Source organism: Periplaneta americana, chromosome 12 (genome assembly GCF_040183065.1).
Source record: "Periplaneta americana isolate PAMFEO1 chromosome 12, P.americana_PAMFEO1_priV1, whole genome shotgun sequence".
Classification (NCBI taxonomy): Eukaryota; Metazoa; Arthropoda; class Insecta; order Blattodea; family Blattidae; genus Periplaneta; species Periplaneta americana.
The window spans coordinates 29,907,298-30,051,476 of NC_091128.1; the positions used below are offsets into that span (position 1 = coordinate 29,907,298).

The window sequence follows — 144,179 nt, forward strand, 5'->3', positions numbered from 1 at the left end:
TACGCTCATAGTAAACAGTACGTTCCAAAAATATGTTCGCGTTTTCCAGTGACGAAAGAGCTTTCAATATTAGATCATTTTCGCACAGGTACTGTCGTCCATTTGCCTACGTCGTATCTCGGTTTTTCCCCCCACCAGCTTTTATTCGCCAGCTAGTGGCTGGGCTGTCTTAGCTGTTTTCTGAGAATATTAATTTCTGTTAGGAATTGGTCGTCTACGTAATATTGTACAACTGTTTAAAATAACTTAAAGAAAAGGGCTTCGTTAAGTAATAATTAACTGTCACGTGATTTCCCTCCTTTCCACGACCCTACGACATAACTACTTGGACGGACAGTAGATAGTATGTCTGAGTAATTTTATCTTTTCGGATCGGGTAGAAGTGAAGATTGAATTTACAGTACGTAAGGTACTCTTTTATAGAGTAGGTACAGAATTATTATATAGTCTATAGTGCGATAATATGCACATTAGAACTGAAGCCTGTATCGAAATGAACGGTCACCATTAAAAAAAATGGTTTTAAATATCGTGAGTAAAAACACTCATTGTTAATACTGTACTGTATTTTGATTAAACAAAAACCTAATGAAAATGATTAAACTCAAAAGCCCAATATTTCCTAGTTTACGTAAATGGATGAACTACTTTTCTTCCCTCCTATACCTAGTAAAGTGATTTGTTTGTATATTACGCCAGTATCATCGAACTCCAATCGTGGAAGGGGGTAGCAAACGGCGATGATCCAGAGGTTTATTTATTTTATTTTGCTGGGTTATTTTACGACGCTATATCAACATCTAGATTATTTAGCGTCTGAATGAAATGAAGGTGATAATGCCGGTGAAATGAGTCCGGGGTCCAGCACCGAAAGTTACCCAGCATTTGCTCGTATTGGGTTGAGGGAAAACCCCAGAAAAAACCTCAACCAGGTAACTTGCCCCGACCGGGATCCGAACCCGGGCCACCTGGTTTCGAGGCCAGACGCGCTGACCGTTACTCCACAGGTGTGGACAATGATCCAGAGGTATAGGCAAGTTAATATTAAAAATGTTATTAAAAATGAAATGATGTCCCTGTAGTTGTAAATAACTACCATTTACACACAATCTTGCGGTGTGCGGTACAAACGTACATCCGTCCGGCCGTCTGCTAGTAGTTGTGCTCTATAACCGCAACATTGCGCAGGCGCGGTCTGAACGATTCATGTTCGCTCACTCGCCCACATTCGCCCTTTTCGCTCACGCATTCACCCGTCTCATCTTCCCACGTGCGTTTGTCCGTTCTCGTACACATTCTTTTTGTCCCCTTTTTTATCAAATAATAACCGCTTAAACGGGTCACTGGAAAACTTCAATGTGATGACTGTGCGTTTCATTGATATGTCTCCGCTGACCAAACACCAGGCCGTGACACGCGGGCAAAATGTCACAGAGGAATCTCGCCAACGCAGTAGCAATTAAGTGGAAACCACATCCTTTCCTACTCGTCCTCATACAGCAACATTGATGTTGTTATCTACCAGTCAGACCGCAATATCAAAGAGCAGAAACTCAAAAAATGTAAGTACATTTTCCTCTCAGCTGACTGCAAAAGTTCGCAGTCCTTACAGACTTAAAGTATTATGTAGAACAGCGTTTCTCAAACTTTTTTGAAGTGGAGACCACTTTTTAAAGTCAGAACAGTTCCGCGGACCATCTGACTCTTGTTCCCTTCGAAAGCAAATTTATCACTTTCGTAGCTTATTTTAAAGCCAGCATGCTTATATTTTAAAATTGAATTAAGGTTCGGTACTTTGGTCATCTGTTATGAATTCGGGTGGTCCTTGGCTGGGTTACAGGCGCGGCGCCAGATGTGCAGGAAAAAGTTGTCGAGAAACACCATGTATTTAGTGTTTAAATCCCTCTTTTGCTGCTGAGAGTAGATTGGGAAGTCGATAGACGGATAGGGTAATAAATTTCATAAATGCAGTACTGGGAGAAAAAGTGTAATTCAATTGCCATGTGTCATTTCCAAACTCTGAGATTTTAAGCTATAGTGTGATACGCAATTCGTTTGAATTTTATTTTTTCTTCTGTCTTATTTGAAGGACCATAAGGGCAGACCTCGAGGACCACAGGTGGTCCGCGGACCATAGTTTGAGAAACGCTGATGTAGAAGAATTTGATCTTGTCCCCAGTGAAATTATTTCATACACACAGAAATCATTAGTAGCAGAAACGTTTAGAATGGTTCGTATTATAATGAACATACCAAATAGTCTTGAGTAAGGTACAAATTCAGTGAAAATAAATCGTAGTATACATAATAGTAAAAGGCGTCCTCCTCCTACGATGACGGCTACGATGCTACTATCGCTACTACTAACAACAGCAGCAACAACAACAACAACAATAATAATAATAATAATAATAATAATAATAATAATAATAATAATAATAATAATACTTACTTACTGGCTTTTAAGGAATCCGGAGGTTCATTGCCGCCCTCACATAAGCCCGCCATTGGCCCCTATCCTGAGCAAGACCAATGCAGTCTCTATCATCATATACCACCTCCCTCAAATTCATTTTATATTATCTTCCCATCTACGTCTCGGCCTCCCCAAAGGTCTTTTTCCCTCAGGTCTCTCAACATACACTCTATATTTATTTCTGGATTCGCTCATACGTGCTACATGCCCTGCCCATCTCAAACGTCTGGATTTAATTTTCCTAATTATGTCTGGTGAAGAATAAAATGCGTGCAGTTCTGTGTTGTATAACTTTCTCCATTCTCCTGTAACTTCATCTCTCTTAGCCCCAAATATTTTCCTAGGCATCTTATTCTCAAACACCCTTAACCTGTGTTCCTCTCTCAAAGTGAGAGTCCAAGTTTCACAACCATAAAGAACAACCGGTAATATGACTGTTTTATAAAAACTTTCAGATTTTTCGACAGCAGACTGGAGGATAAAAGCTTGTCAACCGAATAATAACAGGCATTTCCCATATTTATTATGTGTTTAATTTCCTCCCGAGCATCATTTATATTTTTTACTGTTGCTCCCAAGTATTTGAATTTTTCCACCTCTTCAAAGGATAAATTTTCCAATTTTTATATTTGCATTTCGTACAATATTCTCGTCAGGAGACTTCATAATAATAATAATTTTCCTGACACATATCAGGCCCAGTGGCTTGTTACGAACTCACTCTATCCCATCGTTTCAGCAGACGACCCAAAGACATTTTTCGTAAAGAATCGTTGTTTATTATTTGATGTGATATTCTTGTTGGTGGCGTTTTGAGTACATGATATGTCCATTTTTATCTGTAAAATTGAATTTTCTTTAAAATAGGATGAATTTTAGGTATAATAATAATAATAATAATAATAATAATAATAATAATAATAATAATAATAATAATAATAATTACTTATGGCTTTTAAGGAACCCGGAGGTTTATTGCCGCCCTCACATAAGCCCGCCATCAATCCCTATCCTGTGCAAGATTAATCCAGTCTCTACCATCATATCCCACCTCCCTGAAATTCATTTTAATATTACTTTCCCATCTACGTCTCGGCCTCCCCAAAGGTCTTCTTCCCTCCGGCCTTCCAACTCATTGATCAGATATTTTATCTTCGACAGATAATGGAGAAAAAATGAGAGTTTAAGGATACAGTGCATCAGTTATTCATAGATTTCAAAAAGGCATATGACTCGGTTAAGAGAGAATATTTATGTGATATTCTTATTGAATTTGGTATCCCCAAGAAACTAGTTCGATTAATTAAAATGTGTCTCAGTGAAACGTACAGCAGAGTCCGTATAGGTCAGTTTCTGTCAATTCACTGTGGGCTAAAGCAAGGAGATGCACTATCACCTTTACTTCTTAACTTTCCTCTAGAGTATGCCATTAGGAAAGTCCAGGATAACAGAACGGGTTACATCAGCTGCTCATCTATGCGGATGAAGTGAATATGTTAGGAGAAAATCCACAAACGATTAGGGAAAACACGGAAATTTTACTTGAAGCAAGTAAAGAGAGAGGTTTAGAAGTAAATCCCGAAAAGACAAAGTATATGATTATGTCTCGTGACGAGAATATTGTACGAAATGGAACTATAAAAGTTGGAGATTTATATTTCGAAGAGGTGGAAAAATTCAAATATCTTGGAGCAACAGTAACAAATATAAATGACACTCGGGAGGAACTTAAACGCAGAATAAATATGGGAAATGCCTGTTATTATTCGGTTGAGAAGCTTTTGTCATCTAGTCTGCTGTCAAAAAATCTGAAAGTTAGAATTTATAAAACAGTTATATTACAGGTTGTTCTTTATGGTTGTGAAACTTGGACTCTCACTTTGAGAGACGAACATAGGTTAAGGATGTTTGAGAATAAGGTTCTTAGGAAACTATTTGGGGCTAAAAGGGGATGAAGTTACAGGAGAATGGAGAAAGTTACACAACGCAGAACTGTAAGCATTGTATTCTTCATCTGACATAATTAGGAACATTAAATCGAGACGTTTGAGATGGGCAGGGCATATAGCACGTATGGGCGAACCCAGAATTGCGTATAGAGTGTTAGTTGGGAGGCCGGAGGGAAAAAAAGACCTTTGGGAAGGCCGAGACGTAGGTGGGAGGATAATATTAAAATGGATTTGAGGAAGGTGGAATATGATGGTAGAGACTGGATTAATCTTGCTCAGGATAGGGTTTATGGCATTGATTCTCTGGCACGACCACAGCAAAGACTTTTGGGGAGGGCGAGACGTAGATTGTTATTATTATTATTATTATTATTATTATTATTATTATTATTATATGGCATTGATTCTCTGGCACGACCAAGCAAAGACTTTTGGGGAGGCCGAGACGTAGATCATTATTATTATTATTATTATTATTATTATTATTATTATTATTATTATTGTGACTATTATTGTGACTATTATTATTATTATTATTATTATTATTATTATTATTATTATTATTATTATTATTATTATTATTAAACTTCAGTTATTACTATCGCTATCATTATTACACATCAGCGCAGTCATCAATAGAGCCACTCTATAACAAATATATTTCTTACAGACGTGGTAATTTTAACGGTACTGTTGATAGTAACAGTTGGTACCATTAGTAATAATAATGGTAATGAAAGCAGTAGTAATGATGTTGGTGGTATTTGTAGTGGTACTTGCAGTAATGGTACGTAAGAAATAAATATAAACTATAAGTATTTTATTATTCAGCATAATGAAAAATAAAAAGAGAAACACAGACAATTGAAACTTTATACTTTCTCCCTAACATTTTTTTTATTGAGTTTTAAAAATGAGGATCATAGCAAATTTAATGTTTGAGAACTTAGCTGTTATCTCATTATAGAGTCTTGGACCGAAGTTGCTACTGTGATTATAACCTACATTTATGGTAAATTTAGGTTTTGTCAAGCATATGTTGTCCGGTATGTCATTTTTACATTTATGTGAATATAAATTAAGCACCTCATTCTAGTGCCGAGGTCATGGAAAGCATGGGGCTCTACCTCCATGCCCCCCAAGTGCCTTCATGGCATATTACGGGGATACCTTTACCTTTTTACTTTTTACAAATTAAGTAGATTTCGGTTTTTGTGTACGAAATTCAATGAGACGTTATTAAAAAATTTGATGCATATCAAATAGGGCACACTTTAAATTCAAAATACAACAGCTCTTAGAGATAATCAAGAGGCTTATTAAGACATTTTTATTATTCGTTTCTGCAGCAGTTTTATTGTCATGAGGGAGGTACTAAAAGCACAATCTCATCCTATAATATCATATTGTAATATAATTTGTATCAATGCCAGGTAAATCAGTCGTAAAATATGGTTAGTCAAGTAATTTCGTAGGATAACAAAATAGTGAATATTATTTTTCTTAATCTAATGCAAAGAAAGAGAGCATGTTTATCCCAACATAAGTGTTATTATTCCGAGATACCTACTTAATTTGAGATTCATTTAAGATAGGACAGTTACAATGATTAGAAGAATAATTGAATATATGAATTTTTAAATACAAGAGCGAATCAGGAGATAGCCTATTGAGATTTCATACAATATTATAATATGTGTACCAAATCCAAATTTATTTCACTTTCATATGCGTGCACATTTACAAGAAAGTCTCTGAGTTCTCCCTCTTTTTGTAAATCAGTTTAAAATGGGGTGTTACAAAGTAAAGTAAGTAACAGGAATAATAATTAAAATATCAAGTTTGTTCTCAGCTCTTATGTGAGGGACAACTTCTTTCGTCGGAATTTTAACCAAATAACTTTGAGTATATTTTAGACACTTGTATTAGGACCTAATTATACTAAACTTTATAACGTATCATTTTCGTTTAAGTGAAAAGAAATATATTTTGATACTGGAAAAAATAAATCTAGATTTTTCGCATGTTTTTAGTATTCCTGATGCCGAAAAAAATGTTATTTTGGACACGCTGTCTGTCTGTCTGTCTGTCTGTCTGTCTGTCTGTAGTTTCTGTAGCTGTAGTTTCTTCTAAACTACTTTACGGATTTTGTTCATATTCAGTATCTGAGACTGAATTTATAGGAAAATAATGCACATGAAATATAATTGCTTTAGCAAACGGTATTGGGTCTTTGTATGAGAAGTACAAAACAAAGAGAGCGAGTGCTCTTTCTCTAAGGGTTTGTTTTCCATTTCCCTGACATGAGATGAAATGATAAAAAAAAAATAGTATTACAGGCAAATTGTTCTTGTTCCATTGTATGGAAAAAAAATTACTATTGTAATTACATCTCCAATTCAGATGTCCTCCAGACAAAAAAAAAAGTGACTTGAAGATGCTGGTGTGCAGCGCAGCTTCGATGATTATCGTCATCGAAACGACGATAAAGTAATGATTCAATCGAAGTTACGGCGACAATTTGTTTATTTTCCGACTTTGACATTGAAATTGACACCTGACACGCTTATAAGATGCCTACACCGGAAGGACGGTGTAACTGATTAGAATGCTACAGAATGCCGTGATGAAGTACAGCAACAGGAAGCACGTAATCTAATAAAATATTTACATTGCGGTGACCGCAAGCAATAAATACCTGTAGTCATTCTACTTAGAACAACAGTAGCATACCTGTGTATGACTCATTCAACAGTCAAGAGAATTTGGACGATAATCGAATTTAATTAATTAATTACCGTCGCGCGGGGTGACTTTGTGCCATGAGGGTGAATTTGTGCCATTCGCATATTTCGTAAAAAAAAAAAAAAAAAAAAAAAACTTAAGGAAGTAGTCTTTAAAACCTTGTCAGGGTCTTAAAGAATACTTCCATACGTTTTTCGCGAATGGCACAAAGTCACCCCTCGTGACGGTAATTAATTAATTTATTTAATACTTTACACTTGAGCTGCATTAGGCATTGCAGCCCGAAAGACCAGAAATTCGTGCTCGGGCGCAGTTCAGATCAGTTATACAAAATATATCACAAAATTAAGAGAGTTCATTGAGCACAGTAACATTAATACATGGTAAAATAATACAGCATGTAATAATAGGGTCTGTATACAAATAGAAAATATAAAAGTACATAAATATTAGAGTGTCAATTTTTAACTCTGTTAGTTTAAACAATTAAATAATTAATCTGATTTGTTTCTTAAATCTATGTGTGTTAAGTGTAGTTAGGTCAGGATAAGCTCTAATTAATTCATTATATATTTTTGGTCCAAAATTCATGCTGTGTTTTAATCCAGCAGTTGTGTGGCATTTGGGAGTATTTAGAAAGAAACTGTAGTTTTGCCTCGTATGGTATTCGTGAGGATCAAATTTAAATTTGTTGTGGTTTTTATGGAAGTAAATTAGCAATGTTTGTTTATAAATTTGTTCTAGATTTGATACACCAAATTCCTGAAAAATTAATTTTGTTGGGTAATCAAAAGGTTTATGTAGACAAATTTTGATCATTCTTTTTTGGAGCAAATTTAAAGGATGGAGAGTCGATTTTGCCATTCCTCCCCAACCTAATATACCATACTGAATTATTGATTGAAACAGAGCTAAGTACACAGTACGCAGAACATAAACAGGTAAATAAGAGCGTAGAATGGAAAATTTGTGGATTGTTTTACGCAATCTGTTACACAGGAAGGAGATATGCTTGTCCCATTTTAAATGTTGGTCAATAATAATGCCTAAATATTTAACATGTGAGGATATACTCAAAGCGTTACATGAGCAAGTAGGTAGGTTACAATCCTATATTGTTATACTTCTATAATTATTTATTTTTAGTTGCTCAAGGCCATGTGATGTTAATGAAAATGGTATTAATTTTGTTTTAGAAACGTTCAAAGAAAGTAAGTGAGCATCCAGCCATTCTTTAATAATGTTAATACCACTGTAATGGTATTACATAATATCGAACGACAGTTTGTCCAAATAACTGTAGTCTAACGGTTCCCAACCTAAGGCCTGCGGACCTCCGGTGTGTTTTCAAACTGTATAGCCTATTAACTAAGTTTAACTTCATCACGTTCTCTGATTTTTATCAGCTTGCTGGATTAATCTTTTTGTTCATCCCATTTCGCTTGAATGACTTTTCTTGGCTTGCAAGTCTTGCGTACCTATTAGATATTTTTACCTTTTTTTTCTATTTTAATCTTCAGGGTCCAACTTTGTGTTACGACTGAATCATCGATAAAAAAATAAACTTGTGATCTTCCTGAGTCAATCGAGAATTCGATTCGTTTCTCACTTCAGTGACTCTAGCAACACATGATGATGAACTCTGATCTGATGTCTTGATAGTAGTCCTATAAAACTTCATTGATTGAGATTAAAATTAAGGGAATACAGTGAAACCTCTCATTACGGACATCGAAGGGACGTAACAATTTGTCCGCAACTGGGAGGTGTCCTTTATTGGGAGGGAGGCTCCCCAATCTAACAGTAAATTTATAATATGCATTATGTATCCCTTCACGCTTTAAATGAAATGTATTACTGTAGTTTAATTCTAAATACAGTATACTGTACTACAGTAAATTCTTTGCAACTTTGAACTATAGTAGATAAGACCGAAAAAGGAAAATACAGTACTGTGCCATGCAATTTTATTCTAGGTCTTCAGTTATGCAGTACTGTAATTTACAGTTTTCAACTTAACCTTTACGTTCAGGTGCCATGTCTCTCGAAACAGAACAACTGATTGAAGTGAAGAGAATAATCCTACTAACCCCATCATGTGTCGAATACAATTTCACGATCGCGGAAACCTTGGACCCAACAGACAGGTTAAATTTTATGATTTTGTTTATCCATCCGCTTCTAGCTAACAAGGCGTAGCCGGCTGGGCTAGTTGTAGCCTACGAGACCCTTATTTCTTCTTTCATTTTAAGGAATTTCTGTACAGTTCTCAAAACTATATTTTCCATTTTTGTAACACATTAGGTCTTGAAATCCAAGTTCTGTCCGCAGTCAGAAGCTAAAGCAAACTTTAGGACTGTGAAACAGCTGTCCGTGTCCGTGTCTGAGAGTGTCCGTAAACTAGAGTTAAATGTATCATTATTTCTATATTATTTCAGTTGGGACATAAAAATCTGTCCGTATATGAGGAGTGTCCGTATCTTGGAGGTGTCCGTAAGGAGATGTTTCACTGCATCATTCTTTCTGCAACGGAATAAAATAATTGTATAACACATCTCTTCTTGGTAACAAATAATAGTTTGCCCATCAAAAAGGAAGAGGATTTTTTTTGTAATTTATTTAACGATGCTTTATCAACTGCGATGGCTACCTAGCCTCTGAGTGAGATGAAGGTGATAATGCCAGCGAAATGAGTTTAGGGTTCAGTGCCGAATATTACGCAGTATTTGCTCATAATAGGTTTAGGGAAAACCCCGGAAAAATCAACCATGTAACTTATCCCAACCAGGATTTGAACCCGAGCTCGCTCGTTTTACGGTCAGACATGCTAACCGTTACACCACAGCTGTGAACAAGAGGAATTGTTAGTATTATTAACATTATCTTCTGATTCTATCTTGTAAATAGCGTTCTCTGTAACGTCCATGTTGCAATCTTGGCAGCATTTATTGTTTAATAATTCCAATTTTGGATTCCTTATACAATCTTGTGCCCATGATCGAAATATAGGAATTTAGTTCGACTATTTCGTTTATATGACGTCATTCCATTTTCAACCAATGAAGTGTAATGAAAGTTTGAATTCCAATCAATCACAGTCACACTTTGCGATAATTTTTGCAGCTAGATTTATCGCTATCAATTTATCGCATGGTCGTTCTTTTGTTTAGTCGTTGTCGCCAACTTTTTCCCCGCAAATTGATGATCATGAATATATTAAGATGCAACGACACGGTTAAACTTTTCTTTCAACTTTAAAGCAATGAATATAATATTGATATTTAATATTAATTAATATATTTACGCAGTGAAGGCGACGTTCAAAACGGCGCACCATGTAGACACAAAATCTTCATGCATCTTAATCGAACGTACCTTTTAAACTTGATTCTTTCTATATTCTTCCCAGATTGCACGCATATGCGACTGGAATATTGAACTGTGTAGATACAGCTTTAGTTCCGTTACACACTACAGCGAGAAGGCATTTGTCGAGCTATAAAAAAATGCTTTCGTGTAGCACTGATTGTAACGGTCGAAATAAGACACAGCTGACATTGTCCTGCTCGCACAGGTAACTTAACCTATAATTGTAGCCTATAAAAATTTGTATTTTGTGAATGAAATGAAACAATTAATAGAAAGTCAGATGTTCAAATTTATGTAACATCATCGCATATCAAACCCAAAAACAATGCATAGTAATAATAAGGTCTTTGATCAAACTGCCTTCCGTATGACGTAATAAAATTCGCGTTTTAATTAGGCCTACCTATACAGAGATAGCTTCACTGTGTAGCAACATATCTCGCTGTGAATAAATAATCATTGGTATATAGCTGTCCCCACTGTTACTGTTAAATTAAATTATGATTTCAGCAGATAATGAAAATGTATTTATGTTATAATAATAAGAGAAAGGTTCACTACATGTAATTACCATTGTTAAACCTGTATTTCGCTTTTCGCAATTGGCATTACTGAATAATAACATCGAATTTCTTTATTGCAGTAATCGATATTCATCTACGAGTATTTCAACTTCACAATGTCTGACTAGTTTAAGTATTCGTTAATATATAATTATTAACATTTTGTGATCAAATTTTAGGAATATATTATATACATTTTTATTTTATTCACGAAATAGTCCTAATAAATGTCACTCGAGGTCTGAGATTTCCCAGATAAATCTCAGACCTCTCGTAACATTACTACAGATTTTTTGGTAGAAATTCAAAATAGTGTAGATATACCTAAATGTGTTTGATACTTAAAACATATAATTCTTAGTATTGAATAATCAATTTTCCTTTTAAACATGTTTCAATAATTCTTTCATGTAATAGACTAATATTAATGGGTGAATGGTAGTCTATGATGATCCACGCCATTTTATACTCCCATACTGTATTATAGACTGAAGTAGAGTAAGGCTAGAAGTGTTGTCCTCAATAGTGTTACTGGCATAAAGTGACACAGTTGAACAAATTTGTACAGAGGTTTACGTAATTGAAGACGTAAACAATAAATACATAAGTTCCGTATGTAACACTTAAGACGTTAGTAATAAACTTAGAGTCGATTATGCTTAACATCTAACTACATTTCTTATATTTCAAGTTTTAAAATTATAAGAAATTCAGTTATAAAGTAGGTTAAATGTTAAATGAAAATAAAAATAGGGAAAACAGAATAATTGGAAATATTTATGGACACAAAAGGCTTTAGAGGAAGGATATGAAATGAACCTCTAAAAGAGTAGGCCCATGTCCGGTCACCCTAATGCTAATATACCTGAGAGAACCATACTATTAATAATTATGGTATATGTACACCCTTTCATACAAAAAATTTCGTTTTGCATAATTTTGCTCTGTAAAATTTTTATACAATTGAGAATGGTACCAGAAAGAGGATGAAGTGAACATATCCCTTGAAGTTATGTCTAAATTGTTTATGAAAATTATTTTGTTCATAATTTTGACATACAACTTGAAACATGATAGTTCATGTAGTTTTTAAGATAGAGCCACAGTTTTTTCACTGTTTTATAGCTAAAACTATTCTTTAGTGCCTGACATATAGCTATTTTTTATTTTTATTTACATTAATTACATATTACCATATATGTAATTATTAGCTATATTAATGTTATTTTACTCATTGTCAGGCACTAGGGGACATTTCAAGCTTCAAAATGACATCAATATCTTCTTGGAATCACCATATTTGACTGAGATATCATGTTTGAAAGAATTAAATATTCTAAAATTACTATTTACAGGAAATGAGCCACAAACTTTCAGAGCCTAGAAGACTCCATCATCATATGTAACCCCTTAAGCAGCTTCATGTCGGTCCAGTTTCAGCTTCTTTTTGCCTCTCAAATACCTCCGCCTTGTTTTAACTTCAGGTGTTGAATGTTTTTTTTTTTTTTTAATTTTTGTCCCTATTTCCATTGATGCAACAAATCCTGCGATGGTGTTTGTCCCAGGGTTTATGCCCATCCTCCTCAGAATTGTAATTTCTACTTTTATACTCTTATTAAAATGACGTACAACATCATTGACACACAAATTTACAGTTTTATGACTAACAGTAAAAGATTATAAATGATTTCATTATGTATGTAAAAACGTTTTTTCAATGTAATGATCATGCCCAGGTATCTATGCATCTATTTCGGGACTAGAAAGAAGTTTATTTTACAAGCAATGCTGGACGAGGGGATTGACTGCTACGAAGATCACTGCAAAAGTAATGCACTCCAAAAGTAAGTGACCGTGGCTGATGACGCAGCATTTTGGAAAATGGGACTTTTCTGATAAACCATAAGGCATAAATCGAAAATTCTTATATCAAATTAAAGAGGAGAAAATTCTCTATTAATAGTAATATACGTTACAAGAGCGGTATGTTGACGTTTTCAAGTTCGAGGAAAAGATTGAAAAAGCTCGTGTATCGTAGCCTACATCATTTTGTGCGAAGATCTTTTATTACATACCTGAAAGACGAATTTATAATTAGTTGCAATGAAATCTCCATCTTGGTTTCTGTTTAATGATGGCAACTTTAGAAAACAAAAATATCTATACTCCAGCAGGCCGTGATATACGTCTGTCTTTTTTTCCCCCCCAGTCTATAAATGCGAACTTAAAACAAACGGTAAGGTTATGTAATGATTAATTTTTCATTTTAATATTTTAACAATATTATTTATATAACATATTGCAGTAATAACATCGGCATCTGGAGTCTTGTTGATTTTTTCACGGCTTCCTTAATGTTACTTGTATCAGGAATACAATAGCTTTCGTGGAGTAGTAGACTTTACTTAATTTTTGAAAATATTTAAAAACAATAATTAACATTGCAATTTAGGTGAAATTGCAGTGGTAAGTTTCCAGTTTATAATTATTACTATGTTAAACGTCCCTAAAAATAATATGTTAAAAGCCTAAAGCGGTAAAATGAATGTCGCGCTTAAGCGGTAAGAAGAGGGAAATTGTTATGTGTGTTACGCTGGGAATACTGAATGTGGTATTTCACACTTACCGCGTATTGGTTCTGTGCGGAAAACAAGCAAATACGCACGATCTCGCACAAAATAATTTTATTTTGAACATTATAATTTTTCATCATTTTTTTGCGTTTTGTGGGTGTACATATATCTTAAGTCGCATAACTTAGTTGTATGCAATCCGAAGAACGAAACTATAGCTACATTTAGGTGCACAATACATCATTTTCTTCATATGTAGGCTAACTTTATAGTGATACGAGTACCTACATGGAGTGTTGAATCTGAGCGTTAGACATTCCGTAAACTATAGCTAGCAAGAAAATATTACTGCCTAAACAATAAATAATTCATCGATAAAATCAGAAATCCCACCACTGGTCAATTGCTATGGAATCGGATGCTGAGAGAGTGTTTGGAATTTCGTTTCCCAAGGCGAGAAAGCAAGGAGCAGTCTGCAGGAAAAGTGAGAACGAAATTGTCGTCGGAAATCCTGGCGGAAGAACGCGATAGGAATAACAAGGAGGACGTCTTGTATCGAACACCTAGCCATCTACTTACTTACCTACGCATCACATTTCATATTCAAAACTGTCGATTCTGACACATTCCACGTTCTCCCTTGAATTCTGAAATAAACTCAAGGAAACAGAAGAAGAGAGAAATCAGGACACAAGTTTACAACTGGAAACACATTTAGGAGAGAGAATTCTACCTCATGGAGCAGTGTTTGCATACACAGAATTCGTATCAACTTACGACAACACCTTTCTTTTTTTTTTATTTACGTAATAGTATTGTTTCTTGTCTAGTACGAATTCTAAGGGAAGGTGGCTCCCTCTGTGAGAAACACAATTTAGTAGAAATAATTCCATCTCATCAACTAGTGTTTATATACACAGAACTCATATCAACTTAACACAACTTCCTTCTTCCTTTCATTCTTAATTTACGTAATAGGCTTGTTTTTTTTTTATTCTATGAATTCTAAGAGAAGACTGGCTACATTTATAAGCTCTTCCAAAAATAAATAAAAGTGAAATATTACAACATATTTCAACTGGAACACAATTTTGCAGTCTTCAATTCTGAGTGTAATCCGTGGATGGATGGATGGATGGATGGATGGATGGATGGATAAGATAGGATGGATAAGATGCATAGACAGATCAGAGAGACATATAGATAGGTAGGTAGGTAGGATGGATGGATGGATGGAAAAGATTTTAAATCAGTGGTTCTTAACCTTTGTAGGTAGGGGACCTCCTCAAAAGATATTACATTTCACGGGATTTACAAAGTAAATTAGCACAGTTTAAAAATATACACTTTATTATTTTTATTATTATTATTATTATTATTATTATTATTTTAACAATATTCTTAGTCACAGGAAGATTATTTACCCAGAGATAAAATAAAGTACGTAAATTAGCCAAATATGTTTCCAAAGTATTTGCAGTCACTGACCCTTCTTTACAACCAACAGACATTTCCTGTTTAAATCTATTTCATGTAGCCTACAAGCGTAAAATTCTGTACTATCATGTTTAACATGCAAATGTTTTATATATTATTTTAATGTACATATGGTGTTTCCATGCAGATATTCTGCATCATCGTACGATGAAAGAGTAGTGGAACAGAGAAAAATTCTCTCCGGCACCGGGATTTGAACCCGGGTTTTCAGCTCTACGTGCTGATGCTTTATCCAGTAAGCCACACCGGATTCTCATCCCGGTGTCGGATCGAATCCTCTCGGTTTAAGTTCCACCTCTTGGGTTCCCTCTAGACATCCTACGTTCGTAGACATCTATGACGTAGTGCAGAGGGTGGCCACTAGAGGGAACTCAAAAGGTGGAACTTAAACCGAAAGGATTCGATCCGACACCGGGATGGGAATCCGGCATGGCTTAGTGAATAAAGCATCAGCACATACAGCTGAAAACCCGGGTTAAAATCCCGGTGCCGGAGAGAATTTTTCTCTGTTCCATTACTCTTTCATCAAACAAATGTTTTGCTTGTTTCTACGTGTCTTAGCCATTTGTTTTCGGAAGCATTCGAAAGAACACTGCGGTTTGCATTCATCTTTATCCCCACATGAAATAAATCTCAACCTCCACTTACCGAACGGTAGTCGCACTTGATTTGAGGACACATCATAATTAATGTTATCAATTTTAAGACAGCACTGCAATCGATATCGAATGAACGCTTTACTAAACACTGCACTGTGGTCAGTATACTAAAATGTGGTTTTATTTTCTCTTCAGATATTGTAGGCCTACATAGATTGACCATTCATGCATATAATTTATAATTCCATATATTTTATTAACTCAACAAAATTAATTGTCAAATCGGACATTGAGTTTCATTCTAAATTTGAATTGATTGGTTCTCAGTTATAAATCCAATAGGAAGTAACAATTATTAGGGATTTATTAATATTATGCAAAATTTAAATGTATTTCCTCTCCATACACTGTTATGGTGTTTGTGTGAGACAAGGATAAAAAGAGTCGAACATGCATGTGCATGGTTAAAGCACAGATAACTCATCGGTATGTTAAAATCGGCAGCACTTTGAAGAGAACAAACGCCAGGATCGCCACCCGTACGCCGTAAACGAACACGAGATGGCAGTACTGTCGCTAATGCAATTCAAATGGGAATTATGACGCGACTCCTTTTGTGACAACTAGATGGCAGCGTAGTAAACCTGACAAAAGTTGTTAACGTCAAAGCCTGTAAGGCCGACCTATCTGTTACATATATGATCTAGGGTTAAAGATATAGTGTGTGTGATCTATATAACACGATCAGCCTCTCGGTGTAGTTAGCGACTCTGGGTCCTAATCAGGGAGTTTCGAGTTCGATTCCCAACTATGCCAAGGGATTGTTCCTGATTATGAATTGTTGTTACTTGGTTACTTGCCTGGGTGTTTAACATATCCTTAGGTTTAAGTTAGATGTACTTGTAGATCGTTATGTGTTAGAACAGGGAGCGTCAAGTGACTACACTCTCGTGCGTACGTACAAACCCTCAAGCCCTGACGTACGGCTGCGGGCAAGGGTAGCTGCTTCCACAGTGGCGGAGCTAAGAACTTGTGTTGAACCAAATTTCTGATAAGAATATAAATTAATTTCAGCTTTTAATTGAAGCACACTTTCGCTGTTAATTGCACTATACTGAAAACAGTACTCTATACAATTTGGTACAGTTAACTATATACGAAATAAATTTTTGTATGTTTGCACAACAACGAAACAAAACAAAATATACACTTTTATACAGATTAACATACTACGAAATAAAACTGTTCACTGTTTGTCTTCTTCTCATTGCTATACAGTTCAATTAACAAAATAAAACAACAGTACAAACGTTGCTAATAAAATCTCTAATAATAGTACTTTTTCTTATACATCAGAGATCCGCGCCGATTTTTGCAGTTTTCTGTTAGTAAGCAGCTTTTCAATTCGTGGAGCTATTGTTTTAGTACCACCCAATCGCAAACATGCTATCAAGTGTTCATCACTTAATTGGCTTCTGTGACGTTACTTTGTAAACTTCATTAAAGGAAACGGTGTTTCGCATACGTAGGTTGTCCCGAACATAGACAACGTTCTTGCAGCGAGATTGTGCAGTTTAGGAAACCTTCTCGTGGAAAACAAGTATAGAAATGGTTAATATTTTTTCTGTTTTGATACTTATCCTTTAGGTGAATATCGCTTTGTAAATCAAGTATTTCTAATTGTAGTTCAGCAGGAATATCCAGGACACTCACTGAAAAAGGTGTTGCAGATATCTTAAATTATCGTTCAGGTTCTCTAATATCCTGAAATCTACGTTCGAAGTCTTCGCACATTTGTTGCATTATTCTTATATATTCCTCCAAGTCCAAGGCTTCTAACAGGCTTCCCATGTACATCCATAAATAAGGCAATTTAATTTCTGAGTAGGATGAAACGTTCCAGATCTTTTCCTCGACATAACCACCTTACCTCGGTATGGTAGAGTAAATCCCCATACTCACTGTTAATATCATCAAGCACTGCCCTGAACTCATGGGCCATATTCATAGACATTCTTAGCGCGGGCTTCCGGTGGATGATTCATAAACCAGTGTTAGCGATATGATATTATGATATGAATTCTGTACAAGTAACCAGTCGATAGTCGGGGCTAGTTTAGCACGCTTGTAGCGCGGGCTAGCGAAATGTCTATGAATAGTACCCCATGTGATTAAGTCCTTTAGACCTTATGAAATTAATTGTTCGCACAACAACATCCATTACATTGCTAAGGTTCATGTTTTTAGCACATAGCCTAAATATTCCTGGTGCAAAATGCAGTGCACCAGTGCCCCCAAGCAACCTCGATAGGTTCCACCACTGATAGACTGCAGTGTACAACTGTACTGCCCGCAGTGGAAGCCGTAAACAGGCCTGTACGCCCTCTCGCCATCTTGAGTCGACCTGGCGGAGCCTGTGTTAGAAGGATACTTCCAAACATCCGGTGCGAATTTCTCCGTAAGGAATCACCAGGGGTCACTATTTATCACCATTTTTCTAAATTAGAGCCTTCAGAATCTGATCCGTGGCTTTCGCATAGTCTTCGGTACTTGGAGCGAGTCTACTTTAATGTCACTCGCACAGTGCAAGGAATCGGATCTCTTATCTTGCGAGGACATCGACGTCCCACTCAGTGTACAATTTTATTGTGCGGGCTTTTAACGTCTTCGGAGATCCTGCTCTGTTTCTTCTGTTCTGTGATGCCTCTTCCTCCTCATGTGGTAACTATTACGTAACGTCCATTTTCGGCTTTGCACTTCAAGATTCTTTAATGTTCCTTCAGTGGAACGGCGAAACTCGGAGTGGGACAAATGGTCAACAGGCTTGGAGATCACATATTCAGTTTTTTTTCAGTCCCAAATTCCCTTACAAGAACGCGTTTCCGCGTATCTTTTAAATGCCTCTCCTTCCATTTCCCTCGTTGACACTGACATTTGGTCGCGGCTTCAATCCATCCACTCAGCACGAGACGCACGAGTGCAAGAAACGAATAATAGGATAGTATATTTTATATTGGAAATGTAAGAGAATTAATTAACTTATTAATTTATTGTATTAATGTCATGAGCATCGATAGTGATGCTATAGGTAGTTGTGAACTATAATAACAGAAGTAAAAAACCAAGATAGGACAAATGCATTTAAAGTTAAAATAAAAACCAAAATAATATTAACAATATGCAGTACTAAAAAGTACTTAGATCTACAGAAGAATCGAAAAATTCCTTAATATCATAAAAGGGCCTTTCTATTAGCAACGTTAGAAGATTTTTAATCTGTGCTTGTTGTGGCAGCTTATTGAACATACAGCTGCAACCGAGCCAAAGTAATTATTTGATTAGCTCAGTCTAACATTTGATTCAGAAAGATAATAATTATATCTCGTGCTGTAACTTTGGAGTTTATGATAGATCTATTAATATAATTGTTGAGATTTTTCTTAACACCTACAAACAAGAAAATATCAATATACATAATTAGGCCTATATGTTGAACATGGCGTAAGGGCAGTAAGGGAAAGAACCAAAAAGGAGAAACATTCGATCCGGCCCCGCGGATTGAACCTCGGAGTAGTTCAGTGGTTAGAGCACCCAGTGCGTAGAAGTTGGGGTCCCAGGTTTGATCTTCAGCGCCGGAGCGAATTTTTCTTCATTAACAACAAATAGTAACCATAACAGATAATTCTGTAGGACCAAAAAAACAATGTTTACATAAACCTAATAAACAGTTTAATATAATTAGATTTACAACAGTTCAGTGTTTATCTCTGATGAATAAGGGTCTGCAATGTGCCTCGTAAGGACAGCCTGTCAGTACTAGTATAGTCCTTTTATGCATAATATGAGTTTTTAAGATATGTTCGAGTTAGGCCTATAAAGGTTTTTAAATTTCTTAATAAATAAATGACTTTTGAAGGTTTAACTAACATACAAAGAATTTATATGATTCTTCCATGTGAATTTTAAATATTATCGAAAAAGAAACCGATTTTCAGTCATTAATATTGTAAATCTACATTATACAGGGACATCATTTTATTTTTACTTCAACTTTTATTGTACCTGAGTTTTTTAATGTACTTCACTCCCACCCCTTCTGCTAAGGAAGTTCCAACTGTCCTCCACACAAAACCAAGGCCGCGTACAGTAAACATCACTGAGTTAGTGAGTATAGTTATATAGTACATTCCAGAAATGTGTTCGCGTTTTCCAGTGACGAAAGAGCTATCAATATTGAATCATATTTTCGCACAGGTACTGTCCGTTTGCCTACGCCGCATCCCGATTTCCCCCACCTGCTTCTGCTCGCCCCTCTGTAAGAGCTGGGCTGTCTTAGCTCTTTTCTGAAAACCTTAATTTCTGTTAGGAATTGGACGTTTACGTAATATTATACAACCGTTTAAAATAATTTAAATAAAAGGGCCTCGTTAAGTAATTAACTGTCACGTGATTTCCCCCCTTTCTACGATTCTGCGGCATAATCACTTGGACGGACAATAGATAGCATGTCTGAGTAATTTTATCTGTGCGGTCGGGCAGAAGTGAAGATTGAATTTACAGTACGTAAGGTACTTTTTTATAGAGTAGGTACAGAATTATTTCAACATGAGTTACTAGTACGAAGGACGAAACTGGCAATTGGAATTAGATGCAATAGTCTATAGTGCGATAATATGCACAAAAGAACTGAAGCCTGTATCGAAATGAACGGCCACCATTTTCAAAAATGTATTTAAATATTCATATTATGATTATTTTTCAATTTAACTGCATTCTCTATATTGTACGCTAATGTGCTGTAGACGGTATAATATACATTGCATAATGAATACGTTCGCATGGATAACTCAGTTCGTGAGTAAAAACACTTATTGTTAACACAATACTGTATTTTGATTAAAGAAAAACCTAATGAAAATTATCAAACTCAAAATCGCGATATTTCCTAGTTTACGTAAATGGATGAACTACTTTTCTTCCCTCATATACCTAGTAAAGTGATTTGTTTGTGTTTTACGCCAGTATCATCGAACTACAGTCGTGGAAGGGGGTAGCAAACGGTGTCTCCGGTTCTCTAAAGGTATAGCCAGGTTAATATTAAAAATGTTAGTGAAAATAAAATGATGTCCCTGTATAATATTTGGGCCCTTTGCGTGACCTTTCAATCACCCACCAGTCGGTCGGGTCCATATGTTGAGAACCACTGCTTTAGTTCATATCCGTAAATGAGCAACGAAAAAATATCAAGAATAGAATCTTAATTTAATTTTTAAATAAGTAAGCAGAGATAGTACAGACAACGTAATAGTATATGATTGCGAGTAGAACGGACCTTAAGGATTAAATTATTGTATAAATACACAAACAGAGCACGAATTTGAGGCTCTGTTAAGTCGTTGCAATTGCTCAGAGCCGTTGCAGTGTTGTAATGAGTGACGCTCTGTCGCATTTATGCAAGCATCGCCTGCCGAGTGCCGACCCAGTTCATCCGATGATTCAAGGAGCCCGTACAGCTGGCCGGCTGGCTGGCAATGTCCTCTGCTGGTTGACTGGCTTATTCAAGGTGAACGGGTGCTTGCTGCTAGGCGTTTATCTTTGCGTTCTAGTAACCATTCCAATAACATCAGATGCAACATTGCAAAATCCCTGTACCTTCGTTCTAATTATGTTTATGATTCTAGTGTTTTAATTTATGTATTGGTACCAAAGCTACAAAATGGGTCAATTTTTATTATTCTACGGCCACTTCCAACGGAATCCTAACGAATATTCACACGTTTATCACTGAGATTGTGGCGCTGGAAATCAATTTAGAACACTCTTATCTCAGCCACGACACATTTCAATTTTTATTGTACAATAAAAATAAAATAAATTATCACTACAATGGTACAATAATTCTTGCAGATAACACAGAAACAACTTCGGAAACGTAATTAACAGAATAGCAGTTTCACTTCACTTCCATAGATGACTCTTGAGTTACTTCCATAGATGACTCTTGAGTTCCAGCAGACGGGTAGCAGGGATGCCAATATCGGCAAACGAAATGAAACTGTGAGGAATGTTACAGCAGGTGTGCTAAACGTTAGGCATGTTACAGTAGGTGTGTAGCACGTTAGGTTAGGTTAGGTTAGGTTAGGTTAGATTAGGTTTTGTTAGGTGTGTAAGATAATATGAATGGTTACCACAGTTGGCGACACTGCAATCATTCTCCCACTCCACCTCAAATAACGTCACAAAAGACGGAATATGGCCGCCTTCTTCCTTCAAGTACGACGATTTTCCTATATAAGTAAGGAACCTATTTAGGGCGGGTTGGGTGGGACCACAGCTCTCCCAGTGATCACATCGAGTTTCTAATACTCCACACTACAAAACTAAGCTATTTTCAGTGTTTGTTTTTAATTCCCTATGCTGGCAGTACATTAATAAAAATTCACCACAAAATATTTTGTTAAATAAGAAGCTTAATGAAAACTGTGATAACTTGGTTGTTGATAGTGCTGGTGGTGGTGGTGTTGTGATGATAATGATAGTTACAGTAATGGTGGTTTTTGTGATAGTAATATGAATGTAATAGTGCTAGTAAAGTGGTATTAGTGGTGGTGATGTAGTAATGTTGTAGAGTTATTTACGTTGTAGTATTGATAGTAATGGTTTGTGGTAATGGTGGTATTTTTAATGGTATAATACACGTGATATTAGTGGTAGTAAAAGTAGTGTCCGTGGTGACGATGTGGTGACAATGGTAACAGCAACTTGTTGTTGGTGGTGGTGGTGGTGGTGGTGGTGGTGGTGGAGGTGGATGTATAGGCCGTTCGTTATTTCGTGAAACCGTTCTGGGGTATGTGCGCCGTAGCAAGAACCGTACGCTGAGGGCTAGTTTGCTAGCTAGATGCAAGTAGAAACGTAGCGAGGGAGGGAAGCTTCCCATTCACTTTCTTCTTCCCTTTACGTGCAAATTGGTTACATGAGATAACGAATGGCATATATATGTGTCTAGTCTACAGTCTGAAGCAGGCCTGGGCGTTAATGGCTCAATTGAGGTACTGCAGATTACCTCTTAACTCTCCACTTCACATTCCTCGGTACAGACAGTTATGTATTGGACCAATACGATACCTTCATTTTGGCTTACTTAAAAAGTTTTATATGGTGATTTTCGGGCATATTTTGCCTTTGGAATATCTTTCCTCATGGTCTAGCAGTAGTCTGCCAGCATACTGGAACTTCCGTTGCCTTGGTACCTTCTTTCCATTGTAGAAATCTGCTAATGGAAATGCTCTCCATGTTCATCCCTGTAAGCCCCAAAATTTTCCGAAAGAAGTCTAGGTAGGAGTCCAAGAAATGAATGTTTGAAGACATATTGCGTTGTATGAATTCACAAAGTCACTATTTCATAATAGAGTAGTTTATACTTTGTAATTTCCGAGGAAACTACAACAGACATTTTTCAGTGTTTTTAGGCCGCATTTTCCAGTGAATTTAACAGTTTCTCAAAACTTTCATCATCCAATATTAGTGATCTTATTTGTGGTTCTATAAAAATTTCTGTCTTCAGTTTTGCATTACTAACTTTGGAAATTTAGACTCTAAATAGGTACATAAATGCAGAAGAATTTTTATCAACTGTTTTTACAAAATGTTTGATAAGTCCCAGTTTTATATAATAATAATAATAATAATAATAATAATAATAATAATAATAATAATAATAATAATAATAATAATAATAATAATAATTTATTTTAGCTGGCAGAGTTAAGGCCATAAGACCTTCTCTTCCACTCAAGTAGCAAAAGGTATACATACATAATATGTAGGAACTTACAAGCTACAAAGAATACAACAATTTGATTTAGATTAAAGTTACGTATATACAACAGTTACTTACGAATTAAACAGTAAAATACTATGAACTATTAATTAAACAATGAAATACAAACTGTGTAGCAGGATTAAAACAAAATACATAGAATGTTAATATAGTTCAAATAATGTTAGATAATAGGAAGAGATTATTAAGAGACAATTTTGAAAATACAGCGCTGTCAGAACGCATGTCTAAAGAAAGAAGTTACCATATAGTCAGTGACCGTTAAGTTAGTATAGGCTAATTAGAGTGAATTGCTAAGAAGGTTATTCTTTAAGCTATTTTAAAAATATTTATTGTCTTGCAGGCCCTAATACTTGTATGCAGGAGACGTAAATAAGATTCTTTTTCAGGATTTATTAATGAGGTATTTGATACATTTTTATGCCCAGGAGTAAAAACGACGTATGTAACGAGACTTCCTGTTCCTGCTGTCCCATTCACACAACAAACAGCAGAATTTAATGTATCCAAGTTTCGAACTCAGCAATAAAGCTATCACCTTCAAATCTTCACATATATTCCAATTCTATTTTGCATACTGGATGTTTTCCAGCAGCAATTTCAAATTTTCATATGTCTTTTCATATGAGTGGTATGCACCATAGGTATTGATGGGAATATATTGTCATTATGCAGAAGTACAGCCTTAACTAATTTTCAGTGAGTCTTGAACAATCGCCACTCATAAGCCTGGTGTTGATGTCTGAACATGAATAAGCCTGCATAGTGTTGTCAATCCATTCTGAATAAAATTTCCACAATTGATAAAAAATTCTCAGTTATTATAACTTACGAAAATTATAACGAAGAAAGCCAGATATACAGAAGTAGATTATACAAAAAGTGATGTCACAAAAAAAAAACATGCCTGATATCGAACGTAGTGAAAGCTTGTATTTTCGTAAGAAACTCGAAGTTTATTTTATTGTAGCGTCCTACTATTTTATGGTTAATTTTTTAAGTAAGAACGTAAAAAGATAATATTAATGTGTCAGGAGAATAAACTCGTCTAGTGTGAGTCGACGAAGAAAGTGCAAATTTCGGTTAAGGCTAAACCCGAAACGACTTAAGAATAAGAAAGGAAATAATATCACTGCATTTACTATGCATAAAGTTTATCACCAGGTTTGGGGCCTTTTTTCAAAGAGCTTAAGAAATTTAAGTGCAGTGCTGATCTTTGATCTGGTACTTTACGGCTTCTCATCAAAGGTGTTTGATTTTGTACACACTTAGGGATGATCTTATTCAGGTACTCATATTTAATTTGTTATTTTCGTTCCAGTATTCCGGTTCTTTAGATAGAAATCAAATTAATAAACTTGAGGTACACTGCAAAAACACGGTAAAGATCGTAGTCCTCCGATTTTTTCCTAATTTTGGATATATATATATATATATATATATATATATATATATATATATATAATCATCATAATCATCCGTCACGAATTAGGCCTGTGTAGACCTGTTTCGGCCCCATCTAGCAGTCTTCTAAAGAATCTTCCTAACCGTCGATGTCCTCTGGGTTGATATTGCATCATCATTTTGGGTATTCTTGAATTATCCATTCGTTTTACGTGGTATAGCCAATTTAGTTTGTATCTGTTTATTTTTTCTTCTACTTACTCTACTTCTAATTGTTCCAATATTTCTTCATTCCTTTTTCGATCTAAAAGAGTATATACTGCTGTCTTTCTGAGAAATTTCATTTCCGTTGCTCAAATCTCTTTTCCTTAATGTTCAAATCTCACTTCCGTATAAAAGGGAGGGTAATGCTAGAGTATTATCACTTCACGGACTGTGTGTATATATATATATATATATATATATATATATATATATATATATGTATGTAAGTTATAGTCCACGAAGTGATAATCTCGTGCGCTAGGACAGAGGCATCAGCGGAACTACACAGAGGCTTTTTCTCTCATCCCGAACTAAATCTGTCGTTCATTGTCAGTTACCTTTCTTACCTAGTCGATATAGATTTCCTTGCACGGAATCGAACCCGGCAACAGTGAACTTCTAGCTATAAGTACTACCAATAAATTCATAGAGGTGGAATCAGAGAAAATGCTCTGCTGTGTTCTGTAATGTTTCAAATTACACTGATCTGTGTTTGATCCTAGGACCTTTCAGTGATATTCGCTGGAGGCGTGAACAAGCACGGTTGCAACCGATAGTGTCAGGGGTGGGAAATTGAGGATCAATATTGATCGCCATTGCCGATGCGTTGCCAATTCATTTGCATCATTAAAGTGTCAGTATCTGTGCGTTTTCACATATCTTTTCAACATTCAGTGATTCAAATGTTGAATTCTAGACGTAAAAATAATGGTGAAGACTTTAGTTTTGGCGCATAATCTGAAGAGCTAAAATCTATGGCGTTAAGATACGCCATGAGCTCACATCTCTCGCAAAGAGCCGAATCCTCGGCTTCACCTCGCCAAGTACTATCTCTCAATTACCAATTCCATCGACGCTAAATAACTGAGTAGTTGATACAGCGTCATTAAATAACCAACTACAAAAGTAAATATGAATACATCGCCTATTAGAAGAGAATTCAGCCCTTCGAATTGTACCGATAGGGCTATGTACTGAGCATGCCAAAAGCTAATACATTTTGATGTAATGAATTGTTTCTGAGTTCTGGGATATTTCCTTTACGTTTACAAATGAAGAAATTAAATTTGCAGAAATTCGATCCGAACAAATGTAACTATTCGTTCTCCAAAGGCATTTTACAGTGTTACATTTGTTTGGATGAAATTTCTACATAATTAAATGGCAAAACTAAAATTCTTTCAGTCATTTACTATCATGATATACTGCTATCTTCAATTCACTGAGCATATTGGGAATTAAATCAATAGCTTTCCCAAAACAAGCTAAAAATGTTTCACATAAAACAGTTTTTATCTCGAAAAGGAAGCAAAAATGAGCAAAATTATATTAAATTTTTTTGTTTGAAATATCTCGAAGAATAACCCTTTGAAATTAATGATATTACTTTCGGTTCATCCTATTTAGATGAATGGGTTCGTGAACAGATGAATAGATGGACATTTGGATGGATGAACAAGTGTCAACAAGAATGCATGAATTGATGTGGTTGATGTATCAATTGAATTTGTTCATTGACTTGACTTTGCATATGTAGATGATTGAGTGGATGGATGATTGATGGAATTGATGGTTTTGATAATCGTGGTGGATAGATGAATGAGTGAATGAATATACCAGTGATGTCAACTGATGCCCATAGGAGCAAGCGCGGGCTTTAGAGCCCAGGAGAGCCTGAGCGCTTTACAGCGGAAAGGAAAGAGACAGACGAAGGAGGTAGTATATGCCGCTTGGTCGAGCTATGTACAGGGATGGCCAGCTCTGATTCAATGGATAAAGGAAAGAGAACTTATTAAAACTGTATCTATGTTAATTTTTAGATTTGTCTGCGAAGTATAAGTGTATTATAAGAATGTAAGTTTTAATTTTAATGCTCATTTTTCACAGTTTGCTTTTTTATTCAAAAATAATATTTTCTCAACTTTTTTACAGAAAAGTGAAATTTTCAGATATGTTTGTTTAGTAGCCTTACAGGTAATGAAACAATGTTTTGTAAATCTAATATATCGTAAATTATACGTATTACTGAAGATAATGCATTAAAATGTTTTTGAAAATATTCGCATGGAAAATGTTTGTAAGGAAATGAATTAACAAAGCAAATACTGTTACATCACAAACTAAAGATACGTGCCTATGTGGTGGTACGTCAGCTCTATAGCTTCAGCAGATTTCGAGATAATTTAATATTCTGACAACAGAAAATTACGTACCAATATCACCTAAAAGCATAATGCGATAAGAGTTTTATTATGTAATATTAGTTACAGTTAAAACATATGCCTAGGCAACTTTGCTTTGTACTATAATATTACTTTGATTACTTTTATAAGGCTAAAGATACCATCAATATCAATTTCAACTTATCATGTCATACTTAGTGTCTTTCTTTGAGATAACACTTTCTTTATGAATGATGTGTTTAATTCACTTAGTACAGTATAGTTGTAGGTATTATGGAATTTATGTGAATATTCCTTCTTTACTCTTTATTATGTTATTAACGTTTAAAACACAAGTGCAATATTAGGCTAAGAAATAGGTGTTAGTACTTTTGTTTTACAGACAATATAGAAAATAACAAACAGAAAGAAGCCATATAAAAATAACGACATAAAATTTCACGTTCCGTTTGAAGTTTGTGCACCACTGTTTTCTTAATCCAACAGGCTGCTTATTTCTCCTTCCATACCTAGCGCTTAATGCCCGCGCACGACGTCAAGGTCAGAAAAATGCGCTCGCTTCGACATCACTGGAATATACTATTGAATTTATTTATTTATGGGATTTGAATGGACAACAAATGGTTGGAGTCTTGCATGGACGGACAGACATCTTGTTGGGTGGATAAAGTTGTCAACAAGTGAATGTACGAGTGACTTTTATTTTTTATTTATTAATTTTATTTATTTATTTGTTTATGATGGATGGATGGATGGATGGATGGATGGATGGATGGATGGATGGATGGATGGATGGATGGATACCGATCTTATAACTTGGCTGCGTTGTGGAAATTCGGAGATGTACGTGTCGTATTGCTGGTGGTGGTGTAGGCTCGCATTTGCTTCATTGTGTGGGATCATGCTGGGCCGCTGGCATGAATAATTCATGTGTCGATGTTATTCTAATAACACATTGTCAACATGAGCTGTCCGACCGCGTCTCCGAGACGATTGCGTCACAGCGGCTGATAAATTTGCAGCTGAGTTATGCAACCAGCCATATTCATTCTTGTTTGGTCCTGGGCAGAAAAAAAGACGAGAAATATTATACGTGTTCTCGTAACAATAAAATGCAATCACGTTTCTGTGCTGTTTTTAGTATATTACTAGCCGTACCCGTGCGCTCCGCTGCACCCGTTAGAAATAAATATAAAGTAATTACATAATTAAAATAGGACATTTGATCCAGGGAACATTCGTGTTCGATAGAATAATAAGTCGTTTAATATGTTACTTATTTAAATTGTATTTAAAATATTAAAATGGAATCATTTTGATCCAGAGACCACTCATTTGGTGCAATGACAATTCCTTTAACATATTTCTTAATTGTTATTACCAATTATTTTTGGAAAAGCGAAAATTAACAGAAAAATTTTGGCTACAGATTTATTATTATGTTTATATTATATTATGTTATGAAAAAGTGTGTTGATAACGGATATACTCAAATTAGAAAGTTTTTAATTTGTTGTGGAAGCTCTTGAATCTCAGGAGGAACAACTTTTACAACAGCGCAACATAATCTGCTTGGCTCATTACCCAATTTTTTTGCATTGTATTTATTGCATATGTATTTTATGTATTTTAACACGATTCAATTGAGCATAGTTAAAATTTGAATTATAAAATAATGGATTGCTAAGTTAACGTACTATTACTGCATACTAAATCAATACACTCTCGTTGTTCGTTAATTCTCTGAGATAAAAATGAATACGTTCATAAACATTATTATAAGAAATACAGGAAATGAATATACAGAATAACTTATCAAGTTTTCTATGCATAAGAAGCTATTTTAATCTTACCTGTCCTCAGTTCACTCACAAGTTACTGTAATAACATTATAGCATTATGTCCATCCAGAGAAACTACACTTTCCAATGATGAAATAATAATTAATTATACAAATAGGTTAATTTAGCTTCATACAAACACAGAAACATTGTCTATAGGCTATGTTTCATAGCTTTCGATTGTTGTGTCCAAGGCCCCTTATAGACGAAGTCATTTGTTTTTTATTTCAATACACCGCCTTAGATGGCAGTTATTTTAATTTTAAAACTCATTTATCTCATTAAATATCAGTCCTATCAAAATTTTTCAGAGAATAAAACTTATCAGGAATCATTTGAAAGAAACTTTTGTTATGTAACATATTTCACAAAAATCAATAATAAGCGAGATATTTCGATTTATTTAATTCAGGCCCCCTTATAACCCCCCTTTTAAATAACGTATTTTGAATGCCATATAGTCTATAATCTAAGTTACAACGAACTTAATTTATATTCCAATTTTCATCGAAATCGGTTCAGCCATTATCGCGTGAAAAGGTAACAAACAGACAGACAGACAGACAGACATACAAACAAAAATTTCAAAAAAGCTATTTTCGGTTTCAGGGTGATTAATTATATATGTTAGGACCAATTATTTTTGGAAAATCGAAAATTACCAGAAAACTTTCGGCTACAGATTTATTATTAGTATAGATTTCACATATAGTCTGTAATTTTTCAAAGTAGTTAACAGAGAAATACATGGATTTTATTTTTCAACAGTAATCTCACTAGAGGTTTTGATTTATTTAGAGAAAATCAAAACTCTAGTGGGATTTAATTGACTATTACACGATTAGAAGAAAATATATAAAGATTAAAAGTAACAAAGTACTCCAATACAATAAAATATTAATTGACTTACGAAAATACAACTGTCTTCAAATGTATTATTATACCATCTCAACATTACGCTAGATGGCAGTAGTGTTTTATGATTATGTTTTCTTGTTATCAGTTGTGCCAACTATGGAATCTTCATTGAACTCTGTGGACGGTTACTAGTCAAGAAGGCTGTGTTGATTCAGTTTCATTTTTATTAAAACATTTGCATTCCACTTCAATCATCCGTATCCCAGTAATCAACGTCACTTGACAAATTATTTTCAATAAATCTTAGTATTAAACAATCTCTGATACGTGACTATCCATAATATTATCATATGGCAGAAGCTATAACAAACATAACCTAAATAATATAAACAAATGTTAGAAAAGTTTTAATTAGGGATGATGAAATAAACAAGAAAGGTTTTAATTAACGATGATGAAATAAAAAATAAACATGAATAATTTTAAAAGAAACAGTTATTGAAAGTACAACTTTAAAATTTGAATGTTTTAGTAGTTGGTGGTTCAGTTGATGTTATATTGGACGTGTGCGTAAAAGAAGTGAACTCGTTGATGTACATGGTGTATCCCTCAACTTATTCAGGATTTCCGAATGGTGCTCTTCATATACGACCAGTGATCTTTATTAATTCTTGTTCTTGAATGCCAATGCGAGTCATATTTAAAAGTGCTGTGCATCGACTGGAGTGGTTTGTAATTTTCTGTTTTTTGACGTCCAAACCAGTGCAGTTTGAAATGTTGGCAAACAAAGAAACAAATGCTAGGGTAGTGATAAAAATAAATAAATGCTAGGAACGCGATAAAATTAAACAAATGCTAGGGACGCGATAAAATTGTGAGGTAAGTAGCCATGATTGGTTGAAAGACGTCCTTTCGTACCGTTTTATTGGTCAAAAGTATTGTGACGTAGTAAAAGTGTAATAGTCATCAGAAATTGATTCTTTTAATGGGAAATATACAGGCTCTTATATCATGGAACTCAAATTTATCATTCCTGATTAAATAGAAATAAAACTCAAGATGTTTAATGCCAAGCGATTCATTTCATTGCTGATATATCAAAGAATACATTACTGCAACAGAATTTATCCGATTCTGGAGAATTGAAACTGTTTTTGTTTCTTATTTACGTACATTCGTGTTAGTTCCATGTTTGTATTCCGTATGACATCATTTTCCGACGAAAAAAAATTAGTGCTGTACCTATCAGAGATACACCGGCACGTAGGATAATTAATGCAGTTTCGGGAATGAAACCACAGTCATGTTGGTTTGAATGTTTCATTTTTGTTTCGTTTTATAAATGGAGTATGGGTCTACGATAAGAGAAGTAATTAATGAAGAGCATTCAATATATTATGTTATCTTCATACGAAGCGATATTCCCAAATTAATCCCAACTCACAACAATTTTTTCACTATGATACGTTCAAAATATATCGTACGCGTCTGTTATCACGTTAACTTATTATTGTAGAACTCTCGATTACAAGTCAAACGAGTGGTCGCACAGATCTGTAGCTGCAGTCGATGCCGAGATATTACTAAGAGAGGCCGCGTGCTACGGCTGATTTTATACACAAATTCGGCGGCCCCAGGCCCATAGCGAGGGGTCGTGCTTAATTGGTCGTGGCTACGAACATTACGTGACTCATGGTCTAATGACTAATGCATTAGCATTCGGATGTGCGTGTAATATTGTTAGCGTAAGCATTTGAATTTCTGCCAGTTTTTGGCTCAACAGGGATCCCGGAACCAGTGCACATACTTAGTGCAGGAAATTCATTCTTTCACAGTTTTCTACCCAAGGGCAGGTCTCCCACTGCAAACCCAGCATTTTCCAATCTGTTCTATCAGTACGGGGAAAACACATTTTACGTCAGAATACATTCTGAGGAACTTTGATTTATTCTTCGAAGAGCTCTCGTCACTTGTGCTCAGGATAGTTTGATCTTTACAATTCACTTTCTGTTTTCGCTGTTGACTTGGACGTAGTTACAACGTTGGCAATATAGGTTCCTCTCGACTAGAATGTTGACAAAATTGAAGGAGAAGTCAGTTTTATAATAGCCTCACATTGCAAAAATACAGAGAATTTTATTAATAGGGAGAAATTATTAATGGTTGAAGAAGGATAATACCGCTGCTTACCTCATGCTTTTGTGCCTCCAATTTCGGTTATCACAAGGGACCGGATTTTTATGTAATTACATATTATATTCCTTTCAAGCTAACCGTATATAAATAACAAATCTTTGCGAATCTTGTAATTACCATTAATATATTAAAATTTGATACCACATATTTTTTACACATTTACCCCACATTACATATTATGGCTTGTATTACATAAATCTACGTATTAAGAGGTTTTATTCATTTTTACTTCTCTAAAAGGGGGGAAAAAAACTTTTGCTAGGGAAGTTTACAATTTGAAATACACAGCTTTAAAAAGCCTTTTTACCTACCCAAGAAAGGATATATTTCGGGACGAAACATAACATTCTTAGTTCCAGGAAATAATAGAGGCACTCACCCCATACCGCCCACTGTAAATATGAGTGAACAAAAGGCAACCTTTCTCATACAATTACTTTATATTGTAAAAATTACTCAGAAAGTTGCGTTGCCTTCATGCGGTGGAGTGGGACGAGGAGACATGATTTGTCTCGAACTATAAATGTTCTGCACATGTCTTAACAAGCCATTCCCATGCAATTTGCAACCTTACACACTCTAGGAAAACCCGTGTCAAGTCTGACATGAGCCGCAATAAAGTAGCCAACTTTTGAAAAGAAACTGGAGTGAAGGAACAAACTGGATAGATGTTGAAAGATTAAAATAAATAGCTTTTCAGGTTATTGCTTGACCTCTTTACTTTAAATTTAGTACACCTATACGGAAATGGGATTTTCAGAGCAATTGAAGACCGTTTTTCCAAACTTGCTAACTGAAAAAACTAAATTTTATAGGAGAGACAAAACACTGTAGTAAGGAAAATTTTGCTGTAACTCTCACATAGCAGAAAGCAAGGTTTTGAAAAACGATCACACTTTGACACACTACAATGAAGAGGAATAATAAAATTTTACTAAGACGCCTTTAACATCATGTAGAGGCCTGCCATACGTTAACAAATCCATCAAAATCTCAATTTTTCGCAAATTTTGAAGTTAGCAAGTTTTGCAAAAGCGGTCCTCAATTAGAAAATATGGTTCTCGGCTGGAATAATCCTACCCTTCTGAATGAGACAGGAATGTCACTTTTCAAACAAGAGTTTGTAAATGCCTATAGTTTGAGGTATTAGTAGATACCGGTACTTTGTTTCTTACAGGGGGCAACTAAAATGCATGTGTCCCACATATCTTATTTTTTCTTAATCCAGTAAAGCGAAACAGTGCTTGCAGTACTGTTGTGTCATCATTTCACTCAGTTCTCTAGTTTTAGTACTTACAATATAAAGTGAAAGTGAGTTTATCTACCCACTGCTTTTAACTAACTAAAATGGCCCCTGTATATTTAACTCTAACGACAAAAATAAAATCATGGATTGCGATGGACGAAGCTTTCACTACAGTTGTAAAAATAGTAATGTGTCAAGTGTGCGGTAAAATTGTCGGGTGCTCTATGGAATCACAACTGGAGAGTCTTACCTATCCTGTACCTGCCAGATATTGATATTAAATATTTTCACGATTTTAAATATTTTGGTACATATTCAGCTTATTTTTCTTACATAAATATGTACATATTTCACACCTTGATATTACATACAAATTCCAGTCCGAAGCTAGCATAGAGTATTCATTCTCATCTATGAAACTTGCATCTGTGATTGTTGTTTTTTGTTGTTGTTTAGTCAGCTGCCCAAAGATAGGTCTGAACCTATGATATCAACAAGACACCAGTTATGAGGCAACTAGGCCAGGAGATAATAGGGGCCCTTCCATTGCATACGTCACCGATTAGCTAAATATTACATTAATCAGACTTCAGATGTATACAAACAATAATTGTTCTTCCTCTGACACATATCGTTAAGTGAGATGTACTACCTGATAATAGATGTAACTCCTACATATCAGCCAGAACCTCAATCAGAGAAATCATGGATGATTAATGTACTCATATTGATTATCGAATTGCATATTTTGATGAATTTCTCATCAACCATTGCTTTTGTTTAACGTGAAAAGTTTATGGGCATGACATTCAAAGTATCTGGTCACACTTTCTGTTAACACGGTGATGTCATTAATAAAGAGTGGGCCTAGGATGAATGAATTTATGTGTTTAAAATAAAGTAGATTCGAATTCTGCCAGGCGTGGTAAACATAAAGTGGAAACAAATTAATGTGATACCACTTCATTATTATTCGTACACAGATGGATGTGATTAACAAATTAATGTGATATCACTTCATTATTATTCGTACACGGAAGTGATTAATAAATTAATGTCATATCACTTCATTATTATCCGTACACAGATGGATGTGATTAACAAATTAATGTGCTATCACTTCATAATTATTCGTACACAGATGGATGTGATTAACAAATTAATGTGCTATCACTTCATAATTATTCGTACACAGATGGATGTGATTAACAAATTAATGTGATGTCACTTCATTATTATTCATACACAGATGGATGTGATTAACAAATTAATGTGATATCACTTCATTATTATTCGTACACAGATGGATGTGATTAACAAATTAATGTGATATCTCTTCATTATTATTCGTACACAGATGGATGTGATTAACAAATTGATGTGATATCACTTCATTATTATTCGTACACAGATGGATGTGATTAACAAATTAATGTGATATCACTTCATTATTATTCGTACACAGATGGATGAGATTAACAAATTAATGTGATATCACTTCATTATTATTCGTACACAGATGGATGTGATTAACAAATTAATGTGATATCACTTCATTATTATTCGTACACAGATGGATGTGATTAACAAATTAATGTGATATCACTTCATTATTATTCGTACACAGATGGATGTGATTAACAAATTAATGTGATATCACTTCATTATTATTCGTACACGGATGTGATTAACAAATTAATGTGATATCACTTCATTATTATTCGTACACAGATGGATGTGATTAACAAATTAATGTGATATCACTTCATTATTATTCGTACACAGATGGATGTGATTAACAAATTAATGTGATATCACATCATTATTAGTCGTACACAGATGGATGTGATTAATAAATTAATGTGATATCACTTCATTATTATTCGTACAAGATGGATGTGATTAACAAATTAATGTAATATCACTTCATTATTATTCGTACACAGGTGGATGTGATTAACAAATTAATGTGATATGACTTCATTATTATTCGTACACAGATGGATGTGATTAACAAATTAATGTGATATGACTTCATTATTATTCGCACACAGGTGGATGTGATTAACAAATTAATGTGATATCACTTCATTATTATTCGTACACGGATGTGATTAACAAATTAATGTGATATCACTTCATTATTATTCGTACACAGATGGATGTGATTAACAAATTAATGTAATATCACTTCATTGTTATTCGTACACAGATGGATGAGATTAACAAATTAATGTGATATCACTTCATTATTATTCGTACACAGATGGATGTGATTAACAAATTAATGTGATATCACTTCATTATTATTCGTACACAGATGGATGTGATTAACAAATTAATGTGATATGACTTCATTATTATTCGTACACAGATGGATATGATTAACAAATTAATGTGATATCACTTCATTATTATTCGTACACAGATGGATGTGATTAACAAATTAATGTGATATTACTTCATTATTATTCGTACACAGATGGATGTGATTAACAAATTAATGTGATATCACTTCATTATTATTCGTACACAGATGGATGTGATTAACAAATTAATGTGATATCACTTCATTATTATTCGTACACAGATGGATGTGATTAACAAATTACTGTGATATCACTTCATTATTATTCGTACACAGATGGATGAGATTAACAAATTAATGTGATATCACTTCATTATTATTCGTACACAGATGGATGTGATTAACAAATTAATGTGATATGACTTCATTATTATTCGTACACAGCTGGATGTGATTAACAAATTAATGTGATATTACTTCATTATTATTCGTACACAGATGGATGTGATTAATAAATGCGTGGAGTATAAAGACAAAAATAATTAATTTAACTAAGCTTAATTCTCTGCACTGGTATAACTTATTCCTTACAATTTGAAACAATTCATTAGCATTATATTGATATTTGAATCGTTTCAACTATCAGTTGTATTGTGTTTTTGATATTAGACCTCATTGGATGAGGAAGGAATTATGAAGTAGCTAACGGGAAGGCTCCCATTATTAAACTTAGGTACGAGGAGTATGAAAAAGGTAACAAAATATAACAAAATTTTATTTCAAATCACAAAAATCCTTATAATACCAATCATGCTCACAAAAACAATCGCGAACAGTATAAATGTTTCACTGAATTACAGGGAGGGATTCGGTCACGTTTTTGATGCAAGAATGAGTGCAGCCAGCTTCTGTAGGACAGTGCATCATTAGTCTACTGCCATTCAACGTCGCGTATAGATTTGCTTTAAGAAAGGGCAGTGTCATGTCTCATGTGCTTATTATGTCTTTATATAATAATGGGTTAAATATATTATTATCTTGGGCTGGTTCACAATAAACCGGGAACGGAAACGAAAACGAGAACGGAAATATTGTTAAAATAATAGTACATTATGCAACGAGCCTGTAATGAAGGTAATTAAGAAGTGAGTATGGATATTTATGAAACGAGCGCAAACGAGTTTCATAATTTTCATACGAGCTTCTTAATTACCATTATAGGCGAGTTTCATACGACTTTTTATGCTCGACTACATTTCTAACTTGATATTATTAATTTTAATTGTATCTGACCTTCAGCAATGTTCCGTATGTTGTGAGATGTGCGCAGACGCGAAAGTATTGATTTTTTCCTACGAACAGATGTCCACATTGACCTTGCTAGGCCATAAGAACCTACAGAGATAACATTGAAATTAAATTAGACATTGAAAAACGAGATGACAAATTGAATTTATTTGAATATTATTTACAATTAACGCTAATTATTATAGTAACAGAACATAACCTTCTGCGACCGTATTGGATTTCCAGCCTCCGTGACTTTTCGCTAATTCTCTTTCGATTCCATATCCGAGAATAATCGATACTTGCGGTTTTATAACGGTAGAAAGCTGACCTGTCATTGGCTGAACAGTTGTAACCTGAGTCGTCATTGGCTGAAAGACCTGACCTTTAATGAGTAGGTGTACTTTAATGACATGCATTAAAGGTCTGCTACCGGGTGTATAATTACTACATTTCGGCATGGTCGAGCATAAATGTATTTAAATGTGAGCATTCATAATTAACTATTGTGAACGCTCACATTTAAATACATTTATTTTAACATTATTTCCGTTCCCGGTTTATTGTGAACCAGCCTTTAGTAGAAATTACGTAGCGTGCATTCAAATTTTGATAAGTATCCAAAACATTCTCAATCAAGGATAGAGAAACACAAAGTGTTAAAAATGCCTGTAATATCTGAATATAAAGTAATGTATTCCACTCTGCATAAAAACAAATTTACAACAAAAACATCGTACTACGTAGCTATTTACAGATGCCGAGATTGTTAAAGAGTGCCTTCTAGCTGTATGTGACATTTTATTTTCTACATTTCCAAATTCAAAACAGAATATATGTGAAATAAAACAACAAATGAACCTGCTCGTGGCTTCAAAATACTGTACCAGCAATGTGTGTTAGTTCTTTTACTTTATATTGGGATAATAATAATAATAATAATAATAATAATAATAATAATAATAATAATAATAATAATAATGGGCCAAATAATGCAGTAGCTGGAAATCCGCGCATTTTCTTAAGCGTCAATTTTGTGAAATGCATTGTGGCTCTCGGCAAATTACTATTTCTCACTTTTGGCTCTCTTCTAAAATCTGATTAGTACTACTGCCCTAGGGTCATACAGAATAACACATGGACAAGAAACAAACATATCTGCTGTAAGTGAGATACATATTTTTATCCAAGATCATGGCATCAAGAAAAAAGTTCGACCATACTGCTTTTAAGCCATGGTGTGCAGATATAATCCTATGTAACTACAAATTGTGATCATGGTAGTGTGATGTATGCAGTGCAATGCTTATTGTGGACTGATGTTTTCAGTCTGGTTAGCAGGTTCGGCTACTAGGTTACGCCTTGGGAGCTGTTGGAAGCAAAGAGCCGTCATGTTCCGAGAGGCCGTAACTAATACTACGTCCGTTGCTACTGGCAACTATATAAATGTGCAAGTCGTTACGGTGCAAACTCTGTAAGACCGTGGGCCTTTGAACTTACAAAATTGACACTTTTTAAATGCAGTTAAGGGGTGGAATTCGAAACGAATATGTATATAACATAACTAATGTACAAAAACAGTTACGGAGATAGGAATTCGAAATAAATTTTATTCCACATATCATTTCAAGTTCACGTACGTGCGAAAATATGGAAAGTAAGTGTCTGAAATTTTTATGCTTACGAATATATCGTGTGTTTTTCTGGGTATAGGACATAGGAATTTAATATTTCCATAAGAAACCTAGGCCTATATAAATAACTTAATAAATTAACAGGCTTAAACAATTTACAAAACAAGAGAACATCATTTATGGTTATTATTGAAAGCTGATGTTCTCTTGTTTTACATATGGTTAAAGCCTAATAATTTCTAAACATGCCCCACTGATTGTTTTATTTCTTCATTGTTTATGTTCTACATCCTGAAAAAACACGGTATATACTAGAGTCCTGCAAAACCAGTTCTGAATAATTTAAATTATACAACGATATTGAGCCCCTAGCGGTGTAGGCAGTATGCAAAGCTCTTCCACCACGCGGACTGCCTTATTATTCAGTTTACCGAAGGCTCAATTGTTTCACTCTCTTTGTAGGAGGACGGCTGCTGCTTTTGGATATAAAAGGCAGATCACGTCATTCAGCCATCTAGATATTACAATTACCTATCTTCAAGATCAACAACTTACAGAGAAAACTACATCCATCAGGAATTATATTCTTTCTTTTTAGCAATGACTTCTTATTGAAATAATAATGCATGTATACATACAATAGTTAAAAAGCATTATATATGGATAACAATTTCCTTTTAGGTATACATTTTCATTTTACTAATAAATTATGTATAGTATAAAGGTTGTACAGGACTTTTAAACCGTTGGAACGTAAAACGTAACTAATAAATACTGGGTGTTCAGTTCAAAGTGTGTCATGGCTCGCTGTATGCCGTCATGTGGCTAGTCGATGAGCCTAGAGAATTCAATCTTCCTACACTTCCGCAAAGGTGTATTACCTGTCTGCCAGAGAAGTTGCCTAGCAAGTACGGCGTTCATTCTGAAGAGTACTAACCGATACGTACGGTGACGCCGGTAGTGGCAGGAGTGTGAACTGTTTCGAAACATGTACTGGTGTGAGTTTTTTCTTACTGTCGAGATATGGGGAGAGGGTTAAGACGATTACTTACGTATTTGTTGACATTAATTTCGACGGTCAACATGGACACGGAGCATTTGATTTGTGTTGTGGAATGTTGCCGTACGCAAATGATGATAACAAATACCCTGCGACGACTTGGCCTCGCAAAACAGTTCGAAAGAGGTTATGGTAGCACACAGACCATACAGACCGCCATCTGTTGCTACGACGTTCAAGTTATACCGTACACGATCTCAAGTTCAGATTGAACGCCTTGATTAATAGGCAACTTCTCTGACATAAAAGCTGAAACTCGCTTCAAATCGCTGACTCATCAACAGTGACGTCATGACACACTTTGAAATGAACACCCAGTAGTGTATAAGCTATTCTGTATCTATAAGACTTGTAGACCTACAATTACACATGATAATCGTTACACAACCTGTCACCCTAGTATAAATCTTGCACAAAATGACAAGATGGCCAACTCAGTAAACAGCTGATTGTTTGTTTCCTGACTTTTTTCGAAAACTGAGCTAAATATCTCCTATAAAGAAAGTTATACAAATTACAAAATTTAGAAATGCCTGATTTGGTTTTATTATGAAGTTTTCTCAACTGTAAGGCGAATGCTTGGTAATTCCATGATGAATCATCGGACTTACCTCAACAATTACAATGTTTCTGTCACCAATTTCGTGTCATTAAATAACTGACTAAATAGAGCGGATACTTTTTTATTAGAAATTTACGGGGAATTTGAAAAAAATAAAATAACTGCAGTTCGAAGTAATTATAAAATATACGTATATTTTCTTTAGGCTTAAACATACACTCACATACACTCTCGGAACAGCCAAAGTTATATCAGCGTCGCCGGTGTGCCGAAATTTTGTCCCGCAGAAATCCTTTTACATGCCAGTAAATCTACTAACATGATCCTATCGCATTTAAACACACTTAAATGCCATCGACCTGGATCGGGATCGAACCCGCAACATCTAGCACAGAAGGCCAGCGCTATACCGACTACGCCACCCAGGCCGACTCACCCTAGTCCATGACATAACTCTTCACAGATACACCATGATGTACAGCGTGACCCGTCGAAGTGATGTACCGTAGAAATTGAACATGAGTCACAATTCTGCCATCTATCCGCAATATGCGGAACCCCAGTCACGCAAGTGAAGTGAGTAGGCATTAGGCACACACATATTTCCTTTAGAACAGTGATATCTGTAAAGGAATTACACACTCATATACAGCAATGACATGTAAAATGGGACTGGTGCCTATCCATCATATTGAAGAATTTGGGAGTTACGATAGGTAGCGAAATCTGGTTACGAAAACCAGTTTTAACGGCTGGGGTGGGGGATTTATCATGTTAACTACACGATACCTCCGTTGTGGTTGGATGATCGTTCACCTCTGCTGAGGCATGTGGATGTGAGGCCAACAGCCGGCTGGTTGGCTTTGGCCCTTCATGGGGTGTCGCGCCACGACTTATTATTATCATCATCATGATCATACAGTAATGGCAATGACTAATGAATGTACAGTGTACATTAACTGAACTGATGACATATTTTGTCCATGCCCAAACAAATAACTAGATTACTAATGTAAGAAAACACTTCAAATTTCTTTGGTAAGGTTAGTTGTGTGGTTCATCCTTCGATATTGTGAATTCAGAAGAACCAAGGAGACACACACACACACACACACACGCGCGCGCGCGCACCTGTAAATAATAGCGCTGGACATCCTGTAGTAAAGATATTTTCTCTGTTCCACTACCTTTCGATCACTATGACGTTTAAGAATAGAATTTAAATTCTTGGAATAATTAATAACTGAAGTTTTCACGAAACACTTCCGAACTGTGTGAATAATTTCAGATTTGACAATATTTTTATTGAAATAAATGAAGTTCTAGCTTCGAATATTCGAATTAAATGTGCATTTTTAACTTTGGTTTAAATGAGAATTTGAAAAGGAATAAAAATTTATTCGAATTGCCCTACACCAATTAAGTGCTTCGAATTATCTGCTGCTGAATTACCCAATCTACCCAAAACAACTCTAGCTGAGTAGTGCGGGCTGTTTGTCATTAACGGGGATCGAATTCGACTCCCGATAACATTATTTGGTTGCAGACACAGTAGGAGAGATTTTCTTCCTGTACTTTGATGTGGCTGCAATTTAACTACAAATTAATGTTGTATCACTGCATCATCAGTAGAGTGTGTTGTTCAAAAGTAATTTGTAATTATTCGCATTTTCAATTTCAATTTCTGTTTCAGCTCCTAATACTAGAACGTGAGACAGCTCTCCCAAGTCTACCTAACATCATTGGAAATGTTATTGAAAGAGGACGACCCTCATTCTTATTTTGGAAACACGCTGCATACAAATATATTCAAGACAACATTATGTCGTGATAGGGTCTTGGAAGCGGGGTGGAGGGGAGGAGATATTTATTTAGCATGCAGTAAACTCTGAATTCAAGAAAATTAAAGCCTGCTGCATGTCCTGGAATACGAATGAATCCAAGACAAAATTAACATAAGTCCATTGCGACTCTACTCGCGATTAAATATTCAGTTATAGTTTGTCGTACTAAATATTCCTCTAATACAGTCTGGGCTTAATTCAGCTAGAAACTGTAAGGAAACAGTACATGCAATTTCTAAGGATTTAAGACAATTCTTGTCGACAAAATTTATAGTTTATCTGAATCCAGATTGTTACAGATTTTTCTGCAAAATAAAAAAGAAATAAAAATGTTCTGCGCTTAAAGTTCTAAGCAGTCGTCCACGAAGCAAAGGTGGATAAGCCATGACTCCTTTTATTTTACTCTCGAAGGTATATGTTTGAGAATATGTGCGATACAGATTGCTGGCTGGTATTGTGTTTGCATGGGAGTACACTTTAATGTACAATTTGCTCACTTTTATATACTTACTTACTTACAAATGGCTTTTAAGGAACCCGAAGGTTCATTGCCGCCCTCACATAAGCCCGCCATCGGTCCCTATCTTGAGCAAGATTAATCCAGTCTCTATCATCACACCCCATCTCCCTCAAATCCATTTTACTATTATCCTCCCATCTACGTCTCGGCCTCCCTAAAGGTCTTTTTCCCTCTGGTCTCCCAACTAACACTCTGTATGCATTTCTGGATTCGCCCATACGTGCTACATGCCCTGCCCATCTCAAACGTCTGGATTTTAAGTTCCTAATTATGTTAGGGGAAGAATACAATGCGTGCAGTTCTGTGTTGTGTAACTTTCACCATTCTCCTGTAACTTCATCCCGCTTAGCCCCAAATATTTTCCTAAGCACCTTATTCTCAAACACCCTTAACCTATGTTCCTCTCTCAGAGTGAGAGTCCAAGTTTCACAACCATACAGAAGCGGTAATATAACTGTTTTATAAATTCTAACGTTCAGATTTTTGGACAGCAGACTGGATGATAAGAGCTTCTCAACCGAATAATAACACGCATTTTCCATATTTATTCTGCGTTTAATTTCCTCCCGAGTGTCATTTATATTTGTTACTGTTGCTCCAAGATATTTGAATTTTTCCACCTCTTCGAAGGATAAATCTCCAATTTTTACATTTCCATTTCGTACAATATTCTCGTCACGAGACATAATCATATACTTTGTCTTTTCGGGATTTACTTCCAAACCGATCACTTTACTTGCTTCAAGTAAAATTTATATATATATATATATATATATATATATATATATATATATAAATTTATTTCATGTATACTGTATATGCTATGAGATTAGGTTTATATTAAATTAATGGAAGAAAAATGAAAAATGATTCCTTTTCACCCCTTAGACATGTTTGCCCCTTAGCAGTCAGGGTTAGACGGCGTACCATTTTGGTGCTGCACTGCTGTCTGCTTCTCCGTTCTAAATAGTGATATTAATTCATGCATCTTTAATATATTAAAACATGAGATACACTTTCGATGGAATATAAATTGAAACTTTCGTTTGCAATCTAAATTACTCATTGTAAAAATGTACACCGTGATTACACAGAACACACTAGAAAATGCTGAAAATGATATAGGCTGTCAAAAAAAGTTCGTTTAGCCTACAACGTTTCAGGGATGATAGAGGAAGTAAAAGCATATCTATTATGTGTGACAAAAACTCCTCAGACTTGTAATTTTGGCGCTATTGGTTAATAAGTGGTGCGAAGAGACTGTGTTCAGACTTTGTTAGCTGAATGCAGTGATGTGAAAAAAATGTTCACAGGTGTGGTTCAAACTGTCTTCCGTTTAACCGAATGCACAATTGAGTTCTATGCACTACGGACTGTCTGATAGACTGCATTCAGAAATGTCAGGAGTTTGTCGAATAATCGCTGCAGCTTCAACAACGCGAGCAACCAGCTCTTCTGCCGTATTTATCGGGGTCTCGTAAACACACATTTCATTTCCCCCACACGAAGAAATCCATAGCGATAGGTCGGGCGATCGAGGTGGCCGTGATAGTCTACAGCTAGCAGAATGAAAACTTACATTTTTAACAATCCATTCACTGCATTTGTAAGACGACAACGTGTTGCAGGCAAAACAGTCAAAACAGAACTGACTGGTAAATGATCTGACGGAAGCCAAGCAACCTAACCCTTTAGGACATCTCTGATAAAATGGTGAATGTCAGATTTTTGTTACATAAAAATGTTTGTTTTTACCTCTATCATCCCTGAAACGTTTTAAACGAACTTTTTGACACTCTAGTAGCATTCAAAAGCCAATTTACACAATACAATGTCGCAACATTGATTGTAGCACATAATAAATAGGTTTTCATTGAATACTTTGATAGAAATTACGAAAGGCCATAGTTTTCTCAGATTTTTTTTTTCGTAAATGTTTAACACCCTCTTAATCGGTAACTATTGCTATAAGGATCATGATTTTGTCCCCTATCGATAGAAATCTAATAAATAGCACTAATATGAAGCCGCTGACCGATGCGACCAGCTTACAACATTGTAGCCAGAGACGGAGATGGGAGGTAGTTCACTAAAGCAAACAGACCTGATTTCGTTGACCTCTTACATCTGTATTACGATATGTAAGAGCAGTGTGTTAGCGGCGATGTTGCCACACTGCTGAAACTTCCAACTAAGTTTTCTAATTAACCGTGCATTTAATCACAAAACGTAATGTATGTTTTCTGTTCATTTAAATGTATCGTATCGTCCCTTTCAATCTTCAGGATTATTTCACTTCCATGCTGTATATAGGGGCCATTCTTTATACTGTATTAAGGTCTTGACACTACCAATATTATTACTTCATTTCATTTCATTTTTTTCATATCATTTATTATATTCCATAGATCTTACATGAGCAATGAAGCTTTAAGATGTGGAACAAGTCCAAATTTTACAATATTACAATCACAATTTTTACAATATTTTACAACGTTCACGGTTTTACAATTTTGTAATTTTCTACAATTCTTTACAACATTTTGGGGAGCGGTAGTGAGATGATGTGATGCCCGAGGATTCGCCAAAAGATTACCCGGCATTTGCCTTATGGTTGGGGAAAACCTCGGTAAAAAACCCAACCAGGTAATCAGACCAAAGGGGGTGAAAAGAAGTGAGGCCGAGGACTAACCATAGACCATCCGGCTTCAGTCCCACGGCTGGGGAAGATCTCGGAAGAAATCAATCAATGAGACCAAATGGGGGATCCAACTTAAGCCTGAGCGGATCAGCAGGCCAGCGAGTCTGCCGACTGAGCTACATCGATGGCTCTACTAAAAATATAGACATAGCCAGACAGATTAATTAAATTTACAAACACAAACGATTATTCATCAGTTGATCTGTAACAAAACAAGTAAGTTAATTCAATTTAAGAAAGAAGAAGAATAATTACTTCAATGTAGCAATGTGAGTTAGTTCAGGAAGCCCTTTCAAGTGTTCAAAAATATTCATGTTTAATATATTGTAGACCTACTTCCATTTGTTCATATTTAGACACGCTATTACTGAATTCTACATATTCGTATGCTCCGCTTAGAAATGTTTGCAAAAAAAAGTATTCATTCGCTGAAAGTGAAGTGGTTCTTATCGTTTCCGTAAGTGCTAACAGCTTATTTATTTATTTATTTATTCATCATTTATTTATTTATTTATTTATTTACTTATTTATTTAATTTATTCTGGCGAAGTTAAGGCCATCAGGCCTTCTCATCCACACCACCAGAAATACAAATACAATAATAGAAATAAGAAGGAAACAAATGCACTATAAACAAAGTAAAGCCACACAAAAATATGCGCAGGTTGCAGTCACACAAACTTTAAATGAATGATTAGATATCATAATTAATTGTATCCTAACTAATTAACTGACATAAACAAGAAACTTGCAATTTTAATCTAGAGAAAAAAAAAACACAAATCAACACTTCTAGCAATATAGCTCGCGCAAGAAACGATTACCGAAAACCAATGGTGGCGTTGCTGTCTGTTTTGACGTATGTATGTAGGCACGCCGAGGGGGGAGAGGTGCAAGCTGATGGAAGTACTCTCTTTTCCAAGAAGATGAACAAATGAGGACATCGCTGTGGAAATAAAGAACGTAGCAAGAGAAAAATTCGTAGATAATTAAACGCGGAACATATGTTTACGAATGAAATATTAATACCGTGCGATACAAAACACGTATTCACCAGTGGCGTATACTGGTTTAAGGGCCTGGGCTACCACTGACCCTATTATTACACAAAATATATTTTAAAGTCCCTATAATAAAATTCCTTACCTATTTATATATGAATTCCAGACGTCTTGATTGGGACGAAAATACTTTGATGACTTCGTCATTGAAATTACAGTTGGGCCGCTTGCGAAGTTTCTGTAGAAATGACTTTTCAATGGACATCAGTGCCAAGCCGGATAAACGTTCTTATGTATGAGTTGATCTACAGTAGGATTTTATTCTCTTCAACGCAGAAAATGTTCTTTCTACTGATGCTGACGTAGCTGGTATTGTCACAATTAATATTGCCAATTTAAGGACTTCAGGAATAACTTGGTTCAGCTGGTTTTCATATATGGCAGATAATATTTCATGGATAGGTTTGTTCGAAAAATCAAAGACCTCTGCTGAATATATTACACTCAATTCATTTTTCAAACGTACTTGAACAAAGTGACTGTTATAGGACTGAAATAATTTGTTTAGTGCCTCATTCGGGAAGTTTTCTCTATAAGCAGAAAATTTTTGAGAATCTAGAAGATATGTGAACTGAAGCTTTCCATAATCAGAAAATCTGTCAGTAATTTCCATGTGCATACGATCTAGTATGCTGTAGTACAGTAGTACAGCTACCTGTATTTCAATTCATCATCTCCTTTTCTTCGCTTTAATGGTGGTTCCATTGTATTGGCTGAAGAATTTCCATTTTCCATATCACTCCATATGGACGGAAACCCACTACGTCTGAACTCGAATATAGTATTTTTTAACTTTGATACCTCTTGCAAGCAGTATGCTATGTCTAGACTTTTTGTCTGAAGAATATTGTAGAGCACATCTGTATGTGCGAACACTCTAGCATTGACTTCAAGAAGAAATATATTCTGAAACTGTGTGAAAAAAATACAAATATCCTTGAGCCTGCACAATTACATCATCAACCCAGTTTTCTTCAGAGTCATTACAAATGATATTTTCAAAGAAAGCAGTCAGTTGTTCTCTGTATTACTTTACTGTATTTACAAGCCGAGATGTAAAATTCCATCTAGTTGGTGCTATTTTTGGGAGTTTCTTTTTCATAAATTCTAGAGTTTTTCTGATCTTTTAGGAGATGATGAGAAAAATGCAGCTAAACCCGACAGTGTTTTGAAAAAAAAAAATGCGGCATTCTGGAATGGGTGAAGTAGTTTGTTGCAAAACTAAATTGAGAACATGGCTGTAACAATGGACAAATAGTGCTTGAGGATACTTTCCTTGAACTTTTGTTTTTAAGCCATTAATATTTCCCGCCATAACTGAAGCACCATCGTATGTCTGTGCAATTAACTTATTGCCGACATTGTATTCTGCTATAACACCTTCCACATGCAGAAACCAAGCAGCAGCAGTTTTGCCCGAACTGACATTTGTGAATCCTATAAACCGTTCTTGAACATTGGCAGTACTATCGACGTATCTTAAAACAGTGGACAATTGACTCTGATTAGAGCAGTCACTTGTTTCATCAACAACAATGGCCGCAAAAGGTGCTTCTTCTATTTCAGATTTTATGTTCTTTATCATAACCCCACTTATAGCAAATATTAAGTCATTATGAATTGCGGGAGAAGTACCACGAAATACTGTTGAACTCTCAAGATGATTGACCAGTAAATGGTCAAATTCACTTAAATATTCAATATAATTTCCTCTATTGTCTGATTCCACACTCTCATTGTGATCCCGAAAAGCCAGTTCTTGTTTTCCTAGAAAGCAGACTGCGTTAATAAGACGCGGTAAGATCTCCCGATTTTTTTTCCACAGGAGCATTGTGTTGGTTGATATGTAGAGCTTTTCGCTTATCTAGCTGTAAATCAATTGTTGTCTTCCCAAAGTTTGCACAGTTCATGCTACTACAAATATGAGCGTTTGATTTGTCGTGTTTTAGGACTGCCGTTCGAAGGGGGTTGATATTAGAAAACCCTCTTTTGACCACACATTAGTTTCGCGGCTAAATAACAAACATGGCCAGCAAAATAGTTTAGACAGTTTAGAACTACCACACAACCAATTCCACTTACCATATGATGTTGAAGTGAAATGGCGTGTGTACTCACGCTGTTTTTCTTTTACGTCCATGGACAAATTTAACTCAGGAGTTGGTTTTTCCATTTTCACAATTTCAACTTCCTCGTTGTATGTACGACGGTTAAAAGGCACTTTTAATAAACCTTCTATTACACAGTCATTTTCAACACAAACCTCTCCAGAAACTTGTTCTGCCATATTTTTCAAAATATCACTTAATTGGGAAATTAAAAACTTAATAGTTCACAATTAATATAACTCTTAGACACTCGAACAAATCACAAATTTAAAATACTGCACTGCAAGAACACAATTACATTCATGAGCTAGCGTGCTAAGCGTACTTCGCGCCTGCGAAGAAACCGATCACGAGAGCGACAACTCACCCGGCCTTACATTGCACGATGGAAACAGAAGAGAGCGGGGGGGAGGGGCAGTTGTGCGACCGGACAGCGTGAGCGGTACGGTCACAGGCTACCTCACGTAGCAAGCGGTTTCTCCAGTGATGCCGCCTTGACAACTTGTTTCTTTTCGAGAGCAGATAGCGCATATAAATCTAACAATTACTTTAATTTTAATTACTATGGTAAAACTAATAATACAAAATTATTACATTATGTTATATTATAAACTTTTTCTTTTGTAATTTCCTTGGGCTACCGCCTGTAGCCCCGGTAGTCCGCAAAATACGCCCCTGGTATTCACATGCAATGGAACAAAATAAAGTCGTAATGTAACTATCACAACGCTAGACTGATTTTATCGATGTCATTTCTCTTCCGACTGTACTCTTGAATATCATTCAAGTTATCTCGTGACCTTTCCTCTCGCCCGCTCTTCCTTATCGCAGTGTTTGATTTGCATTCCTTCCGTCGGTAATCCGTACTTGCGAGACCTATACCTAAAAAGCATTGAATAAGACAAAATTTTCCAATTTAATTTTGAATTGTGAAAAAGTCCGGCAGTCCCTGACATCATTAGGTAACGAATTCCAGATGCGAGGTATTTCTACAGTGTAGGAGGATGAGTATAAAGACGTTCTATGATGAGGGATAGAAAGAAGTGCTTGATGCCGGTTTGGAAGAGTTGTAAGAAATTGAAAGCGCGATAAGAGATAATTCGGAGTAGAAGTGTGCATGACTCTAAATAGAAGAGACAGCTTATTGAGTTTTCTTATAAATTTCATTTGCAAAATTACGCTAACCGTTCAGTATTAAACATTTCGATACACACGTTATATGCAGGGAATGTTTTTAAGAATTAAGCTAGTTCCTGTCATATATTATTATTATTATTATTATTATTATTATTATTATTATTATTATTATTATTATTACCAGTAGTGGTAGTTGTGATAGTGGTAGTGGTAGTGGTAGTAGTTGTAAGTGCTTTTATTACAGATAAAACAATAATCTTTGAGACCTTCTCTCTGACACGTTTCAAAATTTCGGTTATGTTCTTGAACAATGAACCCAAACTGCTTTTGTGTGTAACAATTGCGACACCTGGTAAAATATGAGTGTGCTGTAACTGTAAACATTGTTGCAGAGAGATAAGGTTTGATGAGTTATGAGAGCACTTTGGTGGACAAAGTAGGAGGAGATGTGATGCCCTTGAAAGAATTAACATGGACATATGCGTGGAGACAGCGAGCTGTGTTTGTTGTGGTACTTCTTTGACATCCCCATTTTATTATCTGCCATGAGTGAGTGGCCTCAGAGAACAAGGAGAATCTGACGCGATTGTGTGAATGGAATATATTCACGGCTGCTCAAAATCGAGGACGGCCTCTGCAACAAAGAGAACGTTCGTTGTTGTGGGGCACTATTCAAATGTCTGACTGAATGTATGATTTGCTAGAAACTAACAATACGTCCCTTTGGTAAACAATATTTGAAACATTCCGTTGTTAGATGGATAATAATTTACATATGTATAAATATTTAAAATATGTCGTCATAGTGATGATCACCTATACAGTTTGGAAGTGATAAAACTGTGCAAATTTAAATGGACAGTAGAATACATTAATAGCACATTATGCAACGAGCCTATAATGGTAGTAATTAAGACGCGAGTCTTAATTACCATTATAGGCAAGATTCATACGACTTTTTATGCTCGACCATATTTCAAACTTGAAATTATTCATAAGTATTCACGTTATTCTTATCTGACTGGGGAGCGGAACTGACCTTGTGCAATATCTCGTAAATTGTGAGATGTGCGCAGACGCGAAAGTATTGATTTTTTTCCGAGAAACAAATGTCATTGACCTTGATATAATCTAGAGAGTAAAATAAACATTAATCTTGATATAACCTTGAAATTGATTTAGACATTGAAAATCGAGATGACAAATTGAATTTATTTGAATATTATTTACAATTAACGCTAATTATTATAGTAGCAGAACATAACCTTCTGCGACAGTATTGGATTTCCAGTCTCCGTGACGTTTCGCTAGTTGTCCTTCGATTGAATATCTGAGAATAATCGATACTTGCGCTTACATATTGCTACAATGGTGTTTTCTGGTTGGTGGAACACCTGAACTTTAATGAATAGGTGTACTTTAATGAGGTCCATTAAAGGGCTGCTACCAGGTGTATAATTACTACATTTCGGCATGGTCGAGCATAAAATAAATTATAAAATTATGCTGAAAGTATACGTAGATTGGCAACGGCATATCGCCGGCTGACGTACGAAAACACACACGCACTCGGACTGAACAGCATAGTTCCGTCTCGTGGTCAGTACAGTAGGGTTGCCAGACTTCCTAATGGCAGGAATTAACAATACGTGTTAATCTTTTTATTTAATTTGTAAGAAAATCGATTATTGTATTGAATATTATTGTATCAAAATGATAATAATTGGAATCGTACGGATAACACTTATCTAATACAACAGTGTTAACACTTAAGAGACATTTTTTTTTCTGAGAAAGGTATTGATTTGGGATTGATATTATATTAGATTTTTTTGCTGTAAAATCTGCAGAGTTATATTAATTACACCCTGTATTCCTTGTTATTTTTTTTTGTAATCGATTATTTAATGAGGATCTGTTAACTCCTAGATTATCTAGTGTCGATGGAATTTGTGAGATGGTATATGGCGATATCAGTCCGAGCATTCGCCATGACTTTACCTGCCATTTGCCTTACCATTGAGAAACTCTCGGAAAAAATTGAACCAGGTAATGAGCCCACCCCCGAACGCACCTTCGGATTAGAAGACAAACGTGCTGCCGCCTGAGCTATGTCGTTGGATTCCTTGTTATTAGAACGACACTCAAATGTTTTCAGATTACATTTTCGAGTGCAGAATTTATATGTAAAATTACGTAACAGAACTCTGCAGTAAATGGCAATGTTGAGGGCAGTTTGATTTTTAAGTAACATTATACAATCGTAATGATTCAGAATGGTGACAAAAATCACTACCAAACGTTCTATCAGCTTTCAATTTCTATTACTTGAATTAGAGAAATTACTACTTTCCAACGGCAATTTACAATTGCAATATTTTGTGAATGTAGAAATGCTATTTTTCACCTTGGGGTCTCCCACGAAAATAAACTATTCATGCGTTTATAAGTGCACTGAAATGGCTCTAATTTTCTAAACATGTTACGCATGGTTTATAGTTTACTTGAGATATTTACATTTCACGGAGTAATTCCAGGTTTATTTGTTTTGTTCTTTTTGTTTCCATGGTGCTGCGAAGAACATTCTTTCGCTTTTCTCCGAGCTTACTTTCCCTTGCCTTTCCAAAATCACAAAGAAGACAAATCCCTGAAGAAGACGCATGTTACGCCCACTGACGTCTGTTTTAATAGTTCCATTAAGACTTTTCAAACTAGGACTTGATGGTCGCTTCCTTAGCACAACCTTCTGAAAGGTCAAACTACAGTATAACTCTCTCATTGGCACCGAAATACAAGCTGTCCGACTCTAAACTTACTGGTTTGTTTCTAATACAGATTGTGGATTTGAATAGGTAGGCCTACTGATATTTATATGCTATTAACCTCTGTTCATATAGGCTAGTGTGTCAGGTTACATGAATGGTACATACTCTTTGTCGTAGATGCTAATTATAAAGTATTTATTAGGATTATATGTTCAATTCCAACACTGATTAACAAAGTGAACAAGATGGCAACTATAAACGGTGTGGTTTAATAAACATTTATTGATTTATTTATTTATTTATTTATTTATTTATTTATTCGTTTATTTATTTATTTATTTATTTATTTATTTGAAAGTACACATGTATTACTGCTCATAAAAGCACCTTCTTAACATTTTTTTTATTTTACAAGAAAAAAAGAAGAAAATAGTTAATAACGTAAAACAAATAATTGTTTCTTCACTCAATAATAATCTTCCAGGCCTGACTCTACTATACAACAGTTTAGTTAGAAGTAAATTAGAATATGCCTCAATCATGTGGGACCCAAAGCATAAAGATGAACATTATGTAGTTGAAATTATTCAGAATAAATTTTTAAGATAAATGTATGGTAGCCACTATTTTTCTGAAAAATACTCTTAATTTTTTTTCTTAGAACTTTTATTTTCCAACCCGAGATAGTGTTAAATTGTCTTTCAACATCCTATTTCTTTAACTGAAGTACTCAATAAATCTACAGAAGTTTCTAGTTTCTTTATTGAGTGAAACAAGAAACTGAAATTAGCAGATATGAAGGCCAAGTCACATTTTAAAGTAGTATTACATATTCAATTCTGACTGGCTTGACAGGTCGTGGTTGGTGATGCACCTGATCACATATATATCAGATTGGTCATTCCCATGAAAGTATTTTTGGTAACGACCGCTAGATGGAAATAGAGTTGCTCCATGTTTCGTATGTACATAATATGTAGGCCTACGAATAGCCTTAGACACAAAATAAAAATGAAATTGTAACAATTAATAAAGTAAAAATAAAGGAGTAAATCAATTTATTAGTTTGTTTAATTAAAGATCATGTGCTGGCCACACGATATCTCCGTTCTGGTTGAATGATAGTTCACTTCTGCTGAGGCACATGGACGTGAAGCCAGCAAATAGCTAGCCGACTGTGACTCCACACTTAATTAACTAATTAATTCAAATACAAATGAGACAGCCGCCTTGGCGCTATGGGTAATGTACGGGCTTCTAAACGGAGCGGTCCATGCTTCGATTCCCGGCGCAGACAGTGGAAGAAAGATCTTATTTTCCACTCAACTGAGCGCTTGCCTTTTGTCACGTACTGTGCTGTGTTGTCTCAGTTATGACCCTGTAGTATGCTGCCCACACAACCAGAGAGATCCGTAATGTGTGTCTGTCTAGTTTTTGTCCAAAGATTTCTCTCCCATATACTCTTTGGTTTATGTAAGGAGGAAATACTGTAAAACACAATATACAAAACATAAAGTCAATGAGTGAGTGAGTGAGTAGAAAGAAATGAGTGAATGAATGGAATTGAAAAGAGACAAACGAAGAGAGGAGAATAACAGAAAGAAGATAAAAAAGAATCCAAAAAAAGAAAAGAGAACAATGTATGAAAGAAAGAAAGAAAGAAAGAAAGAAAGAAAGAAAGAAAGAAGCGTATAAGTAAATAAAATGTTAAAAAGTAAATATGAGAATTAACAGCAAGAAGGTAAAGAAGGAAGAGAGCAAGAAAGAAAAGATGAAAGAATGATTATAATGGAATGGATAGGGTTTGAAATAGAAACTATAGTGAATGAATGAATGAATGAATGAATGAATGAATGAATGAATGAAGCCACTGTGTCCCATGAAGGGCTAGGGCCTCCTACAGGAGGGGAAGCTCGGTTGGTGTGGTTCACATGATGAGCTATTTCACGTGAACAATATTTACATTCACATTCACTATGTGAGATATACTAGAGTTTGTCAAATTTTAGATCTATATGAGTTTGTTCACTATCTGTCTCCACTCGTTCCTGTTGCGGGCGATGGTTGACCAGTTCCCTCCCAGCTGCTGCTTGAATGTATCTGCCCATCTTCTTCTTGGCCTGCCTTGTGTTCTCCTTCCTATGTACGGGTCCCACATGGTGTTTTCTCGCGCCCATCTGCCTTGTTGCTGCCTTGCTACATGACCACCCCACTTCCACTTCGTTATGAGGGCTTTTTGTGTGATGTTCTCAGAAGCTGTAATTTTCTGCAGTGCCGTGTTGGAGACCTTGTCTTTCAGTGAAACGCTAACTATCTTCCTCTCCATTTTCTATAAGAGGGAATGAAAACTCGCATAGACGAATATTATTTAGTTTTCTTTTTACTATTGTTTAAAATAGAAAGAAAGAAAGAAAGAAAGAAAGAAAGAACTGTATAAGGAAATAAAATGTTAAAAAGAAATAGGCTATGAGATTTAACTGCAAGAAGGCAAAGAAGGAAGAGTGCAAGAAAGAAGAGATGAAAGATGAAAGAATAATTATAATGGAATGGAAAGGGTTTGAAATAGAAACTATCGTAGAGAATGAAAACTCGTATAGACGAATATTATTTAGTTTTCTTTCTACTATTGTTTAAAATACATGTTCAAATTCTTCGTATATAAAAATGCTATTTGGAAATCTTTCCCTCCTATTACCAGTAGACCGTAATAACGATATTAAATTGTGTCGTAATTATTTTAATATTTTACTAAAACTCTGTGAAACAAGTTCATTGTATTTTTTGATGGATTACACTGCTCGTTGAAAGTGTGAACATAACGTTAAGTTAATGACTTGATACACCTGTCCAATGTAATTCGTAACACGGGTAATAATGCTGGAGGATTTTGTAGGCTTAAATGACATTTCCCTAGGACGTCATCATTAAAGTACTTTGTCACAAATATGAAGATACATTAAGTGTAGCCTATTACCATGGTAACGCTGAAAATAACATATTATGACAATCCGCTTCAAAATTCTCATTCACTGTGTTACTTGCATTTTAAATTTTTATTGTGATATTATGTTCAGTTAAAATTGTAAAAATAAGTGTAGAAATATACTGATTTACATATTTACAGAGAAATTCATTTATCAACATGCTTTTACGCCAGTATGATTGTTTCGAATACTCTATCTGTATTCCACTGTATATACTTCACAAGCTATCCTAGTATTATTAGTTCATATTCAGCATTTTCATAAGATGCTGTTAGACGGAAATTTTTCAAAGAAAGATGTCATTGTTTGCAATAGCAATGTTGTTTCCACGTGAGTTGAACAGATTTTATTAACTACTTTTGTAAATAAATATGTTCTTTCTATGTAGGCCTACAGTACACTCCGAGAAAAAAAAATGGCACTACTCTTGAAGGTCCTTACAGAGCATGATTCACACCATAACGATTTAACAACGGTTTTCAACCCAGTATTATCTGAAAAGTATTACAGGAAAGTATTTCGCAACTAATTGAAAAGCACGAAAATTAACCTGAAAATAAGATCAAATTATTGGCTAAAAATAATTATGTAACAAAGACGATACAGTACAACTCCGATTATGGCAATCCATCGCAAGAATTTCGATAGCTCTGTGCTAGCGTGCTTGCTCGCACACTATAAAGCATACATGGGCATAATTTTCGGTTACGTGAGACACTCGATTTGAAATAGTTTGTTTACTAGGAGAGCAGACTGCAGAGTAGGATGGGAAATGTAAACTGCTGTGACCTAAGTCACCTTATCGTAATCTCTAAGGCGGTCAGTGGCGAATTATTAGGAAAGCGCTTGGTTAACGTGAGCGACTCGAAAACTTTTATTCAATTTGGCAAATTAATTCATCAGCTTTAATCATAAACCTCTTTACTGTTTCTTCGTCACTGAATTGATTTAAATCACAGGCGAGAAATTTCGTAACTAGCCAATAATATTCCATCACGTTGTCTAAGTTTATTTTCTTGAATATTGTGGCGTTTCTCAATATTACTCAATAGATTTGCACGTTCTCGACCTAAAATAATTTCAGAAAAACATATTTCGTTTTTTACGCACATTTGATATATATTTTTTTTATAAAATTGTTTTGGAAAAAATACGTACAAACAACATTTAATTCCTCGTACCTTTTAATGCAGCGTGTTTAAGGTATAATGTCGTATTTAGTATACTATGCAAATGTTAAGATCATAAATTTTCTTCGGAATAGTACGAAAAATAACATTTAATTTGTCTTACTTTCTAATTCAGCATATTCTTAATGACATAAGGAGTAATGTCGTTGTATATTAAATTTATTAATACCTAATAGGATTTTCGAGCATAACACACATCGTATGTTCTCCCCTTCTACCCGTAAACAGCAAAAAAACTCTTCCTCCCATTTCTCATGAAATAATCGTTTTCTAACGCGTACACACTGCTTTGATAATGCCATTATGCCACCACTGATATTGCTTATGAAACTGATATAGAACCTGCCCACGCCTAGGAGCTACGTGAGGGAGGAACGGGGACTGTGAAGATGATGTCACTCAGAGCGATAAGCTCTGTGAAGATCAGTGAGGCACAAATTCTCAAGTGAGGCACGATGCCCATGTATGCTATAAAGTATGGATTCGGATATTGTTGAGGAAAGAATTTTTAAAAATTAATTATGCAAGTTATTTTTCCTTTACTATCATCCTATTTTACTGCACAATTTATTACTATTCACCTACTGTTAAGTGTGGATCAATTTTCACCGCATCTCTTCAAATGTCTTTCGATTTACGACAAAAATAGACGTAAAATGAATTCAATAACTCCCAAAGCGATCTCGTCTGTACCACTGCTTTGGAGCTCTGAACATGCGCAATGCATCGAATCTGGAACTTCGAAGATTCAGGCGGGCCATTTTTTTTCTGCAACTGTACTTCTATTAAAATTAACAGATGTCAGTGTAACGGATTTCAAACATTTCTTTATGGGAATAAGCTCTAATACAGAGTAATTCAAAAGGTTGTGCTGAAACTGAAGGAGCTTACAAAGGGGTTGGAGCAACTTTACAATAGAAACTCACGGTATAGATTATAGAAAGTAATCTTTATTCAGTATAAGCTTTCTTTGAAAGTCAGTAACTGCATGACAGACAACATACCGATGAAATAATAGTAATTTGTGCAGAAATTTAAGTAGGCAAAAATTACATGAACTTAGAAATTAGTGTTGTATTACACCAAAGTTGTTCGAACTGACTACTACCACATTCAGTGCAGACATTGCATTGTCAAAGGAAATTCTTACGCACTCCCTCAAATATCCCAGGTGTTATGCCCATTTCTGACACCAATTTTTGTTGTACTAATTCTGACACCAGTATTTAATATACCAAATCTGACACCAAAATTTATTGTTAAGCTCTATCATATCTGACACCAGTATTTTGTCGTGCCACTTGCCACGACAAGGGGGGGGGGGATGGCTTGTCTTTGAGATGATCGCGAGTTATAATCTCTATCAAGATAACACAAACGAATCAGACACTGCGTAATACTTCCAAACTCTCTGATATGATTTATAAACTGTACTTGCTTATGGATAGGAGGGATTCCTACTTAGAATGTGATCTCAGGCTTTCGAAATAATGACAAGTGTAGAAATTCACTATTACTAAGTTTATTAACAAGATATCAATTTACTACAGACAAATTATTAAATATTGAGATTAAACGATTTAGAAAGTATGAAAATTTCTGTTAATTCTAAAGTACCAAGATGAACTAGTTAAATTAAAAGTCTAAAGATTGAACTGATGATTTTACTTACAGTAGATAGTAGGGCGAACCCTGGTGCTGTTCGCAGATGATGCCATTTTCTGAATTTCTTCCTGGACGTCGGGAAGTTACGACCGCTACTGCATGACCGCTGTCTTGACCAACAACTAATGACCGCGTTTTGGACGTTCATGTCCATTTATAAATTCCGGAACCGCATTCTTTGTGACGTAACAGAGTGACGCTATTTTACCCGCGAATCTTCTAAAAAGACGGTATTGCATTCACTAAACACCACGCTTCTGATTCTTAATCATTATTTTAAATCGGCATTTCCTGTCGTCAATTGGAACAATACAGATTTAAGGAACTCTCACAACTGAATCTCTGTTTCTGATTTACCAGTAACCAATAGAAATTGATGTCTCGCGAGAGACGCTGCATAATATACGTATCTTTCGTTATATGTCAGCTCTTGCTAAGACTGACTTCGTGCTACGAGTAAAATGCAAGCGTACGTATTTCTGCCTTGTTCAAGGACTGGACTATGCTGAGTTGGCTAAGCTGTACTCTGTACTCTGTCGAAACAGGAAGCGATCTCTGTCGTAATGTCAAAGCATGTCAGAATGCTTTAATAAGTACGATTTCATTACTTTAAAATAAAGTGAAAATATATTGCTTATGGTCATAACAAAGTTATGATTGCTTACCATAATCCTTGGGCACAACACAGGTATCTTCCGAACCACATCAAATACTGTGTTTCGCGATCTACCATCGGTGTCTCGTAAAGTGGGTTTTGTTTATATATTCCCGAAAGAAATAATCATAATCAAGTGGCGTCAAATCAGAGGGCGTGGGCTGGCCTTCCACCGGAGTATTGAAAACGTGTAGTGTACAGTTATACGAATAGCAAAAGACAGCACACACCTCCAACTCAAATTATACATTATAATGCACACAATTCACTGGTCTCTGCCTGCACGAGTAACAAGAAGAGAATGATACACAATTATTAGTGTAAGATATCAGAGTTATTCTTCGTCGTCAACTCATACTGTATCCAACCAAATGCCTCCTCGCATTTCTTGACATTATGGGCTTCTACCAACTGAGGACTGATGGGTTTCTATTTGGAAATGTTAGGCCTATATTTAGATCCCCTATATAAGCTTATTTAGTTTGAGCACAACCTTTCGAAACACGCGATTTAGCTTTTTTACTCAATTAGGAAAAAGGTAGGTCCTAACATAGGTTATTATTTGCACTGATTTTCTAGTTGTATGCTTTCGCCTTTGTTGCAGATATTTTTCTTATTTTACTCGTATTATAGCCTCTACTGATAGGCCTACAATTTAATGTCTTATCCTTTACATGAATAGGTAACATAGTCTAATGTTACAATTTGTGCTCGTCGTATTTCTAGGAATCATTTGTGAACGAATGTAATACGTTCCCTTCCATTCTGTATAATGTAATATAATTATGTGCCTAAATTACATTCTCTTTTGTTTATAATAACCTGAGCTTACATATTTTTACGTATTAATACAAAATAATGTGAAACATATAAATTGCATTATTTATTGACGTCGCCTGACATTTTTTGACGTGAATACGTCCAAATTCGGTCTAGTACTAGGGTGTCTCCCGTGAAAGTCGATCAACACAATTTGAAGTAAATCTTGTATCGCCTATAATTTCTAACCTACACGACATATTCCAATGAAGTAAACGGCGATCTACAGAGGAAGGATCAATGTATTCAATGTGACCTTGAGTTGAAAGTGACGTCATCTAACGATACGCGGGAGGTGGGAATTAAGACACGAATTGGTGAGTCGCGCGGCAACTGAGGCAGTGTAACTCGACAATGCGAAGGGATATCACGTTCGCAGTGGTGTCAAACAATTCGTAACGAACCAGGCTATAATTTCAATTCAGCAAGAGTCAGCATTCGACAAGTTAAATTGAAAAAAATCGCGAGTGAATTTGAGTGAAGAGAGAAAATTCACAATGTCGAGACACATGCAGCGCAAATGGGAGCAGGCATATAAGCAACGGGTAGGAAAGAACATAGCACGATGTTGCTATAGCAACCGACGTGTTTTACTCTCAAATCATACAAGGTGGCTCCTAGAAGTCTCAGCACAGCGAAAATGTACCGGATTTTCAGGGTATCTGGAAAGAAGAGATGTTGATTGATGTTTATCTTAACAGCAATTCTATCAGCGACGTATTGACACTTAAAACTTGCGGTTGTCACTCCGATACAGTCTATTCCGACTTTTTCTACTTCCATAAAATGTATAGTGCCAAGTGCGTAGAATAGGGCGTAAGCCTACCCGGTTTTATAATTATGACATGTTTTATTATTGGAATAAATTACTGAACTTTAAATAGAAATAAAACATAATAAATTGTAAATAGAAATAAAACTATCTTAATTTATTTACATCGTTTATAAATAGCAGCGTGCTGCATTGGAGTTAAACCTCTCGCTTGAACTTGGTCGAGTGTCGCACCCTCGAGTGAGATACGATCGGTCGTGATACGCTCGTAATAAATAGAAGCACAGTACAAGGTCATCTCACCGACATGTCTTATCTTGTATGGAAGTCGACAGATAAGATACACGTATGTTTTGCTCACACGGTAAAAATAAGGCTTTATTTTCTGCGTTTATGACAAACGTTTAATGGAACAGTCAATGGAACGTACCAAAACAGGAACATGAAGTTATAAATAAAATAGTATGAAAAACTTCGATATACAGTTATTATTGATAATTAATAATTATTCAATATTTGATTTACCACATATATAATATGATATGTCCATACATAGTGTTCCGCCTATATACTACGACAATTTAGAAACGCTTTACAAAATATTATTGATATAGCAGTAGATGAATAACAATATTAGTACAGAGATAACGTCACAGAAAATATAATAAAACGAATAATCATGCTGCACAACTGTTACAGACGCAAAGATTGATATACTAATTATTAGAGATTATTATTATTATTATTACTAGAAAACTTGATACAGTTCTTGCATTATCGCGATTGTGTTCTCCGTTTATAATAATTACATTTACATCCAATAACATCTATCAGATGTGGCAAAAACAAAATCACTCCTGTGTGTGTGGGGGGGGGGGGGAAACATTTATCTACAACATTTATATTACATTTTAAAGCAAGTTTTGTAGTTGTACTATGGAGAGGTTAGTTAAACACTGCAGAGTTTTGAAATGATAAACATCTATGATGTTACTACACAGTTCATCGCTGTAACAAGAACGAATGTCTAACGCTCGGCTTATACCGTTCGAGGATTTATCGCTCGTGACAATTTTAACCATCATGCATGTGCGCTACTTAGCGGATTATGCTATGAACTACTTGGCGCTCGAGCGAAAACGTCCGATGCAGACCTCTGATAAATAGTAAAAGGCGTGTTTTATACGTTATTGTAAAAATATAGAGCGGTATTTATAAATTCATTTGCTCCGCTGTTTAAAAGCATAAACATGTGATATATTATGTACTTTTATAAAATAGATGATGTAACATTACAGTGCACTAAGTTCTTACATTGACTGAAATACATTTTACAAAAAACGCTAATAGTGCGCGGAATTAGTTGAAGATATCTTTCACACTTTATACATTTATTTTCACAGTAGTATAGTCTACTTGATAGAACGTCGTTACATTGAAATGCAGGTCACGTGACTTGCGTTGTATATTTACTCGTTTCACACGTGCGATACGAAGTGGGACGTGTTAATACGACTCTCGTCTGGGTCTGAGGCGCGATATCACCCACTCTGGATGCTAGTAGTGTGGGTTCCATGAATCCGGTTGACAGATCTCTAGCATTAACCCACATGGCGCTAATGTTTGGTGAGAGGCGGAGCAGTTGGGGGAGTGATGCATGGTTGCATACATATAGAGGCTTGAAAGAGCGGACACTTTATACCGAAACCTGATTTGTTTATCACTGCTCACGTGCATAGAAAATATCCAATCGATAACCAACCTAATCGATTCTCGTTCAACATCAGCTGCTGCTTTCCATATTGCTGTGGCAGCAGAAATCCTCTTCTGAATGCCATGCCTGGGCGTTCTTCACACGGAGGACTAAAACGTAGTCCCAACGCTGTATGAAGCTACAGTTCTGAGTTCGAATTTCATGTAAAATATGAGTGTTTGTTATTCATGTGATGTCATATTAAATCCAGGAATGGACTTACGACTATTCATAAGAGGCAGCCTACATATCAATATTTTAGGTCTCTTAAAACTACGGCCAATATTTTATTTTTATTATTATTATCATTATTATTATTATTATTATTATTATTATTATCATCATTATTATGTATTACTATTAACTATAGACCTGGTTAAGTGGGAGATAGGCCTCAAGGCCTTAACTCTTTGAGGTAAAATAAAATATTATTATTATTATTATTATTATTATTATTATTATTATTATTTATGTATTATTAATTACAGGTCTGGTTGAGTGGAAGAGAAGGCCTTAATTCTGCGAAATAAAATACATTACTTTTACTACTACTACTACTACTATTATTATTATTATTATTATTATTATTATTATTATTATTATTATTATTATTATTATTATTATTATTAGTTATGTATTATTATTAATTACAGGTCTGGTTGAGTGGAAGAGAAGGCCTTAATTCTGCGAAATAAAATAAATTATTTTACTACACTACTACTACTACTATTATTATTATTATTATTATTATTATTATTATTATTATTATTATTAGTTATGTATTATTATTAATTACAGGTCTGGTTGAGTGGAAGAGAAGGCCTTAATTCTGCGAAATAAAATAAATTATTTTTACTTCTACTACTACTACTACTACTACTACTATTATTATTATTATTATTATTATTATTATTATTAATTACAGGTCTGGTTGAGTGGAAGAGAAGGCCTTAATTCTGCGAAATAAAATAAATTATTTTTACTTCTACTACTACTACTACTACTACTACTACTACTACTATTATCATTATTATTATTATTATTATTACTATTATTATTATTATTGTTATTAAACTATTGCGTACTATTTTTCCTTCTTGCTTCCTTCTTTATTAGCCAGAAGACTCTGAGCTTGTTTTATAAATAGAGGGTGAAAATGAAATAACACTTCAGATTTTCAGAGCAAATAGCTCGTATTGTACGTAACAAACAAGTGTAGTATCATATTGTTGGAAAGTCCATAGTTTTCTCCGAATTTTTTTCCCAAATGTTTATGACCCACTATTCGGTAACTATTCGGATTTTTGTCCATATTGACAGAAAATCTAATAAAAAATGTTTTATCCTTCTGGCGTATTTCAATAGCTTGGACGATTTTCGTGTAAATTTAACTTAAAAACCATTAATTTGAAGGCATTGACCGATGCGTCTAGCTTGCAACATTGTAGACAGAAAGGAGGATAGGAGGTAGTTCACTAAGGCAGACATCTGACTTCTTTGACCTCTTACATCTTTATTACGAGAAGAAAAAGCAGTATGTTAGTAGCCATGTTGCCAGACTGCTGAAACTTCCAACTCAATTTTCTAACTAGCCGTGCATTTAATCACAAAACGTAATGTAGGTTTTCTATTCATTGAAGTGTACCCCCCCTTTCAAGCTGCAGTATTTCACTTCCACGCTGTATATCAGTAGTCTCAGCTGGGAAGGTTGGTTTTGCACGCACATCTGGCCTTGAAAACAATGGAAATTTGGCAGAGTGGGAATAATTTCTCGATAATTCGCTTTTAAATGCCCAAAATATAGCTTGTTACAGTGGGCCTCAAATGTTGATTCCATTCCAAAAGAAACGATGTTAAGAATTCTTATCTGATCCTAAAAATTCATCGCCCTAGGTTAGATTTGAATCTGCGATGTTTAATTCAGAGGTTCTTACTGTAAGTTATCCAGAGAGAGAGAGAGAGGTCGAAGTTCAACCGAGCTCAATCAAAAATAGGAATTTCGAAGCAGATAATGAATGTTTTGTTTGATGTCTGTATTCTGCGTGGACGCTTCATAGTTTTGTTCAGTGAGTATCGTGGTATTGCTAAAATGTGTTCCTGAAACATCAGCTGTAGAAAAATTTCCACATGAAGTAAATACTCTTCGTAAGCTAGCCTACATACTGTGTATAAGCGGCATTGAGAAGGAATAAAAATCAGAAGTTTTATTGATTTCATTTATAGACTCCATTCATTCATTCATTCATTCATTCATTCATTCATTCATTCATTCCATCATTCATTCATTCATTCCATCATTCATTCATTCATTCATTCCATCATTCATTCATTCATAGTTTTCTGCCCAAGGGCAGGTCTTTCACTGCAAATTCAGCATTCTCCAATCTTTCCTACTTTCTGCCTTCCTCTTAGTCTGCTCATATGATCCATAATCTTAATGTTGTCTATCATTTGATTTCTTCTGCCCCGAACTCTTCCTTTCACCAATCCTTCCACAGCATCCTTCAGGAGACAGTTTCTTCTTAGTCAGTGATCCAACCAATACCTTTTTTTCTTCGCAATCAATTTCGGCATCATTCGTTCTTTATCCACTCTTTCCAACATAGCTTCATTTATCATTCTGTTTGTCCATTTCACACGCTCCATTCTTCTTCTCCATATTCACATTTCAGATGCTTCTATTCCATTATTTTCACTTCGTGTAATGTCCATGTTTCTGCCCCGCACAATGCCACACTCCACACAAAACACTTCACTAGTCGCTTCCTTAGTTCTTTTCCCAGAGGTCCGCAGAAGATGCTCTTTTTTCTATTAAAAGCTTCATTTGTCATTGCTATCCTCCTTTTGACTTCCTGACAGCAGCTCATGTTACTGCTTATAGTACACCCCAAGTATTTGAAACTGTCCACTTGCTCTACTGCCTCGTTTCGAATTCTCACGTTTACCTTCTTTATTTTTCTTTCGATAACCATGGTCTTCCTCTTATTTGAATTTATCTTCAACCTATACTGCTCACAGTTGTCATTTAGCTCCAGTAGCATATCCTTTAGTATAGTCTACTCTTCTGCTCGCCATATCATCAACAAATCTTATGCACTTTATTCTCCTTTCTCCTACTATCACTCCTCCCATGTTCTGAAAACTGTTCTTCACTAAATTCTCCAAGTAGACGTTGAACAGGGTAGATGATAAATGAAATCCTTGTCGTACTTCTTTCCCTTTTTATTGCTCACATTTCTTGTCCTATTCTGACTTTGAGTCGTTTCATAATAATATATATAGGTTACAGAACAACCTTCTCTCTTTCCAGTCCACACCAGTTTTCTTCAGAAGTCTCATTAGTTTATTTCAATCCATTTTGTCAAATGACAGAGACTCATATTAGTTAATATTGCTTATGGAGGGGAGACACTGAACACCACATGCCTTTGTTATAGCATGCGATCGTCACGATATTAATGACAAACGTTAGTGCTATATGCGGGCATCGAGCCAATGACCTTCACAAGCAACGTCGAAGTCATGTCTTAGTCATTGTGAACACTACTGCTGGCCTTGTTATGCACTTTTCTTATATGGTAGCCATCATCATTATGGTTTGGCTATAATAAAATTGTTATTAGAGGAAAAAAGTTCGCTCCGGCGCCGGGGATCGAACCCGGGTTCTTGGTTCTACGTACCAAGCGCTCTAACCATTGAGCTACGCTGAAGTTCAATCCACAGCACCGGATCGAATCCCTCTCCTCTAGTGTTTTCCTTGTGTGGCCTTATTCCATGTTTGACATATTTGTTGACATACATTAAGTCAACTGCCATTATACAAGGAGCGCACTCAATTGAGTGACTTGCTGGCCGGGATTCCATAGTATATGCACTGTTGGACGAAGAATCTATTGTACATTCTGTTTTTTAGCATTGTTCTTACTATGTTCTTTCTCTCGTCTTTTTATTTTTTATTTTTTGCAGGTTATAATAGTCTACAGTGCTCAGCGAATATTATACAATCTGTTACTGGAATCTGCAATCTTGACGATTGGAGAGAATTACGGGTTGAAACAGCCACTCTTATCGGTGGGAATACTAGATGTTGAGATTCTTAGGGTTCATAATTCAAGAGTTAGGTTATGTAGTAGGACTTACTTACTTGCTTACATACTTACTTATGGCTTTTAAGGAACCTGGAGGTTCATTGCCTCCCTCACATAAGACCGCCACCGCATCGGCTCCTATCCTGAGCAAGATTAATTCTGTCTCTATCATCATATCCCACCTCTCTCAAATTCATTTTAATATTATCCCCCCAATTACGTCTCGGCCTACCAAAGGTCTTTCTCCCTCCGGCCTCCCAACTAACACTTCATATGCATTTCTGGATTTGCTCATGCTCTGTCTATTTCAAACGTCTGGATTTAATGTTTCTAGTTCTGCCATGTGTGCAGTTCTGCGTTGTATAACTTTCTCCATTCGCCTGTTATTTCATCCCTCGTAGTCCCAAATACTTTCCTAAGCATCTTATTCTCAAATACCCTTAACCTCTGTTCGTCTCTCAAAGTGAGAGCCCAAGTTTCACAACCATACAGAAAGCCGGCAATATAACGTTTTTATAAATGTTGACTTTCAGCTTTTTTGGAGCAGAATGGATGACAAAAGCGTCCTAATCGAATAATAACAGGCACTCGCCATTACATCTACCTGTCGATAAGGTTAAATCTGTCTCAGAAGTCTGTGGAGCAAGAAAACGGAAACAAGTACTCTGCGCAAGTACTAATGGAGGATGGCTGGTCCAATGAGTGCATGGAATGGTAAGGATTGCATGGAGGGACAACTCGAGTGCAGAGAAAGGAGCATTTGTGTTCTGAGCTGCAGTTAACATGTCTAAGAGGTTCTAATTTTTCGTCTTCATTAATGAACAGAGGGATTATTGCGTACATTAACTCTACTGAATGGAATGTACGGTTTAGTAACTAAACAAAGCCAAATTTCAGCCACAAAGTATATTTCCTTCGCCATGTTTTAATTCGCAATACTTGTGTTTTGAGACAAACAAGAAATACCTACATTACCAGGCTTCGAGACTTTGGACCCGATACAATAAGTTTACTGTGCATGTACTATAGGTTGTTGACTCGCTGCAGGTAGTGAAAGGTAGAGATGTGTTGAGGTAACAACGTTGCTATTTAGAGTAGAGTACGGTAGTATGGGGAAACACACACATATATACATTACACAATGACAATGTCAAGAGAATATGAAAAACATTATTTTATTTTCCAGTCTTTTATAAGCATTTGTGTTTAATTATACACAGTGTTAATGGTGGAAATAAACATGTAGCAATTTTAATTTCTTCATTTATCCCATTGGTAGTATTTAGGAAGTGCAGTTACAGTACCGAATTGCAACGTACTACAAGATACATTTTCAGTGCCTCAAACGTGAATCTTTTTCGGTTATCTGCCAAACACAGTTTGTACTGTGAAAAGCTGCGCTCTACGTCGCATGACGTGATGGGAACAAAACGAAAAAACCTAACACCATTGCAGTCTTTAAGAGACAGTCTTATACTCTCAGGTGACTCTATGTCTACTAATTTGCTGTTTATATTACACAATGTTCCATATCCGTTATTTTTACATAAAATTGATTTCCACTTCTGTTCTACACGTTCAGAAACCGGTGTATTTGGTGTCTCATTAATTCTGTGTGTGATTTCCTCAATTAATTTGAGGGCTTCCGGCATCTCTTGCTCTAACTTTTCTAACTGTGTAATAGTTTCAGACACAGTTTGAAAATGGGTTTGTATGAAAACCAAGTTATTCGTCAAAACCTTCAAATCCAGAGAGTTTTTCTTTGCGTATTTGTTGGGATCCATTCTACAGTACCCCCACCCACTGTACGTTTCATCACTATACTCAGAACGTCGTTATGCGGATTTCCCACTGAACAACGCTATTGGGTCCGAAGTCTCGAAACCTATACATTACACAAGTCTACACAAAAAAGGAAACTTACAGTATTCATAGTGCTCCACACCAATCACGCAAAATGCGCCGGTTTTCGTTGTATGATATATCAAAGTAGATTAGTTCAGAATCTTTGAACTAATTTAGTACCGACTGTGTTGTGAATTATGCTTTGCAAAGTTCACAATGAGAGAGACAATGCGAAACACACATACATACACACAGCGTTCATTTGCGGAGAAGTTTAATTGAGCTAATAATTACAAGGTTGTAACATAACACGCAAACTTCCCGTTAGAGCTGAGCATAGATATTTTTGCCACGTACTCATCTATAGAATTCCCAGGGCCTGTAATTATGTTCTGTTAATAATAATTATTATAATAGCCTTCATCATCATCATCACCCTAATAATAATAATAATAATAATACTAATAATAATAATAATAATATTAATAATAATAATGGCTCATGTGTAGTTTAGAAACCTGACGATTTCTCTCAAAAGAGACCACAGTTCGGTTCCGAATATATCTGGTATTATTTGTAGTAGACAAGAAATTGTATGAATCTCCAATTTAACTCCGTGATTTCGTTTGGCAATATAGTTTCGCCATCGCTCTGTGATCGCCATTTCTATAATGGTCGCTAAATAGATTCCGTGATTGGAAATGGAACTTAAAGAAGTATTCAATTGTAATGAAGATTGTCGCCATTGGCATAGTCTTTATTACTTACTTACAAATGGCTTTTAAGGAACCCGAAGGTTCATTGCCGCCCTCACATAAGCCCGCCATCGGTCCCTATCCTGTGCAAGATTAATCCAGTCTCTATCATCATACCCCACCTCCCTCAAATCCATTTTAATATTATCCTCCCATCTACGTCTCGGCCTCCCTAAAGGTCTTTTTCCCTCCGGTCTCCCAACTAACACTCTATATGCATTTCTGGATTCGCCCATACGTGCTATATGCCCTGCCCATCTCAAACGTCTGGATTTTAAGTTCCTAATTATGTCAGGTGAAGAATACAATGCGTGCAGTTCTGTGTTGTGTAACTTTCTCCATTCTCCCGTAACTTCATCCCGCTTAGCTCCAAATATTTTCCTAAGCACCTTATTCTCAAACACCCTTAACCTATGTTCCTCTCTCAGGATGAGAGTCCAAGTTTCACAACCATACAGAACAACCGGTAATATAACTGTTTTATAAATTCTAACTTTCAGATTTTTGGACAGCAGACTGGATGATAAGAGCTTCTCAACCGAATAATAACACGCATTTCCCATATTTATTCTGCGTTTAATTTCCTCCCGAGTGCCATTTATATTTGTTACTGTTGCTCCAAGATATTTGAATTTTTCCACCTCTTCGAAGGATAAATCTCCAATTTTTATATTTCCATTTCGTACAATATTCTGGTCACGAGACATAATCATATACTTTGTCTTTTTGGGATTTACTTCCAAACCGATCGCTTTACTTGCTTCAAGTAAAATTTCCGTGTTTTCCCTAATCGTTTGTGTATTTTCTCCTAACATATTCACGTCATCTGCATAGACAAGAAGCTGATGTAACCCGTTCAATTCCAAACCCTGCCTGTTATCCTGAACTTTCCTAATGGCATATTCTAGAGCGAAGTTAAAAAGTAAAGGTGATAGTGCATCTCCCTGCTTTAGCCCGCAGTGAATTGGAAAAGGATCAGATAGAAACTGACCTATACGGACTCTGCTGTATGTTTCACTGAGACACATTTTAATTAATCGAACTAGTTTCTTGGGAATACCAAATTTAATAAGAATATCATATAATACTTCCCTCTTAACCTCTTATTATTATTATTATTATTATTATTATTATTATTATTATTATTATTATTATTATTATTATTATTATTATTTTACTCTATCTTCTTCTCGGTTGGCGTGATATCTGTTTTTTTTCCACTTAGCCTACTCGACATTTTCGGTCTTGTGAAAGCAAGTATTTTCTATAACTTTCTACTCCTTATTAAATGAGATACGGGGAGAAAGAAATGTAATGCTAGAAATTTAAATTTGGAAATTTTTATATAAATACTAGTTTTTGTCATTCATGATACTAGGAAAGAATTTTCCAGCGATCGCTACTAGTTCAAAATATGTGCGTCAGATACGTGTGCAACATCCGACGATGTGATCATGTATCACCGTCCTTCGCAAGTCTTTCGTGGCTCCGACTTAAAGAACGTAGAACTTTACACTCTTTGTCTTTACTATTTCGAATTCTGCACACTTCAACACCAAATTACCTTTCGTCTCGTTTCTCTTATCTCTACTCTAACCACGACGTAAATACCAGATCACTTATCTGTGGCACGGTAAGTATATCATAGAACATCTGTTATTCATCATCTTTTACAGTATCCATCTCGCGACAATGGAATTCCTTGTCACAAAGTATTAGCGACTGCAAGACAATAAACACTTTTAAAAACAGCTTAAAAGATAACCTTCTTAGCATTTCACTCCAGTCATACTGACTTAAACTATCACTGTCTACATTGTTAATCCTTCCTTTAGACATGCATCCTGATAGTGCTGTATTTTCAAAATCGTCTCATAATAATCTCTTCCTATTATCTAACATTATTTGAAATATAAACATTCTATGTATTTTAGCTTAATTCTGCTACATAGTTTGTATTTCAGTGTTTAATTAATAGTCAATAGTATTTTGTTGTTTAATTCGTAAATAAGTCTTGTATACATGTAACTCTTATCTAAATCAAATTGTTGAATTCTTTGTAAGTTCATACATATGTATGTATACTTTTTGCTGATTGAGTGGAAGACAAGGCCTTACTGCCTTAACTCTGCCAGCTAAAATAAATTATTATTATTATTATTATTATTATTATTATTATTATTATTGTTATTATTATTATTATTATTACCACCACTACTACTACCACTACCACTATCACTATCACCACCGACACCGCCACCGCCGCCGCCGTCACTAGCCTACTACTACTAAAAAATGTAAAGTCAACCCCATGACAGGCCAAATTGGCTCACAGTATGCTGAGAGGTTAGGACTCCCACCTTTACAGACAATCGGCATTTAATATAGGGATGTCAGTCTTACGTGCCCCGTGCCTTTAACCACCAAGGAAATGTCCCTGGTACACATTTCTGTTAGAGGCTGAGTAGACCCCAGGACCATAGTGCGGCTGGAAGGATTAGATCAATGGAAAAATCCATGACATCTTCGGGAATCGATCCCGCAACTTCCCCGCTTGCAGCGTTACGCCTTAACCGCAAAGCTATTGCGCGCCCCCACTACTACTACTACTACTACTACTACTACTACTACTACTACAGTAAAAATAACAACAGACCTCTGTTCTTGATAGTTGACCTAAGTATCCTCCTGAAGAAGCAGTCTCCGAAGCATTGTGGAAGTTATATCTACGTTACAATAGTTTGCAACAGTATTAGAATGTCAGCAAGTAATATTCTAGTCCAAACATCATCTTTGTTCACTGCAAATTGTATTTTAACTTGCCAAGTTTTGTTCCCGCCTATCCGGTGTGGAGAATGGACCGCTCGCGCTCTGGCCATTCGATTACACTGGTCAACAATGAAAATGTTTCGGGCTCAAAAATAGCTAATTCTTATGTATTTCCACTTGCTGAATTCAAAAATCACCATAAAAATGACATATTAACTCTTGCTTTGGAGATAAGGTGACATTTCATTTTTTAGAGTCAACATTTTCAGTTTGGGGGAAATTTGGGGGAAATTTTATTTTGGGAGTTGGCACACCTGTCAAATAACAAAACACAGATCTTCTTCAGCTGTTTGTAAGTTACAAACATAGATATTGTTGCTGTGACTGTGAATTTCATATTGTTTCTGCTGTAATTAATGCAGAATTTCTGGTTTGGAAAGGTTTTTAAAGTGTAAAATTTGTAAAAATGCCACGAAAATTGTGTGTTTGAAGTAGAAAATGAAGACAGCATGGAACAAGAAGAAGAACATACACATCCTTTCACATCCCATGACCCTGATTTTGAGGAAAAAGATGATAAACTGCACAGACTGAGTCAAGCGGAATTGAGTGATCTCATTAGAGACCTTGACATGTCAAAGGAGAAGCAGAAATTCTATGGTCTAGACTACAGCAATGGAATCTTCTCGAACGTGATGTCAGGGTCTCACAGTACAGACAACGTCACAGGGATCTGCTTCCCCCCCCTTTTTTTTAGAAGAAAAACAATGGCTGCGACATTAATGGCTTGATGAAATGTTTGAATTTGAACCATGATCCAACTGAATGGAGGCTATTCATAGACTCCTCCAAGCTTAATTGGAAAACTGTATTACTTCACAATGGCAACCGTCTTCCTTCTATTCCTGTTGGTCATGGACTTCACATGAAGGAGACTTATGCAAATATGACAGCCCTCTTCGACTCAATCGAATATCATGAACACAAGTGGAAAATCTGTGGTGATCTAAAAGTCATTGCTGTACTCTTAGGAATACAACTGGGGTACACAAAGTATTGCTGCTTTTTATGCATGTGAGAGAGCAGGGATAGGAAATCACATTATATTCAAGCAGACTGGCCTGCAAGAAATCAGAACCCTAGGGAGAAAAATGTTGTTGCCGAGCCTCTCGTGGACCCAAAAGATGTTCTTCTTCCACCCCTGCATATTAAGCTGGGTTTGATAAAAAATTTTGTCACAGGTATGAACCAAGAAGGACAGGCCTTTAAGTACGTATGAGAGAAATTTCCGAAATTAAGTGATGCCAAAGTCAAGGAAGGTATTTTGTTGGGCCACAAATTCGAGAACTTGTAAAGGATCCTGCATTTGACCAAGTTTTGAAGGGGAAAGGAAAGGAAGTTTGGAAGCCTTCAAGGGAGTTATTCATGGATTTTTAGGCAACAAAAGAGGTGACTCAGTTGGTGGCAGTGCTCCTGCAAAAATTCCATCAACTCGGATGCAACATGTCCCTTAAAATCCATTTTCTCCACTCCCACTTAGACTTTTTCCCTCCTAGTTGTGGAGCTTTCAGTGATGAACACGGAGGAAGGTTCCATCACGATATTTCTGTTATGGAACAAAGATATCAGGGCCGTTGGAATGAAACAATGCTTGCGGATTACTGTGGTCTTTGCGTAGGGATGCTCCGGAACTCATTTAAAAGAGGCAAGCTAAAAGACGACGATCTCATGAAGCCACACATGATTCTCTTCAGACCCAACCATCTGCCAGGTATTCTTCCATAAATTTAGAACTCTTAGAATGTAACTGCCATTAAAAAAAATGAAATGCACTTTCAATGTTGTTGGCATATGTAATTAAAATGTATCGTTTTCTCTTAATCCGTTAAACTGAACTACTTCTACCTATTGTGTATCACAGAAACTAGAGCTAAGAAAAACTTTTCATTGTCATATTCGTTTTTCTCAACCCAAAATTAGGAAGAATTGGCTCATGAAGTGCAGGAAACATTCAATTTTTTTTTTTTTTGGCCAGTATTATAGACCTCTGTCACAGAATTAGAAGTAGGTTAGGAGTAGCAGTTGTCTATTTCCATTTTATTAGACAAACGCACATATTTGTCACAATATTAATGCCTTGATTTATAAGCAACTTCTCCATTCTATTTTACTTCTTTTATTCTTCTTTTCTTGTCTGTCTGTCGCATGTATGTTATATTATAATGTTATGTTATGTCATGTCATGTCATGTCATGTGGAAGGAGTAGTTGCAATAGTATAACCGTACTGGTAATATGAAGGAATACAAGCAGTTACGTTAGTAATTGTGGTGGTGGTAGTAGTAGCAATAGTAGCAGGAGTACCGTAGAAGAGGGTAAAGTCGATCAAAATTTTGCAATTTTTAAATGATATTGAGGTTATGCAATGGAGCGAAGTTCTTCAGAAAATAGCATTTTGTAGTCATATCCTTCACTTATGAAGACACGTTACAAGAATTGAATTACAATCTATAAAAAACTGTTTTTTTATATTTGACTTGTGATCGAAGTTACCTGCTTAAATAGGGTAAAGTCGATCACCATTGAATTTTTAGTTTAAGATCGATTTTAAAATATTGCGGATTAAAGTCGACCACTGTTTATGTTTTTAAAAAACAAATTAAGTGTATTACATATATTTTATTTGTTATAAGGGGTGTAAAAACCAATAATAATCTACAATATATGCCTATACCATTATATAGTGTGTCTTTTGTTACTGTGATCATACTATTCGATACAATTATATAGGTCTCCACTGTACAATCGTGACTATGATTGCCAACTTATAAAACATAAAAACACGTTTCAATACTTCACATACCAACAAACAAATATTTAAGAATTCACAATTTACATTTAAATACCACCCTTCAATTATAATCTAAAATGCAATTCAACATTGCTTAGGTTTATATCAGATGTTATTTGAAATCTTCCCCTCCCCATGTTACTTTAGAAACTACGTTGTTCCCATAGACAGGTATAGAGGGATGTACAAAATATGTTCCTTTGGCAGTGCTTCTCTTATGCAAGAAATTCACCATAATTTCGTCTTCCTCTTTCCCCACTATCCCATCAATATAAGCTGTACTGTGACACTTTTCTGTTTATAAGTGTTAGTTGGAGGTATTTCGGTGAACAATTTATACTTCCTGCTGGTCCTATCTGTTTCGAGTAGGTCGATGGCATGATTGACTTAACCCTACAAAGGTACAATTTTCTTAAAATAATAGGTTTCAATACTAACATTTACGAACTGCAAAACTATTATTTCAGGATACAATCTCAACAAAAAGTACTTACGTATACTTCCTGTCTCCTTTCACTTCTGACTATAATTTAGACTTTCTAAGACTTTGTTTTCAGAAAAAGTTGAAAATAACAATTTTCACTTCAACGGTAATTACACAGTGTTCCCATTAATGGCATTCGCAGGCTTTTTGTTGTTCCTCTCGCTTACATTTACAATGTAAGGCAATGAAGTCAGCATAACAAAATTTTAACAAGTAACTGAGAAAATATATAATTTTCAATAAAAATCGCAAATGATCGACTTTACACCCACTGATTGACTTTACCCACTTCTACGGTAATACATTGTGCTTGACTCCTACGTGAACGAAGATATTTAAAATTTTGTAAATTAAATTTTTGGAAAAAAAAAAAAGTAGGGCAGCAAGAGCTGGGGGTAATGGAAATGTAAATGAATTCCAATTATACACACTTTGATGCTTCATATGTTCGTCACCGAGTTAACAGAGTAATGCAGTGCAAAGCGATAGTGGAAAAAATGTTCTCATAGATGTAAATCCTTGAGTTGCTGGATGGAACCGAGCCCTTTGATTAAATTGACGTGTGTGTAACGCACAAAAAAGCAATTACATTATAATTGCCTTTTATCGATTTTCAGGGTCTCTTTTAACTATGTACCTGAAATGAAAACAATGGAGTGGTTAATTGAGAAAATTGTGAAACGAGCAACTTTGTAATTTCCGAGACCAGTTCATTAAATAACGCACGTAATTGTTATTACAGCCTTGATTTATAGGCAACTTCTCCATACAGTTTACTTTCTCCTTCTTTTCCTTGGTAGGCCTATATCTATCTGCTTGCCTGTCTTTCTGTCTGTCTGTCAGCCCGTCTGTTCGCCTACCTGCCTGCCGTCTGTATGTATGTATGTATGTATTATGTATGTATGTATGTATGTATGTATGTATGTTTTCTCTTGTTTTATTCATCCAGGCGTCAATCGGTCTTCCTTCTCTGCTTCTTCCATCAGTGTCCGTCTGCATCGTTGTCTTCGGCCATCTTCTTTCCGTAATTCTAATTATAAGTTCATTTTTGATCATGGTGTGCAGTTTCATAGGAAGTACTTTCCCTACAGACCTTCTATTGCCAGCTACTAATTGGTTGTCATAAATAAATGTCTTCCTTACTATGATTGGTATCTTGTCTTCGCCTGTTAGCAACCAATCATAACCCTCGTTTAGAAAAATTGGCAGGCTCCCTTCATATCCACGTGCAGGGAGAGTTGCCAAATCTTTTCCGAATTCCAAGAATCCCATCAGTTATCACGAGAATATCATTGAATGTGGCAACTGTGATTATAGCAGTGGGGGACGGGATGGGATGGTCAGAGGTGTTTGTATAAGAAGCCAAAGTGGGTGTTCAAAGTATTCTCCGAACTGCACACGATGATAGTGAATATACTTTGTGCGAGATCGTGCGTATTTGCTTGTTTTCCGCACAGAACCAATACGCGGTAAGCGTGAAATACCACATTCAGTATTCCCAACGTAACACACATAACACTTTCCCCTCTTCTTACCGCTTAAGCGCGAAATTCATTTTACTGCTTTAGGCTTTTAACATATTATTTTTAGAGACGTTTAACATAGTAATAATTATAAATTGGAAACTTACCACTGCAATTTCACCTAAATTGCAATGTTAATTATTGTTTTTAAATATTTGCAAAAATTAAGTGAAGTCTACTACTCCACGAAACTTATTGCATTCCTGATACAAGTAACATTAAGGAAGCCGTGAAAAAATCAACAAGATTCCAGATGCCGATGTTATTACTGCAATATGTTATATAAATAATATTGTTAAAATATTAAACTGAAAAATAAATCATTACATAACCTTACCGTTTGTTTTAAGTTCGCATTTATAGACTGGGGAAAAAAAAGACAGATGTATATCACGGCCTGCTGGAGTATAGTAAACACAGAAAACATTTTATAGCAACAATGTTGAAGAAAGATATTTTGGTTTTACGAAGTTGCCGTCATTAAACAGAAACCAAGATGGAGATTTCATTGCAACTAATTAGAAATTCGTCTTTCAGGTATGTAATAAACGATCTTCGCACAAAATAATGTACGATACACGAGCGGTATATTTGTTTTCATGTTCTCGGAAATTAAAAAAAACTCAACTACGTTTCGCTTTTTTCAATCTTTTCCTCGAACATGAAAACGTCAACATACCGCTCTTGTAACGCATATTACTATTACATGCCCGTAGAATCGTAGTCTTTATTTTTTCTCTGAATAAATGCTTTAACCGTCTGCGCCTGTCTTTCTATTTATAACTTATCTGAGTATGTTTTTTCTTTGTCCAATGCCACCAGGTTGAAATTTGACATTTCTGGTCTCTCCTCGCAATGGCTTGTTTGTAACCCGCTTCTGAGATTGGAGCGCCTGGAAGGCGGATAAAAATATGTTTTATTTAACGACGCTCGCAACTGCAGAGGTTATATCAGCGTCGCCGGTGTGCCGGAATTTTGTCCCGCAGGAGTTCTTTTACATGCCAGTAAATCTACTGACATGAGCCTGTCGCATTTAAACACACTTAAATGCCATCGACCTCGGCCGGGATCGAACCCGCAATCTCGAGCATAGAAGGCCAGCGCTGTACCAACTACGCTACCGAGGACGACTGGAAGGCGGAGTTACACTGTCCCAATGATATTATGATGGGATGATTATGAAGTGCCAGGAGAGGTCTTGAACCTAAGCCTAACCTATCTGCGTACGTATTCGTCCCATGAAGTGTTTAATTTTTCTCTCTTTTTCAAGTTAAAATGTTCTCTCTTTTTTTTTTTTGCTGTTTTTCCTACTTTTTTAATTCGCTATATTTTTTTTATACTTACATTCTTGTGCATTACTGACTTCCACACTCTGTACGTGTAATATAAGGTAGAAAAGATAGACAGAACACTGAATGAAAAGCACGAATAACTTTATAGGGATTTTACGAATTCATTTCTAACTTTTTAATGTATGAGATAATTTTTTCTTTATTTTCTTCCCACTTTCTTTCTGCATGTCTCTTGCTCTAATTGTGTTAATTACTGTCACATAGCCCCATTAGGGTGTTGATTGTCCCTCATTCAAAGCAGTGCGATTAAGCGTCGACACTAGCCAGGTGCGCGCTGTCTGCGCAGTGTGTGCGGGACGTCCGTCTGTCCGGCACAGCTGACTCTTGCGGTCCATCAAGGAGAACGTCCGCTGTCAGCCAGATTCGCGTCCCAGCCGGCGCATCATAAAACACCTAGTAGGGTGTCGGTGTGTGCGCCTCCAGAAGAAGTGCCTTTCATTAATTGTCTCTCCTTCACTTATTTCCTTTTATTCTTGTATTCCTTCCCTTACCTTAACTTTTCTCTTTAATAATCACTGATTTTTCTTCCCTTCTTCCCCCATTCCCTTTTCTATTTTCTTCCATTTTTTTAAATTAATGTTTTATGGTTTTAGTTCAGAGGCAAAGAATAAGTAGATTACAGTGTGTAGCTTATAATGGTTCACTCACAGTTCAAGTCTTTAGTATATGGTGTACCTCAGGGATCTGTTTTAGGTCTTATATTGTTTATTATTTATATTAATGATTTACCTAGTGTTGTTAATAGTAACTTTGTAAACCCTTATCTATTTGCTGACGATGTGGCTATTCAGCTAGCTGATTATTGTTATTCTGACTCTCAAGATTTGTTAGATGAGAATGATATCTTAATTAAGTCATGTTGTTCTTCTAATTATTTATGTAGTAATGAAAGTAAAGTGACAGATATTAAATTTAGCTTAGATAGAAAAAGTTATGCTTTTCATAATAACATCAAATTTTTGAGTATACATATTGAAGGCGGTTTGGGCCGGGATAGCCATATCAATATGATCTCGGGTAAGATATCTAAACGAATATTTATGTTAAGATGTTTGTCCAAAAAGTGCTATTAACAGTATATTTTTAATATATTCATAGCCATCTTTATATAGTGTTTTATTATGGGGGAATCATAGTTCATCTTTTAATATTTTTTAATTACAGAAGAAAGCAGTGAGAATTATTTGTGGTGTTGGACCAAAAGAACATTGTAAACCTTTATTTCAATCCTGTAAAATTCTCACTCTTCCATCGCTATATGTATTGCAGTGTTTGTTATATACCAAAATGAATATAGATAATTTCCCTTTGAACTTGCATATTCACGAACACCATACGAGAAGGTGTAAAGATATAAGACTTGATTTATGCAGATGCAAGACTACACAAAACAGTTTTTATTATATGTCTCTGAAGTTTTATAATAGCTTACCTAATTCAACTAAAAATTTAAATTATGATTCATTCAATTCGTTAATTAAAAGAAAATTGTATGAACACAGTTTGTATAGCATTAACGAATATTTTAACTTGGCAAATAATTTTGTATGATTTTATTTATATTGACGTTGCTATGCATAAGGTACTTATGTCCAAGCAATAAAGTAGCTATCTATCTATCTATCTTTATATCACTTTATTTCAACTTTCCATTCTTCCCATTTCCTCCCTGTGTTCCTTTGTTTCTTTTTTTTTTTTTTCTTAATTTCTCGATCTTATATGAGGAGCTTAGTATCAAAGTTGGACAACTCCACTTTTACTTTTTTACAGGAGAGGCGAAAAACTAGATCATTGGAATCCGTTATACTAGCTTACATTTGTTTTAAAAATTCTCAAGAGTCATAGAAATAGTTTTCAGTCTCAAAATGTGATTAAATTTAATAATTAAGTCGCAATTTAAGTTTAAAAAGTGGAGTTGTCCATCTCTGAAACTAAGTCATGGAGTTATCTGTTTTTGAAAGCAAATGAAGCCATATTTAAAGTGGCGTTATCTGTTTTTGAAACCAAACGAAGCCATATTTACAGTGAAATTGTCTACGTTTAAATCTAAGTCTCTTCCATATTGCATATCACAATCGTTTGAAGTGGAATAAATTTTGTTAACATGAGTTGTAAAAAAATACAACAAATTTCTCCATAAAAACAAATAAAAATGACTTGAAAGACATTTCTTGATTGAACATACTATATGAATATATGTCCAAAAGTGTGAAAGTGAAGAAGTCTTTTTTATTTTACGAGTTATTAAGTAGTGCTAGTTCGTCATGATCCACACGCTCCAATTCTTCGCACATGTTGGATAGATCGGCAATGAGGTTGGAGAGTATCTCTAACATAAAAAGTATTATTTTGATTTTTTTGCAGTCATACTTAGTGTTTAATCTTCAATACAACTAAGAAAATATACCAGTAGGTTATGTAAGGTAAAAAGAAATTGACTTTCTAGATTTACTAAATGGAAAAAATAGCCTATATCATATCCACGTCTTTAGTGTAATTTGTACTTTTGCAGATACTGTAATTAGATTTTTAAATAAATATAATCGCAATTAATAATATTAAAATATAATCTCACTGAGCTATAGGAACAATGTAGCCTACTGTGGTTACTTACCTGGCAACCTTTTCTTTTCTGAGTTTCCAGGTTGATTTGTCGACACCACGCTTCCTCGCTTCCTTTTGAGGAACTTCTTTGACATGAACTTTCATATTCTTATTGAAGTAACGATGTTAACTTATAATTTTACAAAGGAAAAGTACGTAAAACAGTAATTATTCATCCACAAACCGATTATATAAACAATCAGCCATGTTGGATTCGCGATGCATTATGGGAAAAGATGGTATGAATGTTGCCTTCTCATTGCCTACAGAAGGAATTGCCCTAATTTGAAACCAAGCCACAGTGGAGTTGTGTACATTTTGATTCCAAAGCGCACAATTAAGTGCTATTTACGCGCTGTTCTGTCCGTTTTTGCAACTACACAGTTCCAGAATCGCATTCAGCACCCTTAATTCTATGAGAAACAATCGATATCTCGAAAGCGAAAAAAAAAAAAATGGAATTGTCTAACTTTGATACTATGCTCCTCATATATTGTCTTCTTTATCCTTATCCTGTCTTTACAACATTTGTGCTTTAATTTTTCTTTATCATCTTCATTTTCGTTTCCTTTCGTTTTCTTTTATTTCTGTTGCTTTAACTTTTTCCATTTTCGACTTTCTCTTGCTTATTTTATTCGTTCATTTTACTGGTTTTTCTTTCTTCAGATTGTACATCTTTTTTGTAATTTTTACGTTATTCTATCTTCTCTCGTTTCTTTCCTTAACTCTCCTTTTTTATTTCTCTCCTTCCTTCTGACTTTATCTTTCTATATTTTGTATTTTACATTGCATGGTTAGTATTTATTTTCTTTTGTGCTAACTTTATTTCTTTTCTAAATTGCCTTTTCCTCTCAAGTCTGAATAGTGAACTGTATGTTACTAGTCAGCGATGTATGCAATGAAAAGGGAAAGGAACTACCCCCCTGCCCCGTTATCTCCAGGCTTAGTTGCCTCACGAGTGATGCGTTATTGGTGTCTTCGGATTGCTGACTAAACATAAACTTTGTCCTTTCTGTACTCTATACACAGACGTGGACAAAATTATTAGACTAAAACGTTTTCTTGGAAACATAATATAATTCGTCGTATCAACTATCAGTATAATTCATAGAGTCCCTATTGTTGTAAATATAATTGTTTACATCTTCTGGCATATTTTTCCAATTATTAAGTATTTTTCTTTCTGGCTATGTTGGTACTACTGGTGTTTTAATTATATATTGCAGAAGATATTCTCCCATGGCCTGCAAGAAGACCGGACATGAACGAAATTGAAAATCTATTATCTATACTGAAGAAGAAAGTGAACAAAAAGAGACTTACAACAAAACATGGTCTCATTTAAGCACTGTCTGATATTTGGCTAAATGATGCTGATATTCAAAGAAAGTGTCAAACTTTGGTTTCCAGCATCCCTGACAAAATCAACGTGTTAATAAAGAATAAGGGGATGTTCACAAAATATTAGTAACCTCCAGACTCAATTTTCTGTTCATTATATCTGTGCAAAATACATTTTTGTTTATTGTTTCTGCCGATAAATACAGCTTCTTTGCACATATAATTAATTTAGTCTAATAATTTGTCCACGTCTGTAGTTATTTTATTTCTTTTTCTTTTTCCTACTTCAATTTTAGTTTATATCTTACATTCTATTCTTACTTTCTGCTAGCGTATTAATTTCTTGCACATTTATTCTCTTTGTTTTTTTTTTCTTTATTTCAATTTGTTTTTTTTTTTTATTTTGTGTTTTGTAGTTTCTTTAGTTTTTTTCATCTTTCACTTCTTGTATTTTTTTCTGTTTCTCGTTTTTTTGTAGTGTGTTACTTTTCTTTCGTTTTTACTTGTTCCTTTATGTTTTCTGTCTTTATTTCTTTATGTGTTTATTTTTCCTTCTCACTATTTTCTCCCTACACAGACACACAGGGACATATTATAAATGTTCACAAAAGTGATTGTCAGATGACTGCGAAGTTAGAGTTATTATTGCGTAATGAATCGAGAACTCGAGAGCGGTGAGATATATTTTCAAGGCCCTCTAGAAAGCAAGCCGACCTAATTCTGTAATGGACTGTTGTATGCAAAGTGCACACTTTATTTTCTGGATGGCTCGTAATTTGGAATTAAGCGCTCGCAGGCAGTCTCGTAAATCTGCTCACTCGAGCGATTGAGAGTGAAGCTTGAAAATCAAGTCCCCGGATTGATTTTTAAATACTGGCAGATTTATGCTGCCGCGGATTGAATTGTAAGCATCCTGCTGCCTCCTTTATGTAGCTGCCACGCTGTCTGCTGCCGAATTTATTACAGACTATAGTGTCTGCCTCATATTTGGCATGTCAGATCCGAAAGCTGGGTTTCCTCACGTCTAATTGGAGGCTGCTCTTGGATACTAGGTTAGACATTGGCCCTGCAAAACAAAATAAGATAATTTGCAGACATGTTGGCCGAAAGGCTAGTGCTCGGCTTGCCCAGATACACAAATTCGAGCCTTGACGAGTTGAGGTGGAATGTGTGGTGAATAAATACACAGTCTACTGTATACAGTAACGAAGCTTGGGATGATTTTTTGCAAATCTTGCGATAGTTGCTAGCCGCTTGGAGCGCTGTGAGTACTAGGAACAATAGACTGTGCCACAGCCATCGTGATCTAAAACAGGACGTAAGGCAGACCATGTAACTCGCTTAACCCGATCACGAAGGACGGCGTTTCAACCATATAATTTAGTTGAAATGCATAAACAATAACATGTTTCTCTAAAATGTAGTGTAATTGCATTAATAAAATTTAAAACAATGATTATGAGACACTTCAGACATAATTCACTTGCGAGTTAAGGTGTAATATTATTTATGGTGTGAAAATTACGTTGTTCGTATGTGTAATACCTGCCTTTGTTTCGATTAAATATTGCGAAATTCTTGTACATTCATTTATGCACGATTCAATAATTTTCAATTGCACCGCACGGATATTTAGTTATGTTGAAATTATAGGTTATGTTTACTGTACCAGTTGCCCCTTTCTGTCTAAATTTAATGATCCCCAATGACTTGCCATTCATATGAAAATTATAGGTTATGTTTACTATATTTAACATGTTCCTAAATTCGCAATCATACATTATAATTGAGCATAATGGCATGCATGATACCCCGGACATTCAATTTTTCTGTATTTTAATATTACAATTGAGTACTGAATTATTGTATTTATCTACTACTTAAGAGACGAAGTAACACAATTGTACGTGCACTAATTTCATAGGAGTGATATGGTAAATGTTTTGTTTAAAATTAAGGAAGGTAGATGTGCTAAATTGATATCACAATATAAATTCTTTTTTATTAAACCTCAAAATAGCTTCCATTCTAAACTTGAAATGTCGACGCGAACAGATTATGTTAACATGTAAAATTCTCTTCACATTAAAATAACACAGTTTTGTAATTATTTCTGCAACATATTATACAACAAGAAGTAAACGGAACTTATAGACACATTACACTAAATAAAGCTTAGCAATGATAAGCAATAAAGTTATAATATAATATTTCACTGGGCTCCATACACTGAAATAGAAAACTCGAACAAACATTACGGCCTGGTCTACATCGAAAAAGCATTGACTGTGCCGTATTTCGCATTTTTGTGAAAAGCTATGTAAACTGTGAAATGTTCGTTATCGATTGTAATAAATGTAAATGGCTAAAATACAATAATTGGAATAATATGGGACAAGGAGAAGTTTGTAGTACTATAAATTGTAAGAAAAATAGGTTAGAGTTATCCTTCTTCCGAAAGATCCAGGGAGGTGAGTTTATAGAATATAATATATATTTTATGAAAATAATATATAAACCTTATGTATTTCATATTTCAATGGTGGAAGGAAGGTGTTATTTTTTTCAAAAGAACACGATATCGAAAGTACAATGGTCTGCTAGGGAAAGAGTCTGTGATGAGGCAATAGTAGCGATCCTGGTGGTGAGCAACTATCTATGCATGCATATTTCAACTGTCTATGTTTACATATGTAGTAAGTATTAAGCTTCGTGACTGTATATACTAGACTGTGATAAATATATTGTGGAATACTCTCTCTGAGTAAAGATAAAGGTAAAGGTAAAGATATCCCCGTCTCACGCCATGAAGGCACTTGGGGGGGCATGGAGGCAGAGCCCCATGCTTTCCATGACCTCGGTACTAGAATGAGATGGTGTGGTCGACACCACGCTCCGACCGCCTTTTACCCCCGGGAAAGACCCGGTACCCAATTTTATAGGAGGCTGAATGAACCTCGGGTCCGTTCTGGAAGTTTGGCAACGACAAAAATCCCGTCACCACTTGGGATCGAACCCCAGACCTTCCAGTCCGTAGCCAGCTGCTCTACCAACTGAGCTACCCAGAGTATTCAAGTTTTTTTTTTCCTATTACTCGGTCATTATTCATTCTCTGTCGCTAATGGAGAGCATGAATTTATTCGTGCTCTAGACAAATTTCACAAAAGTATTATTATTATTATTATTATTATTATTATTATTATTATTATTATTATTATTATTATTATTATTATTGAGATAAATGCGCACAAGTTATGCGTGAGATTACATCAATATGCTCGTATGACAGCATACCGCTTCACATTTCGGTCACTTCACATTTTTCACACGAAGTTCCACCAGTGAGTTGTCTCGTCTTTTATATGAGATTGCGTGATATTGTTCCCAGTGCTAGGCACATAGTTCACAAATACAGTTACTATCTGGGTCGTGAAACCACTCATTTCTGCATAGTTGATGGTGGAATCCTTCCACTGCCATGGAGTTCATAAAGTGTCAGAGGTCTTGATTGGTGTCGGTCCACGATCTACTCAGCATGGTCCCCGTTGTGTAGAAGTTGAGCCATATTTCCTTCTTCTTCCACTCTCGTTCCTGCATTAGCTTCTGCCAGGCGTCTGTGGTTTGTAGGTGTGCTTTCATGCGTAAGTATTCCACGAAGGAAGGTTCTCTGGCGAATCCATACGCTAGTCTAGATCGTGTGTGTTTTGAGATACCCAGGGTGGCTTTCAGGAATCATGATTTAACTGCTTCCAATGTCGTTAGATCTGTTAAGCTCAGCTTTTCTCATATTATGCCCCTCCCATGTGTGGCGATGGGTACTATTTTCCGTCGAACAGTGTCGTAGCCGTTTCTAATGAGAGTCTGGAGAGTTCTTTGATGTCAAGTACGACCTTTGTGGCAGCTGTTGCTCTAGCCCTTATGTGTGTTGTGAATGATCTTGCTGTGGTTTGCATGGTCATACCGAGGTATTTGAATGTACTGACAGTCATGAAGGGTTTTTATCTCGTTATTTAACGACGCTGTATGAACTACTAAATTATTTAGCATCGAGTAAAATTCGTGATAGTGAGAAGGCATTTGTCGAGATAAGGCCTTGAATTTGCCGTGGATTACCTGACATTCATCTTACATTTGGAGAAAACCTGAAAAAAAAAATCAAAAAGAAAAAGGTAAAGGTAGCCTCTTGACATGCCATGAAGATACTTGGAGAGCCTGGAGGTAGACGCTCATACTTTCTTCACCTCGGCACTAGGATGAAGTGATGAGGTCGGCACCACGTTCCGACCGCCTTTTACCCCCAAGAAAGACCCGGTACTCAATTTCATAGGATGCTGAGTGAACCTCAGCCCGTTTCTAAAGTTTGGCAACGAGAATATCCCAACACCAGCCGGGATCGATCCAACCGTAGCCAGCTGCCAACTTAGCCGCCGGGAATAAAATGTAAAGCTCCTATAACTTACTTCAATCTTTTTACCGTATGTTATGATTTGACGGATGCTTGTTCCAGTGAAGTCACGGAGTGCTTATACAAGTTGCTGAAGTATGAGTTGTTGTTTGTTGTTTAGTCAGCTTTCCGAAGATAGGTCTGAACCTCACAAGTGACATCAAGAAGGCCTCCAACCAGGAGATAAACCGTGAAAGGAATGTGCCTACTATTGCGTCATCTATTGAAGCGAAGCAGATAGATAATATTAGAGTTATAACGTCAGTTTAAAAAATCATGCGCTCTCCTGCATATGTTATTTCCTGTACGGAGAGATTAAAATACCAGGAGATTAACAGTGATCTAATTTTGTAACTAGGGTAGTATAAAAATGTGTATATCAGTGTTGTGGTTTGTGCTTTGAGAGATAGCCAATAGAGATACGAGTACCCACGTGTGTGACCTTATGACATCAACATTCATTCACAGCATCACCCCGCTTCGTCTCATTCCCTGGAGTCTTTCTTGTGGTTGGAGTACAGTACTTATGAGGCAGCTAGGTTAGGAGATAATGGGATAGGGTGGCCAGTTCCTTTCCCCCTTCAATTGCATACGTCGCTGACTATACCTTGACCAAAACTACTTCCGACTTGACAGTTTACAGAGAAGGGGGAGCAGTGTTGTCATGTTGCCCATCGTTCGTGTAAGCGAGCGCGCTGCCGATAGAGTGCAGTAATGAACGGCTGACATGAACGCATACATTTCTAAGCAATTTGTTGAACACTAGGCATTAAAATTTGTGTACATTATTACTTTTATTAGTCTATTATTATTATTATTATTATTATTATTATTATTGTTATTATTATTATTAGTAGTAGTAGTAGTAGTAGTAGTAGTAGTAGTAGTAGTACTGGTATTCTTCAATGTAATACCGTTAGAAAAGCGTCGAAAGGACTGTAAACTGTAAAAACAGGTTCAAATTTAATACGAAACGTCTACTTTTATGAGTGTCGGTATTCTTCAATTTAATATTGTTAGAAAGGCGTTCAAGAATTGTAAACTGTAAAAATATTTATGATTAAAAATCTGCACGGCCTTTTTCTTTTCCAATATCGATAACAGTGCTCTTATTAATTTTAACACAAGCAGCAGTTCTCATTACCACGTGCGCCAAAAGTAAAAAAGGCCCGCCATTATCTTTTTCCCTCTCAAAATACTCTCTTACATAACACACCATCTCTCACGCTTGACTCTTTAACGAAGCACATTGTACAATATTCCTTGTTCTCCACCTGCCTTTCCTTCCGTCCGACACTGCACAATTCACCTGTTTAGAAACTCTCGCAGAAACTAGAAAACACACACTAGCCATACATTCCACCAATGACAACGAAGATAATACGTGTAATATAATTGAAACAAAATAATTATCGATACCGGTACACTAGACCAATAATACAATTAAATAATATTTTTAATTCACACAAAGCAAGCGCTAACCAGCCAACTCAAAGTCACTCCGGGCACTGTATTCAGCTCTAGGCCGTAGCATTCACGTGCAACTTGTAAACATAGACACGGCAACACCGTCTCGTTACCATGGTTACGCCTCTCTCGTGATTGGTTGATTTGAATGGTTGCCATGGTAACATGCTAAAGGCGCCATTTGTCAGGTCGGAAGTTGTTTTGGACAGACCATAGCTGCATATTACACTAATAAGACTTCAGATGCATACATACAATTGTTATTTCTCTGACACATATCATCCAGTGAGATGTACTGCCTGATATTAGATGTACATATCAGCCAGAACCTCAACCAGAGGAAGCCTTCATTATTCAAAACTGGAGACACTGTATATGAAATTATTTTACAAAAATATACCTATGTATTGTTATGCCCATTTCTGACACCAATTTTTGTTATACTAATTCTGACACCAGTATTTATTATACCAAATCTGACACCAAAATTTATTGTTGAGCTCTATCATATCTGACACCAGTATTTTGTCGTGCCACTTGCCACGACAAGGGCGGATGGCTTATCTTTGAGATAATCGCGAGTTATAATCTCTATCAAGATAACACAAACGAATCAGACACTGCGTTATATTTCCCAACTCTCTGATATTATTTATAAACTGTACTTGCTTATGGATAGGAGGGGATTCCAACTTAGAATGTGATCTGAGGCTTTCGGAATAATGACAAGTGTAGAAATTCACTATTACTAAGTTTATTAACAAGATATCAATTTACTACAGACAGATTATTAAATATTGAGATTGAACGATTTAGAAAGTATGAAAATTTCTGTTAATTCTAAAGTACCAAGATGAACTAGTTAAATTAAAAGTCTAAAGATTGAACTGATGATTTTACTTACAGTAGATAGTAGGGCGAACCCTGATGCTGTTCACAGTTGATGCCATTTCCTGGACGTCGGGAAGTTACGAGCGCTACTCCATGACCGCTGTCTTGACCAACAACTAATGACCGCGTTTTGGACGTTTCATGTCCATTTATAAGTTCTGGAACCTCGTCCTTTGTGACGTAACAGAGTGACGCTATTTTACCCGCGAATGTTCTAAAAAGACGGTATTGCATTCACTAAACACCACGCTTCTGATTCTTAACCATTATTTCAAATCGGCGTTTCCGGTCGTCACTTAGAACAATACAGATTTAAGGAACTCTCACGACTGAATCTCTGTTTTAGATTTACCAGTAACCAATAGAAATTGATGTCTCGCGAGAGACGCTGCATAATATATGTATTTGCCAGCTGTTGCTAAGATTGACTTCGTGCTACGAGTAAAATGCAAGCGTACGCATTTCTGCTTGTTCAAGGACTGGACTATGTTGAGTTAGCTAAACTGTAGTCTGTAATCTGTCGAAACAAGAAGCGAGCTCTATCGCAATGTCAAAGCATTTCTAAATATTCTAATAAGTACGATTTCATTACTTTCAAATAAAGTGAAAATATATTGCCTATGGTCATAACAAAGTTACGATTGCTTATCATAATCCTTGGGCACAACAGTATTATAGTTGCCATTCAATGTAATGCCTATGCATACGTATATGCACTATTAGTCATCTTTTGCTGGTCTAATGTTTACAATACTTGCCAATAGATGCGTGAATGTTTAAGGAGGGATAAAGATCCTTTGCAGGACATCCTTCCTGTGATAAGCGAAGTTAGGACTTATGTATTGTGGATTTACGAATTTAAAAAAAAATGTCCATGAATGAGAGAGATGCAGATAAAATTTACAGCCAAATTTATGTCTTCAAGCTATTTTTCCTTGTTCTACAGGCAGATGTTTCTTCTGGCCAAAGTTTCGTATGAGAGTAGAGATAAGTCTGTAAGACAACTCTCGTGAGATCGTAGATAAATCAGGACATGCTATAAAATTTTAAGAGCAGACACAGTAATTCAATAGTTACGAGGTAGCTGATGGTTTAACAAGAAATAAAATAAGTAATTTACAATGTAGTCTTTGTTTGTTTCAGGTAAGCGATCTACTTCAATTCTACCTTAATCACTGCTTTCAACTCACAAAAAGGTATGTCTTCGCTCTCTTGTAACAATAATAACCCAAACTTTGCTCTTGCTGATTTAAATATGTGCACTCTTTTAATTATCTTAAGTATTAGGTTTTTCATTTTTCAGAGTACAACAAGATAAAGTGTTGTAATGTTGGAAGATATCTGTTTCGAGTTTTGCGCAAAAATCATATTTTTACAGGCTACTCTCTGATAATTGAAAAAAGTGTTTTTTTTTTTTGCATAATATATCCGTCAATCAGCGATTTCTCCCAAACTATTAGACACATAGTCTTCATTTTAATATTTACGACTCCGTTTCAGTTCACACAAGAGTGATACATATGAAGTAAGTTGATTAAGAAATGATTACGTCTTTATTTAAAAAATAATTAACACAAAACAGTAATTTACTAAAAACAAACTTTAAGAATTATAATTTTGACTTATTTTTTTATTTATTTTTTTACTTAAGATGAAATAGTAATGAAGCAATATAGACCACATGGTTGAAAAATACTGCTTTCACTGAAATAATATCTGTACATGTATTCCTTTAGTCGTTTTTTTTCGTTATGTCTAGCTAGATTATACTTCTTCAAAACTTCTTTTAATGGTTCTGTTTGGTATAATATTAATATGTTAGTGAAATTTGTAGGACCAGCAACAACTCAGTCAACTGACACCTCTTCAGAAAACGAACAGTGCCGCAATTATCTTTTCATAATTGTTACTAAACTTTCTCATTATACGAAGTATATAACGTAAACTGTTGTGGTGCTACAAAAATACACGTTTTTTTCATTGCTGTTGCTGGAAACATGGGTTCCGGCATACCGTTTTTTTTTCTGTATACAACGATTTCTTATAATCCGTTTGGGCGGCTTTTGTACATATTCAGTATCTACAAATCAATTTCTCCAGTAATGATTAGGGACCGGATTTTTATGTAATATCAACATGTGAAATATGTACATATTTATGTAAGAAAAATAAGCTGAATATGTACCATAATATGTAAAATCATGAAGATATTTAATATCAATAATTGACAGGTATAGGATAGGTAAGACTCTCCAGTTGTGATTTCATAGAGCACCCGACTTTTTTACCGCACACTTGACACATTACTATTTTTCCATCTGTAGTGAAAGCTTCGTCCATCGCAATCTATGATTCTATTTTTGTCGTAAGTTTTGAATATACAGGGGCATTTTAGTTAGGTAAAAGCAGTAGATAAACTCACTTGCACTTTATACTGTAAGTACTAAAACTAGAGAACTGAGTGATATGATTGATGACAGAACTGCAAGCACTGTTTCGCTTTATTGGATAAGGAGAAAATAATAGGAGATGTGGGACACATTCATTTTAGCTGTTCCCTGTAAAAACAAAGTACTCTACCTACAAAAACGTAAACTATAGGCATTTACAAACTGTTATTTGAAAAGTGACATTCCTGTCTCATTCAGAAGGGTAGGATTATTCCAGCCAAGAACCATACTTTCTAATTCCTCAGAAAATCCCATTTCTATATAGGTCTAATAAATTTAAAGTAAAGAGGTCAAGCAATAATCTGAAAAGATATTTATTTCAATCTTTCAACATCTTTTCAGTTTGTTCCTTTACTCCGGCTTCTTTTCAAAAGTCGGGTACTTTATTGCGGCTCATGTCAGACTTGACACCGGTTTTCCCTGGAAGGTTAGGAAGAGGGTGGGTAAGGTTGCAAATTGCATGGGAACGGTTTGTTAAGGCGTGTGCAGAACAATTATAGTTCGAGATAAATCATGTCGTCCTCGTCCCACTCCATCGAATGGAGGCAATACTACTTTCTGAGTGATTTTTACAATACAAGGTAGTTGTATGAGAAAAGTTGCCTTTTCTTCACTATATTTACAATGGGTGGTATGGGGTGAGTGCCTCTATTACTTCCTGGAACTTAGAATGTTACGTTTCTTCCCGAGAAAACCCTTTCTTGCGTAGGTAAAAAGGTTTTTTTAATCTGTGTATTTCAAATCGTAAACTTTCCCACCAGAAGTTCTTTTTTCCTTTTAGAGAAGTGAAAATGAATAAAATATGTAGATTTATGTAATACCAAACCATAATTTGTAATGTGGGGTAAATATGTAAAAATATGTAGTATCAAATTTTAATATATTAATGGTAATTACACGATTCGCAACGATTTGTTATTTATATAGGTTAGGTTGAAAGGAATATAACATGTAATTACATAAAAATCCGGTCCCTAGTTATAAGGTTTTGGCGAGGAGTTAGATTAGTGACAAATAGCCCTACATCAGTGATAAGGCTAGGTGGGACTTGGTGAGGAGATAGATTAGTGACAAGTAGCCCCACTGTTATTGATAGGCCCCACTGTCATTGACAAGGCTAGGTGGGACTTGGTGAGGAGATAGATTAATGACAAGTAGCCCCACTGTTATTGATAGGCCCCACTGTCAGTGACCAGGTTAGGTGGGACTTGGTGAGGAGATAGATTAGTGACAAGTAGCCCCACTGTTATTGATTGGCCCCACTGTCAGTGACAAGGCTAGGTGGGACTTGGTGAGGAGATAGATTAGTGACAAGTAGCCCCACTGTTATTGATAGGCCCCACTGTCAGTGACAAGGCTAGGTGGGACTTGGTGAGGAGATAGATTAGTGACAAGTAGCCCCACTGTTATTGATAGGCTCCACTGTCAGTGACCAGGTTAGGTGGGACTTGGTGAGGAGATAGATTAGTGACAAGTAACCCCACTGTTATTGATAGGCCCCACTGTCAGTGACCAGGTTAGGTGGGACTTGGTGAGGAGATAGATTAGTGACAAGTAGCCCCACTGTTATTGATAGGCCCCACTGTCAGTGACCAGGTTAGGTGGGACTTGGTGAGGAGATAGATTAGTGACAAGTAGCCCCACTGTTATTGATAGGCCCACAGTCAGTGACCAGGTTAGGTGGGACTTGGTGAGGCGATAGATTAGTGACAAGTAGCCCCACTGTTATTGATAGGCCCCACTGTCAGTGACAAGGCTAGGTGGGACTTGGTGAGGAGATAGATTAGTGACAAGTAGCCCCACTGTTATTGATAGGCCCCACTGTCAGTGACCAGGTTAGGTGGGACTTGGTGAGGAGATAGATTAGTGACAAGTAGCCCCACTGTTATTGATAGGCCCCACTGTCAGTGACAAGGCTAGGTGGGACTTGGTGAGGAGATAGATTAATGACAAGTAGCCCCACTGTTATTGATAACTTCGCAGCTATAGACACCACTCACTATCTCTCGTGTAGTCCGGATTTGTGCTAGGCGGGCCTCGCATGCGTCGGATCAGAAAAACCAAGGCTTAAGTCGGTATAGGCACCTCCATCGCATTATAAAACTGTAACTCCGTACATCTCAAAGATGTTTGTATTATATTTTTCGTAATATTAAAGTAAAACTTATATGTTAGGCATTAATTGTTAACAGTAATGTTTAGGTGAGGGGTTTGTACTTTTTCCATTGCTGGTTGCCACAATAAAAAAATTAAGACAACGTTTCGAAGGGTGGTTCTCCCTTCGTCTTCAGTCATACAGAATAGCTGTACGTAACGATCCCAACAATAGGTTTTTTCTCTTCCCTACTTCCTTCCACCTGAAGACGAAGGGAGAACCACCCTTCGAAACGTTGTGTCTTAATTTTTTGATTGTGACAACCAGCAATGGAAAAAGTCCAAATCCCTCACCTAAACATTAACAATCCACCATTGCTTTCCAACCCCTCATTTAGATCAATTGTTAATAGTATTGAGCGGTGGAATTGTGAAATACTGGCAGGAGGAAAATGATCCATGGAAACATCTTTGTCCACCGTGAATTCCACTTGGATTTTTCCAGTTTGAAGCCTTATCGCCTTCTTGGGTTCTTGCTCTTCGGCTAACAGCGCACTTAGGAAAAATGTAAACATAATTATCCGCATACAAGTAAAATGGTCTGTGTATCCAGGCATGAACTTTTTTGTCTCTAAATTTGTTTGGCGACTTCATCTACCTTTTGTCTCGTATTCAATGCGTTTGTATATCCCATGTTGGCTGCTGGCTGTAGGATGGGCTAACGAAAACGAATGGCAGAGGGGTGTGAGGAAAGGAGGGGTCCGCCATGTTGCAGGAAGGCCAGCAACTACTAAAAACTTGGCGCATATACGCCACGCTCAAATGAGAGCAAAAGTGTCCCAAATGTCATACGACCTTGTACAATGACCATTGTACGCTTTTAGTGTCTGGTGTGGAAATGTAAAACACGTCGGAATTTTATTTGTTAAGTATTATAGTGAATAGGGAAGGGGGATTGATTATTAAACAAAATTATTGCAGTAAGACAGAGAGAAATAACGAGTTCATGATTTATATAAAACAGTGTCTAGATGTAAAAACTATATCTCAAGGGCAGGAGGGTGGGTATAAATGTGACCTTTGTTTAATAAGAGGGAATAAAGTAGTAGGTGTGAAATTGAGGTGTAATAGAACGTTCCGGAAGAAAGTGTTTAGTCTATGTAATACATGTAATCGTGGCATCGTATGCCACATTACAAGAATGTTTTTGTGGACATGAAAGAGATCTGAAGTGTTCGAATAAAGAGCTGCGATAACTCTACCGGCTTCTTCTTATCATTGCTATACTTGTCAAATTCTCTTCTCCACTTGCTGCTCGATAAATGGAAAAATAATATTACCATTATGTTTGCTTCCGATATAGCCTACCGCAGTTTAAGAAAAATGTGTATTTGCCCTATAATGAACTGTGTATCGTATCTATTGATGTATACTACTGGTGTTCTGTCCGTCATTAAGGGATCTTCCGTTTTGATTACCTATAAATATTGTTGTAAATTACAAGTGAAATGGAGAAAAGGCACAAAAGTGTATTAACGTGTGTTAATATGAACTGTTAATTGAGGAACACAATATCGAAACTACGCACATTCACACACACCCTTATTTTCATGTGCGATTTTGTCCAGTACCATCAAGTGTTAAAATTCACACGTTAGTGACGGCTAAAATTATAATTATAGAATGGTGCTTCACATTATCTGCCAGCACATCCCAGACCAACCAGGATTGTTTGAAAGAGTGTGTGATTCTGTAAGGTTAGAAGGATGCATTACTATCAACGGACATCACATTCAGAACGTCCTATAGCGATGGTGAACAAGTGCTCATAATTTCTTTAGTTATACGTTTTAGGATCCATATTTGTTAGATTTTTTCCTTTTTTTGTGCATAATAATAATAATAATAATAATAATAATAATAATAATAATAATAATAATAATAATAATAATTTATTTATTTATTTATTTAAGCTGGCAGAGCTAAGGCCAGTAGGCCTTCTCTTCCGCCCAGCCAGACTCTAATTCTAATTGAATACAATTGCTTACATTGTTATTACATTAATATCTAGACCAGGCCTGCACAAACAGCGCTCAACGAGCGCGCGCGCTCCTTGGGAGCGGAAGAGCGGTGTTTACCGCTCGCCGAAACACAGAGGAAGATACGTCAGAATGACGTAGACTTGCTATAGGTAGAGGAGAGGGAAACGACCACTCAGCTATCTAGTGGAATGCAGTGTTTAGGCCTATTCTCAGTAACTGTTTCACGTTGCTTACCTACTGCTATAGTACAGTATGGAGGAAACTAAAAGACGGAACATAACATTTAACATTTAACGATTTACAGCTCGAACTCATTGATCTTCAATGTGACCTGAGGGCTAAAGATCGTTTGAATAATACTACTAGCCTGGTTGAGTTTTACAAGACTAAACATTAGCAATAAAATCCACGACTACAAAGACTGGCTGTGAAAATGATTGTTATGTTTGGCTCAACATTTATATTTGTGAGCAACTGTTTTCTATAGGCCCAATCAACTTTAATAACGGCAGACATCGAACATTTGTAACTGATGTTTCATTATGATCAGTAGGCTACTGTTCCTTTCAGCTGCCAACAGCATAAAACCTCGTTTTGATGTACTGATAAATAAAAAAATGTAACAAAATGATATTGTACATTTAAGTAGCTATAGAATTTCTATTACTTCTGTAAAATAAATATTTCTTTATTAATTAATAATAGTCCAAGATAGTTCTGCAAACACTGAACGGGAATTCATTTCATAAACACTCGTAATAGTACTTCCTTTTGTGTATATTTTGTACGAGATCACCTCTTCTTCCAGTCCACCCTTATACAGAGCGCAGCTAATATCTGCATTCCGCTCATGAGCTGTGAGCCGGCTCGGAGAGCGCAAACCTTGTGCAGGCCTGATCTAGACCATAAAACAACATGAAAGTAAATAATGAAAGTTGGGTAAGTAATGTTAGTGTGACAATAATAAACATTGGTAAGAAATAGTTAGAATAATAATAATAGTAATAATAATAATAGTAGTAGTAGTAGTAGTAGTAGTAATAATAATGAGATAATTTAGATATTTATCTGTGATATATATATATATATATATAAAACCATTAAACATAGAGAAACCTGAAACAGTTATTACTGTTAACAAGAATTGTTAGAAAAATATTTCGTTAGTCTATTCTTAAATTGGTTTGATGTGTGACAGTCCCTGACATTACTCGGTAGGGAATTCCAAAGCCGAGGAACAGCCACTGTGAAAGAAGTTGAATATGAGGATGTTCGGTGGGAGGGAATGGATAATATTGAGGAGTGTTGTGATCGTGTGTCTAGGTTATGATGGGTGGATACATTTTGAAAACGAGACGCAAGATAGACAGGAGTGGAGAAATGCAATATGTGAAAGAGAAGGGAAAGACAGTGGATTTTCCTACGATCTTCTAGACGGAGCCAGGATAACATTTCGAGGGATGGTGTTACGTCCCCCTCAAAATATGGAATACTTTTTTTAACACTCTGTATATATACAGGGTGTTTCAAAAATACGGGGCATAATTTCAGGTATGTATTTCCCACATGTAGACAATCAAAATAGTTCATTACAATATGTGTCCGGAAATGCTTTATTTCCGAGTTATGGCCTTCACAACATTGAAATTCACCGGAACGTTTTTCTTTCCGCAGGTCGTTGCCGTCAAAGGAGACATTAAGAGGGCACTCTGACAGTTCATTCCGAGGCGAAGGTTACAGTGTTGTGTAGGCGTTAGACTGTGCGACATGTATTCAAATCAAGAGCTGGCAGAGATACTCTTCATGTACGGTAAGGCGGACGGCAATGCTGCACTGGCTCGTCGTTTGTACCAGGAGAGGTACCCACAGCGACAATGTCCAGATCGGAAGACATTTGTACGTCTCCATTACCGTCTGTGCGAGTATGGAAAATTTAACTCTCCTGCACACTTCAGTCGTACGGCTCGCCGGTATTTGGATCGAAGGTTTCCTGATCGATGGATAGGTAGAGGTGGCCCAGTTGCTTGGCCTCCACGCTCACCTGATCTGAACCCTCTCGATTTCTACTTGTGGGGCCATTTAAAATCATTGGTTTATTCGTCTCCGGCGCCTGATTTGGAATCCCTTCGGAATCGAATTGTGGCATGTTCTGAGAACATACGCAATACTCCTGGAGTTTGGGATTGTGTTCGCAGGTCAATGAGACATCGATGTGAGGTCTGTATTCAAGCAGGAGGTGGAGATTTTGAACATCTTCTGTAATGACAACGACCTGCGGAAAGGAAAAACGTTTCGGTGAATTTCAATGTTGTGAAGGCCATAACTCGGAAATGAAGCATTTCCGGACACATGTTGTAATGAACTATTTTGATTGTCTACATGTGGGAAATACATACCTGAAATTATGCCCCGTATTTTTTAAACACCCTGTATATATATATATATATATATATATATATATATATATATATATATATATATATATATATATATATAAATGTTAATGAAATAAGTGGAATGGAGAGTGTTACTGTAATGGGATTTTTAAATTTGGGGATAACGGAACAACCCCGGAGAGGAACTCCGTCTCTGCTTTCGTCCTCCATAAACATCTAGTCAACACCGGGATTGGAATCATAATTCGCCTGCGCTTGATACTCAAGAAGTTGAACGGGAAAAGATCTTTTGTTGATTAAATCAGAAATCATTAATTGAGTTTAGAGCCTTGGGTACGTATGAACAGACGATTGCACTGCACTTCAAAAGAGCGCTTCTTTACTTTGGTGAAATGAAGGAGATGGGATAAGTTTTGAAGAAGCTAGTGTACTGGCAAAGACTTTTTGTATTGTTTACGTTATACGGGGGTAAAATGAGATGCTCAGAACGGCTTTATCACGACCATAACGGATCATGTGCAGGTTGCTTACGACGTAGTAGTGATGATGATGGCACTTAATGACATCGCGACAATGTTATCGATTACAAAGCTGGGGGCACACTATTTGTTATAGCAGTGATAGAAAGACGGTAATGGTGTCTCCTCATATAACTAGCACACTTAAAAACCAAAGAGCTGCTAAACTGTCTTTGAAGCCATCCATCCAGTGCGTTCATCATGATGGAAATTTAGTCGTGATAGTATTAAAGAGTGAAATATAGCGGAGTTTTAATCCCCTTCCGAGACCTGGGCCAACATAACACTGAATATGTGCCAGTTGAGAAGAAGTCAGAATGTGACAATCATATAATGTACTGCTTGTTATCAGGCCTCCAAACAAATATGTAAAAACCATTACTGCTACTGCTACTACTACCACCACTACTACTACTAATACTACTACTATTAATAATACCATCACCACTACTACTAATACTACTACTACTACTATTACTTCTACTACTACTACCACCACTACTACTACTATTATTACTACCACTCGTACCACTGCCATTCCTACTACCACTACTACTAATACTACTGCTACTATCACTACTACTACTAGTGCTACTAACACCACTACTACTATTACTACCACTACTACTACTATTACTACTACCACTAATGGTACTGCCAGTACTACTACTACCACTACTACTTCTATTACCAGTACTACTACTACCACTACTACTACTACTACTACCACCACCACTACTACTAATAATACTACTACTATTACTACTAGTAACACTGCCATTCCTACTACCACTACTACTAACACTACTGCTACTATCACTACTACTAGTGCTACTACCACCACTACTACTACTACTATTGCTACCACTACTACTACTACTATTATCACTACCATTAATACTACTGCCGCTACTACTACCACTTCTACTACTATTACTACTACCACCACTACTACTACTACTAATATTACCATCACCACACTACTACTACTACTAATAGTACTTCTGCTACTACTACCACCACTACTACTATTATTACTACCACTACTACCACTGCCATTCCTACTACCACTACTACTAACACTACTGCTACTATCACTGCTACTAGTGATACTACCACTACTACTGCTATTACTACTACCACTAATAGTACTGCCACTACTACTACTACTACCTCTGCTACTACCACCACTACTACTACTACTACTACTACTACTTCTGCTACTACTACCACTACTACTAATACCACTGCTGCTATCACTACTACTACTACTAGTGCTACTACCACCACTACTACTATTACTACCACTATTACTACTATTAGCCCTACTACTACCACTACCACTACTACTATCACTACTACTACTACCATTACTACTATTACTACCATTACTACTACTGCTATTACCGTGTCGATGTTTGTCGCGTGTCACAAGGAGGGCACATCAAGAACTTGTACCAGTTATAGCTTCAAAATATGGTGAGTGTCTCTTTTCATTGGTATATGTTTCAATACTGTAGGCTTCGTACTTTTCATAATGCATGACAATGAAATCGCTTAAGTCATTTGTGTTAGTCATGGTATTACTTACATCAAGTAATTATCTAACTTTGCGTCCTTTTTTTGTCTGGGGTTACAGCGATATGAACATTTCGTTATTTAATTCTTTTTCAAATATCCCCACTTTATTACACAGTCCTTTTATATTCCACGTGGCTATACCTTTTAATTTTCATATGGTTCCAAATCCATTGACCTATCTTCTTGCTTTGGTCGATATTTCTTCTAATACTATATATATAGCAAGGACCTTAATTACTTACAAATGGCTTTTGAGGAACCAGCAGGTTCATTGCCGCCTCACATAAGCCCGCCATCGGTCCCTATCCTGAGCAAGATTAATCTATTCTCTACCACCAAATCCCACCTTCCTCAAAATCATTTTAATATTATCTTCCCATCTACGTCTCGGCCTCCCCAAAGGTCTTTTTCCCTCTGGTCTCGCAACTTAACATTCTACATTCATTTCTGGATTCGCCCATACGTGCTACATGTCGTGCCCATCTCAAACATCTGGATTTAATGTTCCTAATTATGTCAGGTGAAGAAAACAATGCGTGCAGTTCTGTGTTGTGTAACTTTCTCCATTCTCCTATAACTTCATCCCTCTTAGTCCCAAATATTTTCTTAAGAACCTTATTCTCAAAAACACTCAATCTCTGTTCCTCTCTCAAAATGAGAGTCCAAGTCTCACAACCATACAGAACAACTGGTAATATAACTGTTTTATAAATTCTAACTTTCAGATTTTTTGACAGCAGACTAGATGACAAAAGTTCTCACCAAATAATAACAGACATTTCCCATATTTATTCTGCTTTTAATTTCCTATGACTACTCAGGACGACTTAGTAGTTCTAAGGAAAAATGTCCATATTAACATTGTATTATTCCCAATGGTTTCGGTCAGCGGCGTGGCTGAGATGGTACCGAGCAGAACTCCTGAGTCGTGCTGAGCCCGAGCGTGGGTTCGCATCCCGTTTGGGCTGATTATCTCCCTCTATAAGACGAGTGACATGTAGTCCATGGCGGTCCTTGCATCAGTCTTGCCAAATACCATCTTCTTATAGTTTAGTCAACTGTCCGAAGACAGGTCTGAATCTCACAAGTGATACTAAGAAGGCACCACTTATGAGGCAACTCATCATCATCATCATCATCATCATCAGCAGCAGCAGCAGCAGCAGCAGCAGCAGCAGCCTTCAAGTGTTAGACCCCAGTGGATCTGTTACGGTCTCTTGCCAGCGTTTCCTTGGTCTTCCTAAATTTCTTCGACCTCTTGCGACATACGATAAAATCTGCCTGGGTAACTATTATCATAAATTTTACCGACGCTAGATAATCTCGCATGTGATACAGCATCATTTAACTAAATTCATTAATTCTAAACAATTTTCAGTATTTGGTGTGCATATTTTGAATTTGCCGCATCATATATTTCTTCTTCACAAGCATGTGAATCAGTGTTATGCTTCAGAAGGTTGTAGCCTATAGGCCTATATACGTATCTAAATATTACACCCATGCACCTGTCGTGTCGTTTAAAAAATACAATAAAATTCGGTGATATGTGAACAGCTGCTATTTTGTGGTGTACCACAGCATTACATAGGCTACATCTGTTGTAAGTTACTAATTTAGTTAAATATTACTTTCAGCTCGTATCTTCTGATATTACTAAAATGATAGGTCTTATATTCCGGTATTGAATTACGTTTCTAAATAATAATCATCATCTATCATCGTTATCATCATCACCAGTTATTTAAATTTGTTTCATAAGACCTGTTGCGACTTGATAACATTTCTATGTCGCGTCGCTCTCTTTGTTTGCATTCTACAATTTATTTATAGTACGAGTATCTACGCTAATTAATTTTATGTAAATGATTTTTTTCAATTTTGTTAATATGTTTCGATTTTGTCTTTTATGATAACTATAGTCTACGTTAGTTAATATATTTCCATTTTGTCTTTTATGAAAAGTATGGTTAAAATATATTTATATAGGCCTATAGCTAACAGAGTGGTAGAGGACTAGCCTTACATTCTGCAGGAGTTCGATCCCAGGGGCCTGCAGTCCTAACTGAGGTTTCTCATGGTTTTCTCAGTTATTTCCAGGCAAATGCCGGGATTGTACCTCTTGAAAGTCCGGCCATGGACGGCTATCCTTCCCTTAATCATTTCATATGTGTGAGTGAATGCTGTGTAATGGTTTAAATGTTAGTGTTGTATAGGAGGTGCCCCTGGCATTGAGATGATCCCTCATCCGGGGAGGCCCTCCATGTCCTTGTGTGGTTAAAAAGTATGTATGTGATCCATAGATTAATTCCTCTCCCGACAGGTCGCGGCCCTGTAAGGTCCGGGCGACGTGGGTCGTGTAAATGAACGTAAAAGGGAGAGGTTAAAGTAAGGTAAAGAAAGAATAATTTTATTGGGATGTGTTCCTATTAATTATTCCATCAACGATAAAAGTATGCATCTTGATTACACAATTTTTAACACTGTATCACTTCGGAATATGTATGGTAAGACATTCCTGTGTTAAATTTCAACGTACCTCGTTTACATGTTTCGACCTATTTATGGGTCATCTTCAGAACTGGTCGTTGTTGGTCATGGCGCCACTTGTTCTGTTTCCTGTGAGGGTGTGTTCCTGTGGTATAGTGTAGAGTCAAAGAGTGTGTGTGTTTTGAAGTTGAGTTGTGTGTTGAGAATTTCGTTGGGGTGTGTTTTTGTGTGTCCCTATATTTCATATTGTTCTAGTGTGTTTAGTTTCTGGCTTTTGGTTGGATGTCTAGTATTTCCATGTCTGTGTTGATGTCTCTGTGGGTGTGGATATCTTGTATGTGAAACGTTATTCCATTTTTGGTAAATAATCATTTAATTTTAAGTATCATTTAAGTATTTTATAGCGTTCAACGTGATGCGAGATCTTATTCTACATCGTACCATAGTTGGGGTAACATTCAACGTTTCGGATTTATGTACCCCCTATCAACATAAAAGTAAACGAAAGGGGAATCTATCTGCAAATCTAATCTTTCAGGTAAAGCTCCCTGTAAAGCAGATTTGAATAATTTCAAGGGAAAAATTGTTCCGGGGCCGGGTGGATATAAAGGGAAAAGTTGAGACGGTGTCGGGTGGAGTTCCCGGGTAGCTCAGTTAGTAGAGCGCTGGTACGTTCAACCAGAGGTCCCGGGATCGATACTCGGCCCTGGAACAATTTTTCCCTTGAAATTATTCGGGAATCTATCTGTTTTATCCGTTAAATATGTTTAAAAAAAAAATAACTCGGTGTTGTTATTTACTAGGAATCGGGTAATTATATTCTCAAAGATTTGTTATGCGTATTTTTAGGGTTACCATATTCTGCGACATGAAAAAGGGGACATTTTTATAGAATAAATTATTAACATACTAATTATATTTTTGCATGAAAAACATTTACATGCTAAAATATTACTATTAGAGGAGAAAAATTCGCCCCGGCGCCGGAGATCGAACCCGGGTCTTTGTTTCTACGTACCAAGTCCTTTAACCATTGAGCTACGCCGAAGTTCAATCCACAGCACCGGATCGAATCCCTCCTCCAGTGTTTTTCCCTTTGTGGTCTCACTCCAAGTTCGACATGTTCTATTAATTGTTACCGCAGCAGACGTATTCTGTAGAACCAAAAATTAATATTTACGTAAAATATTACGCTTAGACATACCTTTACATTAATTGCAGACAATTTAATGAAAATTGTCGCAAATATATCTCAAAATAGAGCTCAATACAGTATACAATAAGTATTTTTTTTGTTTCTTTCGAATAATATTCATTATATAATCCTATTTTACTGAACAATTTGGCAGTCCTTTCACATAATGATACAACTGTTCACAAGACATATCTTTGAAATATTATTGAAGAATTAAAATGTTCTTAACAGAATCACGAGTTAGCCCATTTCTTTCTTTGGACCACTGCGTCTGCATTAAAAAAAAGTCCTCTCAGCATTGCCATTACTTACTTACTTACTTACTTACAAATGGCTTTTAAGGAACCCGAAGGTTCATTGCCGCCCTCACATAAACCCGCCATCGGTCCCTATCCTGTGCAAGATTAATCCAGTCTCTATCATCATATCCCACCTCCCTCAAATCCATTTTAATATTATCCTCCCATCTACGTCTCGGCCTCCCCAAAGGTCTTTTTCCCTCCGGTCTCCCAACTAACACTCTATATGCATTTCTGGATTCGCTCATACGTGCTACATGTCCTGCCCATCTCAAACATCTGGATTTAATGTTCCTAATTATGTCAGGTGAAGAATACAATGCGTGCAGTTCTGCGTTGTGTAACTTTCTCCATTCTCCTGTAACTTCATCCCGCTTAGCCCAAAATATTTTCCTAAGCACCTTATTCTCAAACACCCTTAACCGATGTTCCTCTCTCAGAGTGAGGGTCCAAGTTTCGCAACCATACAGAACAACCGGTAATATAACTGTTTTATAAATTCTAACTTTCAGATTTTTTGACAGCAGACTAGATGATAAAAGCTTCTCAACCGAATAATAACACGCATTTCCCATATTTATTTGCGTTTAATTTCCTCCCGAGTGTCATTTATATTTGTTACTGTTGCTCCAAGATATTTGAATTTTTCCACCCCTTCGAAGGATAAATCTCCAATTTTTATATTTCCATTTCGTACAATATTCTGGTCACGAGACATAATCATATACTTTGTCTTTTCGGGATTGCCATTATGAGATGAAATAGCAAAACAGAGCTGAACAAGTTTGAATAATTCAGGGTGATTAATAGCATTGCCACCTGCACTGAAACAGGGAAAAACTGGTTATTAGTTTAGTTTCTTTCAGAAATCGTTGTAGATGGAAAAAATCGCCAAAACTTTTTGTTCCATCAATATTCAATCCCTTTGAAATAACATACTGAATAGCAAGTTCAAATTTTTTTCCAAAATTATTGAACCATTCAGACTCATATAACTGAAAGGAGACAAATCATTAAACTGTTCCACCCACATGTTCAAATAATTAGGCAAGATGAATAAAGTTGTCAAATTTGTTGACTGAAGTTTGCACATTAATCTTCAGAACCTTCTTCTATCAATTTAGACACAATATTTTTTGACTTTCAAAGAAAACAAAATTCGAAGCTATTCGATCTTTTACGCTCTTTTGTTAGCTAACCTGTCGTACTTCTAGCGAGTAAGATTTAGAGTAAAATTGCACGTTTTTGAGAGCAGACTCTGGTATTTGCTGAACTCAGTTCATAGTTGGCAACACTAAATACGTCGCGAGATTTTTTCTTTCTTTTTTGTACTACATGAAGATGCAGAGTGCAGCTTTTATAGGACATCCTATTACATAAAAATGCAGAGCAGTTCTGCTGAGTGTAACGAATTCAATTATTAAAACCAGTACAGTATTGTTTTGTTAGTGCAGGTATGAACAAAATATTTTCATTGCTAAAATATTCAGTGGACAGAGAAGTGAAATAAGTTAAAATTGCAAAGTTATTTAATTTCCCTACTTTTCCCATTTCAAAATATGATAATCTTGCTATTAACAAAAATTTTTCGGAAGAAATATTCTAATAAAGTTAACAATAGGCTGCGTATGAAATTAATATGATAAGGGGAAAAAACTTCGAAATCTACGAACAGCATTTTTTTCCTTAAATATAACATGAAAATTTTGTGCAGTTGTGTACGTTGGCAAGTACTGTGGTATTCTAACAAATTCTTGTGACAAAGAACATAAATAATGTAAGTCTTGAATATTTTACACCTAGGCGTATTTAAGGGTATTGTAAATAAAATTTAAACCTTTGAAACTGTTAGCCGCTGTTACGTGTTGTTTATTGTAAAAGAAATTTAAATGTTTTACTTTTGCATGGTGCGAGTAGAGTACCTTAAACATTGTTTAATAAAACAAGAATTCTACAATAACTATTTTAGTGCTGATTTTGAACAACTCTATATTTAGAATTCTGTCATATAGTTTCGTTTGCGGTAATTTCGTCATCTTTCTCCATGTTGGCTCGATCCCTGAGTTAATATTATTTCCAAGTCTTAAGTTGAATCATTGCACATGAGTTACAAATGCCAACCCACATTACAAATTCCACTTTTACATCACAGGAATAATTTTCGAAGGAAACGGAATAGAATAAACTAGTTACACCCAACTGTATTTTCATACTATACTTTTAAAACAACCATGGTCAAAATAAGAGCTTCTAAATAGAGAATGTTCGTTTTTTTCAGTTGGTACTAATGTAGTAGTAGAATGTATCATAAAGATTTTAAGTTTTGTTTCACGGTCTCTACATAAACTTCCAGTCCGTCATATATTTCTTCGTACTGATTGTGTTTATTCACATCCTGGCCTCGACTGTAGAGATATTGACTATCTTTATAAATATACGTCATTAAATCATAAATACAGCCATAAATCTTTTGCTTCATCTGAACATTAATGGCTTCCAAGTACCTGATAGTTTTTAGATGAATCAGTTTGCGTTTCTCTGTCGTTTTATTTTAGTCGAACTTACTGATGGTAATCATGGCACAAGCGATAACTAAAGCGCGAACTTTGCAATTTCTTTAGTTTTATAAATAATGATTACTATTACTGTGTACAACTTAAAACATCGTGTTTCAGTGCTTGCATGCATAGATATCCCATTGATTACATACATAATTGTATGTATGTATGTATGTATGTATGTATGTATGTATGTATGTATGTATGTATGTATGTATGTATGTATGTATGTATGTATGTATGTATGTAATGTATGTATGTACGTATGTATGTATGTAGGCTATGTATGTATGTATGTAGGCTATGTATGTATGTGTGAGGTGGGATGATAAAGTCAGTCCCTACCGTGAAAAATGCGGTATAGGTAATGTGTAAGTAAACTGAGTTCCATACGATGAAAGAGTAATGGAACGGAGAAAAATTCTCTCCGGCACCGGGATTTGAACCCGGGTTTTCAGCTCTACGTGCTGATGCTTTATCCACTAAGCCACACCGGATACCCATCCCGGTGTCGGACAGAATCGTCTCAGTTTAAGTTCCAACTCTTGGGTTCCCTCTAGTGGCCGCCCTCTGCACTACGTCATAGATGTCTCTGAACGTAGGACTGAAGTCCACACGTGTGCTGAGGTGCACTCGTTATGAGTGACTAATTGACCGGGATCCGACGGAATAAGCGCCGTCTTAAATCACGAAGTGATTTACGCATATCATATATATTATTTTAATGTACCGAAGTACATATGATATTTCCATGCATAAATGGAACCATGTCTCATGGTTTTACTAAGGCGAAAACACAAATGTCGGGATAAACTCTAAAAGAAATGGTTCACGGGCCTACATCTTCTCCCCTCCGTAAATTTAAGCAGTAGGCCTATTTCAGGGCGAACGTCACTCGCACAGTGCAAGGGCTCGAATCCGTTCTCTTGCGAGGACTGCGGCCCCCCCCCCCGCTCCCCACCCGTTGTCCATGCTTTTAACATCTTCGGTGATTTGCCTGTTCATGTCCTGTCGTACTTCTCCCCCACCTCATGTGGTAGTTATAGATTAAACCATTTTCGCTTTTTCTCTTCAAAATTCTCTAATATTCATTCAAATGGAACAGCGAAAATCGAAGTGAGACAAGTGGACAACAGGCTTGGAGCTCACATAGACACTTTCTCCCAACCTCGGTTTCCCTTGCAAGAACGCGCTTTCGTGTACCTTTTAAATGTTCATTCATTCATTCATTCATGTTATCACAAACCATCATTCTATATTGGATTTAATATGGCTACTAAGTTTACTGAAAAATCGAATTTAAACTTTGCAACCAGACGAGAATAGCTTGAACCAGATTGATCCGCACGGAGATGAATAAGTAGGCCTATTCTGACGTTATATCCGTTTTCAGATGCCTCGCGGAGAAGAAAAGTGATGTACAGTATCATGTTCGTAAAGAAGTGTTTTAATTAAATCATATACATACTCTTCTCTCCTAATTAAGAATTGTAGAAGCTATTTAGAAAATAAGGAGAGATTAGTGTGGGTTCTCTGTTGTCGATATAAGGAAGCGAAGTAAATAAAAATCAACATTACGTGTCCTATTGCGCCTTGAGCGAGCACTCCCATTTCTGTAACCTGATGAGAATCTGGCAGCTATAATGATACGACCAAAATAGTTAATGCTCTCATACGAAAACACTTTTTAAAGGTATCCCTTTTATAGTCACAAAGGAGCATAGGGGACATGAAGGTAAAGACTCGTGTTTTCACGTCCTTGTCACTACATGAAGTAGTGTGGTCGGCACCACGCTCCGATCGGTGTTTTTATTCCCGATAAAGATCCGGTACTCAATTTGACAGAAAAGTGAGTGGATCCCGGGGCTGTTCTGGAAGTTTCGCAACAAGAAAAGCCCGATCACCACCCAGGATTAAACCCAGGACCTGCCAGTATGTAGCCAGATGCGCTACCTAGTGAGCTACCCGATATCATTAACACTTTCTGATGAGTTCTAAAGATGTATTTACGGATATTGGCCTATGTCGCAGTAATAAAAGATATCGATACAGTGAAAATCAAATTTCAGCATTACTATTTGTAGTTTAAAGAAAAGTATTAACTCTATTGAGATAGCTTACATTTCTGTTAACTCAAATACATCACGTACAGAGCTGAATGTTGATATATTATGATTTCTCTTGTGTGTCTATCAATCACAGTTTATAATAGAATTCCAAAAAAATAATAAAGAATAATGCTTTAAATTTGATTGGAATAATAGCAATGTTGTTATGACGTAAAAACATCAACCTTGTATAAGCTTTTTGGAAATGAAATTTGTGTAGATACAATTAAATATGAAGTTTCAATTTTTATAAGTTAAAATAATGTTTTTAAATTAAAAAATGTCTTCTCAAATTTTATAACTGTTCAAAATGTTCCCATTGTATATTTTTAGAACTTAAGACGGCATTTACTCTATAACATGCGTTACCATAATATTTATTATGTTTCATATGAAGTATTATGTTCTTTACATTTTCCTTTACAGTAACATGTTTAAACCTGTAATTTTGTGAATAATATTTATATCATATCAACAAATAAATCTGGAAAAACTTAAATTCGTTCATAATTGGACGTTTCCAATATTTTGTCTCTTAACTGTTTACGTGTAAATTATTTAGCATTATTTAAATCTATACTTATGTATGGTATTATAGGTTGGGTTGGAACTTACAAATCCAACCTTTATACGTTAATTTTACTACAGAAAAAAGTATTAAAAATTTGTTTAAAAAAGTAGAAATATTACCCAACTGAATTGTTGTTTAAACACTTCAAAGTTTTCAATATTAAACAAATATATTATTTTATTAAAATATTTTCATAGAAATTTTAATAACTTTGAAAGGTATATACATAAATATAGAACTAAAAGTATGAATTCTCTGCGTTTGTCTGAACCAAAATGTAAAACCAATGCAACTTTTTATCATAGCATGAGTCAAGGTCCCAGATTATTAAACAAATTTTATTCCAATAATATTTCAACCACGAATCCTCTCCAAATTAATAAGAAAAAAAATTGTATTAGATTTATAGTTTGAGTTTAAACATATTAAACACTAATCTGTATTCACTCTCAATTTTAATTTTATTTTTATCTCTATTGGAATCCCCTCCTGAGCACGAGTCTTACTCATTCAGGAGTGGGCTAGTTTATCTTCAATTGTATTTGTTAAATTGTATTCATTTCAAACTTACTAGCAATACATAAATATACATTCAGAAGATCACCGCATATTACAATGTAATTGTGTTATATAGCATTTAAAATCATGCAGATGGCACACAATGAGCATGCTTCAACAGAAAGCCAATAACTTGTAAAGTATTTCTAAATACAAAGAGACTAAGCCTTTTGCCGGAGCTGAAATTCGCGAGACGAATTATTGCACATGCTTAACCGCAGACCACAAGGAATGTGGCGGAGATAAAATACCACATTACCTCTGATGAATATGGAATATTAAAATTGTCAACTTGTCATTCCTCCTCGTCCTTAAACTTTCCAGACCTTTCTCGTTGCCCAAGTCCACATTTTGTACTATAAGGACACATTATGAAACTTGACGACATTAGATCAACACGTCGTCGAGACTTGACCTAATAGACCTAACTTCACATTATCAGACAAATAAAACATTCAAGTTTTGGCTTAATTAATTCTTATGGTAACTCGGTAGTAGATTGTGGGTCGGTTTCGCTTCTCAGGCACGGTCTGGGCCTCTGTTTCCTGCAGCTATACAAATTTCGTTCCACTCTCCATGTCGCTTTATTTTTCTCCTCATTTTATGCCATCGAAAATATGGTTGCAAAGTGTTTATGAGTTTTGCTGTAAATTCCGAACGGAGATGTCCACTCAGAATAATAAAAGTATGCTACATAATGACTAGACCTCGGATTCTTAGGCACTTAAAACTAACTTTTAGGCACCTAAAATAGGCCCTGAATTTGTCAAAATAGGCACTAAAAACATAGATTAAGGCACCTAAAAATACAATTTCAAGCAACTAAAATGTTATATCCACACAAACTACAGTAACTTTAAAGATTATATTAATTAGTGAGTATTAAGCATTACGGTATATATTGATAAAAACAGTAAAAAATATTACGGTTAGAAACTCTATTTTTGTTAAGTTTTAAATAGTGTTGTGGGATTGAATGGATTAATCTAATCGATTAATCGATCAATTTCTGTTGTAAGATTAATCGATCAAAAATATTTAATCGAATAATCGAGTTTATTAAAATTAATCGGTTGTAGTTGATATTAATTATTTAATTAATACAAACTCATACTAAAAATTCCGACAATATTTCTCTCTCGGAAATTGCTTACTTAACAGCACAATAGTACTGTTATTTTCTACCTGTAAACCAGGTAGTGTAGAGAAAATCTTTGCACAAACACTTCAGAAAGAGATGGAAATATAAGGACAGTGACCGACTCTACCTCTATTGAACGTTGAAACACAATGCGAAACCTTTATTAAGTGTTATGGTTTTCCAAGAAACCTTTCACCTTGTTGTCAGCTCATCTTCCTAGGATATGTAATACATACTTTTCTGGAATTCGTCCTCCTCATTCCTTATAAAATAGCCATGTCTACACTGTGTGCAAGTGAGAGCGTAACTATCTTCTTTTTCTAAAATCTGGCAATTCGGATTACAATAGGAGCCAGTCTTGTGTTTCGAATCCTGTACTTTTGCAGGTGCTTGTAGTTCCTGTACTGAGTTTGTGTATGTAGGTTGGATGTTTAGTTTCATAAAGAAAAAAGAATCAATTTTGTGTGGTCTGTGAAAAGTGTAAACTCCATTATGTCATATGAGAATTTGAGAGGTAAACTTGGTGAAACGTTTGGATTTCAATTGAACGATCGTGGAGAAGTGCTTGACAGAAAAAAAAGTTTTTTTTTTTCATGTTTAGTGATGCAGGAAACATTGTTACTAAACGTACAGCGGCACTTAATTCGGATCATGTGAATGCACTCATATGTTTAAAATCACGGATGAAGCAGTATTAACTAGGTGAGTCTTCATACTTTGTGTTATTTATGTATGTCTCAAAAATTCCCGGAGAAATTAGCACAATAAATTATAAGCCTCATAATAAATATATTAGTAAGTAATTAATATAGTTGTTTTGTAATAGAACGATACAATATATACAGATATACAACATTTAATACTGATGCTTATCACCGAACACAAGTTAAATTTAACAATAATTGTGTACTACAGTATATTAAAACATTTTTTTCAACTCGATCAAAACTCGATTAATCGATTAAATTCAAATAGTTAATCGATTAAATATTTTGATCGATCGCCAGTACGTAATTTTTAATTAATTCATCGGCCTCATTGCTCTAAGGTTGCTAATACATAAGTGCTCATATTACAATTAAATTAATTAAATTACCAATGAATTTGCAACTAATACATTATTCATAATATTGGCATTGCAATACATAACAACGTTTTCTTTAATTTTCTATTGTAAAAATTTGCCTTTTCTTAGACAGAACCATTTTATAAGCGAAAAAACAAAAAAAAAATTTCCAACGAAAACCGAAGCAATGGATGCATATTTAAATCTAAATATATTTGCAATGCTGATTTCTTTCGGGAGAATTACATCCTCCCGATTCATCACATTCTTATTGTCTGCTCAAGTGCTCAACAAAAACAGACACCTTCCAGGAATTTCTTCATTCCTACAACCAAACTATTGCAGGATGTTTTAACCATACCCACCCCATGACATTCAAAACTTCCTCTGTGACTGCTACATGAAAATTTAAAGTTATATACGTAACAAATATAAATATGAAATTTTAGGCTCTAAAACCTTAAAAAAGATCAAAACCGCTTTCAAATGTTAATATTTTATGTAAAATTGAAGATATTTAACTGATTTTAGTTTATCCATACAGAAGAAAAATAGGTTTAATAATGACATTTTATTATGTGTACAGCTGGGATCTAGATTCTTATAAGATATTTATATATACCTCAACACTCTAGAAGAAATTTCCGTGACGTGAGGACACTATAATGCCATTCTTTACCTAAAACATATTTGATCCAGTGGCTTGTACTTGACTTTTCGTTACTCAGTCGAGCGTCCCCATCTGTGAGCGACGCGCCGAAAATGTATTTCTTTTTGTCGCCGTAAGCTTTTCCCTCGGTGGACCACGAAAGGTGAACTACATGGCACTGCATGATAATGATTAATTGATGGAGCAATGGTAAAAATGTCAGTAGGGGAAACGGAAGTCTCCCGCGAAAACCTATCACCGCGCACCACAAATTCTACTTTGACTCACCGGGATTCAAATCCGGATTACTAGCATGAAAAGCCGACGAACTGGCTGTTTGTCTAATGGTGCTTCCTGAGACAATATAGCACATGATGTTAGGAACGTCTGTACCCTGACTATAAGTATACAAGACAGAAAGAACCTGCGCCGCAGACCACTTGTCGATAATGCGCAAAACGTGTGTTTCCTTTGAACGTCTTGATTTTTCTTGTAATAACTAATTTCCTTCCATATGTTTAAAATTTTCTTTTAACTCCTTTTGAATCCTAAGTTCTGAAAATGTATTAATACTTTCTTATTTGTAACTAAATCTCAATGAAGGTGTAAGAATGAATAATAAGCCTAGTGTTGCTGGCAGACTATTGAAAAATGATGCTAGGACAATTTATTGTACTAATGTTGCTAAAATTTGCAAGAATAAAAGAGTTTAATATGAAATACCGTACTGTATATCAGGCATGTCAATTGATGCCCACAGGAGCAAGCGCGCGCTTTAGAGCCCAGGAGAGCCTGAGCGCTTTACAGCGGAAAGGAAAGAGACAGACGAAAGAGGTGGTATATGACGCTTGGTCGAGCTATATTCAGGGATCGATTCAATAGATAAAGTGAAGAAAACTAATTAAAACTGTATCCATGTTAATTTTTAGATTTGTATTTCAAGTATAAGTGCATTATAAGAATGTAAGTTTTAATTTTAGTGCTCATTTTTCACAAGTTTGATATTTTTATACAAAAGAAATATTTTCTCAACTTGTTTTATAGAAAAGTGAAATTTTCAGGTATAGGCCTATTTATTTAGTAGCCTTACAGAATGTTTTCGTAAATCTAATATTCCGTATATATACGTATTACTGAAGATAGTGTATTGAAATTTTTGAAAATATTCGCATGGAAATTGTTTGTAAGGAAATGAATTAACAAAGCAACTACTGTTACATCATAAGCAAAAGATACCTGCCCATATGTTGTAAAAATGTCAGCTCTATAGCTTCAGCAGATTTCGAGAAAATAATTTAATATTCTGATGATAGGAAATTGCTCACAAATATCACCTTAAAAGCATAATGCGATAAGAGTTTTGTTATCTAATATTAGTTACACTTAAAACAGATACAGTACCTGGGTAACTTTGCTTTGTACTGTAATATTGTTTTGATTAGTTTATTGATTACTTTTGTAAGGCCAAAGATACCATCAATATAAATTCCAACTTATCATGTCATACTCAATCACTTCCTTTGGAATATCACTTTCTTTATGAATAATGTGTTTCATACACTTAATACAGTATAATATTATACTATTATGGAATTTAAGTGAATATTCCTTCTTAACTATCTATTATGTTATTAAGATTTGAAACACAAGTGCAATATTAAGAAATCAGTGTTAGTACTTTTGTTTTACAGACAATATAAATAATATTAGACGCAAAGAAGCCATATAAAAATAACGATATAAAATTTCACGTTCCGTTTGAAGTTTGTGCACCACTGTTTTCTTAATCCAACAGGTTTCTTATTCATATACACAACCCTTCCTCTTTCCATACTTAGCGCTTGCTGCCCGCGCACGACGTCAAGGTCAGAAAATGCACTTGCTTTGACATCACTGCTGTATATTATTCAATCGACAAGTGAAGCTTCGTGAGTTTGAATCAGCTGGGTGAAGAGAATAGTAAAACAACAACTGGTTAGGTCAAATTTTCAATCCAGAAGGGGAAGTCTGAAGAGAAACAGAAGAAAGTGGAGATCGATAACTTTGCTGAGGAGATTGTTAGAATGGAAATATACGAGTATTAAATTATAAAGAAAACTGTAACAACTCTGGCAACACTGAATGCTGTTTTACAGAACAGTGGAAGTTTAAAATGCAGCAGGGAGTACCTTAGCAAACTCGTTCTCTAACTCGACTTCAAATGGAAGAAATGTATGTCAAGAAAAATTTCTAATTAAAAACCCGAGATTGTTTCCTGGCGTGTTAATTATCTCCGAGCAATTCTAAAATACCGTCACAAGAAGAGGGACATCATGTATTTAGATGACACACATTATGTAAATGCTCCGCCACACGGTTAGTTCATGTTGGCAATCTCATGACGAGCAGGGGTCTCAACGTCTACTGGTAAAGGACCAAGACTTAAGTACAGCTCATGCAAGAGGAGTAAATGGCTTCGTAAAAAAAATGCTCTATTAATGTTCTGATCAGAGCAGAAGACAGGCCACTATCATGACGAGATGAATGTCCATGGGTGGGCAACTCCTGCTCTCAAAGTGTCAATACCTCAGTGCAGGTAGAACGGACTTTGTACTAGCTGTAGTGTCTGTATGCGGTTCGTGCAAGAAGCAAGTTTGCTCGCGTCTGCAGTAAGTGGCGGCTCGTTTTAAGCGGAAAACAATATAATCCCCAGATCATTTCCCTTTAGTGATAAGTTGAAAGAGAGAGAGTTTTTTTATTAATAATGGAGGTAAAGCTTGTATTATATTTTATTATACTTTCTTATGCATGACATTTTATGTTACAAATAAACACAGTGAAGATTTTAGTAAAGAAATACTGTCTAAATCTGCTTTAGAACAGCTAAAGGTAAAAATGGGATATCAGCAAGGTGAGACTGACATCAAATATCATTAGCACGTTGTGCGTGCGAGTTACAGAATTGCACGACATATGATCGACTAGCTAAGAGCATTTATGGATAAATTTTAAATGTGGCAGTATCATGTAGAACATAGACAACTTCACTTACTTTGACTATAAACTATCTTGAGGAGTGATAAGAAAATCTTGTTATCCCTACTTCAAGACCTACAGCAGAATTCACTGGTAAGTTTGGAGAAACAGTGACAATTGACAAGGAATCAAGATTTTTCTGAAATCCTTTTGCCTTACAGCCGATAGAAGATCCTGAAAGTTTATAGCTTGAATTGACAAATCTACAGAATAGCACGCCGCTCAGATTCCAGGGAAATCAGGAATCGAACTGTTCCTAATGCTGCCTAAGTCAGAATTTACAAATATACCCTTTTCTTCCAATATACTGTATGTGTATGAGTCAGAGTTTAATACAAGAAAGAAGTGTATGAGCTCTCGATGTACAGAAACAGCTCAGAAGTAAGTTGATTTCATTTGTCGTGACATAGAATTTGTGATTGTTTGCGAATACAGACTATTACCTTTCTGAGAACAGAGAAATAGTCTTGAATTAATAAAAAACTTGTAAATTCTCGCGTTCTATGTTTGAAATGAGGCATATAATAAGAAATATTAACAAATGATGTACTAATAAATGTTACAGCTATGTTTGTTGTATCTTGAAAAGGATATATTCAGTTTGTGTTTCCAGTACTAAACTAATTTAAAAAACTAGAAAATAATATAATTTTGTTAGCCTATGTGTGTTTTGGTACAGTCTGCCTAAAGTTACTATAATTGTTGTACCATGCGTCATTCTGAAATTCAAATCATGAAGTAGATATCACGACCGCCTGCATGAGCCGTCACAGCGCACCGTGGCAGTGAACTGCTTGTGAAGCGAAACTACAAACAACTTGTAACTGCTGCGGCTGGCTGCGTCTCTCTTTCCCTCTTTCAAGGTTTTTTAGCACTTTGTGAGCACGAGTTGCCCATCCATGTGAATGTCTCTAATTTCACTAAATGATTAGAAACACACGTTCTGTCAATATTCCTTGTAAGTCATCCGTTGTGATGGACGCGATCTATCACACTATGCAGATAAGTAAAAAGCCAACATCGACAACTGTATGGGCTCGCAGTGTAATGATCAGTCCGACATCTACTAATATAATCCGGCCTAGCGGACTATTTGTCTATGACGTTGACTTCTCCCTCTAGAGTCACGTGATTAGAACGAATAGCGAGGGTTCTTTTCTATCTTGTCGAGTTATAGAAATTAAATTCAGTTACTGTGCTTACGAGCAACGTTATACCATAACCGATTCTTCTCCGTTGCATGTAGTATGCATTTATTTACACTGCAACTGGGCAAACACCCGGTTGTAGTGGTAACTTAATTGCACACAATAAAAATTAATACCCAGTACAATTAATACACAATAATTACAATTAATAACAATACATAAAATAACCTCTTTAATAAGTGAACCTAATTTTCCATGACAAACTACATATGGGCTATTCCATATGAAATCGATCAGTAAAAAAAAAACCTCTCTTTTTTATACTCAAATTTTTCCCTATTTATACAAGGTGCTGAGGAGAGTGAAATTGAAACGGTTTTCGTACTAGTATTGTTGAGCGACAAATTTAGCGTATTTTATAAAAACAAGCCTCTTTCAGCGCTCAGAACTCTGGAACCATTTACTGCAGAACATTGAACGGGAGCTCATTTTAAAGCTGACATTTGGTAGGTTATGTTAAGAAGTAATCCTTTTTTATTGTATACACAGAGAGACAGATAATCTGATTTTACTTACTTTTAGGCTTTTTGCCAATTTGTAAAAATGTAAAAAAATATTAAGAAGAAACCTTGCATTATTAAGAGGGATTCGGCATTGTTTGGTTAGTGGTATGGCAATAAGTTTCGACGGTATTAAATAGATTATTTTCACACGCCTGGACTTGAACGGCGCAGTACCGTACGCACTGGCCGAGAGCTGAAGATAAGCGAGCGTTGGGCGTCATTTTACTCCTGTGTTTATGAAAACCTATGATAAAGCTAGCACAGCCATGACTGCCAGTCGACACATCACGTGTTTATATCGCCTGGCCTTGCTTACTTCGGCAAGCTCCCGCCTCACAGTCAGCCGGTTAGTTCACGCGCGTACTATTTATTTTCTTTATTTGATATTTTCGATACTTTCTTATCAACGTTTCATCAGTAAAAAATCTGTGTTTATTTGTAGTTTCAATGCGGAATCTAACTATATATTTTTAAAATATTTTTTCCTTGGCAAAGACGTCTTAATGAGGAAAAATCTAAATTTCTCCATTTCTATAAAAAGTATGAAAATCTGTTTATATGTCAATATAAACTTTAATTTCTCAGCATCAAAATAAACCATGATTTTGATCATTGGGTAAAAGGATTTCGGAGCTACAACAGTTTAAAGTTGCTAATTTTATGACGATAAATTTAAATATTTTAAATTTAAACACTATGAAGTTCTGATGCCTCAAACTTTGCAAAAAGCATTGTATCACAGTTCTCTACGTACAAAAAAAAGTTTTATTGTATTTAGAAATTGTAAGGTCAATTTTCTCTATATTTCGGTCGATTTGAGATGGAATAGCTCATACATACATACATACATACACACATACATACATACATACACACACATACATACATACATACATACATACATACATACATACATACATAAGTGTTCTGACCATGTGCAGATCTTTCAATGCAAACCCAGCTTTCTCCAGTCTTTCCTATTTTCTGCCTTCCTCTTAGTCTTCGCATATGATCCATACATCTTAATGTCGCACGTAAGTTATCGTTATGTTGAAAAACATTGGTCACGTACCTGCACTCCATGTGCGATGACGTTTTTCCACTCACTGCTATCCAAACACTCGTACGTAACACAATGCAGTTCTCTCTTTTCACTCTTCCAGTCACAATAAAATAAACTACAATGTCTTTATTGATTCCATTATAGTACTAATGTTTTTGCAATAGTTAGCATATTACGCACTTGCGCAAAGGAAAAACTCCACAGGAGCTGTACAGTGACTAACCCATACACCCTTTTCTTCCTTAGTATATCAAATGGACTTGCCTGGTTTACTGCACAGAATGTTATGACCGGCCAAGCTATCTAATCACAACAATACATCGCAAAACTAACTTTAAGCAATTTTTCCCTCAACTCTAATCATCATTATACTCCTCTTCCTCTTCAAAGATTGGACCATTCTCGAAACTCTTTTGAGGGTATTGAATTAACGTAGACTTCACTAATGGTGATGTGGTTAACATGGCGCAAGACACACTTGTGGTAGAACAAGACAAAAATAAAACTACGGTATACGTCCTTCGGTATTGCAGAGTCCTTCGGTATGGTCGACGCCATGCTCCGATCATTTTTTGCACCAAGAAAGACCCGATGCTCTATTTGACAGATGGCTGATTGGACCCCGGAGCCATTGTGATAGTTTGGCAACGATCAAAATTTCGCCACAATCTGTGATTGAATCCGGTACCTTCCAGTTCACAGGCTGTTGTTCTACCAACTGAATTGCCCGCTCATTACTTAAATACTTTTTGTTTAAAGGCGCGTCTCCACTATTAAACATTTAACAACAACATGTTAAATATTTGAATTTAACATGTATATGGACATTTCAAGTCCCAATTGACTTAACATGTTAACTAAGTATGTTGAATTTAACACTTTTAACATGTTAAATGGAAAACGTGTGAAGTCAATTCATTTGCTCGTGTAGTTCGGTACAGTTCGGCAAAGTTCGTACAGTTTCCATAGCAACAACTATAAGTTCCGATTTTGTGGCGCGTATCTTGATCATTTTTATACTATCATTGGTCCTTGGTGTTGGCTGTAATTTGTTCGAAATAATGGAGTGGACGAAAGAAAATACATTAGAATAAAATTAATGCACTGATGGAAAGACCTTGTTTGTGGGATGTGTCTGCAAAAGAATACACGGGCAAAACTAAGAAGGCCGACTGTTTTAGAGAACTGGAATTATTATTTAACTGTTCTCGAGAATGCAATAGGGAGTTTTCGCACTCTCGTCGTACGCTAAACGTTAATGCTATGTTGACGTCAGTAATGGTCGTATTTGGTGATGTATGTTCACGTTCGTAAAACTTCGGAAAGAATAATTATACGATATTACCCACTTGTAGGTCCTATGATAATCAATCGCGCTGTATTTTTTTTTAATTGAGGTGAAATGGCTGCTCTTAAATTGTGTATTTCTTTGATGCAAGAGGAAGTATTTTTGCAGCACTATATTAAAATCGTGTTCTGACATTCCCAGCAAGTTTTTGAATCCAAATCGATACTGTATTCGACTTTAACGTCGTTTAGAATGTATCCTGCATAGTGTCTTTTACTAAGATATTGCCGCAACCACATTCTCATTTTCTTCCTTTTCAAAGCCTTGTAACTACATAGTAATAGAGGCAATTACAAAAGTCATATCATCATCTGAGTCCATTTTCCAAAGTTTGAAAATAAAACACTATCGGTCTTACTAATAAACCGTGTATAATTTTTATACGAGACTTATGCAGCTTTGAGACAGAAAACGTTACTAATAAACCATGCATAAGCGATGGATGTAGAAACAATCTGTAACTATACAATGGGAATTGCTTTGCAGTAGTTATATATACGAAACCCCTTGTTTAAGCGTTGTATATAGAGAAAAAAATGGCCGCCCCTCTAACAGCTGTTCGTATCGACTGTCATTTTATGATGATGGATGCCTTGTAACCACAGAAGAACACACCAAAGAGCACAGAATAAGTAGAATATTATTGCTGTAGCTTGTTCTCTTTGACCAGAATATAGTGTGGTAATTGATCAGAGCCAGTTGTACTCTCGATTCTTAACACGGCACACTAGAGCGCTCTACCGGAGAACCTCAGATATTCTATTACCGTTCGTAATGAAGTTATGACGAAACTATGACGTAACTGTGTAACAGTTATACTGTTATACACGACGTATGTAGTGATTATTAGTAAGGAATTTACACACGACTTATAATCGAGCTACTCTTTGTATAAGTATAAGAGAGTTAAACGTCTGTATATAGAGTTTTTATTAGTAAGACCGTATCTGTATTAAAATCTCATAGACTGTTTATGGTGGACTACGCAAAGAAAGTCAAGTTTAACATGTTTAACAGTGTGGACAGAGTATTAAATGAAGTTAGCATTAACATGTTCAATCAACATTTTGGGATGTTAACGGTAAACAATTTAACGTTTAACATGTTGTTAAATGTTTAATAGTGGAGACGAGCCTTAATACACATGAATGCTGTTGCTTTAAAGTAAAGCCTCGGTTGCCTCGCTCTGATTCGACGCTGCGTTCCTCTTAAAGGAGATGGACCCATATAACGCCTAGCCGTGTCATCGCTGCTCCCTTCAAGTGAAAGAAATAACCCCGACTTCCTCCTCTTCAAAGTAAATGGTTTCTCTTGAGTGAAGCTGTAAGTCTCTTTCTCTCTTTATTGATTTAGTTTTCTATTGATTGCTCAGTCCGGAGTTAAAGAAGATCAGAATTGCCCATCTACCGCCTGTTAGACGCGTTCACAGTGTAACGTTTACCTCTGTCAGTGTCAGCTGTGATCACGTCAGAAGCGTAGGCAGAAGGACCGGGTTCACTATCATGTGTGTACCGTTCCGCGGCATGATCGTCAACTCAAGAAGAAATTAGTGCCGGTTCCAGTTCTTGACTCTTGTGAGGTTATCTGAGACCAGATTTACGAGCTCTAAAAAATGTAGAACATGGGTTATCGTAATTCAGTTATACATAGTTTTGGTTTGTACGTAATTATGCAGAGGTTCTGGCAAAATTAATTTAATTACGTATAAATTAATTCTGAACTGTACATAATTCGCTTTTGTAAGTGGGTAGTAATTATTGTTTAATCGAGTTTCAATTGTTCATAATTTTGTTAGCTTTGGCATGTAATAAAGTTTCATTTTAAATTAACATGATTTGTCTTATGACTAGGGAGCGGATTTTTATGTGCTAATAATTTAAATATATTTATTTTTTTATGTGCTAAAAAGTACGAAAATATTTGCTAAAATAAAAAAATATATATATTTCTTTTAAATATGACAATAATATCTTACTTAGCTTGGGGAAAAAAAATATTACTAGGTACTCACCCACCACACTTGAGTGTTAGTACTGTACTCCAACCACGAGAAAGTCTCTGGGGAATGAGACGAAGCGGGGTAGTGCTGTGAATGAATGATGATGTCATAAGATGTCTTAAGGTCACACACGTGGGTACTCGTATCTCTATTGGCTAGCTCTCACAGCACAAACGACAACACTGATACACACATATTTATACTACCCTAGTTACAAAATTAGATCACGGTTAATTTCCTGATTTTTTAATCTCTCCATACAGAAAATAACATATGCAGGAGAGCGCATGGTTTTTAAACTGACGTTATAACGGTATTATTATCTATCTACTTCGTCCCAATAGATGACGCAATAGTAAGCATATTCCTTTCACGGTTGATCTCCTGGTTGGAGAACAGTTGCTGGCCGAGAATTACAGTGAACAACAAAGATCATCTCCAAATTCTCCATCACAAATGCATGCCGATTATCTCTGAACAACGACTTATACTATGAAAAAGATCTTTCCACATCACAAGACGTCAGACATGCATATTTAAAGAGAGGAATGTCACAAACACAAACACCGCCAATTTCACCTACAGGCACACCCTCTAATACTTGAGCAACTTTACACAATTTTTTTTATATCCACTGTTCTTCCCAAACACATTCTGGAATTTGTCCCTTAGTACTTGTACTTCTGAATCTGGTAGCTAGTCTAGTTTAATTTTCACGGCACGGACCTTCTTCTTTCAGACAACAGGTTTTTGGATGTTTCGAGGTTTTTTTTGGTGTCACACAAAAAGCTTAGATTTACTAATAGGAAAGCCAAATCGTTTCATAAACAACCATCTTTCAGTATATCTTGAAGGATATCGATTGACGCGAGAGGCGAGAGATTTGTTTAAATTTAATAATGTTCGTACCCGAGCTCTTATCTGTTGTGTCTCACAAACAAAGCGTGGAATGAAATCATCTTCAGCAACAATAAACATTCCTAATTATGTGTTGCAAGATCTCTCCTCCTTATCCATGTCAATTTATTCTCTAATAATAACACTGATATGCTGCCTAGCAGTTCTCAGAACTTGAGGCAATACTATTACAAAAATGTATCACGGATACACCACACAGTGGTTGGAAACACGAAGCAACCAAGAATTATTAAAAAGATAACGTAATTCTGAGTGACATAATTGATTTAGTTTTAAAATGTTTAAAAGTTCTTGTAAAAATTATTTAATTAAAAAAACTCCAAGATTTATGTGTTTACAATAGATTTCATGAAAATATGTATTTACATAATTTTTTGTGAAAATATATGTTTTTATGTGAAATAAAATTCGGGTTTTAAACTTGAAACTTCATGTTCGGAATTTTTTACTTAGTTAATTGTGTTTTATCACACGCAAAAATAATATTTAATTACATAGGAATCCGCTCCTTACTCATGACTTTAAATAGGCGCTATATTTTAATCATTTTCCACAATCATCAAGTTCATTGTAGCATACGGGGAACATGAAAGCCATATGACAATTAAGGCCGCTATCTCTACATGAGTGATCTCAAGGTTACGGAATTGGTACCAATAAGAGAGCAAACTCAGCCTAAGCGAATGCAGAGCCGTCATTCTCCGTCTTTACATGCGACCATATCTTCTTTCTCACAGGACATGTTCGAAACGTTTCAAAACAGTTGAAGGTCACTAAGTATATGTCTAGCTATCAGGTGTCACAGTAAAGGAAGAGCTACTCGCTGGAAGACAAAGTTAGATTTATAAACGAAGTTGAAGGAAATCCCAACAAAACGAAAAATGAAATTGGAAAACATTTGCAATAAACATGTGTAATGTAAAAAATAGAAAATTAAGATATCTTAAAGCCTGAGTACATGGCTCAATAAAAAAAGAAGCTACACTAAATGAATAGGTCTAGGGGTTTTCGTAACGATCAAATTCGTCATCGGTATGTTTCGTCACGGTAGGATTTGTAACAATGTCATGTTTTGCCACAGAATATGTTTCGTCACACTTTTTCTTTTGTGACAACACGTTTTGTCAGTCTCGATTGTCAGGTCTTCAAACAATTAGCAGCAGAGCCATCTTCAGTTACAAGCCGGAGCATGGGTAGGTTTGGCAACGCTGAGTGGAGGCGGGCGGAGGCGAAATAAAGCCATGGGGTTTGACGTTTTAGTGCTTTGATTTCGTTGTCACTTGTATATTTTCGACATTAATTGATACAAAACTAAGTGCATATGATCAAGATTCAGTGTATTGATGTACGTTGTGTAATTTATTACGGAGTCCGAAATGGTATTATATTTGAGTTTGAAAATATCGCGTAAGCACTTGCATACAGCCACTTATAACTTTAAAAAAATTAAAAGCATACGTGTTTTTTATTGATGGTACAAGGGAAAATCAATAAATACTTAAAGAAATGTTACTTGTACCAAAAATAAATAAAATAACAACGTACTTTCGCAATACTTTATTCCAATCAATTAACCATTATGTGCCTAGTAAATTGACAATGTTTTGCCGCTTTATGTTGTTTCATCTCTGACGTGAAAGGACTAAGGTATCATATACACTTTAATTTCATGTGAATATCTGTCGTGCTTTTCTATAAATTTTTCAGATGCCCAGGAAGCCAGTTTTAGCTTGAACCTGGCCAGTCACCATATCAATACTGCTATCCTAAATTATTTGTTATAAACGTTTTAAAATACGGAATAATTTTAAATAAATATAATTACAGAAAACAGACTGAGAATATAAGTTACGCAAATAAAATAAAAATGTAAACAGGGGAAACTATTGACATTCATATTATAATAAAGTATGAGAGTGTTATAAATTATAAATTTATATCTTCTCACCATTCGTGAGCTGCCACAAGGGACAAAGAGTACTTAACCATAGAAATTTTTACAAGTTCATGAAAAACCATTGATTTTATTTTAACAGTGAAATTCCTACAAGTACATAACTGCAAGTATAAAGATCTATGAAAAAATGAAGAAACATACCTTCAACATAATACGTAACAAAGCACATCATTATCTATTAACTATGTGCCAATTAGCATAAACTCAGTGAACTTTAAATCCTGTTGATACGAAGTGAAAAGAAACGTGTTTATAACTAATTTATTGCGAAAGAAATAATATTAATAAACAAACCTTGAAAACCAACAAATTGAGTGTATGCACCTACAAATGAAAGGTAGTTCTGACGTATAGCAGGCATTCCGAATCTTCAACAAAACTGTAACATTTATCAGATCACAAAACAGCTGTTTACAATGAACTTGAAATTCAACGGCGTAACTTTATTGATATAGCAGGCGAGACCCAGCAATTTGGCTAGAATTCTGATATACCACAAACCACAAGTAAGACTATAAAAATGTAGTTTATACAATATTTAATATTTAGAAGAATTGTCAGTCACTTTGTCATAAATAATAACCGTAAAAATTGCTAACGACTGCAGCCATATTTTCATTTATTGTCTTGTTTTTATCGCCAACACGCACTTAGTTTATAATACATCAACAATTAACGTTCCATCGACACACACTTATATTTTAACATTAATTTACATTGAAAATCGGCATTAGCTCAAACACGTGTCCTGTAAAGTAGGCCTCCGGTTGACAGTTAATTACAGTGTTGCCGACGTATGACTCCGGCTTGTAACTGAAGAAGGCTCTGTCAGCAGTGAAACAAAACATAGAGACCAACACAATCCAACGTTTCCATGTTCTGGTGTATATTATAAGTTTCGCTCTGGAGAAGATACAGAATGGTCTTTCCAGTTTTTAATGTGTTAAGACGTCTGTGTCACGCCTCGTATGTGTTTCTTGTTCTCGGAAGGTTCTCCGATATCCGGGCGTAACAACCTACCTTCGTCTACCACGCCTCCGTCCCTTGCCGTAGCTACCTTAAACGTAATTAAAAACAGTAATGAGCTCATCTGTGACTGTGTCCTAAAGCAGGCCAAAATTGTCGACCACGTCTTCCTCGGGAACTATAGTTAATGCTATTAGTGAGTGGAATTGGGCTCGTAAATTAACATAGTCTTCCTGGAGGTACTCGTCAGACAACCCCTGGGACTCGAAGGACTGCCCTTGATCAAACAAAGTATAGCGCCAGCGTTCTTGGCGTGCGTCCTTGATATATAGTGCCCAGTTTGTGAGCATGTTGCTAGTGGAGCCGAGAATGGTACCACTTCTTATACACGTCACATCAGCCATTTATTTTGTCAGACTGACTGCGGCAAATGTAAAACACTCGCATTTAACGTTCCCATTACTTATTTCACACGCCAAAAACGGTGACGTGGACTATACCGGCGAGCTTCGTCTGTGGGAATGTAGCCTATTTGACGTCATGACAATTGCTTCAAAGTCAGTCGATACAAAGCGTGATTACAATATTATTGTAGATGAAAACGGTCATTTACCTTCTGTTACGTGTATTAAAATTATTTCATAGGCACGCCTTCATAAATGCAACATCTGGAAGCCACTGTCCATAGACATTAACATGAATAGCCTGTAATTGTTGGAATATTGTGGTGTACATTTCAATGTTCCGTCCATAAGCCAGTAAATACTTTTCAATACTTTTTTCAATTGCCGATCAGTTACGAAAATAAGAACTGTTCTGCAAGTGCAGCATCAAAGTGTAAAGGCCATCAGCCACCGTCAATTATTGTTTTCTTATAGGTCTATCTCTCTGCAGTATCGCTAATGGTATCTCTGAAAATAAGCTAACAATAAATGAACAACAACTTTGTCTATGATATGTAACAGTATACTGTGACAAAACGTAGTGTGACGAAACATACCTATGACGATAAAGTGTGACGAAAAAGCCGGATTCCTAAATTAATGTAATGCATTTATATTAAACATTAAAAATTATAGTCTCTTTATATTGACTATTACACTTTTACTACGTCATACTACTTTTGACCAATAAAACGGTACGAAAGGACGTCTTTCAACCAATCATGGCTGCTTATCGCACAATTTTATCGCGTCCCTAGCATTTGTTTAATTTTATCGCGTCCCTAGCATTTGTTTACTTTTATCACTATCCTAGCATTTGTTTCTTTGTTTGCCAACATTTCAAACTGCATTGGTCTGGACGTCAAAAAAACAGAAAATTACAAACCACTCTAGTCGATACACAGCACTTTAAAATATGACTCGCATTGGCATTCAAGAACAAGAATTAATAAAGATCACTGGTATGCATCATCCCTGAATCCTATTTACAAATAAATGAAGAGCACCATTCGGAAATCCTGAATAAGTTAAGGGATACACCATGTACATCAACGAGTTCCACTTCTTTTAAGCACACGTCCAATATAACATCAACTGAACCACCAACCACAAAAACATTCAAATTTGAAAATTGTACTTTCAATAATATTGTTCCTTTTAAAATTATTCATGTTTATGTTTTATTTCATCGTCCTTACTGTTAAAACTTCTCTTATTTTATCATTCCTAATTATAACTTTTTCAAACACTTATTTATTATATTAATGTTATGTTATAGCTTCTGCTGTGTGATATTATGGATAGTCACGTACCTTTCAGAGATCGTTTAATGCTGAGATTTATTGAAAATCATCTGTCAAGTGACATTGATTACTGGGATCCGGATAATTGAAGTGGAATGCAACTGTTTTAATAAAAATGAAACTGAATCAACAAAGCCTTCTTGATTAGTAACCTCCACAGAGTTCAATGAAGATTGTATAGTTGGCACAACTGATAACAAGAAAACAGCTAATCATAACACTATTGTCATCTAGCGGAATACAATGGTACAATAATACATTTGAAGACAGTTCAGTATTTTCGTAAGTCAATTAATATTTTATTGTATTAGAGTACTTTGTTACTTCTAATCTTTATATACTTTCTTCTAATCGTGTAATAGTCAATTAAATCCGACTCGAGCTTTGATTTTCTCTAGATAAATCAGAACCTCTAGTGAGATTACTGTTGATAACACTCATTTGGACAAGTTAAAAGAATCCTTAAGTACTCTCAGCACTCTATGTTGTGTTACAGTAATTCCTAGTCATTCGAAAATTCTCTGCTTTTCAAACCTTATTTGTGCTTAGTTCTGGGTTGTGCGTAATTTAAACCGTTCATCTTAAGTTACGTACAACAAAGGTTTTACTATATTATAAGCTGAGAATATTGGTTCACTAAACGACTAAAACGCCAGCTACACTTACACTACTGAAGATGAAGGTTCCAATCCCTGCGAGTTAAAGTATGTTTTGTGATGGACAATGACAATGGTGCATGTTGCTGCAAATATTCTACGTAAACTCGCGACCTCTTTTCGAGAAAGTAACAGCCTTGCAGCCAATACTTTAACCTACCAATCGAAATGTACTAGGAGCTGCATATTTCATCAGTCACTTCAGCTCAAAATGGATTTAAATGAATGAATGGATTGACTGACTGACTGACTGATTGAGTGATTGGAAGAATAGGCTCTTGATACACCATTTTATTTTGTTTTTAATTCAAAGAATTTTTACACTAATTTACTAGATATTATGAAAGAATTTATAAAACAGTTATATTACCAATTGTTCTATATGGTTGTGAAACTTGGACTCTCACTTTGAGAGAGGACCAGAGGTTAAGGGTGTTCAAGAATAAGGTGCTTAAGGAAATATTTGGGGCTAAAAGGGATGAAGTTACAGGAGAATGGAGAAAGTTACACAACGCAGAACTGCACGCATTGTATTCTTCACCTGACATAATTAGGAACATTAAATCCAGACGTCAGTTACTGTCAGATGAGTTTCCAATTCACTGTGGGCTAAAGCAAGGAGATGCACTATCACCTTTACTTTTTAACTTTGCTCTAGAGTATTCCATTAGGAAAGTCCAGGATAACAGAGAGGGTTTGGAATTGAACGGGTTACATCAGCTGCTTGTCTATGCGGATGACGTGAATATGTTAGGAGAAAATCCACAAACGTTTAGGGAAAACACGGGAATTTTACTGGAAGCAAGTAAAGAGATAGATTGGAAGTAAATCCCGAAAAGACAAAGTATATGATTATGTCTCGTGACGAGAATATTGTACGAAATGGAAATATAAAAATGGGAGATTTATCTTTTGAAGAGGTGGAGAAGTTCAAATACTTAGGAGCAACAGTAACAAATATAAATGATACTCGGGAGGAAATTCAACACAGAATAAATATGGGAAAGGCCTCTTATTATTCGGCTGAGAAGCTTTTATCATCCAGTCTGCTGTCAAAAAATCTGAAAGTTAGAATTTATAAAACAGTTATATTACCGGTTGTTCTTTATGGTTGTGAAACTTCGAATCTCACTTTGAGAGAGGAACAGAGGTTAAGGGTGTTCGAGAATAAGGTGCTTAGGAAAAAATTTGAGGCTAAGAGGGATGAAGTAACAGTAGAATGGAGAAAGTTACACAACGCAGAACTGGACGCATTGTATTCTTCACCTGACATAATTAGTAACATTAAATCCAGACGTTTGAGATGGGCAGGGCATATAGCAAGTATGGGTCAATCTAGGAATGCATATAGAGTGTTAGTTGGAAGACCTTTGGGGTGGCCAAGGCATAGATGGGAGGATAATATTAAAATAGATTTGAGGGAGGTGGGATATGATGGTAGGGACTGGATTAATCTTGCTCAGGAGGGGGACAGATGGCGGGCTTATGTGAGGGCGGCAATGAACCTCCGGGTTCCTTAATAGCCATTTCTAAGTAATTAGATATTATGAAGTAAGGATGACACGGAAAATAGAAAGCATTCCCATAAAATCTGTTCTATATACTAAATCTGAAATGAATTGATTGTAGCCTACTGGAACTCCATTCCCCTTTTGTTGAGAAATTGTCAGGTGGTAGATACTGAATCCCCTATGAAAGTAAGTATGTATCGACTACAGAATGGCATTGAAACTCTACAGGCCGTAAATAAGCGAGGAAAATAAATGGTGCATTGTAGTTATGAGTCGTAATTGTTTCGACATTGAAATACTTTGTCTGTACTTGGTATGATGAGAAAGTAATGTATTGTTGTTCTTATATTTGTATTTGAAGGTTAATGATACGGCTATAACTTTCTTTGCGTGCTTTCCAAGGACTGTGTACTTAATCACATATTATGGTATATGGCGGCGTATGCTTTACTTCATAAAGGTCTGTTTCACCTTACAGTACGTGGAAGCTGATCTCGTAATCAAATTGTATATAGTTTTAACGATCAGTCTTTGTGGTTGATAATAAAATGTAGTAAAACCCCTTTACAATGCGAGTTTCCTCCCCACTTTTTTTATCATGCGGCAAATTTTATTAAGACAACTTTTGTCAGGGTATAAAATATCAGATCACAATAAAAACAATTGAGTGGGTCTTATAAGCTACATCCTTCTTCCTGCCACCACTCTGTTGCAACAACAGCAGTCGTATTATAATTTCTTTCTATTTGCCGTTTGTTCATATAGACCAGTGATGTCAAAGCAAGCACATGCGCTAAGTATGGAAAGGGGAAGGGTTGTATGAATAAGCAGCCTGTTGGATTAAGAAAACAGTGGTGCACAAACATCAGACCGAACGTGAAATGTTATGTCGTTAGTTTTATATGGCTTCTTTCTGTTTAATATTATCTATATTGTCTGTAAAACAAAAGTACTAACACTGATTTCTTAATATTGCACTTGTGTTTTAAATCTTAATAACATAATAGAGAGTTAAGAAGGAATATTCACTTAATTTCCATAGTAGTATAATATTATACTGTATTAAGTGGATGAAACACATCGTTCAGAAAGAAAGTGATATTCCAAAGAAAGAGATTGAGTATGACATGATAAGTTGGAATTTATATTGATGGTACCTTTAGCCTTACAAAAGTAATCCATAAACTAATCAAAACAATATTACAGTACAAAGCAAAGTTACCTAGGTACTGTATATGTTTGAAGTGTAACTAATATTACATAACAAAACTCCTATCACGCTATGCTTTTAAGGTGATATTTGTGAGCAACTTCCTATCATCAGAATTATTTTCTCGAAATCTTCTGAAGCTACAGAGCTGACATTTTTACAACACATGGGCACGTATCTTTTGCTTATGATGTAACAGTAGTTGCTTTGTTAATTCATTTCTTTACAAACAATTTGCATGGGAATATTTTCAACATTTTCAATAAGTACGTATATACCGTAGGCCTATATTGGATTTACGAAAACATTGTGTAAGACTACTAAATAAATATACCTATACCTGAAAATTTCAGTTTTCTATACGAAAAGTTGAGAAAATACTTCTTTTGGATAAAAAAAAAATCAAACTTGTGAAAAATGAGCATTAAAATAAAATTAAAAGTTACATTCTTATAATGCACTTATACCTCTAAGATAAATCTAAAAATTAACATGGATACAGTTTTAATAAGTTCTCTTCCCGTTATCTAATGAATCAGTGCTTGCCATCCCTGAATATAGTTCGACCAAGCGGCATATACTACCTCTTTCGTCTGTCTCTTTCCTTTCCGCTGTAAAGCGCTCAGGCTCTCCTCACATAAGCCTGTCATCGGTCCTATCCTGTGCAAGATTAATCCAGTCTCTATCATCATATCCCACCTCCCTCAAATTCATTTTAATATTATTCTCCCACCTGCGTCTCGGCCTCCCCAAAGGTGTTTTCCCCTCCGGTCTTCCAACTAAGCACTCTATATGCATTTCTGGATTCTCCAATATGGGCTACATGCCCTGCCCATCTCAAAAAAGAAACTATAATATAACGCAAAAATTATTAACAACTATAATAAATAAATAAATATGTCAGCATTTTTACAAACGTAACCAGTGGGATGCGTACTCCTTGAGACAATCCTACATACCCGTGATTGAATACCACTGGTCTAAGCCATCATGCCTGGACGCACGTTCGGAATGTGCGCTGGTTCGAGTTCTCACAGAGGAAAATATTTTCTCATGAATTTCGGCCAGTGTATGGGACCGGTATCCATCCAGTATCGTGATGAATTTGGGGACCTATGATAGGTAGTGAAATGCGATTAGTGCAACCAACTATAACGGTTTGCGGGATCATAGTGCTAAACACACGATACTTCCGTTCTGGTTGGATGATCGTTCACTTCTGCGGATGCATGGGGACGTGAGGCCAGTAGTCAGATGGTCGGCTCAGGGCTATTGCGCCGCGGATGTATTTATTTCTGTTTTGTTATGAAAATGTATTCACAATTTAGTCAACCGTTTCAGTGATGAAGTTACATGCATACATACATACATACATACATACATACATACATACATACATACATACATACACGTCAATCTGGTTGGCGAGTTGGTATAGCGCTGGCCTTCTATGCTCAAGGTTGCGGGTTCGATCCCGGGCCAGGTCGATGGCATTTAAGTGTGCTTAAATGCGACAGGCTCATGTCAGTAGGTTTACTGGTATGAAAAAGAACTCCTGCGGGACAAAATTCCGGCACATTCGGCGACGCTGATATAACCTCTGCAGTTGAGAGCGTCGTTAAATAAACCATAACATTTAACATTAACATAGGCCTACATACATTTAACGCTTTCCTTCAAAGGAGTCGGTAGTTCAATGCCAAGACAGATTCTGCGACATTCTTAGTGGATAAAAGGAATGTAATAGGTTTAGTATGAGTACTTATATTTTTCCTGTCATTTTCAATTCCGTGTTGCTGCACAACCGCCAAGTCATTATCTCGTAATAGCAACTGCTTGGAAGTGACCATAATTCTGTGACTCTAAGGCAAATGTGATGTTATTTCTTGCAGATTTTTAGAAGTGAGCATAGACATTTCGCTAGCACGCGCTACGAGCGTGCTAAACTAGCCTCGGATATCGAGTGATTTACTTGTTCAGGATTCATATCATGTCGCTAACACTGGTTTATGAATACGAAAAATGTTAGTTCGTTGATCATCTACCGGAAACCCGCGCTAAGAATGTCTATGAATATGGCCCACAAAGTTTAAACGACTGTATAAAATCATAGTAATCATGTTCCTTAACAACGGATGAGAGAGAAAAATAAGAGATATGCATATCATTTTTGCCACAATAAAGATTCCATCAGGATGCACAACATATCGCAAAATCTCATTTTCGCCAAAAATTGACAAATCATCGCTTGTCTTCGAACCACAGAATTAGAGCGGAGTGCTGTGTAAATGCTGTACAGTGTTTCCGAGGAGTGGTGGGGTTTTACGAGTTCACTGTGAAGCATGTATTTTGTGTAATGGATTTAAGATGCTTGTAATTAGTTCAGTAACAGTTTGCTTTCACGTCATTGGTGCGCATCTTACAGTCCTGTGTTCAGAGCCCTCAGAAGTCCGTTCCACACCATAGTCTACAATTAGATATTCCTAAGTCAACAGTGCACGACGTCATGCAGAAGAGAATGAAATTACATTCCTATAAAATTCAACTCTTGCATGCAATAAAACCACAGGATAAATTCGCTGCTACCATGCTACAAAGAATATTGATGATGAACCAGAATTTCTGGAGAATATCCTCTTCTCTGATGAGGCCACGTTCCATGTAAATCAGTGGTCGTCAACACTAGCTGAAATCGGTAGAGTGCATGGGGAGTAAGGAAATATGCTCCGTCGTGCACAAGGGATAGGGAGACAGCAGACCCGCCAGCAGCCACGAAATACGCTAGGCCAGTATCTTGTCCGCGGGTAGGAGACGCTAGCCCGTAGGTGCAGTGTTCTGATGACGGCTGATGTAAATGGTTGTGTTAATCGGCATAATTGTGTAAATTGGGGTTCGGAAAATCCACATGTGATATACGAACACTTAAGAGATTCTCCTAAGATCAACGCTTAGCGCAACCTAATTCACAACAAGATTTTTGGTCCTTTCTTTTTTGTAATGTAATCTAATAATTTTATTTAGAGTTCAGTCTAATTTACATATCATAGTTTAAAATCAATAACACTTACAAATGTAAATGATCATTGCATATTATAAAATTGAAATGCAAACGTTTTCGCCCTTGGGCATCATCATGCATTTGACTCACAATATCTTGTACAATTTTTACTATATCTTTGTTGTGAAATGTGTACCAGTTACTTGAAATTTACAATCTTGTATATATTAATAAACAACTATTTACATGGTTAACTCTATGATATATAAAAATCTGAAATTTAAATGAATACAGATATTAAAATTATATGTGATAAAATTGTAACTAAAATGTTGTGTTGCTCTTATATTTGTTAATTATAAAATTGTGATCATTAAAACAACATATTGAAAAGCCATATGATTCCTCTTAAACTTCATAATAGGCCAATATACTTCTATTAGTTGAGTGTTTGTGGTGCGAGCATTGATTTCACTGATTTGGCAATCCATTCAATGGTGGAATCTATTATTTATGTTCTTATATACTGCAGTAAGTTATATGCATTGACCTTTTGTATTTACGTTAAAAACAATTTGAAGGACTGGGTTTATAAAAAATTGTGGCTAACGTAGTTGCGATGCATACTGTCGACTCTTTCTTTTTTGTTGAAACAAACATCAACTCCATTGCATACATTGACATGTTACAGAATTTCCTGTTTCCTCAAATCGAGAAAATGGAAATGGAGTTGCAAATCATCTTTCAACAAGATGGAGCAGCAACCCATTTCGTAAATCATATTCGAGAAGACCGGTTATTGGCAAAAATGGACCCATCCCATGGCCCGCTAGAAGTCCGGATCTTATTCCATTGGACTTCTACCTTTGAACTATGTCAAAAATGAGGTCTACAGTAAAATAATTGAGTATCTTGATCACCTAAAACGAAGAATGAGACAAGTAATCACAAGCATTACACCAGACGTTCTTGTCAGAGTGTGAGCTGAAATTGAATTTCACTTAGACCAGTGATGTCAAAGCAAGCGCTTTTTCTGACCTTCACGTCGTGCGCGGGCATCAAGCGCTAAATATGGAAAGATGAAGGGTTGTCTATATGAATAAGCAGCCTGTTGGAGTAAGAAAACAATGGTGCACAAACTTCAAACGTAACGTGAAATTGTATGTCGTTATTTTTATATGGCTTCTTTCTGTTTGATATCATCTATATTGTCTGTAAAACAAAAGTACTAATATCAATTTCTTAATATTGCAGTTGTGTTTTAAATGTTAATAACATAATGAAGAGTTAAGAAGGAATATTCACATAAATTCCATAGTAGTACAACTATACTGTACTAAATGGATGAAACATATCATTCATAAAGAAAGTGATATCCCCAAAAAAGAGACTGAGTATGACATAATAAGTTGGAATTGATATTGATGGTACCTTTAGCCTTATAAAAATAATCAATGAACTAATCAAAACAATATTACAGTACAAATCAAAGTTACTTAGATGTTGTATATGTTTTAAGTGTAACTAATATTCCATAACATAACTCTTTATCGCATTATGCTTTTAAGGTGATATTGGTGAGCAACTTCCTATCATCAGAATATTAAATTATTTCTCGAAATATGTTGAAGCTATAGAGCTGACATTTTTACAACACATGGGCACGTATCTTTTGCTTATGATGTAACAGTAGTTGCTTTGTTAATTAATTTCCTTACAAACAATTTCCATGCGAATATTTTCAAAAATTTCAATACACTATCTTCAGTAATACGTTTTACGGTTTATTAGATTTACGAAAACATTCTGTAAGGCTACTAAATAAATAGGCCTAAATCTGAAAATGTCACTTTTCTATTACAAAGTTGAGAAAATATTTCTTTTGAATAAAAAAAATCAAACTTGTAAAAAATGAGCATTAAAATTAAAACTTTCATTCTTACAATACACTTAAACTTCTCAGACAGATCTAACAATTACTATGGATACAGTTTTAATAAGTTCTCTACCCTTTATCTATTGAATCACTGCTGGCCATCCCTGAATATAGCTCGACCAAGCGGCATATACTACTTCTTTCGTCTGTCTCTTTCCTTTCCGCTGTAAAGCGCTCAGGTTCTCCTGAGCTCTAAAGCGCGCGCTTGCTCCTATAGGCTCAATTGACATGACTGGCTTATACGTCTGTCGTACTGGTAATGGTAATCATTTTGAAATTTATTAACGTTATTTGGAAACTGTTTGAGTTACTGAACTAATTACAAACACCTTCAATCCATTACAGTAATACGTGCTACACGGTGAACTCGTAAAACCACACCATTAATTCATCCTGTATAAACAGAACGACTAACCCAGACCTTACTTACGTGCTTCTGGCAAAAATATGAACGTATCTGAATTATTAACAGATGAGGCAACAAAATCTTTATCTTTTATTTTTCAACTAAGCTCCGTTGGAAACGTCGTTCCGTGTTACAGGGGAGATGTAAGATTACTGCTTCGTAGAAACTCGTTTCCTTATTGGGAGATATGGCCTATATATCACTTCGCTTCCGTTTCCTTCTTGCTTCTGATTTCGTATTGTTCAGTTTCGATATTGATTATCGATATCCGGTCGACGTAAACCTCACGATACTTGGCAGTATTTGATGATCTGTCATCTCCGCGTGTGTCTGAACAGTGCATCAGTCAGCAATTTATTGTATGAATTTATTCATAATCACGACCACTGCAGTGGAATTGAGAGATATGGAACTTATATATATATATTCATTTACGTAAGCATTTGTTTCTTCAAATAAAAATGCGAATATTATAGGTTATCACAACACCGCCAGTCTAATTGGTCAAAATATAGTTCAGTGAGAAAGGTAGTGAGTTAACGAGGCCCTTTTATTTAAGTTAATTTAAACAGTTGTATAATATTACGTAGACGTGCAATTCCTAACAGAAATTAATGTTCTCAGAAAAGAGCTAAGACAACCCAGCCACTAGCTGGCGAATAAAAGCTGGTGGGGGAAACCGGGATACGACGTAGGCAAATGGACGACAGTACCTGTGCGAAAATGATCTAATATTGAAAGCTCTTTCGTCACTGGAAAACGCGAACATATTTTTGGAACGTACTGTTTACTATGACTGTATATGCAGTCTTGGATCTGTGTGGAGGAAGATTGAACTTCATTAGTAGAAGGGTTAGGAGTGAAGTACATTCAAAAACTCAGGTACAATAAAAATTGAAGTAAAAATGAGATGATGTCCCTGTATAAAGTATACACATTAAAACTACATATGTCAATCTTCATTAAATTATGGCAGCCGTGGCGAATGTCATCGTTCGCCAAGCCACTGTTTAACCTGCAACGTGCATAGCACCTATGGAGGGAGGCGGACACCCGAAGGAGAAGTGAAGCAACTGTCTGACTTATTAACGGATTTCCATGTCCTTACGTCAAGCACTTAAATACAATTTTATATAGTACAAGGCTACAAACTAATGTTTAGTACGTGTAACGAAGAAAGAAATGGACAATGAAACATAGGACACATTATCACAACCTAAAATTAACTGTCTTCAGAATGTCTCTGCGACAGAGTTTCAAAATCAGGAATTATGTCACTTACTGCCGTTCGTAGTTGGTCACGAAGGTATTTGTCTGTCAGTCGTGATCTAAATTTGGTTTTTACTGTTTTCATTGTTAAAAATAATTTGTTACAAACATAAGTTGTAGCGATCATGGCTTCAAAAGAGAAAGCGAAAGAACGAAGCTTCGGATATTTATTTTTTGGCAAAGTTCAACATTTGTCAAGTCCTTACATCTAGCTTTCATTTAACATCACATTCTAAATCTGTGAGTTTAAATTGAAGATCTAACCGCATTATTCGTACATCTGCTGAAAAAGGTTCGACGTACAAAAATAAAATATAATAATAATAATAATAATAATAATACCGGTAATAATAATAATAATAATAATAATAATAACACTTGACCTTTTAATGTTTCATGAGTAACATGTAGTATAATGCCGTTTTATGTTTTCCTCGTAATACTTGTGAACAAATCATACATTTAATATTCTCATCATATTGGCAGCAAAAAATGCGTCCTCCCATCCTACTTGAAAATTTCGTTTTTGTAGATGTACTGTAGATCTATTCGAGAGAGACACTGCGACGATACGCCACTCGCAGATCAGAGATAAATACAAATGGAACGGAGTTTGACTCCAGTGAGTAAGAGGGTGGGGGTTGTAGGTAGAAAGCAAGAGAAACCATTGCGAGCCACAATGTGCTCGTGAGTCACAGTTTCGCCACGGCTGAACTGTGGTATTCACTTAACTTTAACCCTTGCGTTCTCCGTTTTTAATAAATGGCGCTTGGCCCACTATGGCTCTGAACCCTTCAATTACGGATAAAAAAAAAAGGAAATTAGACTTACTGTACGGGCATAATAAAATTATTCTCCTCTTGATAAAACTGTCCGTAGACAAGTGTTTAGATCCGAACTCTTTAACAAATAACTGCAGCTTCAAATGTATTATTTGTTTTCGGTATATCTTACCGATGTTTTGGTATATACTACGAAATTAAGTAAAGAAGTACGGAAGAATGAGAAGAATTACGGTAGGAAATAAAGAAATGCTATACGTAGTGGAGATGTACGAATAAAGAAGTGAAGACGTGTGGAAAAATGTGAAATAATAAGAGAGAAAGTGTAGAAATGTGTCAGCAAATGCCGAAGAATCGTAAATAAATGCTGCGAAATCATTGAGTTGTGAGCGTGGCGTCAATAAAGCACTCTGTGCAGTAGACTTGTATTTTCTCAATACGCACTCCAATTGCACTCTTTAGTCATACGTCTTGACATATTGAAGATGCTCGTAGTACAGCGACTGTTTGAAAGCTTGATATCTTGCTCAAGCTGAATGTTTGATGTCTGTAATATATGAAAAGAATGTTACAATACGGTTTCGTGATTTTTATGAATTCTTTTGAAGATATTTTCATAGGAGAATATGTATAAGTGAAATTTACAACGCTCCTTTGACTGAAGGCTCCCATATCGTGACCGGATATGTACACTTCAGACTTGACTTTTGATACATGTAGTAAGTGCCCCAATGCATGTGATACGTCTCGTTGAATAATGTATTAAAATTTCATATTTTCTGCTTCTAAATAAGGGAAGTTCGGTTTATTTTAAAAGAGTAAAGCTGTAAAGGTTTTTATATCCAAATCGTAAATAAGGCAGGTATGTAGGAACTATTTGCTGATAAGATACATTACCAAGTTGCATGCGAATACACGCGGCAGTAAAGAAAATGCAGTTTTAATATAGAGAGAATGGATGTGGACTTCGGGACTTACTGCGTCATAGATAAGATAGTGTCCTACTGACATTGGAAAGGGGAAGGGAAGAAATCATTGACCCAATATTCGTTCCACGTGCGTGCTATGCGTGCGTACGTGCGTGTTTGTGTATGAGAGAGACAGCAAGTCTTAAAATCTTACACTTATCGCGTACGTATTCTTTTCTCTTTTTTCAGCCATTTCATGCTCGTCAGAGTTTGGCCTCTTTGCTCTTTAAGGGCAAGTTCAACCTTATAAACTAGAAGAAGAGGCAGTCTCGTAGCTGTAGTTGGCATGCAGCAGTCAAGACAACACAAGAGTCGCAGTGATAAATAAACCTTCATGCTTGGGGCGGAATTCAAACCCACGACCGCGTCATGCACAGAACAGCAGAGCTGCGTCGAACTGTCGCGTACTCATGCGTCGTAGTAAGCTTACTTTTTATGAATACATTTCAGCGAAATATGTATTAAAAACAAGGCAGTATTTAATGCCAATATAGAGAATTTCTTCTAGACCAGCTTTTCTCAAACTTTTTTGAAGTGGGGACCCTTTTTTAAGTCGGAACAGTTCCGCGGACCAATATTTTAAAATGTAATTAATTAATTAAAATTAATTTATTTCAATTAATTTTGCTTTCAGAAGTCGAAATTGCGATAGAAAATCTGAAAAAGTACAAGTCTCCAGGTATCGATCAAATTCCAGCAGAATTAATACAAGAGGGTGGAAGTGCATTATATAGCGAAATTTATAAACTTGTACTTGCTATTTGGGAAAAGGAAATTGTACCAGAACAATGGAAGGAGTCCATAATTGTACCTATTTTTAAGAAGGGGGACAAAACCAACTGTGGTAACTTTCGAGGAATATCACTTTTGTTGACGTCGTACAAAATTTTGTCCAATATTCTTTTGAGAAGATTAACTCCGTACGTAGATGAAATTATTGGGGATCATCAGTGCGGTTTTCGGCGTAATAGATCGACTATTGATCAGATTTTTTGTATTCGACAGATAATGGAGAAAAAATGAGAGTATAAGGGTACAGTACATCAGTTATTCATAGATTTCAAAAAGGCATATGACTCGGTTAAGAGGGAAGTATTATATGATATTCTTATTGAATTTGGTATTCCCAAGTTCGATTAATTAAAATATGTCTCAGTGAAACATACAGCAGAGTCCATATAGGTCAGTTTCTATCTGATGCTTTTCCAATTCACTGCGGGCTAAAGCAGGGAGATGCACTATCACCTTTACTTTTTAACTTCGCTCTAGAATATACCATTAGGAAAGTTCAGGATAACAGGCAGGGTTTGGAATTGAACGGGTTACATCAGCTTCTTGTCAATGCAGATGACGTGAATATGTTAGGAGAAAATACACAAACGGTTAGGGAAAACACGGAAATTTTACTTGAAGCAAGTAAAGCGAACGGTTTGGAAGTAAATCCTGAAAAGACAAAGTATGTGATTATGTCTCGTGACCAGAATATTGTACGAAATGGAAATATAAAAATTGGAGATTTATCCTTCGAAGAGGTGGAAAAATTCAAATATCTTGGAGCAACAGTAACAAATATAAATGACACTCGGGAGGAAATTAAACACAGAATAAATATGGGAAATGCGTGTTATTATTCGGTTGAGAAGCTCTTATCATCCAGTCTGCTGTCCAAAAATCTGAAAGTTGAAATTTATAAAACAGTTATAGTACCGGTTCTTCTGTATGGTTTTGAAACTTGGACTCTCACTCTGAGAGAGGAACATAGGCTAAGGGTGTTTGAGAATAAGGTGCTTAGGAAAATATTTGGGGCTAAGAGAGATGAAGTTACAGGAGAATGGAGAAAGTTACGCAACACAGAACTGCACGCATTGTATTCTTCACCTGACATAATTAGGAACTTAAAATCCAGACGTTTGAGATGGGCAGGGCATATAGCACGTATGGGCGAATCCAGAAATGTATATAGAGTGTTAGTTGGGAGACCGGAGAGAAAAAGACCTTTCGGGAGGCCGAGACGTAGATGGGAGGATAATATTAAAATGGATTTGAGGGAGGTGAGGTATAATGATAGAGACTGGATTAATCTTGCACAGGATAGGGACCGATGGCGGGCTTATGTGAGGGCGGCAATGAACCTTCGGGTTCCTTAAAAGCCATTTGTAAGTAAGTAAGTATTAGTATTAACTAAATAAGTTTGTGTTAATAGAAGAAAATGTTTTTTTTATTAATCAAGTCTATTAGAGTTTGGATAATCTTTAACTTATAAATTAAAAAAAAAATTAATAAATGTTGGTACTCACATTAATACTGTAATTCGACAGGTTCACTTTTTACACTCGTGTTTCGTCTCTAAGTGCGGTTTCAATTTCACGAGTATCATTTACTCTTTTGAAAGCGTTTCGTAACAAACAACGCACCGAGGTTTTGGTTCATTCTCACTGCCACACCAAGTAAATCCTACTTCAAAATAACTTTTGTCTTATTTACGAAAGTATTTTTTCTTTGAACGGCTACCACTAGGACTATATGGTGTATGTCTTTAATGGCACTAGAATCACTGAATATCTTCACACACAGCTTCTGAACTATTAGCACTGCCTAAATGAAGCGTTCCTTTCTTTACGAATATATATAATGGACACTATTTAACAGAGACATAGACAACTACTAGCATGTAGCACATAAGAAGGATTTCAAACACGTAACTGCTAACAGGCAAGCGACGAATCAACAATGCACACAATTTGTTATAAGTTACTTGTGATTGACTGCAGAAAATATAATTAGAAAAGTATTGTAATTTGAATTTCTGGATCTGATTCGCTCGGATTTTAAAACAGACGGAGTCTAAAATTTCTTATATCGTTATCTGGAAAAACAGAAATAAAAAAAATTAATGCAGAAACATGCCCGATTTTGAACAAGTAAAGATGCAATTTGTCATGTTCTATTATTGGTGTACGACGTACAGTATGTGACCATTTCAATGTGCATACTGGATGTCGGCAAAACTATTAAGAAAGTCATAAATACATGAAAAGGTTAGGTACTTTGGTCCTCTGTTGTGAATTCGGTGATCCCTGGCTGGGTTACAGGTGCAGCACCATGCGTGCAGGGAAAAAATGGCTAGAAACACCACCCTCTTTTGTTTCTGAGAGTAGAGTGAGAATTCGGTAGACGATTAGAGTAATAAAATTAATAAAACGTCAGTACTGGGAGAAAAAGTGAAAGGCGATTGTCATGTGTCATTTCCAAACTCTGAGATTTTCATCTATAGTGTGGTACGCTATTCGTTTGAATTTTATTTTTTCTTCTATCTTTTTTGAAGGGCCACAAGGGGAGACCTCGAGGACCACAGATGGTCCGCGGACCATAGTTTGAGAAACACTGTTCTAGACTATTGTCGCAGTTGTATCTCCAGCATATTTTCGGTAAGAAGCTTCTTCGACCTGATATTAGACGGACACTTTGTAGTTCTCCCGTAACGTGGTGTCTGCACAACATCGATCGGCCATATATGACTTTCATCATATTGACCACGGACAAACATTCGTACCTTAGACGGGGTTCGAACTATCGACTGTGACTTTGAAGTAACGATGAAGCTGCGCCGTATCCGATGCGCCCAATGCTGTCTGCAGGCAGAGAAGTTAAAATACTAAAATAAAATATAATATTGTAGGTTAATAGCTGTTCCAATATTGATTTGTGATTTTGAAAGTTGGACAATTAATAATAATAATAATAATAATAATAATAATAATAATAATAATAATAATAATGTTTTATTTTCGCTGGCAGAGTTAAGGCCATAAGGCCTTCTCTTCCACTCAACCAGCCTTAATCAATACAATACATACATTTAAATTACAAATATTTACACTACACTTAAAAGGTTCTCCAGCAATATTCTTCACTACATATTTATTTAAATTTAGATAAATCTATAAAGTAAAGTAGTAACTTAATTTATGAGCTAATTTAATTTAATGAATTATAATTAATTTAATATTTGAAATAGCTAGTAAAATGATGAAAATTAATTTAATATAAGCTTACTAGGACTATGTTACAGGGAGAATATGATAAGTATGATAAGTAAATTTTACTAATATAGTCTAGAAAAACTCGTTGGTCTTCCTAAAAACAAGCAGTTACAATATTATGGATGATTGTTCTTAGCGTACCATAGACCTCATGTCTGGCAGCACAGAGACGGAAGTAATACAGACAACGTATATATTTTGTATTTTGTCAGTTTATTTAGGTACAATTAAATACAAGTACAAATATATAAGATAACACAAAACACAATATACAGTATTAATAACTACACAAAATACAGTAATGTAATTAAATAATATCATTAAATAATATACCTACCGAAATTACTTTTTTTTTTTTTTAAAGAAATAAATTGTTACAATTTTATCATAAAATCAAACAAAGCACTTCTATAAAACAAATTCAAACAGATGAAAATACACCACTTAAGTAACGATTTTTATAGGGTTATTTTACGATGCTGTATCAACATCTTAGGTTATTTAGCGTCTGAATGAAATGATGGTGATAATGCCGTTGAAATGAGTCCAGGGTCAAGCACCGAAAGTTACCCAGCATTTGCTCGTATTGGGTTGAGGGAAAACCCCGGAAAAACTCAACCAGGTAATTTGCCCCGACCGGGATTCGAGCATAGTTTGTCCATCAATTCTACTAAATGGAAAACATGAGGTTTCGTTGAAAAAAATTTCTGACCACAATAAATAAGACGAGGTAAGCGGATATCTAAGCTCACACCCACCTATATTAATAATTCATTCCAATATGCTAGAAGCAACACATGGTAGCAAAATTTGGGGGGGGGGGAACAAGGTGAAAACGGAATATTTCTAATTTAGGCATAAATTAAATTCTTTCGAAAAAAAGCAATAAATGATGAAATCATATCGGAGGTTCAGGTTATCACACCGGCATGAGGACCCGTTAAATAGAATAGTCAGGATATTTGCAAGTGACTTGTAATTCTTATTTGAGAGTACATATAAAATATTGTATCCAACATTGTTATTATTATTATTATTATTATTATTATTATTACTAGTATTACTAGTATTGTTATATATACACATGTGACTGGACTAAATTGATCTTTGATAACTACT

At 35.7% G+C, this 144,179-nt stretch overlaps 1 non-coding gene across 1 annotated transcript; it reads right to left on the minus strand.

Annotated features, from left to right (window-relative positions):
* Positions 1 to 66,065: 66,065 nt before the first annotated feature.
* On the minus strand, positions 66,066 to 66,138 carry TRNAT-CGU (transfer RNA threonine (anticodon CGU)). Its single transcript has one exon. It is a non-coding gene; the product is annotated as a tRNA-Thr (tRNA).
* Between the last annotated feature and the right edge of the window lie 78,041 nt (positions 66,139 to 144,179).